The sequence below is a fragment of the Chionomys nivalis genome, chromosome 14, assembly GCF_950005125.1.
Source record: "Chionomys nivalis chromosome 14, mChiNiv1.1, whole genome shotgun sequence".
NCBI classification, from domain to species: Eukaryota; Metazoa; Chordata; class Mammalia; order Rodentia; family Cricetidae; genus Chionomys; species Chionomys nivalis.
Window position 1 is genome coordinate 47,517,154 of NC_080099.1, and position 140,514 is coordinate 47,657,667.

Genomic DNA, 140,514 nt, shown 5'->3' on the forward strand with positions numbered 1-140,514 from the left:
TGCAAAGGGGCTCCAGGGATGGTAGTTTTCTGGGGACAGGTTGAAGGTGGAAATTGGGAAAAGAAGTATTTTATTTCTTCTCTCTTTTTTTATCTATTTATTTATTTATTTTGAGACTGAGCCTTACTATGTAGCTTTAGTTGGCCTGGAACTTTCTATGCAGACCATGCTGGCTTTGAAACTTATAGAGATCCCCCTGCCTCTGACTTTCAAGTGCTGGAATTGTAGGTGTGTGCCATTCTGCCCAACTCCTTTTTTAAAAATTTATTTGTATTAAACACAGGATTTCACTATGTAGTCCTGGCTTGTCTGGAACCCACAAAGATCTAGCTGCCTCTGTGTCCCCAGTATTGAAGTTAAAGATTTGTGCCACATGCCCAGTCCAGCCAGGGCTACACAGAGAAACCCTGTGTAGAAAAATTTTTTAAATTTTAAAAATTGCCCAAGTGGGGCTGGAGAGACGGCTCAGAGGTTAAGAGCACTGACTGCTCTTCCAGAGGACCTGAGTTCAATTCCCAGCAACCACATGGTGGCTCGCAGCCATCTGTAATGAGATCTGATGCCCTCTTCTGGCCTGCAGGCATACAGACAGACAGAACACCGTATACATAAGAAATAAATAAATATTTTTTTTAAAAAAATTGCCCAAGCGATTTGTCCCTGTATAGGTGTGCTATGTCTGTTTCCGCTGGGCTGGACATGAATATAGTGGTCTTGAACCAGGGCAGCAGGGATCATCCACAGAAAACCCGCACTAGATCAAACCCATTAACATTTCCTTGGAGGCCTGGAGGCAGCGATAGAAGATCAGAAATTCAAGACTGTCCCTATATAGCAAGTTCAAGGCAAGCTTGGGCTACCTGAGACCCCATCTGGAAAACAAACAAACATTCCCTTGTGGATAGATGGGAAGAAGTTCCTTCAGGAGAGCCTCTCAAGCTGCACCCCTTCCCAGTTATGAGAGGTAAACAACCGGCCAGGTTAATTCTCTTTGGTGGCGTGGCTGTCCATTTCCAGGGGAACCTCCGTGATGCAGCTTTTCGTGGGCTGTCTGTGGGGAAGGTGGTATTCTTTAGTGATGTGGCTGCCCAGCAGACCTTTCTGCCTTCCTTGCTGCTTATCCTCCTGTGAGTCATTCCTGCTCTTGTAAGTAATTCCACCATGCTGGGATTTGATAGGCTTCTTTCTTTCTCTCTCTCTTTCTTTCTTTGTTTCTTTTTCTTTTTTTGTTTGTTTTTTGAGACTGAGTTTCTCTGTAGCTTTGAAGCTGTCCTGGAACTTGCTCTGTAGACCAGGTTGGCCCCCAACTCACAGAGACCTGCCTGCCTCTGTCTCCCGAGTGCTGGGATTAAAGGCGTGTGCCACCACTGCCCGCCTAGGCTTGTTTCTTTAGTCTGTGGGTACTCTCCCAACTCAGAGAGAATAGATGTGTCCTTATGTCTCCCGGGAAAAGTCATTCAACAATGAAGTAAGAGTGGTCTTTTAGGAGCTGGAGAGATGGCTTAGTGGTTAAGAACACTGGCTGCTCTTCCAGAGGATCCAGGTTCAATTTCCAGCATCCACAAGGCAGCTCATAACTGCCTGTAACTTCAGTTTCAGGGGACCTAACAATTTAGAAAAAAAGAAAAAGAAAGGTCCTTTAATAACTCACCACCGGAGCCAGTGGCAAACGCCTTTAATCCCAGACGCAAAGGCAAGTAGATGTCTGTGAGTTTGAGGCAAACCCAGGCTACACAAAGAGTTCTAAGCAGGCCTGGGCTTCAGAGTGAGACCCTGCCTCAACAGTGAACAGTGGTGACACAGATGCCCCGTTAGGGTAGAACGCTCAAGAGTCCGCCTTTTCTCACGCTTTGACCAGTTGTAGGTCTCTGCATTAACTGTTGCCCATTGAGGAAAGACGTTTATCTCACCAGTGTTAAGTGCGACATCAGTCCATGGGTATACACACTAATATTTAACAGGGAGTCTGACAGGCTGACCATATAGCAAAACGGCAGCAGTAGAACACGTCCTCCCCCACAACCTATGACAACCCAAGTCATGGCCTTTTGAAACGTTTACAATCAGGAATACATTTCCTTCCTGTGGGGCAGATCTCAGACCCAGTCAGAGAGTGGTTAGTTACCCCCATAACCTTCATGCCACTATTACAGCAGTGGGCATATCTTACCTGGCAGTTCAGTAGTCAGAGTTCACCACTAAATAACAAATGCCATTGATGACCTTTCACCTTTAGTGACCTGCTTAGCATCTTCCAACACTATGAAAGCAAGCCAGCCTGGAGGAAGGTGTCAGGTCAGTTCCAGCGTGATGTCACTATGCCCTGCAACCGAAATACGTTGTACATTCAGCAAGCAGTTCTGGGTAACCAAGAATAATGTCAATAGCCTGAGAACTTAATGTTTACTTTTTATAGATGAAACTGATATTCAGGGAATTAGTTTATCTGTCAGGGAACAGTGGACGGTAATGGAGCTGGCCTCGGGCTTCTCTGAAGGAGCCGAAAGTCTGTATTCTTTGTTAACATGCTCCTGTTAGAGTGTGAGCCTCCCCCAGCGTTGGTGAGATACTAGCTCCTTCCCCTTGTCTGACTTGGTCTCTTGTGATAGACGTAAAAGCTTTTTGTTCATTCTGCCTGCATTTTCTAGCTCAAGATGAAAGAAGAGTTACTGGCTCAGTAAGTGTTAGCTGTTATTAATATTGTATTGTCCAGGTTCTTTCTGGCAGCCAGGGAGGTGATTCCCCAGGCCATTGCTAGCAGTGAGTACTTAGAAGTGTTCTTGAATGAAGGAGACCAATGGGTTGGGAGTTTGGAGAGTAAAGTTGACCTAGGAAAAAACTGAAAAGGGAGAGTGTAGAGAGCCTGGGGAGGGAGCAGTGGGGCAGAGGAAGCAGTTGGCAGGACGCCAGACTGCACTTTGCCTTTGGTGTGGCCGTCCCTGAGGGTTGGGAAGTGTGTGTGGGGGTGTTAGCCCCTCCACTCCTGATTGGTCAGATCTCCTCGCTTTAGGCCTCATTTCTTCCCTTTCAGGGCAGTGGGGAGATTGAAGCTTGTGGTTACATAGAGCCCCCTGGAATTCTTCCAGGAAGAGGGTGAAGCGTGCCTTGAAAACCAAGACTCGAGTCCTATGTGGGTCAAGAGCTGTGCACTGGCAGACACACTACACTCACGCTGCTGGAGAGCTTCCAAGTCAGTCAGATGTGGGTGCACGTCTCAGCGTCCCCGCTTTGCAACTGTGTGACTTTGTGCAGGTAACGCATGCGTCCTGTCCTGGATTCCTGTCCAATAAGGTTGATAAGTAGCGCCCACCGTCCAGGTGCTTTTGTGAAGGCTTTGTGGGCGAATGCATTTAAAGGCCTAGCGTGGTGTCTAATCAATAGCCTTATTACTGTTCTTGTTATTATTAAGTGTTGTTAGAATTTGATGTCCCGTTGGCATGAGGTCATGAATTCTCCAACCTCTTCCTCTCGCTCCTGTCTCTCCAATCCTGGATGGAGAATATGAGTCAAATGCACTCAATGGCTCTACAAACCTTGACTTCCAGTGAGTCAGCCCTTCTGGTACCTCTGGGCAGCCCCAGCACGAGAGCAACTGTCCCTCCAAGATTCTAGGTTGACCTGTTTGTCCCACGCCACGGGAAAGACTGATAAAGGCTTTATCTGAGTCACATTCCATTACGGGATTAAATCAGACTTGTTCTAGTAGCTGCAGTAGGCTGGATTCCCAGCAGCCATTATTGCCTTTGGCCCAATCTGAGGTCATCACACTTCTTTGTACCCAAGGGACCCACCCCACCTCAGGCAGAGGAGGAGGAGAGGTCCTGGCAGTCAAGGGGAATTCAGTTAGCAAGCACAACCTAAGTGTAGCTACCTACAGACAGGCACATGCGGGGCACAGTTGGAGAAAGGAAGGCTCCAGACATCTGCCTAGCCAGCTCTCTCAAATGACAGTTGTATGAGGGCAATGAACAAGGAGCATCAGCAGAGAGGTAAAGGGGCAGAGGAATAAATGTGCCTGACTGCAGAATAGTGGTTCAATTTCTCCGAGCTTCAACTTCTTAGTACATTACTGATTACTAAAAAAGAGTTAATCCAAATGGAAACATACTGATTTAAAGGCTGTTTGTTTGTTCTGTTTTCTTGAGACAGGATCCTAGGTAGTTCAGACGGACTTCAAGCTTGCTACAATGATCTTAAATTTTGGATTCTCCCACCTCCCAAGCGGGACTTCCACGCGTGCTTACGCACTGCTGGGTATTGGATCATCCAGGCATTCTTTTTTTTTTTTTTTTTTTTTTTTTTTTTTTTGGTTTTTCGAGGCAGGGTTTCTCTGTAGCTTTGGTGCCTCTCCTGGAACTAGCTCTTGTAGACCAGGCTGGCCTCGAACTCCCAGAGATCCGCCTGCCTCTGCCTCCCAAGTGCTGGGATTAAAGGCGTGCGCCACCACCGCCCGGCTCATCCAGGCATTCTATCGGCAGAGCTCCACTCCCTCCCTGCCTGAGGTTTTGGAAATAAGTGTGGGTGGTGGGTGGTTGGGTTTAGCTCTTGGCTTGGTTGCCTCCTGACTTTTTTTTTTTTAATTAAAAAACAAAAACAAAAATCAGAGTGTAACCGGGCGGTGGTGGCGCACACCTTTAATCCCAGTACTCGGGAGGCAGAGGCAGGCGGATCTCTGTGAGTTCGAGACCAGCCTGGTCTACAGAGCTAGTTCCAGGGCAGGAACCAAAACCACAGAGAAATCCTGTCTCGAAAAACCAAAAAAAAAAAAAAAAAAAATCAGAGTGTAATTATGTAGCCCAGGTTGGAACCTACCATCCTTCTGCCTCTATTTCCTGAGTGCTGAGGTTACAGACGTGCAAAGCTGAGCCAGACTTGCCCGCTGGCTTTGTGCCGTTCTTCTTCATTTTTCCAAGCCTCGGCTTCCTAGGTATTAAAAGGTGAGAACATCTCCCTCCACGGTCGTTGGAAGGATTAGCAGAAACTAGACATACGATATAGTTGGCACTTGCATGCATGTGCATACAAACCCCAAACAATGCCCAATGAAACAATTCGTGTTTTCTTTTCCTTAAGGTGGTATAGAGAGGAGTGTTTCTCCACCACTGACTCACCATACAGCCATCCCCAGTGCGATATTACCACCGCAGAGATGTGTTTATATCACAAGCTTTGCTGGGTCAGCAAGATGGCTCAGTGGGTAAAGTAAGGACCTAGGACCCAGACAGATCCCGGGCATGCAGTCAGACAGGGAAAGGGGCCTCAGAGAAGGATCGACAGTAAAAATGGCAGTCTCTCTCCCAGCCTCTTCTTTACCATCTTTGCCAGGTTCAAAGGAAACTCCAATTCCCCAAACCCCAAAAAGCAGTCCAATGGGCTCAACCTGGGATTTCCGGAGATCAGATCAAAGCCAGCCTTCCTCAGGAATTTGTGAAAATGGTTCTCATCCACTGATGGAGTCATTTCCCTTACCACTGGCAGAGGGACATCAGGGCAGAGGGACATCAGGCTACCTGTGGTGCCTTAGCGATGCTCTTCTGGACCCCAGGCTCCCTCAGTATCACAAGTACCTGTTAAACAGTTCAAAGTTCATGCCGTCCTCCTAGTCCTTCTCCCTCCTTCCCTACCCTAAAACTCCCTCCAGCTCAGTTCATGGGCTTCCCTCCCCTGGCTACTCTCTCTCTTTCTCTCTCTCTCTCTCTCTCCTCTGCTCCTGTTTCTCTCATTGTATCTTCTCTATTCTTTTCTCCCTGCTGTTCGTCCCTCTATTGCAGATAACCCTGGTCAGATCCAGTCTGCCGACCATGTTAAGTTTGCTTCTTTCTCAGCTCTAGACCCTACCAGACGCCTCCATCTGTTCTCTCTCTCATATCGACAATAAAAACCTTCCCTTTATATATCACAGAACAGTCACATCATCAGATATACAGTCTTGATTTGAATTAAAGACCTGTTGGGGTTTTCTCCTGCCAGTGGGTACCATCCATAGATCCAGGCTAGTCAGGTGTAGTCAAGGCTTGTCCTGAACATGTTTACATAAAGATACGGGTCTATTGGTTTCCCTTTCTTTGTTTAAACTGATGAACCCAAAATAGGGGAAGAGGACCCATCCCAGGCCACCAAAACCACTTAAAACCCCCAGCACTCCAGTTTCCTCTCAGCTCTGTGGGGAGTTCTTTACTCTGTATCTTTTATCCCGTGTGTGTGTGTGTGTGTGTGTGTGTGTGCTTCTTTGCTTCCAATAAAGGTTGTTATAAAGCTGTCTACCGTGTCTGAGATTTTTCCTGACTTTTAATATTTTAATTAGCTAAGAAAACAAACTCAATTAAGACCTCTAGATGGAACAAAAGCATTTGCCTTAAAGCTTGATGACCTGAGTTCGTTCCCTGAAGTCCACAAGGTAGAGAAAGAGAACTAACTCCTGCAAATTGTGTGTGTGTTGCCAAGTGGTAGTGGTGCATGCCTTTAATCCCAGGACTTGGGAGGCAGAGACAGGTGGATCTCTGTGATTTCAGCCTGGTCTACAAAGTGAGTTCCAGGACAGGCTCTGAGTCTGGGGCGGGGGGGGGGGGGATTGTGTAAGAATGGAATAAAAGGCCGGGCGGTGGTGGCGCATGCCTTTAATCCCAGCACTTGGGAGGCAGAGGCAGGCGGATCTCTGTGAGTTCGAGACCAGCCTGGTCTACAAGAGCTAGTTCCAGGACAGGCTCCAAAACCACAGAGAAACCCTGTCTCGAAAAACCAAAAAAAAAAAAAAAAAAAAAAAAAAAGAAATAAAAGGGTTTTTTGCATCTAGAAAGACAGCTCAGCAGTTAAAGGCACTTGCTGCTCTTGCAGAGGACCTGGGTTTGGTTCTTAGTTGGTTCTTTTTGGGGGGGGGGGTTTCGAGACAGGGTTTCTCTGTGGTTTTGGAGCCTGTCCTGGAACTAGCTCTTGTAGACCAGGCTGGTCTCGAACTCACAGAGATCCACCTGCCTCTGCCTCCCAAGTGCTCTTAGTTGGTTCTTAGCACCTATATGATGGTTAACAACCGCCTTAACTCCAGTTCCAGAGCCTACAGCTCTCTCTTCTGGCCGCTGAGGGTACTGCACATATGTGGTGCACATATATACATATATGCAAAACACCCATATAGATAAAATGAAAGTTTAAAAAAAAGTTAAAAACCCTCTTTGCTAAAGATTACTTGCTCTTCACTTACGGCCACAAGAGAACTAAAAAGACCTGACATCTCTACTCTTATTTTATGTCTTTCTCTTTTACTTTGGGTCCTTGTTCTTGCTTAATGTACCTAGGGACATTAACCACTCAGGGAGTGTCTCTACCTAAACTAGCTTGTCCTCTTCAATGCTGAAGGCACAGAGATAGGTCATTGCCCCACACCTGTATTCCCCTTAGATTCTAGGAAGTAAAACCTGGTGGCACCAGGAGTCAAACATGCCTCAGCTAAGGGTAGCCTCCACAGTATCAACTCTGACCACACAGCGGAAATAGTTACCTGCAGAAAACCAGCTTGCCTCCTTGAGCTGTATGACTTCTTCCAAGGTGGGACAAAAATGAAGGAAAACACACCTTGGTCGGGACTGTGCAGTTAAGCACAGCTCTCACCCGCTGCCTTGCTTTTTTATGTAGACCTAAAGCTCCTGTCAACATACTGAAGACAAGTTTGGGGTCATGGAGTCCAGTTTTTATCTGTCCATTTATCTGTTCTTCTCTACGTGGAGATGCTGGTTAAATTCCACTTTCCTGCTTTTGACCTTGTAGCCCCTGGTCCAGATGAAGATGTCCTTGGCCATTCAGGGAACAGTTGAAGGAGGAATCCAACTGAAGATGGTCAGACTTGAGCGACTTTTCTCTCTGACTCCAGATAAAGAGCATCGTTTGGGTCGGAGTTGCCTGCCTAGACTCACAGACCTTGGGAAGCGTGAGAGCGCCGCTGTCTTCTCAGGGAGGCCCCACAAGCCCACTAAAGGCATTATGGTTTTCAGTGACTGCTGGGAGTATCCTCTGCTGTCTTCTTCAGGGCGAAGGAATCACTCAGTGGGAAACTGAAGTTCCCAGAAAACAAAATGGTTTTTCCCGTGCTAAACGCCCTGCAGGGCTGATTGAATGATTGCAAGTGTGCAGTTGTGGAGACCTGGGATGCTACAGGGTCAGAGCCAAATTACCTGGGGCTATCTTTAGCTTCCTAATGGCCACTATTGCCCACTTGTGTGTGAGCTTGCATCCTTGTTACTAAGAGGTAAACCCTTCTGGAATGTACTACCAGACTACTAGCGTCCCCCAACTCAAGGGCCATCAGAGAACCCCTGAGGCTTACAACTGGAACACTCCCTGTTTTCCCCAGTATATTTTTTAAAATATTTATTTATTTATTATGTATACAATATTCTGTCTGTGTGCATGTCTGCAGGCCAGAAGAGAGCACCAGACCTCATTACAGATGGTTGTGAGCCACCATGTGGTTGCTGGGAATTGAACTCAGAACCTTTGGAAGAGCAGGCAATGCTCTTAACCACTGAGCCATTTCTCCAGCCCCTCCCCAGTATATTTTTAAAGTACCTTGATTTATGATTCTCTTTATTCTGCTATTATAAAAATGTGACAAACCAGCTGGACTGGGGTGGTGCTTACCTTTAATCCCAGCACTTAGGAGGCAGAGGCAGGCAGATTTCTGTGAGTTTGAGGCGAGCCTGGTCTATAGATCTATAGAGTGAGTTCTAGGACAGCCAGGACTACATAGAGAAACCCTGTCTTGAAAAAAAAAAGTCACGGGGGCTGGAGAGATGGCTCAGTGATTAGAAGCATTGCCTGCTCTTCCAAAAGTCCTGAGTTTAATTCCCAGCAACCACATGGCGGCTCACAACCCTCTGTAATAAGGTCTGGTACCCTCTTCTGGCCTGCAGGCATACACACAGACAGAAAATTGTATACATAATAAATAAATAAATATATAAAGAAGAAAAAAGTCACACACCAGACTGGGTGTAATACTGAAGCACATGCCTTTAATCCCAGCATTCCAGAAGACAGTTTGCGGTCATCTTGGTCCAGATAGTGAATTCCAAGCTAGCCAAGGCTACATGGTGAGACCTTGTCTCAAAAAACAAAATGAAACAAACCCCCAAAGCAGCAACAAAACCTTCATGAGACTGTCGCCACACTGGCACATGGTATCTGGGGTAACCTAAATCCATTGCCTAGCCATGGTCCGGAACATTGAGAATAGCTTTCCTAACGGTTGCTAATTTCCTTACAGCAGCACCAGTACCAATCCCTGTTTGACAAGACTTCTGTTGCCCCACTCCTGCCCTGTCAGGAGTTCAACCCCCATCTGAATCCAGAATCCACCCCCTCCACGTCCATTACTCCTTAAAATCCTGCCCCTGAGCTCAATGTTCTCTGATCCAATCACGGTGTTAGAGTGGGTGGAGAGTCCAAGCTCGAGCTTGAATAAAGGCTCTTTGCTTTTGCGTACGAACTCGGTCTCTTGGTGGTCTCTGGGGGGCTCATGATGCCAACATAGCACTAGCTCTGCCCTGTATTCCCAGTCCCTCTAATTTTGTAGTCCTTGGGGTATTGTCAGTCTTTTGACAAGCCACAGTTTTCTTTCTTTCTTTCTTTCTTTCTTTCTTTCTTTCTTTCTTTCTTTCTTTCTTTCTTTCTCTCTCTCTCTCTCTCTCTTTCTTTCTTTCTTTCTTTTTTCTTTCCTTCCTTCCTTCTTTCTTTCTTTCTTTCTTTCTTTCTTTCTTTCTTTCTTTCTTTCTTTCTTTCTTTCTTCCTCTCCCTCTCTCTTTCTTCTCTGCCCCCTCTTTGCCAGAGGGTTTTTCTCTGTGTAATCCTGGCTATCCTGGAACTCTTTCTGTAGACCAGGCTGGCCTCCAACTCAAAGATCTGCCTGCCTCTGCCTCCTCAGTGCTGGGATTAAAGGCATGCGCCGCCACCACCTGGACAAATTATAGTTTCTTATGACTCGTTTTAATTTTGAGGCAGGGTCTCACTGTACCCATGGCAGTCCTAGAACTTGCTACATAGACCAGGCTGGCTCCTAACTCACAGAGATCTGTCTACCTCTGCCACGTAGAGGGCTGGGATCAAAGGTGTGTGCCACTACACTCGACCGCTTGTTTTACTATTGCAAGTAAATGTTCCCTTTTTTACTTAAAATAATACAAATGCCCCTTTCTGGCTAGAAGCTAGAAGTAGCAGAGTAAAGATGAATGCAAAACAGCTTATCAAAGAGAGGTCTGGTTCATTCTCCCTTTGCTTTGCTTTTTTAAAAGGAATTTCAAAAATATTTTATGTGTGTGTGTGTATGTGTGTATGAATCTACATATGTGTACTGCATTTATGCCTGGTTTCTTAGGAGGTCAGAAGGAGTTCGGGATTCACTGAAACAGGAGTTACAGATGACTGTGGGCTGTCATATGGTTGCTGGAACCTGAAGGCAATTCCTCTGCAGAGTAGCCATTGCCCTAACTACGGAGCCAAGCTGTCTCTCCAACCCCATTTCCTTGCTGTACCTGAGTGTAGGCTCTTCTGGCTGTCTGGACTGCCTGACAGGAAGCTTACTGTGATCAAGCTCAGCTTGTCGCCCCAGCAAGGGAGTTCCCCCTGGATCATCTTCCTTAGACAGAGGAAAGGGCTGCGCCACAAGTGATGTCAGCTCAATCAATGACTCCTCTTCTAGTTCTTAGCAGTGACCTGGGAGGTGAGGCAGCCTTAAGGGGAACCTGATTAATAGGGATGAGAGACACTGGGAAGTGGGGAAGGTGAACAGGCTGGGAGCCCCATGAGCAGAATGGACAAGGAGGCATCCAATTACATGCTGGGGTTATTACCTTGGGGAGAGGGAACTGGACAAGCCTGCCTTTCCATTATGCAAAGAAAGGGCTTTTCAAGTAAATTTCCATTTAAGTAGGAGTTTAGACAGTGAAGATGGGGTCATAATAGCTCTGATGGGCACCACAGCTATTAAAAATACATTTTCCCCTGCGCTCGGGCTGCCTTGTCATCTTCTTATCATTTATCCCCAGATGACTGTGACTTGACCGTGCCCAACCATCTGGGAAGCAGGTTACCATTGATCTCTATTTTCAACTTTCAAATTCTTCGACATACACAATGGATAAAATTCGCGTGGTTGACACAGCCCTCTGATGTTCCAGAATGTGATATAACCTAAAGGTTGGGATGGGGAAGGAAGGGCATGGTGGGTAGAAGGAAAGTTCTCTGTTCGTTAGTCATTGTGGGGCTCATATCTCTCCTTATACCACCTTGTGCCGCACAGTCTCCATTTGGGTCCTCGGACATACATGATGTGCTTTTACCTCAAGGTACTCAATCTATTGGTTCTGCTGCCTGGATTCTTCCCCTGTGCTACCAGGCTAACTCCTACCTATCCTCCAGGTTTCTGTTGGAACCTGATTTCTTCAATAAAGCCTTCTTGACAGACTTCCCGGGCCAGGTGAAGACCTCATGTCTGTTCTAGATTGTCGCATAATAATCTGCTCCTGCCGGGCTCTCAGAATTCTCTACTTCCAGGTGGACTCAGCCTTGCCTGGAGTCAGTTTTGCATTTCAGCCGGTTGTCCTGCTGCTGGCGCGCTGGTGGGATTTGCAGAGCCTCGGCCAGAATGGCAGGGGAAGCAGGGGCAGAGCGATGTCTGGACGAGCTAAGAAGCAAACATGGTGCCTGCTTATGTAGTGTCTGCAGGGCAGCGAGAGGGCAAAGGTCAAAGCTGTATGGTCTCTTATGGCCAAGGCTCTCAAGTGACATCACTCCCTGTTAGCGTAGTCTCTTGGTTGGAGCAAGTCACAGAATTAATGGAGACTCAAAGGAACTGATGCAAATTCACCTCCTGAGACAAGGTCACACTATATAGGGACACATAAGTAAGATTGGGAGGACTTGTGGCCTCTTTGCTCCCAACCTAGCACTGGCCTCCCTTGTAGCTTTTCCCTCCATGTGTCTCTTATAACTGTTTTCAGTTTTTGTTGTTGTTTTGGAAGACCCTAAACTTCTGCCTCCACACCTTGCGTGCCGGGATGACAATCACGTCACCACATCTGGCTTGCTTTTGTTATTTTTGAGACAGGGTCTCACTCTGTATCCCAGACTCCTCTGGAACTCACTGTAGAATGCAGGCTAGCCCCCAGTTCACAGCCTACTTCAGCTTCCCAAATGTTGGGAGTGTAGACAAGAGCCGTCATACGCAGCCTCTAACTATTATTACTGAAGAGTTCCTTGTGTGATTGTTTATTGTGTTTCTCCCTCATGATACAGAAATGTCTGTAAATGTGGATTCATCTTGCTCTTTGATCTATCCCAAGAGCTTGAGTAGGTAAGCGGTCATTGAATAAATAGACCACATTGTAGACACACACACAGCCCAAAAGTCACTGACCGTGACACTGAGAACTGACTTAGGGACCTGGGAACTGACTTGCTGGGAACTGACTGTTCTTTCTTTCCTTATGGAGTTTAGACTTAGTGAGTTCTTTCCGGCAGCAGCCAGCTCCCACTGTATGTTAGTCTCAGGACTTTTGAGCTATAGTGTTTCTAATTCAGCAGGCAGGATGGAGGGATGAAGGGAAGAGCTCCACCTGCCGGCCGGAGCCAGGATTACAACAGGAGACAGCATTGGCGTTTTGCCCAGGATCTCAGGTACCATCAACCTTGTGCAAATGACAACGGAGACAAACAGTTTCCAGGCCTGGTTTCTTTACTTCAGAGTGTCTGGACAGTCCCCATATTATGTCATCCTGCTTTCTTTTTCTTTTTTTTTTGTCATCCTGTTCTTTTAAAGAATACCAGGCTCTCCTATTTATACCTCTCTCATTGTCATGACGAATCTATAAGATGGACTTTTTAGCATCTGAAAAAGAACACAAGGTCTATTTCATAGCAGCCAATAACATTTGAAAAAAATTTGTAGATGGAAACTATAAATAAGAAGGAATAGTATTGACCAGCAGGTTGGCTCAGTGAGTAAAGGTACTTTTCAAAGAACCCAATGATCGAGTTAGGGCCCTACAACCCACTTGGTGGAAGGAGAGAACTGACCCCCAAAGGTTATCCTGTGACCTCCACAAGTGTGCACAGCAGGTGCACACCCACACATGTAACCACAGCAAATCAATTAATTAAAAATGTAAGGAAAATATAAAAATAACAATATCACGAACTTAATGTTATAAAAATATAGTAGAAGAATACAGACATTCGCTGTGCAGGCCTTGCGGTCACCTCACCTAAATTATCACCTGGGGTTGTTCTCTACTGTGTGATATGGAGATAAGGATACTTGTTTGCAGGAGGCCAAAAGGATCACATATGTCAAGGTCTCCTGCAATGATCCCTGAGCCTTAGGTGCAGGAGTTGTGTTCTAGATGTTATCGGCTGGGGCTGGGTACGCAAGAGCTCTTGTTCTCTGCCTCTTGATTGGCTGTGGTTTTCTTTAATAATCTTTATCTGGGGCTGGAGAGATGGCTCAGTGGTTAAGAGCATTGCCTGCTCTTCCAAAGGTCCTGAGTTCAATTCCCGGCAACCACATGGTGGCTCACAACCATCTATCTGTAATGAGGTCTGGTCCCCTCTTCTGGCCTGCAGATATACACACAGACAGAATATTGTATGCATAATAAATAAATAAATATTAAAAAAAATATTTATCTGTTGAAAAGAGAAGTTTCTTTAAAATTATTTCAAAGGTAGGCACGGAGCTGGTGGAGATGGTTCAGTGAGTTAAAGTACTTGCTGCCAAGCCTGACCCCCTGGGTTCAACCCCAGGACCTACACGGTGGAAGAAGGGAAGTCCCTACAAGTTGTCTTCTGACCTACACAGACACACCCACACACAGACACACACACAGACACACACACGACACTAAATAAATAAATGTAATAAAGAAAGTTTAAAGCCAGGTGTGGTGGCATATATCTATTCACTGCAGCACTTAGAGGGAGGGGCAGGAAGATTAGGGGTTCAGAGTTATTCTTGGCTACATCAGGAGGAGTTCAAAACCAGACTGTACAACATGAGATTTTTTGTTTCAAATGAAAAGCTGGAAATCTATTTTCAGTAAAATATCTTATTGTAAATTTAAATTTTATCATTAAAAATTAAATTATCTTTTCATCCCTTATCAAAGAAATGTCTGTGAGTTTGAGGCCAGCCTGGTCTACACAGAGAATTCCAGGACAACCAGTGCTACAAAGAGAGACTTTTCTCTCAAAAAGATCCCAAACTAAACCCAAACAAAGGAAAAAAATACAAAGAATAATAAACTAGCTCAAAAATTTCCCAAGGTGTTTTAGTTACTTTTCTTTTCAATACTTATTTATTTATTTATTATGTATACAATATTCTGTCTGTGTGTATGCCCGAAGGCCAGAAGAGGGCACCAGACCCCATTACAGATGGTTGTGAGCCACCATGTGGTTGCTGGGAATTGAACTCAGGACCTTTGGAAGAGCAGGCAGTGCTCTTAACCTCTGAGCCATCTCTCCAGCCCCTTTAGTTACTTTTCTATGGCTGTGAAGAGACACTGTAATCAAGGCAACTTATAACAGAAAGCACTTATTTGAAGCTTACAGTTTCAGAGAGTTAGAATCCACAGCCATTACTCATGGCAGCAGTGGGCAGGCATGATGTTGGAGCAGTGGTTGAGAGTTGACACCTTGGTGCACAAGCAGGAGGCAGACAGAGAGCTAACTGGGAATGGTGTCGGGTTTTGAAACCTCAAAGCCCTCCCCAGTGACACACCTCCTCCAGCAAGGCCACACCTCCCAATCCTTCCCAAACAGCTCCACCAACTGGGGACCAGGTATTTCAACACATGAGCCTATGGGGGTCATTCTCATTCAGACCACCACAGAAGGGAATTAGTGAGGTTGTACTGACATTACTATGTGCATTAAAAAAAAAAATCCCTCTAAGTTCCTCCAGGCTAGTCTAGAACTTCTGGGCTCATGCAATCCTCCTTTCTCAACTCCCAGAAGAATAGGACTATAGGCATGTGCCACCACATCTGGCTATATGAAAGACTCTTAGGTTAAAGAAAAAGTCAGTGACGCTTAGCAGTACACTTCTGTAATTTCAGCACATAGTAGGCGGAGGCAGGAAGATTAGGAGTTCAAGGCCAGCCTGAGCTCCATGAGAACCTAGCCCCACAAATCAATCAAACAACAAAGAAATGTTAAGTATCTTCCTGTAATTTGTGTGTGTGTGTGTGCGCGCGCGCGCGCGCACGCGCGCGCGCTAAGGATTGAACTAGGGCAAGATTTATCCCTACAGTACTCTGCATGCAATAGTTAAGAGCCTCTAGTTTATAATTCAGAATTTTTCCTGAGCCTGATAATGTTTTCTTATCTATAAAACTGTGGCGACAGAATGATAGAAATACCATAGCTCTGATTTTAGGATTCAATCAGATTATATTTGTAGAAGCACACAACACTTCATCAGGTAACCTCTCAATATTGACCGCTTTTTCCCTGTTGGGGCAAAACGGAGGGTGATAAAGAGGAATGATTTTCCACGCTGGGTGGTGCATCTTAATATACTTCAAGGAAAAATCCCAGGGGAATCTGCGAATTCGTTCCAGAATACATCCATCATTGCCATCCCCAGGCAAAGAGTCTTCCCATACGCCACACCCCTTTCATCTTTCGTTAAAGATGAAACCGCTAAGGTGCATAGCTCTCGCTCTTCTCCATCTTTTCTTGCTACGAGACCTCAGTCCACCCATCAAGTCCTTTATTTACCTCCCTCCCCCTTCGCGTTCTAATTTACCTCCCTCAATAACTCTTCCCAATCGGGGTGTAATTGTCTCTTTCTCCCCACCCCGCCCCACAGTGCCTTTTCGGCCCATTACGAAGAAGGTTTGTGACTGGTTGTTTCGGAGCAAGGCTAAGCCAATGAGAAGCAGACCTTTTCGGCTTTGCCGAACATTTATTGTCGACGTTGATTGGCTGGAGCGGCCGAGAGGAAAATGGCTGCGAATACCTCGGTAGTCTCTGTGGCCGCGGCGGCGGCCGCGGTACCGGGCGTGTCCCCTAGCGCGGATTTCTCAGACTTGCGAGAAATTAAGAAGCAGCTGCTGCTCATCGCGGGGCTCACTCGGGAGCGGGGCCTGCTTCACAGCAGCAAATGGTGAGAGGTCGCGGTCGGATGGGGCGGTGCTGGATCTCGGCCTCGGGGGTGCTCGCGTGGCTGATGCAGTTTGCGTGGTGTTCCAGGTCCGCGGAGTTGGCCTTCTCTCTGCCCGCCTTGCCTTTGTCCGAGCTGCAGCCGCCGCCGCCTCTTACAGAGGTAAGGACGTCGTTACACTGGCGTTCCCTAGAGGGATGCGGCCCAAGAGGTCCTCAGCGCCCTGTCACTGGAGGAGAGCCCGCTGCTCGGTGGAAATGATGTAGCTGAAACGCCGGCGTTTGAACTGGGCCTTACGAGCGAGTTCATGTGTGGGGGTTGCTTGTACCTTGGAAGATGTAGTCTCTGCTGTTACTTAAGCTGGGGAGAACTAGTAAACAGTACTGTTTGAGATTTCAGCCTTGATGGGGTTGAAGGGATGGCTCAGTGGTTAAGAACCTCTGTTCGATTTCCAGCACCCTCAGCAGGCGTCTCAAAATCTCTTGCAACTCCAGCTCTTCAGGGGATCCCACACCGTGTTCTCCACGGGTACACACACCTATGTGGTATATGGATACACATGCATACACATAAAGAAAAAGAAATCATTTCTAAAAAATTCATCCCTGGCCTGGAGAGATGGCTCATCGATTAGCAGCGCTTGCTCCTCTTCTAGAAGAGCTGGATTTGATTCCTAGTATCCACAGAGGCAGCTAACAAGTTACCTGCAACAAAGTTCCGGGGAGATCCAATGCCGTCTTCTGGCGTGGGACGGCATCAGGAATGCATGAGGTGCGCAGACACATGCAGGCAAACCACTCACACACAGAAAACAAAAACAAACAAACCCCTGGAGCCTTTAGGGTGTGAGGTCAGCCCGGACAATGCTAATAAGAAACGTGAAATAAAGTTTTTGCACTAGAATGAAATCATTCTTCTACACTGTAGCTCTTCGCTGCAAATTGATAAAGAGTCTGTGTCACGTGCTTTTAACCTCACTCAGGAGGCAGAGGCAGGCAGATCTCTGCGTTTGAGGCCAGCCTGGTCTACAGAGCAAGTTCTAGGACAGCCAAGGCTACACAGAGAAACCCTGTCTCAGCCCCCTCCTCCGAAAGTGTTCTAGGCACATAGGATTCAGTAAAATTAACCATTCTCATTAGCAAAAGGAGATAGAGTGCAGGCGACTTGCACGCAGGTTTTCTTCTATATTTCAGGCATGTTCTCTACTAAAACCATCAATGTTGGCAGGTGGCAAGCTTTCTGCAGCTGGGTGTGGTGGCTCGTGCCTGTAGTTGCAACACTTGGGGTACTGAGGTAGGGGGATTGCCAATTGTTTGAGGCCAGCCTATTGAGCAAGCACCTACTTCAACCCTGCAACCCCCTTCTAAAAGTGACAGCCTTTTCAGTTGTAGATAATACTAATAAATTTCCAGTTTCCAAGAAGATTAAGTAAACCAATGAGGGTAAAATTAGGCATATATTATTTTATATGACTTTTTAAAGTCATTGTGATCTGTATCTGTCTTATTAGCTTGTATTTCTCTGTGCTGACTGTCACAGTGCCTAGGCACATGGGTGTCCTTAGCAGGATAAAGCTTTGTTGAATGAGTAAACAATGAACACTCTCAAGTGAGAGAAGAGCTTCAGTGAATAGCCCCCTCTCGAGAATTTATGTCACTTGGGCCAGATAAGATGCTGACAACTTGAGTTGGACTCCTGGACCAAGATGGAGGGAGAGAACTGACTTCTGAAAGTTGTTCTTTGGTCTCTACTTACTCTCTCTCTCTCTAAGTAAATGCAAAAAAATAATTTTTAAGAATTCACATAACAGCCGGGCGTTGGTGGCGCACGCCTTTAATCCCAGCACTCGGGAGGCAGAGGCAGGTGGATCTCTGTGAGTTCGAGGCCAGCCTGGTCTACAAAGGGAGTTCCAGGACAGGTTCCAAAGCTACAGAGAAACCCTGTCTCGAAAAAACCAAAAAAAAAAAAGAATTCACGTAACACTTACAGACATAAGTGTTAGCTATTGGTGAGGTTAACAGCTTCCAGGTTGCTATGAGATAAGTTAACTTAGAAGCCTCTTTGCTGAATTGTTGAGCACGTATTTATTTATTTTTCGATAGGAACTGTCATGGAAGAAACGTTTAAGTCTAATTTAGCCTTGATCTGTAATTTAGAGTAAACATTAAAACTTCAGGGGTTTGGTTTTTGTTTTGTTTTCTTTTAGGTACTGGATCTAGGACCTGTGCTAAGCAAGCTCTCAACACTGAGCTGTACTTTATATTGTCAGTTCTCTTTTTACTTAAACAAAAAGATTTGTTTTCATTTTATGTGTCTGGGTGTTTGCCTGCGCTCGCGCTCCTGTATGTATGTGCCTGTGCCTGCGTGTGTGTGCCTGCCTGGTGCTTATGGAAGCCAGCAGATGGCATCAGATCCCCATTAAGCTACCTCGTGGGTGCTGGGATCCAGACTCAGGTCATCTGCAGGAGTTGCCAGTCCTCTTACCGCTGAGCCATCTCTCCAGCCCCACTCTTTGTTTTGAGATGGGATCTCACTGAGGGGCATTGTTTGAGACTGGGTCCTATTATATGGCCGTGTGTGCTGGACAGTTCAATGTGGGGGGTGATGGGGAGGGTCCAGTCCATTGTGAGTGGTGCCGTCCCTAGGCTGGCAGTCGTGGGTTCTATAAGGAAGTGCGATGGGCAAGGCAGTAAGCAGCACCTGCCTCTGTGTTCTGCCCTGCTTGAGTTCCTTTGATGATGATAGGGAACTGAGTGAAATAAACCCTTTGGTGTTTCATCACAGCAGTAGTAACCTGGAGACACCCTGGCTGGCCTGAACTCGCTTTGTAGACCAGGCTGGCCTCAAACTCACAGAGATCTGCCTGCCTCTGCCTCTCGATTGTTGGGATTCAAGGTGTGTACTACCATGTCATGTACTGCTCAGAAGACAACTTTTGCGAGTTGGTTCTCTCCTTCTACCATGTGGGTTCTAGGTATCAAATTCATGTTTTCAGACTTGGTGCCAGGCTCCTTTACCCACTGAGTCATCTTGCTGGTTCCAAATTTAAAGACCATATAGTCCAAGTAGTAAAATTTTCTGAGTTACATAGGTGCATGAAAAGTTATTTTATGTGTGTATGTTTATACAGTTTTGTATAACCATTTTGGTAGTGTTTGCTGGTCTCAGACTTAATATGTACACCAGCTTGGCCTTGGGCTTGTAATGATCCTCTTTCCTCTGCCTACTGAGTGCTGAGATTATGGGTACCATATCTGTCCTGGATGAATTTCATTATAATTCATGTAAAATTTTGTTTATTTCCTTATTATGTGTATGTGCGCGCACGTGCGTGTGTGTGTGTGTGTGTGTGTGTGTGCGCGTGCGTGCATGTCATGGCACATATATGGAGGTCAGAAGATAGCCTGCAGGAGTAGGCGCAGTTTTTCTTTCCTGCAGCCACTCTCAAATAATCACTCACAGGCTTAATATAAATTATAAATGCTTGGCTAATAGCTCAGACTTATTACTAACTAGCACTTAAAACTTAACCCATTCCTATTAGTCTAATGCTGCCCCAAGGCTCTTGGCTTTTACTTCTATCATATTTTGAATGTCTGACTCATTGTTCATCTAGCTGGCAACTTCTCTAACTCTACCCTTCCTCATCTCATCATTCTCAATTTGACTTTCCCACCTAATTTGATCCTGTTTAGCTATTGGCCTGTCAGCTTGTTTATTAAACCAATCATAGTGACATATTCACACAGTGTACAGATGGATTATTCCATAGCCTGCAGGGGTTGGTTCTCCTACTGTGTGGGTCCTGGGAATTGACTCAGGTTTTCAAGCTTGGTGGCAAGTGTTCTTAACCTTCCGAGTCATCTTGCTGGCCCCAACAAACCCAGGCTTGTGTGTGACAAGCAGGCATATTCACCATTATCATAGAGGATGACCTTTTTTTCTCCCCTCAAGATACCATTTTCTCTTCTACCTATTCTTTTTGCTCCTTTTGACTTTCCTCCCCTCTTCTCTTTTGACACGGGGCCTCTTGTTGCCCAGGTTGTCTTGAGACTGGCTGTAAAGCTGAGAATAACCTGAATTCATCCTCCTGCTTCTACCTCCCAAGTGTTGGGATTATAGGCATGCCCTGGGGTTACAGATATAGGCTGCTATATCTGGTTTTTGTGTAAGCTCTGGGAATGCAAATTCAGGTGATAATGTGTGTGTGGCAGATACTTTACTCATTGAGCCAACCCCCCAAACCCCAACCTTCTTTCCTTCCTTTTTCTTTTTCTTTGAGACAGAGTGTCATTATATAGTGTTGGCTGTCCTGAATCTCACTCTGTAGTCCGGGCTTGGTTTGAAGTCACAGAGATCTGCCTGCTTCTGCCTCCTGAGTGCTAGGATTGTGCCACTTTTTATTTTGAAAAAAAAAAAAAAAAAAACTTTGGAAAAAGAGGTTCTTTGCCTTTACAGGTGATACACGTATTAAAAACTACTATATAAATGCATGTATTTACATATTTTGGGGGAGGAGAAACAGTTAATCTTTTCCTCTATCTTGAAATTAATGAATATGCTTTTTAAGTGAACTTTGGCTGTCTTAGTCTTAGCCACTCACACAGTCTTGTTTCTTCTAGGAGGATGCCCAGGATGTGGATGCCTACACCCTGGCCAAGGCCTACTTTGACGTTAAAGAGTATGATCGGGCGGCACATTTCCTGCATGGCTGCAGTAGCAAGAAAGCCTATTTCCTGTATATGTATTCCAGATACCTGGTGAGGGTCACGTTAAGATGTTATTCTGCCTTCAGGGAAACATCTGAATTTAGAACCAAGTGGGAAAATTTTAATTAAAAATAAATTATATGTACTTATGTGTATATGCATGTGTATATATATGTGTGTGTGTATATGTATGTATATGAATGAATGTTTTATGTGTATATATGTATGTGTATCATGGGTGGGCCTGATACAAGCAGAGGCCTGAAGAGGAGTTACAGATGGTTATGAGCTGCTATGTGTATGCTGGGATTTGAATATGGGCCATCTAGAAGAGCAACCAGTGCTCTTGACCACTGAGTCATTTTTCTAGCTTTGAAAAAGTTTAATTTTTAAATACCTAGGTAGTAGGTCACTAAGTGAATATGCTTAATGACAGTATTGCAATAAAAAAAATAATAATAGAAAGCCAGGCCTGGCAGTGCACACCTTTAATCCTAGCACTTGGGAGGCAGAGGCAGGTGAATCTTTGTGAATTTCTAGCAGACTAGGGCTACACAAAGTCTAAAAAAAAAAAAAGAGTAACAAAGTTTAAAAAATAGCAACGTAGTGGGGTGGTGGTGGTGCACGGGGCGGTGGTGGCGCACGCCTTTAATCCCAGCACTTGGGAGGCAGAGGCAGGCGGATCTCTGTGAGTTCGAGACCAGCCTGGTCTACAAGAGCTAGTTCCAGGACAGGCTCCAAAAACCCCAGAGAAACCCTGTCTCAAAAAAGCAAAAAAAAAAAAAAAAAAAAAAATAGCAACGTATATGTAGGTAGGATGATTACTAACAGGATGACTCTTTTCTCTGGGTTATTGCATTGATACTACTGCTTAAGAATTGGTAGGGTGTGGTGGTGTCTGTAATCTCCATATTCTAGATGCAGAGAGCTAAGGATCCCAGGGAGTTCGAGGCTATCTTGGTCTGCACAGTGACGTAGTGAGTTCCAGGCCAGGTAGTGGTAGAGATCCTAACTCAAAACGAAAGGCCTGAAAGCAGGACATGATGGTATACACGTAGAATCCTAGTACTTGGGGTGCCAGGGCAGAAGGAGGAAGAGTTTGAGACCAGTTTGTGCTACCTAGTATGATCCTGTCTCAGTAAACAAACAAACAAAAAGCAAAAAAAAAAATAAAGGAACCCCCACCCTAAAAATTCTACAATTGAGTTTAAAAAGTATCAGTTGATTTAAAGTTTTATAAACTCACTTCACACTTATTTGTAGTATATTTATTACTTTGTTAAAAATTTTGGCCGGGCGGTGGTGGCGCACGCCTTTAATCCCAGCACTCGGGAGGCAGAGGCAGGCGAATCTCTGTGAGTTCGAGACCAGCCTGGTCTACAAGAGCTAGTTCCAGGACAGGCTCCAAAACCACAGAGAAACCTTGTCTCGAAAAACCAAAAAAAAAAAAAAAAAAAATTGATAAAAAGGATAATGCAACCTAGTATGGCAGCATACACTTGTAATCCTAGCACTCGAAAGGCAGAGGCAGGAGGTTTTCTCCTAGTTCAAAACCTGCCTGGTCTATATTGAAAAGTCCAGGTCAGCTATGGCTATAATAGTGAGAACCTGCCTCAGAAAACCTAAATAAATAAGAAATGGCAATGTAAGTAAAATTAATATTGTATTTGTAATTGTCTTGGATACTGTCCTACTGTTGTAACATAGCCCAGGCTGCCCTGGAGCCGTTGTCCTGCCTTACAGGCATGCACTACCACAAACAGCCTTTCTTGGGTTTTCTTTCTTTCTTTTGTTTCTTTCCAAGACTGGGTTTCTGTGTGTAGCCCTAAACATCTTGGAACTCATTCCATAGACCAGGCTGGCCTCGAACTCACAGAGATCCACCTGCCTCTGCCTCCTGAGTGCTAGGATTAAAGGCGTGCGCCACCACCGCCTGGCCAAAATTTTTAACAAAGTAATAAATATACTACAAATAAGTGTGAAGCTGGATTCTCATGTTTTTAACTGTCTATAATTCATCATTATATTTAAGTCTTTGGTGCTCAGTGTACTCACATTTAGCCAGTGGGAACACCTGAAAGAATGGTTGTTTTTAAGGCAAGTGTTATTTTGTGAAGACTTTAGTTAGCCTTGTAGATAGAGTCAGGCTGCTGCTTTTAGGAAGCATTTAGAATAAGGTGAGAAACCTATTTATTGATTCTCTCCCTCTCTTACAGTCTGGAGAGAAAAAGAAGGACGACGAGACAGTTGATAGCCTAGGTATGTTTTTTTCTTTTTCCTGTCTAACCTTTTGTCCTAAAAAGCAGGTCTGCATCCTAAGATGCCGTATAGGCCATTGCAGGGTCCATAAGTAGACTCCATGGCTCATGATTTATCTCAGCTTCGGGCTGTCCACCCAGCTCCACCGCTTGGTTGCTGTGGGATTTGGCTTGCTTCCCTTAACCCATACTTGATTTCTGCAACCTAAGGTGGACAATTCAGTTTTAATTGAAACTTGTGATTTGTAAATATTGATAACCTACGACTGCACACCAGCCATCATCTCGAGTAAATGGGTTGTGTGAGGGGTTGCAGGGATAATTTTGGTTGATGATAACAGAAATAGATGTATGTGTCTGAGGATGAATAATTCTTTCTCTCCTAGGACCCCTAGAAAAAGGACAGGTGAAAAACGAGGCTCTCCGAGAGCTGAGAGTGGAACTCAGCAGGAAGCACCAGGCCCGGGGACTCGATGGCTTCGGCCTTTACCTGTGAGTGTCACCAGGCGCTTTCAGCAGCGCGTTTGCCCCTTGAGGAGAGGAGACGGGAGGAGACATTCTCAGCCTTTAACCTCCCTGGTGGCTCTGACTTTCTTTCCCAGGTATGGGGTGGTGCTTCGGAAACTGGACTTGGTGAAAGAGGCCATTGATGTGTTTGTGGAAGCTACCCATGTTTTGCCTTTGCACTGGGGAGCCTGGTTGGAGCTGTGTAACCTGATCACAGACAAAGAGATGGTGAGTTGACCTAAGCTTCATGGGGAAATGTGGTAGTGTTGTGGGGAGAACGTGCTCTCACTGTGAACTTGGTTCAGAGCTGGCTCTTTGCAGTTCCCCAGCTCCTCCACTGTTCTGTTTGTGGGAACTTGCTAGGTAGCTTGGGATTATTTCACCTGGTGGTTCTTCTGCCTCCACGCACCTACCTCCCCGGCAGCACAGGTGTATGCTCTCATACCTGGCTTTTTGTTTGTTTGAGACAGAGGCTCTCTATGTAACCCTGGCTATCCTGAAACTCTGTGTAGACCAGGCTGCCTCTGTCTCCCGTGTGCTGGGATTAAAGGTATGTGCCTTTATGCCCTGCCCTGAAATCTTTATTAGTTGCTGTCTGTGAATTTTGTTTAGTCTTCATTTTGTCCTTTAGTAGTTGATAGAACAACATACTTTCTTCCTTTTGTTGCTCCTAAATTGCTAAAGGTAGACCAGGCATGGTGGTGAGTGCCTTTAATCCCAGCCCCTGGGAGGCAGGTCTTTACGAGTTCAAGGCTATCCTTATCTGTGTATTGAATTCCAGGCCTGCCAGAGCTAAGACCTTGTTTTAAAAACTACAAAAACTAAAGGTGGGTTCATTCTTCTCTTCCCACAACAATGGTTTGTACTGCTAAGTCAGTGTCTGAAAATGTATCTTTATTTGTATTCCCTCTACATGAGGCTTCCCTTGAAATCAAATTATGCAGAAGCAATTTTTCATCTTGCATATCAAAATCTCTTTTTATTTATTATGTATAGTGTTCTATCTGCATTTATGCTTACTCTCCAGAAGAGGGCACCAGATCTCATTACAGATGGTTGTGAGTCACCATGCGGTTGCTGGGAATTGAACTCAGGACCTCAGGAAGAGCAATCAGTGCTCTTAACCTCTGAGCCATCTCTCCAGCCCCCTCTCTTCTTTTTCCTATCAGATTTTTTCTTCCTTCCAGCTTGATCATTATTACTATCACTACTCAAGATACCCTGAGTTTGGGTAGGGGTGGTTACTATTGGTTCTGGACATAGTAGGCATTAATTCTAGATCCTTCCCTGAGCTGAGAAAGCTCTCCACCACTGACCTGCATTGTAAGTCGAAGACATCCAGTCTCAACACCTCCAAGTGTGTCACCTCCTTTTCTCCTGTCTCTCTTTGCTGGGATGAAACAGTGCTGTGGTCGCTTTTCTATGGGAATCTTTCTCTTGGTTGCTTGTCACCTCTCTTAGCATCTCAGACCTGGATTACTTAATTAATAATAGATACTTTCTCTCTAGCTTCTGGCTTACAACACTCTTCCATTTCCAAGTTATCCTGTACACAGTTCCTAAAATTCATTTTTAAAAGGTGTTTAAAAAAAGATTTATTTAGTTTTATGTGTACAAGTATTTGCCTGGGTGCATGTATGTGCACCATATGTGTACATGGTGCCCAAGGAAGTCAGAAGAAAGCATCTGAATCTCTGGAGTTATAGGCACATGTGAGCCACCTTGTGGGTGTTGGGACAGAACCCAGATCTGCTGCAAGAACACCCCCAGCCCCTCAGAGTGATCCCTTTATGTAGCCCTGGCTGACCTGAGCTCTCTATGTAGACCAGGATATCCCAGAGATCCTCTTACCGTACCTCCCAAGGAAGAGACAGGGTTTCTCAGTGTAGGTCTGACTGTACTGGAATTTGCTGTGTAGTTCAGGCTGGCCTTGAACTCACCATGATCCTCCTGTTTCTACCTTCTGAGTGGTGCTAGGATTAAAAATGTGCACCACCACACATAGCTCTTTTTTTTCTTTTGGTTTTTCAAGACAGGGTTTCTCAGTAGCTCTGGAGCCTGTCCTAGGACTTATTCTGTAGATCAGGTTGGCTTCGAACTCACAGAGATCTGCCTGCCTCTGCCTCCTGAGTGCTGAGATTAAAGGCTTGCACCACCACCGCTTGAAAAGATGATCTCTCTGTTAAAACTAGGCTGACGTTAGATTCATGGCTGTCTTTCTGTCTCAGCTTCCTGGGTACTGGAATTACAAGAAGGAGACATCATAAAACACTTTGGGCAGAAATTTTCAGTAGTTTCTTTACTGTATCTTGTTTTCTAGTGTATGATGGGGTCTACTTTTTTTGACGCAAAGCTTCCTTAAACAAAGCTAGTTTCAATCACTGTACTCTTGTTGTTGCCTTTGCCTGGAATGCTGTTTCCTCTCTTCTCTCTATTCTATTTAGATTCTGCTCATTCTCAAGTTTTTTGGGTATTGTTTGTTTAAGTCTATCCTACTGGGCCGTTCTAATTATGCCTCTAAGTCAGATTCAGTGGGGTTACCCTGTATTCATTTGTAGATGTTCTATTAAGATTTTAGTGATGAATCCTTTTAGAACGTAATGACCTTTGGTGTTGCTTTGGGAGAAAGACCGTTATACTAAGTGTGTCCCTTTCTCCGGGTGTTAGCTGAAGTTCCTGTCTTTGCCTGACACATGGATGAAGGAATTCTTCCTGGCTCATATATACACAGAGTTGCAGCTGATAGAGGAGGCCCTGCAGAAGTATCAGCATCTCATTGATGTGGGCTTCTCCAAGAGCTCATACATTGTTTCCCAGATTGCAGTTGCCTATCACAATATCAGAGGTGAGTGAACACGGGTGCTGGAGTGCCGACAGACTCGGGCCGCAGTTAGTCGGGCTTTGAACTCTGCCTTCTTTTTTTCAGATATCGACAAAGCCCTTTCTATCTTTAATGAGCTGAGGAAACAAGATCCTTACCGCATTGAAAATATGGACACATTCTCCAATCTTCTTTATGTCAGGGTAATTTGTTCCTCTTGATTGAGCTTGATGAAGCTCCTGGATTAGATAGCATGTTTGCATTAGCTAAAGAGTAAACACCTTCTGGGTGCTTCATCAGGCTCACATGATCTTCCTCTTTCTTCCCAGAGTATGAAGTCTGAATTGAGTTATCTGGCACATAACCTCTGTGAAATTGATAAGTACCGAGTAGAAACATGCTGTGTAATTGGTGAGAGTTGGCTACTTTTTTCTTTTAAGATCTCTCTCTCTCTCTCTCTCTCTCTCTCTCTCTCTCTCTCTCTCTCTCCTCTTGATTGAGACAAAGTCTCTCTATATAGCACTGGAACTTGCTGTGTAGACCAGGTTGGCCTTGAACTCACAGAGATCTGCCTGCCTCTGCCTCCCAAGTGCTGGGTTTCTATAGAGACCAGAAGAGGGCTTGGTCCTTGGAACTGGAATTATAGGTAGTTGTGAGTGGCCATGTGGGTGCTGGACATTGAATTTAGGTCCTTTGGTACAGCAGTGCTCTGAACTGATGAGCCCATCCTAGAGATGTTTTGAGAGAGGGTCTCTCTCACCCTAGCCCAGAATGACCTAGAACCCTTTAGTCTTTACTGGCTTGTAACTCCTGGTGGTTCTTCTGCTTTTGTTTGTGCTCATGCCTTGGCCTATGAGTGCAGGTGGGCACAGAGTCTAGATGTGTCAGATCATTCTGGGCCTCACAACACAGACACCCTCTAAGGGCAGTGTGCACCCTTAGCCTAGCTGCTGAGGCACCTCTCCAAGAACTCCTTTTGTTTTTCTGAGATAGTTCTCTCAGTTAGCTTCAGCCTACTTCAGCTTGGAAAACCAATGGAGGATGAACCTGAAATGCTGATTCTGCTGTTACCTCCCAGAGGCCAAGCTCACAGGAATGTGCTACCCTACCCAGCTAGTATTTGGTTGTTTGTTTTCCAGACAGGATCCATATCTACAGTTCACTGTGTTACTGTGGTGACCTTAGCCTCCTGACTACTCTCAAGTATTGAGATTGCAGGTGTAGGTGTACTCACTTTGTTTTTTTTAAAGACATAGTAGAGACTTCTGTAGAGCCCTGACTTTCCTGAAACTGACTATGTAGACCAGGCTGACCTAAACCTCAGAAACATCCTCCTGCCTCTGCCTCCTGAGTACTGGGTTTAAAGGCGTGAACCATTTTCCCTGGTGGCAAAGATATTTTTATAGAGGGCATGAAACCCTGTTGCTTTCAAGCTTCTAGGTGAACATGAAATTGAGTTTGAATGTAAATAATCAGACATAGAGTAGAAACAGTGAATATAATTAATTTCTAATAAAACTATTTTAAAAACATACCAGGAATTTTTGTTGTTGTTGTTATCTTACCGAAATGGAATCTTATATACAATAACTTCAAATATCTCATGTTCTCTGCAAGTTAATATATATTGAAATCTATGTTTGACTGGCTTATTGTGTACATATAATTTATACATGAGGGAAATTTTATTTTGATTTTTGAGGTAAGGTCTCAACCTATAGCCTAGGCTGGACTGGAATTTACTGTGTGGCCCAAGGTGACCTGCAGCTTTAGGCAGACCTGCCTCATCCTTCTAAGTAGGGTCACTGCGGCCGACCAAAGTGGGCGGTTGTGGAATTTTGTTTTGGTTGTTGCACTTTTCCTCCTTATTATACTGGTTTGAGTATGTTGTCATCCCATATATAACAGCGGTCTAAATTAATTAATTAATTAATTATTGGTTTTTTGAGACAGGGTTTCGCTGTAGTTTTAGAGCCTGTCCAGGCTGAATTTGAACTCACAGAGATATGCCTACCTCTGCCTCCCTAGTGCTGCGATTAAAGGCGTGCGCCACCACCACCCAGCAAAGAAAGGTGGTTCATGCATTGTTTTTCTTTTTTCTTTTCTTCGAGCCTGTCCTGGAGCTCGCTGTTGTAAACCAGGCTCTAAAATTATTTTTATTGCTACTGTTATGAATTGTAAATATTTGTGTTTTCCAATAGTCCTAGGCTATCCTTGTGAAAGGATCATTCAAACCCCAAAGGACCTGTGACTCACAGGTTGATAACTACTGATAAAAAATACACACATATGAGCCGGGCGGTGGTGGCGCACGCCTTTAATCCCAGAACTCGGGAGGCAGAGGCAGGTGGATCTCTGGGAGTTCGAGGCCAGCCTGGTCTTACAAGAGCTAGTTCCGGGACAGGCACCAAGGCTACAGAGAGACCCTATCTCGAAAAACCAAAAAAAAAAAAAAAAAAAAAAAAAACACATATGTCAGATGTGATGATTATTTGCTTTGTAAAAGTAGTCCAAATTATATTCTTACCTATGCTTTTTATTTTTCTGAATGTCATGAAAATCTCTTCAGGTTGGAACTAGGTTCAACAGTAGAGTGCTTGCCTAGGCCCCAGATTCATTGTTCAGCACTAATAAATGAGAAAGTAAATACAGTTTTTTAAAAAAGAAGGAAACCCCTTCAAGTCTCATGACAGCTTGAGTTGGTTCCTTGAAAGAGGAAAAGCTTTATTGGAACGGAGAGCCAGCCACAGGACTTGCTGTGTTAAGTTCATGGTGAAGGGAGTTTCCCAGCAACATTACAGTCTGACTCCATCAACCTAACAATTTTCCATTGTTTTTCCCATGCTCCAGGCCACTGCTTGACTTTCTAGCTTATAATTTTGCCTGATTGGAAGTTTATGTAAATGATACTACTTAATATTAATAAAATTCTATTGTCTGACCTTCTTTTAGTTAGCATCTTTTTTTTTTTTTCTGGCTGCCTAGAGCTTACTGTGTAGACCAGAGTGGCTTCAAACTCACAGAGCTCTGCCTGCTTTTCCCTCCCAAATGCGGATTTAAAGCTTTTCCCACCCATTCATCCAACATGCTTTTAAGACTTAGGAATGTTGTAGCATCTAAAGCAATCCCTTTTCTTCCTGGATTGGGTCCCATTGTTTGGATCTACCATATTTGCTGATTCATGCCTCATGTTAAGACAGGTTAGCTTTTAGACTCTTAAAATCTTTTACAGCATCTTAAATCAATTTGTCTTTTCACAAACAGTTGTAATAGAATGCTGTGATTCTTGGTGAAGAAGCTCAGAGCTCTCTACCTTTTTAATCCTTTTGAGAAATTCCTTTGAAGTCTAGGTTGAAAATAATCTAGTTTACAATCACTAATCTAAACAAACAAAATTCAAGCCAGGCGAGGTGGTATACTCTTTTAATCCTAACACTCTGGAGACAGAGGTAGACAGAGCTCTGAGTTCAAGGCCATCCTGGACTACAGCAGAGGTTCAGGACAACCAAGGCTACAAAGAGAAACCCTGTCTCAAAAAACAAAAATAAATATCACCAAACTAAAGAATATTATGGAAAAATATATTTTTTCTCTCTCTCTTTTTAATATTAATATCAATTTACCTTTAAGGGTTTATTTGTGTTTATTAATGCTTGCCCATAGTCTTTATGTATGTATGTCATGCCTGGAATAAAAGGAGGCTGGAACTTAGCATCATGTCCCCTGGCACTGGAATTACCGGCAGTTGTGAGCTGCCACATGGGTGCTGGGAATTGAACTAGGGTCCTCTGGAAGAGCAACCAGTGTTCTTAAGCCACTGAACCATCTCTCTTGCCCCTTTATTTTTATTTATGTGTACTCGTGTGGGTGTTTACTGTGAATCATTTTGTTTTTTCTTTATCAGGCAATTATTATAGCTTACGCTCCCAGCATGAGAAAGCAGCCTTATATTTCCAGAGAGCCCTGAAGTTGAACCCTAGGTATCTCGGAGCCTGGACATTGATGGGGCATGAGTACATGGAAATGAAAAACACATCTGCTGCTATCCAGGCTTACCGGTAAGTGTCCAGTTGGGTTGGGAGGGATGAGTGGAACAGGAGCCTCTGCTAAGCCTATATGTGGCTAACCTTAATTCTTTTGCCATGTTTCTGTTTTGTCTATTTCTTAGACATGCCATTGAGGTCAACAAGAGAGACTACAGAGCTTGGTATGGCCTTGGACAGACCTATGAAATCCTTAAGATGCCATTTTATTGCCTTTATTATTATAGACGGGCACACCAGCTGCGGTAAGTTGGTTTCTTGACAGTGTGGAAAGGGTTGATATGATACCAGCTCTCTCTCAGAACTAAAGGGTGTGGGTCTGGTCATTTTTACTTAGTTTCTCTACTAGTGGGTTTATGGGATAATTATAAACACTAAGAAATGTTATTAAATGAAGCATTGACTGAAGAACAGTCCTTGCATAGACTAAGAATAGTGTGAAATAGTAGAGACTAAGCTTTCAAGTGAGGACTTGAGGTTTTGGTAAAGTCTTTGCTCTAACTATTTGTTACCCTTTTTCATAGTCCCAATGATTCTCGTATGCTGGTTGCCTTAGGAGAATGTTATGAGAAACTCAATCAACTAGTGGAAGCCAAAAAGGTACCTCAAATTTCGGCCTGGAGAATTTGAGCAGAATCTGTTGTTCAGAAGGATGCTGAGCTGTGTACAGTGCTGTAGTAACACCCTCCCCCCCTGTATTTTGATCTGTGTGTAGCATAAAAGAAATGTAGGCTGAGATTATCAGCGTGGATGTCTACATGCAAAGCCTGGACCTATATAACAGTTAGGGAAAACGCTCTGTATTGTGTAAGCCTGCATTTCTAGAAGACTTGTGTGGCCTTAGCGTTTATGTGATTAGTTGTTCTACATGGGCAGCAGTCAGAAATGACCAGTTTATTCTTCGACAGTGTTACTGGAGAGCATATGCTGTGGGAGATGTGGAGAAGATGGCTCTCGTGAAGCTGGCAAAGTGAGTGGAATGTCTCTGATACTTGTGTTGGTTCTCCCGAGGTTGTGTCATGAGTGTGGGCATGGAGCAGGGTGTGGAAAGGGTGTGGAAAGACTGGTTCTGCAGTCGCGCACAGCTCTTTCCTTTTCTCTGTGTTGTAGATGAACCCAGGACCTTATACATGCTAGGCATGAAGTTATGTTCTGGCTTTAGCCTCTTGACTCTAGAGAGTTCCACTTCACTTTGAATTGGAATAGATTTCCTGTTAGGCAAGAGATGAAAAGTGAACTGAAAAAGATCTGAGTGGACTAGAAGTGTAGTTGTGCGGTTGAGGACTCACCTAGCATGCATCAGGGCCTGTGTGCATGGGAGAATTGCTCAGTAGTCAGCTGTTGGCTATCGCTTTCATTCTTACCAGTGTTAGCAGGAAATTTTTGGAAGGGTATATTATCCAATTATCAGTTTAAATCAACTACTCTTTTTTAAAAAGTTTTTTAAATTTTGTGTATATGTATGTGGTATGTGCATGTGGAGGTCACGCTGACCATTATGTGGGCCCCGGGAACTGAACTCGATTGTCAGGCTTTGCTTCAGCTGCTAAGCCAGCTCACCTGACCCTTAAGTAACTTTTTTTTTTTTTTTGAGGCAAGGTCTTACTACGTAGCACTGGTAACAAAACTGCTTTTTGTTGTTGTTGTCATTTTGTTTTGTTTTTTAAGATAGGGTTTCTCTGTGTAGCCCTGGCTATCCTGGAACTGCTCTGTAGACCACAGAGATCCCCCTGTCTCTGCCTTCCTAGTGCTGGTGGATTGAAGCTGTGCACCATAGTAACCACTTAATAGGCACTGATTGTATTCTGGATCTCAACATGTTATTTATGTTAAAATTTACTTGTTTATATGTCATTTCAGGTTTTATTTATGCCTTTACTTTTTAATATCTGACTTGCTTTATGGTCTTTTATTTAAAGCCCAATTTCTTTTGTAGGCTTCATGAACAGTTGACTGAGTCAGAGCAGGCTGCCCAGTGTTACATCAAATACATCCAAGATATCTATTCGTGTGGGGTATGTGTCAGAGCATGAGAGCTGTGTCCCTGACGGGTTCTTGTCACCGCAGTCATGCTTGCTTTCCTCATCTAGGAAGTAGTGGAGCACTTGGAAGAGAGCACAGCCTTCCGCTACCTGGCCCAGTACTATTTTAAATGCAAGTTGTGGGATGAAGCTTCAACTTGTGCCCAGAAGTGCTGTGCATTCAATGATGTGAGTATTGGATTCTAAAAGGTTTGATTTTCAGGCCAAAACATGTGGTCTTTTCGCGATGTGCCAGGAAGCTTACTTTGACCCGTGAGAGTCATCCATTGAGTACTTCTTTATTACTGCCGCCAGGCCGCCTGGCTAGCTTATGCCTCGAAATAACAACACACAAATTGTATTCTTTTAAACACTGCTTGGCCCATTAGCTCTAGCCTCTTACTGGCTAATTCTCACATCTTGATTAATCCATATTTAGTAATCTGTGTAGCACCTCGAGGTGGCTTATCAGGAAAGATCTTAACCTGCATCTGTCTCAGAGAGGAGAATCATGGAGACTAAACTCACTGCCTTCTTCCCAGCATCCTGTTCTGTTTACTCCGCCTACCTAATTTTCTGTCCTATTAAAGGGCCAAGGCAGTTTCTTTATTTAACCAATGAAATCAACACAAAACAGAAGACTCTCCCACATCATACTTTTTTTTTTTAAGGGGACAAGACTCCTTTTATTTGTAAAGGAATGTTCTGAACAGTATTTTAAAAACCAACTTTTGAGACTAGCATCTAATACATTTTGAAACAACTGTAACTTTGTTTCAGACGCGGGAAGAAGGTAAGGCCTTGCTCCGCCAGATCCTACAGCTGCGGAACCAAGGGGAGACGCCGAGCACTGACACGCCTGGTACCTTTTTCCTCCCTGCCTCACTGTCTGCAAACAACACGCCTACACGCAGAGTTTCTCCACTCAATCTGTCTTCAGTCACGCCATAGTTGATTGACAGCTCTCAAGGCAGCGCACTGCTAGACCAGTATTAAGCCTTACCTCCGGTAAAGAGCAGCCACGTCTGTTCTCCCAAGGACCTAAGCTCTTCTCATTTTTACAGATAGAAACAGCCTTGGGGACAGCCTATGGAATCACCTTCAGAGGTGGACAGGATCGATGGAGGACAGTACTGACTGTTTTCTGTCAGCCAGCACTTCTCCCTTCTATTCAGAATAGCAGGTCTTGGCCCTCCCATAGTCTCCTCACCTCCACAGATCCCCTTTACAGCACTTTACCATAAGTGATGCTACAGAAACAAGGTTTAATGCTGCTGGAGTGGGCTAGGCAAAGCCGGGGAGTAAAGACTATCCTGCTTGTCTTCTGTGTAGTGAGGTCAGGTGTTGACAGGGCTTCTCTGTGTAGCCTACGATGGGGATTACAGGCGTGTGCTGTGAGGCCTGGCTAGAATGACCTTCGTTTTGCAGTGTGGTCTCTGATGTTGGAGATTAGGGTTAGAGTGTAGCTATCCGTATGATCTTTGGGAGACTGCTTTCCAAGGGAGTCTTCTAAAACCTTTCAAGTGGAAGTCTGTGAGCATGGACTGTAGCTCATATTGAGGGCCAGGATGGCTACAGCATTGGCTATACCCTGATGAAAGTCAGCACAAGGAGACCAGATCACAGATAACTTGTGGACATTTGAAAGTACCTTTTTTATTTCAGATATTAAAATCCATGCTGATATCTTTTAGTTGATACTTGATGTAATTGTTTTTTCCTTTTATCTCCAAAGAATACTTTGTTTTCAACCTTGTCTGCAAGGTTGAGGGAATCATCCTATGTTCTTGTAGTTTCAAATACACTTTCATGTTTGTGCTATATGATGCTAGCGATCATTCTGTGTTTAAGATGTAACCTTCCTTCTCTTGTGCTCAGAGTATTTTTATTCCCCTCTTTTGAAATTTTAGCTGTGCATGGTGGTGCACGTCCTTAATCCTAGAATTTTGAAGACAAAGGCAGGTGGATGTTTTGAGATTAGCCGTCTACACAGCAAGTTCCAGGCCAGTCTGAGCTACATAGTCCTGTCTTTAAAAAAAAAAAAAACCCAAACAAACAACAAAACAAAACCTTTTGAATACGTATTGCCATTTGACTCATTTCGTAGTGCGCCTTAGGCTGGTTCCCATTGCTGTTCCTGTCCAAGGGTCCAACAGACCAGATGGTATTTATATCAGTTTCTGTCCCCCTTTTTATATTTTTCTAAGTTTGGAATCCAAATAAAAGCATAAACAGTGTCTTTATTCAGTATAATATTTGTGCATGAAAAATGAGATTATATATGTGATTATAATACAATAATTTGTGATACAGTTCAGGAGATATACATATATATATATATGGAGCGTAAGAGACTTAAAAGTTGAGCAGTTCACCAACCTTAGGAGAACTGCTCGCGTCTTCATCCCCACAACCTTAGTACTTTTTGAAAGGAGACCTGAGCAAAGGAGAGCGCCGAGAGCGCAAGATCCTGGCGTAAGGGCCGTTGTCTGTTGAGCTCTGGCAGGTGGGTGTTCGGGGAAGTAAGTTTCGAAGGAATGGTTTCTTTCCTGGGGGTTGATGATTTGGTTGCTGGTTTTCCTGGTTTGTTCCCAACCGCTTTTTAGCAGAAGCCTGGCCTTGGAGCTTCAGCACAGTGTGATACTGCTCAGCAATGCAGGCTGTCTTTTTCTGAAGGTCCAGTTTCACTAGCATCATGTTATTCTGCAGCTCAGCCAGGGTCTGGTTCTAAGTAACATAAAAGTTAAGAGATTGAACCTTTAACCCCAGCATTTCTACGTTCTAGGCCAGCCAGAGCTACACAGTGAGACCCTATCATCTTCTAAAAACCTTTCAGCCTGCCCCTAGGTATCAGTCTAAGAAGTGAACATTTCTGTTTAGCCTTTTAAGATCTCTGGCATCAGTACACACCAACAAGAAATGCCATTGCTTACTGGTAGAGTGCCTGTGTAGCATGCATGAAGCCCTGGGTCCCACCCCCACCATGACAGTTTTTCACTAGTACACCTTTCTCTTCTGTTCTCAGTTCCCTTCTCACATAGACACTGGATGGGGCTGGGAAGGGGAGGAGTATCTAGGCTGCCCTCACCTGTTTGATTAAGATGTCATCGCAGTTGGTCAAGGCTTGGCGAAGTTTTCCTGCCCCGGTGCTGTGACAGCAGGCCCTTTCTGCTGACTGGAGAGACTGTCCTATTTTCTGAAGCTCTATCCTTAGCATCCTTATATTCTGAAAGAGCAGGAATCAGAGTGTGGCTAAAATCAACCACAACAGCCATTTGACGACAGACTCAAGGAGGCTGGGAGCCGGTAAGCTGGCTTAGCTGGTGAGGGCACTTGTCCCCCAAGCTTGACATTCTGAGTTAAATGTTAAATCCCAGGAACCCACATGGAACCCCTGTGGCTTCCACATTACCACACACAAATAAATAAATGTAAAGCAAAAACAAAAGCTGGCTTTCTGAATGAAATAGCCATTCCTCGGGGGACACACATACAAACCCTAATACTAAACAAAACAAACCCACTCACATAAATTCCCTTTGATAACAGAAAGGTTACATACCTTCTGGCCCTCCTCTAACTTCTTATCCACATCAATGGTGAAGGGCTTGGCTACGGCTGGTGGTTCCAACATTTGCTGGAACTTCTGCGGCTCTGGGAGGGAAACAGAATATAAACACAATTAATACATGGCTTTCCAGCTTTGGGCTTACCTCTTTAACAGCAGCAAGCAGACAAAGTGAGGCTCTTTCCTCACCTTCAGCGGCAGAGTTCAACTCTGCTTTGCATTTTTCTAGTTTAGCTTTTGCTTCCTGGAGCTGCTGAGTAGAGGCAGAAGCCGCCAGCCTTTGTGACCGCCGTAGGGACAGTTCAGACCCTGACACTTGAGCCACTGGTTGCTGTTTAGCTTCCTGCAACAGATTTTCTAGCTCTTCAATTTTTTCATCCCGCTCCTAAGAGGGAAGCAGAGAGCACAATTCTGTCCAGGGTCAGAGAAATAACCAAAAGACCTGATTAAATGAACATTTTTTTTGTTTCGTTTTTGTTTGTTTGTTTCTCTCTGTAACAGTTCTGTCCTGGAACTTACTTGGTAGACCAGGCTGGCCTCAAACTCACTGAGATCTGCCTAGCTATACTGGGATTAAAGGCCTATGGCACCACTGCCCGAATAAATGAACATAAATCTTGACGCTAGACCCTGAATTTAAATTCAGTTAACTACAAGGCACTAAGAGAAATGAAGAAAAATGAATATATTCCTGTTCTTACTAAAGTTTATAAAACTTAGGTAGGTACACACACCTTTAATCCCAGCACTCAGGAAGCAGAGGCAGATGGGTCTGAGGTCAGCCTAGTCTACAGAGTTCCAGGAAAGCCAGGACTGTTACACAGAGAAACCCCGTCCCACAAAATCAATCAACCAATAAATAATTAAATATAAGTAAAATTTTGTTCATCTCAGACAACCAAATGACAGAAGTCTGCATGGCAGTTGGGACTGGATGGGGCAAACTCACCTGAATCTCTTCTTGGTAGAAACTTGTCAATGATTCCTTGAGGATCTTCAGCTTCTCTTCATACATTTCCTCCAGTAGTTCCTTTTGGTTGTCCAAATGCTCACTGACAAAAGAGGATAGTGAGGATTCTGAGTGAAACTGAGGGACAACCCTGTGCCCCAGTCTTCTGTCTCCTCTCACAGGTGACTCACTAGAAGGGGCCACTCAGCAGTACCTGCACCATTGCTCCCGCTGCTGCATCTGTTCTACCATCTCGTTGCAAATTTCCTCGCGGAGCTGCATCTCTAACTGCAGCTTTTCTTGTCGTTCTTTTAAAAGCAGTGTTTTCATGGCTTCCACCACCTGCAGTAGCTCCTAGGAAGAACGCACCTGTCAAAGGTCTTAAATCCTTCTGCAGTAAAAGGCCCAAACCCATCTGGAGCACCCCATGGAAAATGTGCAGCCATCAAGCTGCTATCCTAGAGCCTTCTTGTATTCTCACCTCCTTGCCATACATAGAGATGTCAGCTTCTTTTTCAGGATGGTCATCAAAGTCTGAGTCAGTCTTGCCCCCTTTCTGTAAGCCAGGGGATACCTGAAGACTATGCTCCTTGATGAATGAATGCAGGGATGGGATCCCCAAATGCATAGGTGGGGCATGCAGAAGCTCGAGAAGGAAAAGAAAAACTTAATTACTCATTTGCCAGTTTCTAAGGATTATCTTAAGGTTGCCAGTCCAGATTAAGTACAACCATCATGCCTATAGCTTCATACCTGGCTGGCAAGAGCTGAGAACTTGGCCACATGAAGAGTCTCATCATAGTTAGATGCACAGGGATTCACATTGACAATCATACATGAACGGCCTCGACCTGTGAAGAAGCCTTGGAACACACGAGTCAACTTGCTGTCGCGGAAAGGAATCAGGTTCTGCTTTGACCTTGCACAGAATCAGAAAAATAGCACTGTGAACATAATGGGGCTTCCAAACACCATTCTTACAGGTGACGTAGAACTGACCAAATCACCAAGCCCCAGGCCATCCTAGCCCACAGCTTACCGGTTCTGCTGATTTTGCCGCAGGGCAGCAATACAGCGGCCCAGTGTGTGCAGAGAAGTGTTAATGTTTCCTGCCTCCTTTAGCCGCTCGCCACTCTTTTGATCTTTGCAGCGCTCTGAGCCAGCCAAATCACAGAGTGACAGTCTGGATGGAATAATGTGTAGGACCTGATGTAAGGAACTCATAGCTTATATAATTCTGGGAACAGCTAGTTCCTTTGAGAATTATTACCCTTCGCCCCTACAACCAGGTGACCAAGATGATTAAATTTCTAAGTGGGAAAACTTACTCACTGATCTTGGGCACTATATCCCCTTCTCCCTGAAGATGCAAGATTCTGATGGAGAAGATGCTGTGACTGAAAAGGAGAAGAGAAAAATCATATCATGTTGCCCATGATCAGGTGGAGGGCTAAGGCTTTCTAAACACAGCAAAGAGTTAATTTTCACAACTCACCTACGACTAGAGTTGTGGTTCAGGTGGGTGCTGGCAAAGCTCTGGTTCTTGCGACCCACTTTCAGGAGTTTCCAGGCTTCCTCAACATCACGAACATGGATCCAGTTGAGGTCTGGGGCCAAGAAAGAGGTGGGAACACTTAGCCCACTTTTTCCCTCCATGCCTCCAGGTTTTCTGCCAACCTCCTCCACCTTTGTATACCTTTCACATAAGGATTGCCATTCTGATCCTCACACAGCCGCAGGGTCTGTCTCTTATGCTGATGGTTAGGTGGTTCTAACAGGTCATAAAGCAATTCATTGTAGATCTCAAAGAAGGAGATCCAAACAGAGAAGCGGATGTCTGCTGGGACACTTACTGGGGCAGTGTCTGGCTGTGCCCATGAATGACTTGTTACTGTGAGAAAAATCAATGTGTAGGTCATTAATCACAGAGCAGTTCATCTTGCCTTGGTCTATAGGAACTTCAAAAGATGGATTTCAGGTTGTAATCTCTGACCTACAGACCTTAGAGCTGTTGGGGTAGGGAGTGGGTCCCCACCATTGCCCAGCACAGCCCACATGTACGTACCATCCAGCTGGCTACTGCTGCTGAGCTGACTGGTGGAAGAGAGCCCAGCAATGCCACTGTCAGAGCTGGCGCTGGTACCTATCCGACTGTCAATGTGGACACGTTTCTTCAAGGAGGTGGACAGCTCCTCCTGAAGGAGCAAAGAGAAGATAAGCACAAATCTTTCTGAACTCCACCCCTTATCCCAGCTTTCTTACTACTTTACCTCTTGAAGGCCTCCAGTTAGTAAGGATTGCTTCTTTATTTCCTCCTGGCGAATCTGTTTGCTGTCTAGCCAGATCACCTCACTGGAAAGCAAGGGCTTCAGATCAGGTGTCGGATGAAGTTGGCCTTGGAGACTATTAAAGATGAGAGCCAGGGACCGGGGCAAGATCCCCCCATCCTTAGTAGTACCTGGAAGAATATCAGAGATAATCTTTTACCCAGGGCATCAAAAAGTAAAGACAACCATAAGATCCTGGGTTAACTACCCTGCTCAAGCTTACCTTGAACTGTGTATGTCTTCCCCGAATTGGTAACTCCGTATGTGTATATGAGCCAGTTCTGCCCTTTGAGTACATCCTTTACCATCTCCTTCACAGTCAGATTGAAGAAGGGTGCCTGGCCCACTTCTGGCCCAAATATCTAGAAATAAACCTGTTATCAGAGGCCTGCCATACTTCACCTGCCACCTGTTTCCTGTGCAGGACTGGTAGGTGTATTCCTTCCTGGGGACCACTCAGCTAGGTTTTCCTGCTGAACTCCAGCTGTTCCTAAATGCCGAAGATTCAGCCACTCTCTGCTAGTCCCCTTCTTCCACATTAAATACTTAATGCTATTGTGACGCTGTGCATACAAGGGGAAAGTATCATTGGTTGTTGTAAGCATGGGTTTGGAGATGGCCGGATCTGGATCCCAGCGCTGTTTTCCCACTTACTAGCTGTATGGCGTCAGCAAAATTACTTTCACTGTACTATGAGCCACAGTATGCTTATCAGGGAAAGGTGATGATAGCATCAGCAGGAATGAGTGTACATAAAGTACCTGATACACTGATTAGCACATAGCAAGGGTCCCAGAATTAATAGATACACATATAGAGAACTCACATTCAGGTAGAAATCTTTTAAAGAACAAATAAAACTTCCCGAGTGTTGGGTCTAGTTCATACACCAGTATTGCGTACCTGGGAAAAGGTGAATTTGTGGGTGGCCTGACCAATTCCCCTCTCATTGCTCTTCAAGGCAAAGGAGTCTTTGGGTGCTTGTAGCATAAGAGTTTCTGTATTCTCAATACGGACACAGCCCTGAGAAGGCAGAAAGCAGAGGTCAGCACACTGAAGAAGTATTCCTAGTGAGCTCTTTGTACTATACCATTTCACCTTATCCTCACCTGATCTTCTCGCCGGTCCAACTCAGAAGTTAAAAAGGGTCTGATTCGAAGGTAAACTTTCACCCTCTCTGCAGTGTCCTCAAATGGAGCCTGTAACAGATTCCAACCAGGACACAGAGTTAACTTCTAAGCAAATGGGCAAAAACAGCCCAGTTCCTAGGAAGCATGCTACCAATTCCTCATTCCACCTTCAGTAGCCCTGTGCAACTGTTCTTTGGTTTCACAATAATTCTAGTGCACATGAACTTTGTTACCCTTCCCTGTCTCATTACTGTCCTGTAAATCTGGCTAGCTATACCATGATCTGTGTTAGAATCGGTTGATATTTGAAAACCAGTAGGCACCAGGCATCATGCTTGTAATCCCAACACCCACTAGGAAGAAATGGGGGAATCAGAAATTTAAAGCCAGTCTTGATTACAAAGACTATTTCAGAATAAACAATTTTTGTTTATTTAACTTAGGTTCTCTGGCAAGAAGGACTCTTATCAGAACTCTTAGTAAGATGGCTCAGCTTGCTAAACAAGCCTGCCAACTTGAGTTCAGTCACAGAAATCCATATAAGAATGGAAGAGAACTGACTCTCCGAAGCTGTCCTCTGATTTCTACATGTGCGTATCCCCCATCACATATACATCCATACAAAACATACATCCAACAATAACAAGAGTAGACATGCCTGAATCCAAGACCCAATTTCATCATGGTAATTAGGAGACCATGAACAAAGTTCTGAAGGACAAATTAAATAGCAGTCACTCGCCGGGTGGTGGTAGTGCACACCTTTAATCCCAGCACTCGGGAGGCAGAGGCAGGCGGATCTCTGTGAGTTCGAGACTAGCCTGGTCTACAAGAGCTAGTTCCAGGACAGGCTCCAAAGCCACAGAGAAACCCTGTCTCAAAAAACAAAAACAAAACAAAACAAAAAAAAAATAGCAGTCACTCCATTCACTCAGCAGATGTTTAGAGAATGTCTGTTCCCACGACCCTGCTCCAGTTAGTGAAGATACTGCATCTAGTGGCCAGAGGCCAGAAATGCTACTAAACATCTTGCCAAGCACAGGGTAGTTCCCTCTCCAACAAAGTTTGGCTCCAAGCATGAATAGAGCTATTACTGAGAAATTTTTGGCCTAGAAAAGAAAGGCTAAAGCTTTGGCAGCTATGATAATTATTAAAACATGAATTCCATTCTACCTAGTTAAGACCACCATAGTTCTGTGCAAACAATTGTATGCAATGCTGAGATTTGAACCTAGGACATAGCAAACATGCATTCTCACACCCTCGTTCCTATGATTTAACAATGGGGTATTTCATGACTATAATGTCAATAATATTCTTATGAATATAAACTCTATTTTCTACTTGTTTGCCCTCTTTTGTGTTTTGGTTTTTCGAGACAGGGTTTCTCTGTGTAGTCTTGGCTGTCCTGGCACTAACTTACTATGTAGACCAGGCTGCCCTCAGAGATCCACAAGGCCCAGCTTTGCCCTTAATTTTTAATTGATCTTTCACTTCTTCGGGATTACTGGTCTTTGATCGCATACTACCTTGTATAAAGAACTGTTAAGCTGAGGGTATCATTTTCTGCCCCTAAGCCACTCAACTTCTTTACCTGTTTGTCCTCCAGAGAGGTGGAGATGACAGAGCAGTCTGACAACAGGTCCTTTCGAACCACGGACATCAGATCTGCAGCTGTGGATTCAAACATGGGGGAGACTACAACATCCTCATCAGACAGTAAGCCCGCTGGCGGAGAAAGGATCCCGTGAGACATAGCAAGAGAGTCAGCCAACGTCTAAAAGACAAAACAAGAGACAAAAGTAAATGGGTCGAAGAGCATTCATGCAGAGAAACTGCAAACCTATAGGTTAGAAACAATTCCCCGATGGGTGGAATAACCTTGCCCAGGACATTCCGTTGCGACTATATACCATTATCAGCTAAGGGGAAGAGAATGAGAAAAATAATCCAGCCCGAGGCTGCATTTCTGAGGGCAACTTGACACCGAGAGTTATCTAGCATTCCCCAAAGGCTGTCTACAGGCCTAGCAGTGCAGGTGTGCTTCAGGAACCCTAGGGTACTTTTCCAACTTCACTCCAAAGATCACGGTGAGAACTCGGGAATTAGAGAAGACACGGGGGCGTTCTGTGGACTATGCCACGCAAGCAAAGGGCTGATAAACCGTGCTCCAGCCTAAGCGCACTTACCCGAAGACGGTCTACCTCGCTGCTTCTCCGATCCCAGCTTCCACCCAACAGCAGAACCAAGGCTGTGGCTGGCGGAGAACGCAACTCCGCCCACGAGGCGCAGCTTTGTTCCTCGTACAATGTTTTAAATTGCGCGCTGAGCTCGTCCGGCCAATCAGAAAGCGAAGGGGGCGGAGACAACCGGGAGACTGCTTCTGGTTGACCTCTAGTAATGTGAGTCCGGGTTAACAACTGTCAGGAATTTGTAGATGTTCGTTACCAAATTCGTCTCGCTTCGCTCTTTACTTCTCTCTAGATCTAGACGTTTCTTTCTTGAGGTTTCAGCTGCTATACCTTTTCCTTTGTTAGTTAAATAATAATAATAATCTCCTAGGCTGATTTTATTAGGGAAACTGACCCACCCACATTACCCAGGAGGCACCGCGAACAGACGCTGGTACCGTATTTCCCAGAGTTCCCTGCATCTTTCGCAAGCGTTGAAGACGTCGAAGCCAAAATGGCGACCGGAACAGGCAGTGAGTATCGGAGCGGCTTTTGCGTTCAAGGCCTTTGTGGAGTCGAGGCTAGGCAGCCCATTTTCCTCGTGTACGAAGGGAGTGGGAGGAGTGGGTTGTCGGGAGCGCAAGGTCTTCAGAGATTTGCCTTCCGTGGCGCGCTTAGGGCCGCCGCCTGCCGGAGGGATGAACCCGAGGCTGCAGAGAAGCAGCCTGGAAGCCTTTGTGTGCTTGGCGCGCTCGAGGGTAAACAAAAAGGCAGGGCCGAGTGCCCTGCGGCTCAGCTGTTTCTCTAGTCAGGTGTGGGAAGCAGTCGCGATGAGATCTGTTAACCGTCGGTGTGTTCTGCCCTGGGGAAAATGCGTTTCGTGTTTTTCAGCCATTTTTTTTTTTTTTTTTTTTTGGTTTCACTGGCAGTTGGGGAGGGAGGGGCTGAGACGTAAACAACTTTATGCAAAGTAGGAGGTGGGCAGTAGGAGCCGGTGGCCGCTAGGAATCTTGGGAAATAAGGTTGATTTCAAACTGGAGAACTTTTTTTTTTTAACGTAATACTGCCTTTTTTTTTTTTTTTGAGAGCAGACCTTAAAGCCATGGCATTTGAACAAATACAGTGTTTTGAACAAATGGCATTTGAACAACTTAATGCGTATTCATTGTACAGGTATCCTGGCTAGTAGTGATATTTCATTGGAATGGTGAAAATCAAAATTTGGTGATAATAAATGGTTGATGGTAGTATTTCACATTTTTTTCGAACAAGATTGAGATTTATTTGTTTTGAGACTGACCCTGGCTGGCTTGAAACTCACTATGCAGTCCAGGCAAGCCCTACTCACAGAATTCTGCTTGCTTCTGCTTCCTGAGAACCAGGATTAATACTCCACACTCATCCGGGGTATTATTTTATATCGGCTTTTAGCTGTTCTGGGACTTAGAACTAGCGCAGTGATGGTTTCTAAGCCTCCTTTATTCCCAGAGCACAAGCTGCTGAGTACTGGCCCGACAGAGCCATGGTCCATCCGAGAGAAGTTGTGTTTAGCATCTTCTGTTATGAGGAGTGGAGATCAGAACTGGTAAGGAATCTAAGATACCTGATTTATTGGGCTGTACGACTGAGTGTTTTTCTTTCGTGTTTTGTTTTCTGTGTATCCTTGGCTATCTCAGAGCTCACACTGTAGACCAGGCTGGCCTGCCCCTGCCTCCCCGCTGCAGGAATTTGCCATGTGTCATCAAATTAACCAGGAATGAGTATTTTTCACCTCAGGGTATTTATTCCTTTAAGTTAGTCACTTTAAAGCTCTATGTAGTAGTCAGCTTTAGCAAACTACAGATCATATACACATTAAATAAACCCACTGAAAGTGAAAACTTTTTTGGTTTTTCCTGTTTTCACAAAGCTGTGCAGCCATCCCTGTAAATCTCTTTACATTTCCCTCTCTGCTCCCCTTTCCAGAGCAGTCTGTTTTCTTTCCCTGTAGATTTGCCTATTCTGAACATTTCCTGTGTGTATACTATGCAGTCTTCTGGGATTAGCTTTTTTGTCAGTTAACATAGCACTTTCAAGGTTTATGCACATGTAACATACGTTAATACTTCTAGTATTGGTTATATGATAGTATGACTCATCCCTTTCGTATCTGTGCAGAATTGGTTCCAGGACCCTTAAGGTTATAAAAATGATGGTGACTCAATTCTTTTACATAAGATGCTTTGTATTTGCATGTCGCCAACACACACCCTCTTGAATACTCCACGTTGTCTCTAATACAGTGACATTGCATGCTAATGGTTAAGGGCAGTTTCTTAACCTTGGGGTCATGACCCCTTGGCACACCTATTTCCAAGAATATTTACATTATGATTCGTAACAGTAGCAAAATTACATTTATGAAGTAGCAGTGAAAATAATCGTAGGGTTGGGGAGTCACCACAACCTGAGGAACTGTATTAAAGGGTCACAGCATTAGGAAGGTTGAGAGCCACTGGTTATGGGAATAAAGTCTGTACATGTTCAATACATGCTTGACGGGGCTTCTCTATTCCTGGCTGCTCTGGAACTCACTTTGTGAACCAGGTTGGCCTTGAATTCAGAGATCCACCTTCCTTGCCTCCCAAGTGCTGGGATTAAAGGTGTGTGCCACCACTGCCCGGTGTTCATTGGTGTTTTGTCGTCAGTGTTGGGTCCCTTGGAACTGGAGCTACAGACAGTTGTGAACTGTCATGTGGGTGCTGGGAATTGAACCAGGGTCTTCTGGAACAGCAGTCAGTTCTCTTTACCACTGAGCCATCTCTCCAGCCCCCGAGGCCCAGTTTTTGAAGTACAGATCAAACCAAGATTTCATGCAGGCTAGGCCGGCACTCTACCAACTGAACTTATTCTCATCACCTTCAGTTTTTTTGTCTGCTTCACAATATTTCCTGTCTTTTTTTTTTTTTTTTTTTTTTGGTTTTTCGAGACAGGGTTTCTCTGTGGCTTTGGAGCCTGTCCTGGAACTAGCTCTTGTAGACCAGGCTGGTCTCAAACTCACAGAGATCCGCCTACCTCTGCCTCCCAAGTGCTGGGATTAAAGGCGTGCGCCACCACCGCCCGGCTATTTCCTGTCTTTTATATAACCATACTAGTAAGTATAAAGTCATATCTCATTACAGATTTTTTTAATATTTGTGTGTTTACATGTGTGAATGTGCATACAAGTGTGGAGGTCAGAAGACAGCTTGCAGAATTTGTGGACTTGTTTCTCTTTCCACCTTATGGATTCTGGGGATCAAACTAAAATCATCAGGTTTGGTGATACAAGTCTATTAGCTGAGCCAGCTCATAGCACTTTTGGTTTTTTGAGACAGGATTTCTCTGTGTAACAATCCTAACTGTCCTGGAATTGGTTCTGTAGACCAGGCCTGCCTCTGCCTTCTGAGTGCTGGGATCAAAGGCATGGACCACCATCACCACCTGGCTATACTTTTTTTTTTCACCCAGCTGCACTGTTTTTTTTCTAAGAAACAATTTTTTAAATTTATTTATTTATACATGCATGCATGCAATATTCTGTCTGTGTATGCCTGCAGGCCAGAAGAGGGCACCAGACCTCATTACAGATGGTTGTGAGCCACCATGTGGTTGCCGGGTTATTGATTGAACTCAGGACCTTTGGAAGAGCAGGCAATGCTCTTAACCACTGAGCCATCTCTCCAGCCCCCAAAACAATTTTTTTTTTTTTTTTTTTTTTTTTTTTTTTGGATTTTTCGAGACAGGGTTTCTCTGTGGCTTTGGAGCCTGTCCTGGAACTAGCTCTGTAGACCAGGCTGGTCTCGAACTCACAGAGATCCGCCTGCCTCTGCCTCCCGAGTGCTGGGATTAAAGGCGTGCGCCACCACTGCCCGGCTTCCAAAAACAATTTTTAATCATTTATTTTTCATGCGTATGAGTTTTGCCTGCTTGTAACATGTATGCTGGAAGAGGTTGTGAAATTCCCAGAACTGGAGTAACAAATGGTTTTGAACCTACCACATAGGTGATAGGAATTGAACTAAGGTGCTCTGGAGGAGCAGCCAATGATCTGACTGCTGAGCCATCTCTTCAGCTGTCTTTGATTGGTATTGTTTACAATACAAAAATTTTTTAAAAATATTTTCAGGGTAGGGCCACTTTATATAAGCCTGACTGTTGGGAACTCACTATATTGACCATGCTGGCCTTGAGCTCACAGAAATCTGCTTGCTTCTGCCACCCTAGTGATGGGATTAAAGGCGTGCACCACCCGGCCCAGCCAAAAGTTTTTTAATTCTAATGATACCAGTTTAGTTTCTTCTGTTGCTTTGTTTGAGAATTGGCTAGGAAAATACTTATTTTGCTTTTTTGTTTGTTGGATTTTACTATTAAACCTTCTTATTACAATTATTTTGTATATATCAGTGTTTTGCCAGCATGTATACCGTGTGCTTTCCTGATGCTTTTGGAAGCCAGAAGAGGTCTTACTGAAATGTCTTTAGTTGATTTTAAAAGTTTATTTTTGTTGGTAGCCTCCAAATCTCTGTGTAACCCCACATTGTCTGGTCTTGTCCTCAAGATTTTTCTCTGGCCAGGCGATGGTGGCGCACGCCTTTAATCCCAGCACTCGGGAGGCAGGGACAGGCGGATCTCTGTGAGTTCGAGACCAGCCTGGTCTACAGAGCTAGTTCCAGGACAGGCTCCAAAGCCACAGAGAAACCCTGTCTCGAAAAACCAAAAAAAAAAAAAAAAAAAAAAATTCCTCTGCCGATTGTTGGGGTTATAAGTATACACTAACACACTCAAATAATATTTGGGTTTTTTTGTTTTTGTTTTTTGTTTTGTTTGTTTTTTGAGGCAAATTTTTCTGCGTAATAGCCCTGACTATCGTGGAAGTTTAAACCAGGTTGGCTCAAATTCACAGACATCCAACCGCCTGCCTCTGCTTTCTGAGTGCTGGGATTAAAGGTGTACACCACCACCTCCTGGGTCAGCTAGATAATATTTTAATTACAGAAAGTTGTACATACATAGATTGGCCCCTGTCCTTTAATTCAGTGGCAATGATCTTGCCTTTGTTCGTGATATTATTATTAGTGTTTAGTTTTTTCTTAATCAGGAAGATAGGTTTAACGTATTTACAGGCCCTAATTGACAGAAAATGCTCTTTGGGGATTTGTTTGGATTGGTTTATATTGACATGGGATTTCACTTTGTAGCCCTGGCTGCCTGGTCAGCCATGTAGACCAATACCCAGCTGCTTTGGGGAGAAGGGTGGGGTGGGGCAATGAAGGGTCTTGTTATTTAGTTCTGGCTAGTCTGATACTCACTATGTGGCTCAGGCCAGCCTCAAACTTATGATAGCCCTCCTGTTTGTTAGAATTATAAGTATATATTGTACACAGTGAAAAATACTTCATAAAATTTAAACGACTTGTGCATACTTTTAGTTCCAGCAGTCAGAATTCTGAGGCAAGTGGGTCTCTTGAGTTCAAGGCCAGTCTGGTCTATAAAATGAGTCCAGGACAGCAGGGGCTGTTTCACTAAGAAACTCTATCTCCAAAAAAACAAAAACAAAACAAAAAGTTGTAGGCTTTTAAGAGCGGTTTCTTAGAAACAGTTAAGTGTTAATAAAGGTTTTAAATACAGTTTCATAATAAAGGGTTAAGAGAGAGTGTGTGCCTCAGAAGGAAAGGAAGGTGAGAGCAGGGGTGTAGGCTTCTCAAGGAGTCATAAAAGTAAGACATACCAAACATGGGTACTGGTTTCTCAAGGGAGAATGGCCAAAAAAATAATTTTAAGAATCTAGTTGGGCTGGAGAATTAGTTGGCTCAGAAGTTAAAAGCACTGGCTGCTCTTCCAGAGGTCCTTAGTTCAATTCTCAGCACCCACATGCTGGCTCACAACCATCTAGAGTGGGATTTAATGCCCTCTTCTGGCCTAAAGTTGATAGAGCACTCATACATAAAATAAATCTTTTTAAAAAAAAAAAAGAATCCAGGCTGGGGATATAGTTTTGGTATTTGTCTACATATGTGAGACTCTGGATACATTTAAAGAATTTTTTTCTAGCATGTAAAGACTTGGTTTATTGCATTTTAATTCATTGTGCATGTATGTGTATATAGGTGTGTGAATACCACTGTGTGTGGTAGGGAGGTCAGAGAACAAATTGTAGGCGTTGATATTTCTTCTTGAATCCCATGGATTTTGGTAATTGAGTTCATATCATCAGGCTCGGCAGAAAGTGTCTTTACCCACTGGGCTATTTCACCAGGCCTCGAATTGCTTTTTATATAGTTGTGTCATTTTCTGTTGTCAGGTATTCCAGAACTAGAGCTCTAACTGGTGGAGCACTCACCTGACGTGCATGAGTGAACCTCTGTTTTTATTCTCAGCACTGACAAGTAAATAGATAAAGTAATGATAAACTCTAAGCTTTGAACTCAGCCCGTCTCTGCCACTCGTATTTTTCCTGTTTGATGTATAATAAGGCTTTTCTCATTTGCTAGGGTATCAGTTAGCAGAGCAATCAAGCCTTTTGCAGAACCTGGCCGGCCTCCAGACTGGTTTTCTCAAAAAGTAAGTTCCTAATCAGATGCTCTTCTACACTCATTGGAATATGAAATTGGTTCTTTACCAGGCTCTGCCTTGTTGTTTACAAGGTTTTCTGTATCATGAAGTAGGGAATAACCTACAGTGCTAGAGGCTGAGTGTAGTTAGTGGTACATACCTGCAATTCTAGCGATGAGAAGATAGGCAGGAGGATATCAACATGTGTGAGACTAGCCTGGTTTACATGGTGAATTTCAAATCAGCCGGGGCTGCATAGCAAAGCCCTGCCTCAAGAAAACCGAAAGAAATTATGACTGGGGAGGTGGCTCAGAGGTTAAAGTATTGGCTGTATAAGCCCAGAGATGGGAGTTAGGATCCTTAAACCCGCTTACATGCCAAGCATGCCAAGAAGGTGTGGCAGCCCACCAGTTACTACAGTGTTTGGAATGGAAAAGCAGTAAGTAATCCTTGGTGCAAGCTGGCTCTCTAGACTAGTTGAAACAAGGTCTAGTTGGTCCTTGCTTCAAAGAATGAGGTAAAGACTGGTTGAGGGAGACCTCCAGAGTTAATCTTGAGTATCCACATGAATGTATGATACCCACACATACATACAAGCTTGTGAACACAGACATTCCACACATTAAAAAAAAAAAAAAAAAGTAAGAGGGATTAGAAAGAAGGTTCAGTGGTTCAGAGCAGCTAACGTTGTGGAGGACTTGGGTTTGGTTCACACGCATCTGGTGGCTTGTCAATACCTGCAACTCCCGGCTCTGGGCATCCAGTTCCTTCTTTGGCCTCTGAGGGCTCATATGAACATACATACAGAGATACAAAAATGAAATAAATTTTAAGTAAAACTACTTTTAAGATGAGATATTTTAAATTTAATAAAAATAAATAACTTAGGGCTGGAGAGATGGCTCAGTGGTTAAGAGCATTGCCTGCTCTTCCAAAGGTCCTGAGTTCAATCCCCGGCAACCACATGGTGGCTCACAACAATCTGTAATGAGGTCTGGTGCCCTCTTCTGGCTTGCAGAATATTGTATACATAACAAATAAATAAATAAATATTTAATAAATAAATAACTTAGCTGGGTCTTGGTGGCACATGCCTTTAACCCCAGCACTTGATAGGTGGGGAGGATCTCTGAGTCTGAGGCCAGCCTGGTCTACAGAGTGATTTCCAGAACAGACAAGGATACACAAAGAAACCTTGTCTCAAAAAACAAAACACATTTAAAATATTTTAAAATATTTAAAAATAAATACAAAAGAAAATACCATTTTCCTTTCCCCTCACTATTTGCTAATCTGGTTATGTATGTATGTATGCAAAAAAGTATTGCAAACTTTTTTTCTAATTTTTATTTAGTAATAATAGTAGTAGTGTGTGTCTTACTATGTATTCCTGGCAGTCCTAGAACTCACTGTGTAGACCAGGCTAACCTTGAACTCAGATCCCCTGCCTCTGCCTCCTACCGTGACCAGCTAAAGAACACAGTCTTGAAAAGGTGTATTCACTTAGTCTTATTCTAATTGTTGAAACTTGCAAATCTTGTTTCTTTCCAAGCTTGCTTATCACATTTTCATTTTTTTCCATAGCATTGTGCTTCTCAGTACTCAGAGCTCTTAGAGACTACTGAGACTCCAAAGTGAGTATAAACCCAGGTACACATCTGTTTAGTTGGGAAGTGTTCACCATGGACATCGGTCTTAATTGGGTGAGAAAGGTATACCGGGTGTTACTTAGGATTAAACGGTGGAAAAGGCTGAAAAACTACAAGTAGAAAGAAACATATGGCCTCTTAACTTCAATTTGGATTTATTGTTGTTTGATTTTCCACAGACGGAAACGTGGTGAGAAAGGAGAAGTGGTAGAAACTGTTGAAGATGTTATTGTTCGGAAACTGACTGCTGAGAGAGTTGAGGAACTGAAGAAGGTGATCAAGGAAACACAGGAGAGATACAGGTAGTTAGTATCACATGACTTGAGCTGGTTTTGAAAGAAATTAAGAACTGATGTTTGGTCTGGTGGTGCATACATTGCATTCCAGAGGCAGAAGCAGAGGCAGGTGGATCTCTATGACGTTGAGACCAGCCTCCTCTACAAAGTGAGTCCAGGACAGCCAGAGCTTTTCACAAAGAAACCCTGTTTGGAAAAGGGTTTCCAAATATAAAGAATAGTTGTTTTTTGTTTGTTTGTTTTTGACTGTGTAGTCCTGGCAAGCCTGGAACTCACTATGCAGACCAGGCTCTGATTCCCATGAACTCGGATTAAAGGTGTGCACAGAACCATCCACGTAGAGTTTTTTGATTTTTCTTTTTCTTTTTTAAGATTTTTTTTTTAAATGTATATTGGGGTTTTGCCTGCATGTATGTCTGTGTGAGGACACTAGATTTCCTTGAACTGGATTACAGACAGTTGTGAACTGTCATGTGTCTGCTGGGAATTGGACCCAGGCCCTTTGGAAGAGCAGCTAGCGCTCTTAACTGCTAAGCTACTTCTCCAGCCCCCATAAAATTTTTTTAAATAGCAGATTGAGAAATTCAGTTAAAGATGAGCAGTGGTGGTGCACACCTTTAATCCCAGCGCTTGGGAGGCAGAGGCAGACAAATCTCTGAGTTTGAGGCCAACCTGGTTTACAAAGTGAGTATCAGGACAGCCAAAGCTACACAGAGAAACCATGTCTTGAAAAAAAAAACTTAATTGAGTCTGGGAGTGTGGTGTATGTCAACTCAACTCAGGAGGTTGAAATAGAAAGGTCACTTGAGACCACAAATTCAGGCCAGCCTGGACTACATAACAAGGTCTTTGCTTAGAAAGCAAGACGAGTCATGGAGATTGCTCAGCAGATAAAAGCGTGTGCTGTACAGGCCTGACAGCCTGAGTGTGATATCTGCACTCATATAAAAAGCTCTAGATGTGATAGTTTATAGTGGCAGGAAGGAGAGAACCAGTCCCCAAAGTTTGTCCTTTGACCTCATATGTGTGGAACGTGTCCACCTACACTTGCGTGCACTCACACTCACACACTCTAATCAATTTCTAAAAAACAGTATTGATAGCATATGCTTGTTATCCCAACACTTACTTGGGAGACCAAGACAGGAAAATTTCTTTAAGTTTGAGGCAAGCCTGGTTTACAGAGGGAGACCCTGTCCAAAAAAAAAGAAGAAAGAAACTTACAAAATTAAAAAATAAAATCATAAAGAGAACCACAGTCTGTTTCTTTCTGTTTTTAATAGGCGACTAAAAAGAGATGCTGAACTAATTCAAGCTGGACACATGGACAGCAGACTGGATGAGCTTTGCAATGACATTGCAATGTAGGTTCCATCTGTGCTCTGTGCCCGCTGGCAAAAAACTTTTTTTATGAGGGCAGTGTGAACTTGGGGAAGAATTGGAGTTGGCTAACATTCAGTTCTTTCTTCAGGAAGAAGAAATTGGAGGAGGAAGAGGCTGAAGTAAAAAGGAAGGCTACCGATGCTGCATACCAGGGTAAGCTGAGTCTAGTGCCTCTGCCAGCCCTTGATCATAAAGTACTGCATGCTAATGACAGTTGACTGTTCCGTAGTGTGGTGACCACTACACCATGGAAACTTAGCTGTTGATAAAACATAAAGTCTACTAGTTTAAATTTACTTGCAAAATTTATCATGTTTTTCCCCTTCCCATATTTTTCCCCTGCTAGGTAAAGATTGAACTGAGGGCCTTGTACATGCCCCATAAAGTTAGACTTCCCAGTGGCATTAAATAAATAGACTTTTATCAAAAGGAATTCTACTGTAATTCAAAATGATCAGAAATCTACACCTTTGTGTTTACCATAACTAGTTTTTGTCTTGTCCCATGAGTTCCCAGTTGTAGATTCGGGATCAAGCAAAATGTTTTAGGCTCCTGACTGATCTGCCAAAATTGTAGGGCAGTTAAAACTTTCCTTTCTCTAAAGTTTTAGTAATTTTGAATCTCTGGAGCAAACTGGCAGTAAACAGGAGAAATATGCAAATTTATTGTTTGCATGTGCAAAGAACCCTCATCAATTAAGGCATGTGGGTAAAGGATGTAGCCCAGTAGCCTTGCGTGGGTGAGGCGTAGTCTTTAGCACCAACAAACAACTAAAAAGAACAGAGATTCTTGTTATCTTTTTTTCTACCAGAACAAGTCATCCATTAATGTCCAAGAAGACATTAGAAAACAAGGTCTCTTTATATTCTCAGGATCTCTAGTTTACTTGTAGGACTCACAAGCTTAGTAATGATATACTGAATAAAATTTAAGGTTTTGCCGGTCAGTGGTGGCGCACGCCTTTAATCCCAGCACTCGGGAGGCAGAGGCTGGCAGATCTCTGTGAGTTCGAGGCCAGCCTGGACTAGAAGAGCTAGTTCCAGGACAGGAACCAGAAACTATGGAGAAATCCTGTCTCGAAAAATAAAAAAAATAAAAAAAATTTAAGGTTTTATCTTTTTACTTTTTTTTTCTTTTTATTGTTTATTTATTAAAAGATTTCTGCCTTCTCCCCGCCACCACCTCCCATTTCCATCCCCCTCCCCCATCAAGTCCTCCTCCCTCATCATCCCTTTTTAAATTTTTTATTTAATTATTTTCATTGGCTTGGTGGTGAGGTACGCAGGTGAGTATGTATGTGTAAATCGGAGGACAAGTTTTGGAAATCCAGTCTCTTCTCCTATCAGGTGGGCCTCAGAGATTGAACGTTTACCAACTGAACCATCTCACTAGCTTTAATTAAAGTTTTAGAACTCGAAGGCCAATAAACAAAAAAAAAAAAAAGCCAAACATGGAACTAGATGTGGTGGTGTACATCTTTAATCTAGCATTTGGGAGGCTGGGGAGGCACATCTCTGTGAGCCAGTCTGCTTTACAGAGTGGGTTCCAAGCCAGCTAGTGCTACATTGTGAGACCTTGTCTACAAAAGAAAAGAAAAACAGGAAAGCCAGGTATAGTGGTGCATGCCTATAATTTCAGAATTTGGAAAGTGGATCCAGGAAGGAGGTGGGATCAAAAATTCATCTCAGTGAGCCTTGGTGGTAAGGTGGGAAGAGAAACTTAGTGTTTGCAACTATAAGGTAGACTACATGGTGTGAACCAGTGAGGTCCTTTCCTCTTTTTAAAAGCAGCGTCTTTGGGTCTTTTGGGGGGGGGAGGGTGTTCAAGACAGGGTTTCTCTGTAGCTTTGGAGCCTGTCCTGGAACTCGGAAATCCTCCTGCCTCTGCCTCCCAAGTGCTGGGATTAAAGGCGTGTGGCATTACTGCCTGCCTGGTTAAAAGCAGACTCTTAAGTCACAGGAGAAGACATTGAGAAGTATGTAAAACATTTATATAAACTACTACCCTTGAAGTAGTTAAGTAGTTAATTTGTATAGTGAGATAATTGCCCTTAGTTTGAAAAATGAAGCTAAAAATGTAATTAAACTTCTAATCTAGACTTACCATGCTTCTTTAGGGTATAATAGTGGCTGGTTTCACTTATTTAGCCCTGAAGATTTGGTCTCTATTCACTTATGTTCTAGCTCGGCAAGCAGTAAAAACACCTCCTCGAAGGCTACCAACTGTGATGGTCCGTTCACCTATAGATTCTGCCTCCCCAGGAGGTGATTATCCACTTGGAGACTTGACTCCAAACACTATGGAAGAGGCTACCTCTGGGGTAAGTATATTTACATTTATTGAAATTGCTTTGCAGAGGGAAATTAAGCCAGCAGAGAGCTGAATAATGGGAAACCACTTTTTGCCTAAAAGCAACTTCTCTTGGTCTGAATGTTAAAGACTATAAGGATGGACCTAAAAGCATTGAGGATTTTAACTTTTTGATAGATAGGTAAAAAGACTATGTGAATTACTGGTAAATGTATTTAGTCTTACAAAATTTCTGTTGAAGAAAGAGATCGTTTCTTTACAAATAAAATAGTAATAGTTTTTTAAGGGATTTGAAAATAACAGGTTGGATGTAATGATTGGGTTGTGGGTTAGAGTGAGTGGAAGAGAAAATACTATGGGAAAGAAGTGTAGATAGTTTCTGGGTATTTCCATTCAGAACTAATAAAATAATAGACACACTAACACATCCTGATTAGTAGGGAACCTTCCATAGTTTGAGAAGTCAGATAAAGGTTCTCTGTTGTCTCTTAGGTAACCCCTGGGACTTTGCCGAGTACCCCAGTCACCTCGTTTCCTGGGATTCCTGACACCCTTCCTCCAGGCTCTGCACCCTTAGAAGCCCCCATGACCCCAGTAACAGATGATTCACCCCAGAAAAAGATGCTTGGACAGAAAGCAACTCCACCCCCCTCCCCTCTGCTGTCAGAGCTCTTGAAGAAGGGCAGCCTCCTGCCTACTAGCCCCAGACTGGTATGGAGACTTCTGTGGGTGTTTGAGAGCTGTGGTGATTTAGTACTTGGAAGGGAATGCCTGGGCCCTTAAATATGACCTGGGGTAAAACAAAAACAAAACAAAAAACAGGAGTGTCCTAGTTAAAGGTTAACTTTAAAAAAAAAAAAAAAAGTGCGTTAAGTTGGTCCTTGGATCCTAAGGTATCTGAATGATAATTATTTGTGATTTTCTTCCCCCAGAGAACTCTTATCACTTAAGTTCTAAACATAGTTTAGAGTTTCCCTTCTATCTTAAAGTATTTTTGTGGATACTAAGTTTTAGTTTCAAGAGGTTTGTTTGAGCACTGGAGCGTTTTGGGAAGTGGTAGTGAAAGAACTTGAGTGTAGCCTTTACCTCTGTTCTTCCCTGGTAGGTCAATGAGAGTGAGGTGTCTGTGGCTTCTGGCCACCTGAACAGCACAGGTGTTCTCCTGGAGGTAGGCGGGGTTCTTCCCATGATACATGGTGGGGAGATACAGCCAACAACCAGTGCTGTTGCAGCCTCCCCTGCTGCCTCAGGTAAGTTATTGTTCATGCTTCTCATATTTATTATAAAGGAAATAGTCATGTATTTAAGGCCAAATTATAGTTCTTAGACTGCTTTGGAGCTAGCTTTTCTATTAACATAGTGCTTGAGATTATTGACCCATTTCATATGTGAAATATTGATAGCTTTAATTACCACAGTATAGGTGATAAAAAGACCAATAAAGTTGATAGTGAAGCTATTTCTTTGTGCCTTGTAAAATGTGAAAAGATGCCTGAGATCTCTGAAATTATAAAATAGGGGAAAGAGGTTTAGAACCAGAGATCTGGACTTCAATCTCATGTCTTCCATACAATTGATTGTGTGGCCTTGGGTAGATAACTATTGAGGCTTAGTTCCCTATTTTATTAATGTTGGCAATGTATTAGCTCTTGTAAAACTATGGAAAGATACTAGAGACCCTGGATATTATAAAATAGGGGAAAAGAGATTTGGAACTAGAGACCTGGTTTGAATCTCAGATCTACCATACTGTTGGTTTTGTGACATTTGATAGGCAACTTAACTACTGGAGAGTTAGTTTCCTATTTTAGTGGTGGCACATATTTTTTTACAGGGATGTGTTAAGAATTAAATGACAGAATGTGAAGCAAAAATAGTAATACCATATGAACATTACATTAGAGATTGGGTAGGGTCTAGTGGTGCACTCCTTTAATCCCAGCACTTGGGAGGCAGAGAGGCAGACAGATCCCTTATGAGTTCAAAGCCAGCCTGGTCTACAGAGTAAGTTCCAGGACAGCTAGGACTACATAGAAACCCTGTCTCAAAACACCCTCCCCCCAACCCCACCCCTGCAAAACAAAACACACTGGTATTGATTAAAGTGGAGCGTGGGCGATGTACAGTGTGCTGAACTTCAGCAGGAGTTGCAGGGCTTTTCCTCGCTTTTCTTTTTCTTCCTTTTTTTGTCTTGTTTTTGAGACGGGGTCTTGCTATAGAGTTCAGGCTGTCCAGGATTTTGTTTTGTAGCCATGGAGCTCTTTCTTCCTCAGCCTCTTGCCTGTCATACCAGTCATTTTATTTTATTTTATTTAGTGTGTATTTTTTCCTTAGAGAAAATGTCTACCTGTTTTTGCTATAGATAGTGTATAATCTGGCACTTGGGTTCATTCCTAACTTGGAGGAAGATCCTAGGTGAGGTTAAAGAACGTAAGGATGTGGTTATGAGTTTATTCAACACAGGAGTTACTTTCATTCTTTGAAACTGTAAAAAAAAAATATTGATTGAGTCCTCAAGTGGCTATTGCTTCTTGTTCATGTGCTTTCTTACCTCATTTTGTGTACCTCTTTGTCTGTTAGGTGCTCCCACTCTTTCCCGGCTTTTAGAAGCTGGTCCTACACAGTTCACCACTCCTCTTCCTTCCTTCACTACTGTTGCCAGTGAGCCTCCAGTTAAACTTGTGCCACCCCCTGTAGAGTCTGTGTCCCAGGCTACCATTGTCATGATGCCTGCGCTGCCAACACCATCCTCTGCTCCGGCTGGCTCCACTCCTGAAAGTGTAGCTCCAGGTTCGTCCCTGACCCACGCCCTGAGCAGCCACAGGACCAAACTTTAGTTAGAGAAAGGTGACCAAGAGCATTATCTCCCATATAGATACTTCTCTTCTGTTCTCGTAGACTTGGATCATCTGTATCCTTAGAAAAACAAGGATAGAAGTGGGTGGGTATTTAGTGAGTTGGGTGGGGAGGGTTAAGTGGAGACATAAGCAGGCTTGAGGATGTATTCTCACCTCACTCTGTAAATAAAATCAGGGCGAAGAAAACATGGGCAGGAGTGAGTTTTTAAACCTTAAGTGTGTCTGACCTTTAGTGTCTACAGCTCTGGTGTGATCTCCGGGTGGTCATTTAATAATGGATAAGCTTCTGAATTGCTGTTTTCTTCCTGTTAATCAGTGAGTCAGCCCGACCCCTGTGTTCCCTGTGATGCCGTGGGGGATCCACATACTGTGACTGTTTCCATGGATAGCAGTGAAATCTCCATGATCATTAATTCTATCAAAGAAGAGTGTTTCCGATCAGGGGTAGCAGAGGCTCCTGGTGGATCAAAGGCTCCAAGCATAGATGGAAAGGAAGATTTAGATCTGGCTGAGAAGATGGATATTGCTGTGTCTTACACAGGTGAAGAGTTGGATTTTGAAACAGTTGGAGACATCATTGCCATCATTGAAGACAAGGTAACTATTTAGCAAAATCCTAAAAAGTCTTCAGGGTACTACATAGACTACCTCTGACTTTCTTTGATTTTCTTAGTAAGGATTATTTAATTGTACTTTTGTCCATTTTCATCTTTACAATCTGATGTACTACTTATCTTCCCTGCTGTCCTGCTTGCTTGTTTGCTCAGCACAAGTGTCTGTCCACTCGTTGCTTCCTCTAAATGGTAAAAGTAGAAAAAGTAGCTTTAGATTCAGCATCTGATTCTATACTGTTAGACTGGGAGGACTTGGGCGTGTTTTTGTGCTCTCAACAGTTTGTATACTGTGGGACAGGTCGATGATCACCCTGAAGTGCTGGATGTGGCAGCTGTGGAAGCAGCACTGTCATTCTGTGAAGACAATGATGATCCGCAGTCCCTGCCTGGCCCTTGGGAACACCCTATCCAGCAGGAGCGGGAAAAGCCAGCGCCTCTTCCGGCACCAGAAATGACAGTCAAACAAGAAAGACTAGACTTTGAGGAAACAGAAAACAAAGGAATCCATGAACTGGTAGACATCAGGGAATCAGGTGTTGAGATTAAGATGGAACCTGCGGAGCCAGAGCCAGGCATGTCAGGGGCTGAGATAGTAGCTGGAGTTGGTCCAGTCTCAAGTATGGCACCACCAGAACTCAGGAGTCAAGACTTAGATGAAGAACCTAGAAGTTCTGCAGGTGGAGAGATTGGTGAAACAGATGGTTCCAGTGGGAAAGACGATGACATGCCACTTTCAACTGTGAAGACAGAGGTATTTTATGAATGGGCTGGGATGAGAGGAGGGTTGTGATTTAGGCAACTTAGGCTCTTGGATTCCTGAGTCTTGGCTTGTTGCACATAGCCAAAGCCATAGGCTGCAAGTAGTACATACCAAGGTGATCATCAAAATATTAGATAAGGAGGACTGAGGATTTTTCCTGTGGTCTCATTGTCATTAGAGAATGAACTGTGGGACTTCTAACAGTTTATTAGTAATTAAGATACTTAATCTCTTTTTCAGGCATCTCCTGAAAGCTTGTTGTCTCCATCACATGGTTCAAATCCAATTGAAGATCCTTTAGAGGATCCGCACAAGTTTGAAATATCAGGTGAGTAAAGAAACTTTATGTCTAGCTTGAAATCTCTTCCTTTTGGCTTCTCAGGGTTTGTGGGTTGTGGGCAGGTAGAGGAGAAGACAGGACAGCATGGAAAGAAAGGAGAGCTGCAGGGAAGGATCATGGTCCACAGGAAGGGGAAGGCTAAGGTACAGAATCTTCAGGTAGTCTTTCTCTCCTCTGCAGACTCATTGAAAGAAGAATCAGGGACTATTTTTGGAAGCCAGATAAAGGTATTTCAGACTTTTCTTTATTATTCTTGCCTTATGATTAGATTTTCCCACACTGTGTTATTAAATGAATTTTAGTAAATTCTTATCTTTATCTCCTGGTAAACCTATAGGGAGTTGGATGAGGAGAAACTGTAGCAGACAGTCTGGTCTAATGGGAGTACTATGGTAGCATGTGCTTCCCATGAGAGTTTCTCTGTATATAGCACACAAAGAAGTTTTGCTACATCCAGAATGACTCAGAGTGAATAGAGGTGCCAGGAGGAACATTTGGGGAGTCAGGTTACAATTTAGACTACTGAAAGAGAATTACCTGGTTTTACCTTAGAATTACTAAAGTAGCGGTAACAAATTTAAAGTAATGTGAGGTGAGCTTGCTCCATCAGCAAAGACATGAAATAAAGTGATTATAAAATGATTTTTGATAACTTTGTACCCAGGGTCAGAGTTCCTCTCAAGAGCAAGGGGAAAGAAGGAACGCCTCTTAGCTTAGTCTTAAGTAAGTAGCTTTTTTTTTTTTTTTTTTTCTTCCTTTAAAAAAGGTCCTGGGCTGTATTCTTTGTCCAGGTTATAAATTACTTTGCCTTACTTAGTCAGTTAAGTAGAGGGTAGTATAAGTGATAAAGGACTCAGCCAAAAAAAGTGTGAGGCCGTTTCTAGAGCTGATCTAACGCAAAAGCAGATCTCATTTAATAATGGTTTGGTAGGTAGCTTTGCTTGCATTTGTTGACTGGTGCACACTATATCTAAGGATGCTCCAGGTGATGAGGAGGAAGAAGATGGAGTCAGTGAAGTAACTAGCCTAGAGGAGCCTAAGGAAGAAGATCAAGGAGAAGGCTATTTGTCTGAGATGGATAATGAACCCCCTGTGAGCGAAAGTGATGATGGCTTTAGTATACATAATGCTACACTGCAGTCACACACACTGGCAGACTCTATCCCAAGTAGCCCTGCCTCTTCACAGTTGTGAGTATATGGGATTCCTTTTTTTATTTTTAGATGGGGTCTCCTGTACCCTAGGTTGGTGTGCAGTTGTTATTACATAGCTGAGGGTGATCTAGAACTCCTACTCCTCTAGCTTCTGTCTCCCAAGTGCTGGAATTACAGACAGATTATAGGTGTGAGCAACTATGCTTGCCCTGTGTGTGGGGGTGGGTGGTGTTTGGGGACATTGAACTTTTTTTTTGTTTGTTTGTTTGTTTTTGTTTTTCGAGACAGGGTTTCTCTGTGGTTTTGGAGCCTGTCCTGGAACTAGCTCTTGTAGACCAGGCTGGTCTCGAACTCACAGAGATTCGCCTGCCTCTGCCTCCTGAGTGCTGGGATTAAAGGCGTGTGCCACCACCACCCGGCAACATTGAACTTTTGAATGCTAGGCATTCTATCATAGAGCCATATCTTTAGCCTTAATTTTGCTTGTTATTTTCCCTTTCTCGGCTTGAAACAAATAGTTGAAGAGAAATAGGTCATTGTTTTTCTCCTTATGCTTAGTAGTACCCCTTGTCTATTTCAGCTCTGTGTGCAGTGAAGACCAAGAAGCAATTCAGGCTCAGAAAATATGGAAGAAAGCCATTATGCTTGTGTGGAGGGCTGCAGCAAATCATAGGTGAGCAGGCATTACCAGCTCCTCATTGTTGACTCAGGAAGTTATTTCAGTAAGCTATGAGACTGCTGATGTTTTTCCTTTTGGGGAATAAATCAGTAATAAACCTATTCTTTTTGGACAGGTATGCCAATGTGTTCCTGCAACCTGTTACAGATGACATAGCACCTGGCTACCATAGCATTGTGCAGAGGTAAGCCATAGTCCAGCTAACGTGCCTGACTTAAAATTTGTGTAGACGTAAGTGAATTTTGCTTTAGGTAGTAAATTAATTAATTAATTTATTTATTTATTTTTATCTTTTTTTTAAAATATATTTATTATATATATAGCGTTTTGGGCACCAGATCTCATTATAGATGGGTGTGAGCCATCATGTGGTTGCTGGGAATTGAACTCAGGACCTCCGGAACAGCAACAGCAGTCAGTTCTCTTAACCTCTGAGCCATCTCTCCGGCCCTTAGGTAGTAAATTTAAAGCAAGGGTGTTTCGTTTTGAGATGGGGTCTTACTATATATCACCCTGGTTGGCCTGGGACTCTATAGACAAAGCTATCCTCAAAGTCACAGAAAGTGAGTAATTCCTGCCTCTGCCTCACACGTGCTGAGATTGGTAAAGACTAGTAGTATTAGTGTTGAACTGACCATGGCAGTGGCTGATTGCCATTGATAGTCTAAAAGAATTAATTATCGGGGCTGGAGAGATGGCTCAATGGTTAAGAGTATTGCCTGCTCTTCCAAAGGTCCTGAGTTCAATTCCCAGCAACCACATGGCGGCTCACAACCATCTGTAATGAGGTCTGGTGCCCTCTTCTGGCCTGCAGACATACACACAGACAGAACATTGCATACATAATAAATAAATAAATAAATAAATAAATAAATAAATAAATAAATAATAAATAAATATTTTTTGAATAAAAAATTGATTATCTTTTATTACTTTTCTTGATGCCTGATATGTAGATTGGCTTTTGGGGGAATTGAATACATGCTTTTAGATCTTGGTAGCTGAAACTGAAGGTTTATGTGAACAGGACTACATAGTGATACTGTATTCAGAAATCAAAGTGAAATCCTCCCTCCACAGCCAATTAGCTCTGTTTATTTATTTTTTTTTTTAGACCTATGGATTTGTCAACCATTAAGAAAAACATTGAAAATGGACTGATCCGCAGCACAGCTGAGTTTCAGCGTGACATCATGCTGATGTTTCAGAATGCTGTTATGTATAATAGCTCAGACCATGATGTATATCACATGGCAGTAGAGATGCAGAGAGATGTCCTGGAACAGATCCAGGTACATTGAGGCTCATTTTTGTTTGAGTAGGGATGAAGTGAAGGGAAGAATCATAATGGTGACTTTGCTTATAGTAGGCATCAGGAGCACAGGTAAGTCAGTCATTTTTCTCTTACTGGAGTTGTATAGGTTTTTTCGGTTTGATGGAAGAATTATAATAGAAATTCTATCTTTCTTAGGCAAATGAATTCAGTTTTTGTTGTTGCTGCTGCTATTTTGCTCTTGTTGCTAGAGATTCAAACTAGTGCTTCACACGGCCTACACAAATGCTGTTCCACTGAGCTATATCATGTCCACAGCACACCCAGTTTATTCATATTAGGAGTCAAGCCCAGGCAGGGCTTCATGTGTGCTAGACAAGCACTTCTCTATCTAAGCTATTTATTTCCTGGCCCCCTCTGAAGTTTTCAGATCAGTTTTTAAGGTAAGGCTAAGGATGTTTTTAGTTACATAAAATATTCTGGCACAGAGTGCATAATCCCTGTTTATCACAAGAAGTCTACTTCGGTCTTAACAATTGTCTCACCACACATCCTTCATAATGCTGACCTTGGAGGACTGTTGTGTCTTTGTTAAGTCTGCCAAGTGACTTTAATTGCTAAAAAGTCTTTGTTTTATTTTATTTTATTTAAAAGATACTTTCGGCTTCTAAATTCTATAGGAACAGTTAGAATTAAGCCTTTTAGTAAGCCAAGAAGTACTGACTAGAAGAGTGTATAAGTGTGTCACGAAACCTTAAGTTTGTTGATTCTTTCCTGCTGGATTGGGTCTTTGTGGTCAAACTTTTTTTCTTCTCTCTACAGCAATTCTTGGCCACACAGTTGATTATGCAAACATCTGAATCTGGAATCAGTGCTAAGAGTCTTCGGGGGAGAGATTCTACCCGAAAACAAGATGCTTCAGAGAAGGTATGGAGACAGAAATGGAGTCCAAAACATCCAGAGAACCTTAAGTTACTCTATATTGCTAACATTCTGCAAACCAGTGGTGTGCAGATGGATGTGAGGGTGGTGGAGGCTTGCTTCTGTCTGTGACACGAGGGACAGTTTGATTTGCGTGCATGGGTTATTAATCCTCTAGGAGAGTGCTGTCGGGGTGGGGTGAAGTAGTTCACAGCGGTTGGTGACTTAGCTCCTGTTCTGGGGTCCTGTGGCTGTGGGATCTCTTTCCTCTTGCTCTCGAGTGTTACATTTCTGTCTTTGTGCTGTGTGTGTGGTGCTTTTGCCTTTGTCCTGAGGTTTGGGGTGCTTGTGGCTGAGAGTTTCTGTGGAACCTGATCAGTATTTGTTTGTCCTCTAACAGGACAGTGTCCCCATGGGCTCTCCTGCCTTCCTTCTCTCTCTCTTTGTAAGTATTGAATGGCTGCAAGGGGTGATGTTGCCAGAAAGATTCTCAGCTTCTGCTGGGCCTGGGTGGCAGAGGGAAATCCAAAATGCAGACTGTGGCAATGTCTTGAAATTCTTCTTATCCATTGAATAAGAAACTCTTCTTCTGCATTCTAGACTCTTTGCATGTGTTGTGTGTATGTGTGTGTGTTGGAGGCGGGGGCTGGGGAGCTGGGTGGCTGAGAAGGAACTGACTGTAAAATCACTGCACTGAAGTATGAAGTGTTCTTAGGGTAAAGGACCTGGGATGCACCTGCTCCTCATTTCTTGCTTCCACCTTTTACCAGTTCTTTACTTACAAGTGGAAGATAGCTCAGAGCAGCAGCTGCTATCTGGCGTTTTTGGCATTTTCCTCGTGTTGGCAGATATTTAACACATACCTTTCCATTTCCTCCTACCTAAACTGAGAGACTTAGCACACAAACCCTCAGTAAAATTAAGCTAAAGATCTCAGTGGTAAAGGCACTTGCCGTGGGAGTCTGGTGACCTGAATTTGATCCACAGACCCCAGTGAAAGTGGAAGGAGAGTACTAGCTCCATGGAATTGTCTCTGAACTCCACGTGTACACCATGGTGTGCGTGCTCCTACACGTGCATCACACACAGTGGTGGCAGTTCTTTAAAAAAATTCTTTTAAAGATCTCAGTAGCAGTGACCACTTGGGTATAATAATTGTTGATGAGATTATAGATAAACATAATAGTTCTAGCTTAAAGTTTTTTTGTTTTTTGTTTTGTTTTGTTTTTTTGGTTTTTCGAGACAGGGTTTCTCTGTAGTTTTGGAGCCTGTCCTGGAACTAGCTCTTGTAGACCAGGCTGGTCTTGAACTCACAGAGATCCGCCTGCCTCTGCCTCCCGAGTGCTGGGATTAAAGGCGTGCGCCACCACCGCCCGGCCTTAGCCTAAAGGTTTTTATTCTTTTGCTCTATAAATTAAATGGCTGACTCTTCATGGTAGAGCAGTGAAGTAAGGGAAAGACCATGATGAAAAACTGTACAGTCTTAAGATCATTGGATAATATTTGAGGGCCTTGTTTTTCTCATCTGTGTAATGGAAGTAATAATGAGTTGAGGGCCAGGAGGATTGCCCACAGGATCAAAGAATGCCTAGGCTATAGAGTAAGACCCTGTCTCCAAAGAGAGCAAGAGGGAGTACTAGAGAGATGCTCAGAAGTTAAGAACACTGGCTGCTCTTGGAGAGGATCTGGGTTGGCTTTCCAGCACCCACATGGTGCTCACAACTGCCTATAATTCCAGTTTTAAGGAACCCAAAGCCCTTTTCGGCCTCCACAGGCACTGCATGCTTGTGGTGCACATATACACATGCAGGCAAAACATTCATACACATTAAATGAAAATAAGGCTTTAAAAAAAGAAGAAGAAAGAATAAGATTGAGATAACCTGTCCAGCCTACCTCACAGGGATGTTGTGAGGATAAAATAAGTTATGAAACTAACTTGGGGGAAAAAAATAAAGTGTTACACAAATGCAAGGTGTTATTTCTAACTGTTGGCTATTGACAACTTAATGTTCTAAAAAAATTTTAATCCTTGCATATTAGAAATACAGAAATGGTCCAGCCCAGCCAAAATGTTCACTAGTTCATCTTGCCTATAGACCTGTACCACAAACAGAACACTGTGATGTCTATTCTTTCTTATTGGCCTGCAACAGTGACTCTGGATTCTCATTCGAGTGGCTGGCTATTGCAAGGCCAGTTAATAGGATCTTTTATCTATTGAAGACAGCAAAGTTTTGCACAAGAGGAAGGAGCTGGGCTGCAGGGAGAGAGCAGCAGATGGAAAGAAGCCTGATTGTCCTGATCTCATGGAAAGCAACGGTCAGGAGGTGCTAGGGAACTAGTGCCAGGGTCAGTCTGCAGGAAAGGCCTTTCTTATAGGGACCAGCAACTGGACAGGTATGTTAGCCAAGAACCTCTCTCTCTCTCCGCTGCCCTTTCTGCCTCTCCTACTTTGCATTTTCTCTTCCTGTTCTTACACACAATGTGGGCCTGGGTGGGATGACTGGTAGTCATTCTGTGGGACCCCAGGTGAATACGAAGGCCTTTGTGTTGGCATGAGGAAGATATTGTCTTACAGTTCACTCACAGAATACCAGTGTTCTTTTAGCTGCTCTGGAGAACAGAAAATCCCTTCCACTTCATCCCTTTGGTACTCTCTGCAGATCCATTCCCCCAAGAAATCAAATTCCCAACATTCCTGTTGTATGTTGTCTCTTACTGTGTAATCAACTCACTCATGTTTCCTTCCTTTCTTTGATATTGTCTAGGATGGGGGAACCAGGGGACGCCGCTGTGCCATTGAAGCAGACATGAAGATGAAGAAGTGAAGCCTCAGAGTTCCCTCTTTGAGCTGAACCTGAACTAGGAATAAACAAGACATAGCTTGGGGCTTGTGGGCTCAGATCCACATTTGATCTTAGTCAAAAGGCTGAGAAGCAGTTATGGGTCCAGAAGAGAAGGTGCCTGGGCCAAATGACATGAGTTGAGAAAATCTCTTTTCAGAGAGTTGGAGTAGCACAATTGCCCGTTTTAGGGCAAAAATCATGGGCTGTGTTAATGCCCTACTGTGTAGCTAGCAGATTGTAGCTAATTTGTACTGTCTTGTGAAGTGTACAGACTTTTTTAAAGAATAAACCTGTGAAGTATGTGTATATAACAAACAGAAGGAAAACTCTGGCCTTTGGTGTGTCCTTTGTGTTTAAAATGTGTTTTCTTCACCACGGTAACTAATCATGAGGGATGGATTGTTAGAGCTGAGGAGTGGGTTTATAAGCTGTTTGCGGCACCTGAGAAGAGGTGAGTAGCCAAGACTAAACTCGCGATTGGTGTTTTTAAAAGAATTAATAGCGGCTATTTTATTGGACTTTTCTTGAATGTTTGGAAAATGTGAAGATTATCAGGATCTAGTTCATATAATTCCTTAGGGATTTAGCATGGACAAAGGCAGCAGAATAGGGCAGGAATGTTTCAAGCCAGGACTTTCTTTGTTCGTGCTATTGTTGTTGTTGTTTTCTTTTGTTTTTCGAGACAAGGTTTCTCTGTAGTTTTTTTGGAGCCTGTCCTGGAACTAGCTCTTGTAGACCAGGCTGGCCTTGAACTCACAGAGGTCCACCTGCCTCTGCCTCCCGAGTGCTTGGATTAAAGATGTGCACCACCACCATCCACACTATTGGTATTTCTGTAGGTAGAACTCATGCACAATATTATTCCGTCTTTTGAGGTGGAGTCTCTGTATTTTGACAAGGCTAGCCTAGAGCTAAAAAATCCTCCAATTTTAATTTCCCCAGTAGTTTGGATTACAGGTGTGTGTACCACACTGGGCTAGAACTGCTCAAGCAACAACAACAGAAACTTACTGATGTATGTAAAGGTTAGTTTCTGAGAGGAAGTTGAGGGCCAGGCGTGTATTTTGGTAGTATAGTGGTACAGCTCAACTAGTTCTTGGCAATCTCCAGTACTGGGGGAAAGAAATCACTTGAAAACAGCCTGGCTCATACCAGTAACCCTAGCACTTGGGAACTGGGGCAGGAGGATAGCTGATAGTTTGCGGCCAGACTGAACTGCAGAAGGAGCTCTTGTCTCAAAACTACATTGGTGGGGCCTGCATGGTGTCTCAGTGGGTTCAGGTATCCGTGGGAGGAAAGACCTGACTTCTACAAGTTGTGCTGTCATCTCCACACAATGGAGTGTGCATGTGTACGTGTCTGTGCACACACAAGTGTAATTAAAATTTTAAAAAATGTATTAAAAACCTTGTGACCTTAGTTTTATCTATCCTAACTTCTGTTTCTAAATAAAAATATTCATCAGTAAATTGAACTAGTATGAACCTTTTTAAAAATAAAATTACTAATAGGCCATGCTTTAATTCTTTATTCTTCCTGGAGGAAAAAGGTTTAAGAAGAATATGCCTAAAACTGGGTGTGGTGGTGCACGCCTTTAATCCCAGCATTTGTGAGTCAGGGGCAGGCGGATCTCTTGTGAGTTCAAGGCCAGCCTGGTATACATAGTGAGTTCCAGGCTAGCCAGGGCTACCTAGTTAAGACCCTGTCATTTAAAAAAAAAAAAAAAAAAAAATGTGCCTAGAAGTCACAAGTATTACTGCCTAAAATAGAACTGTTTGTAAATTTGAGGGTTTGGGATGTGGTTTAGAGTTTAAAGTTTACTTTGAGTCCTAGTCCTTCATGTACCGTTGTGACCCAAGCCTATTCCTGACACTAGAAGGTAGATAAAGGAGCATCAGTTCACACTAATAATTGGCTACATAGCAAAGTTCAGGTCACCCGTGATATACAAGACCCTGTTCAAAAATGTAAAGTTTGCTAAGCTAAGGGAGAAGTTAGTCTTTGAGATGAAATAGAGTTGAGTCCGTCCAGGAGTTAGAATATGAAATGAGTCTCAAAGCAGTCCACAGACAGGTATGCCTTACAAACACCAAGGCACTAGAAGCTGGAAAACTGCTGGGCATGGTGGTGCACGTCTTTAATCTTAGCGCTCCAGAGGCAGAGGCAGGCGGATCTCTTGAGTCACAAGCGAGCCTAGTCTACAGAGTGCCAGGCCAGCCAGGGCTGCATGGTGAGACCCGGCCTCAACAAATAAAAATTTTAAAAGTTTTTAAGTAGGGAAAGTTTGTGAATAAAGTGTTCTAAAGATAATTTTCGGTTGGTAGAAAAGCTGATGCATGAGTTTACCAAAATAGTAACTATTGGGGGCAAAACTAAGGCATAGTTAGGACTCATGCTGTTTAGGAGTGAAGTACAGATGAGACAAAAGGCACTCCTTGCCTCAACGGTAGAGACTAGGCCCCAACACTCAGGAAACTTTAGTAGAATTTTGAGTTTGAGGATATATATAGCAAGACACACAAAAGGCAGGGATGGTGCTCTTGCAGAGAGTGAGTTTAGGTTCTAGCACATCAGGCGGCTCACAACTGTTAACTCCAGCAACTAGGGTGCCAGTACTTCACACTGGCATATATACATAAATGGTCATTTTAAATACTTTTTAAAAATCAAGGGAGCAACTTGAACAGAGAAAAAAGTTGAAACTTGAATTTAATGACAAAGCAGAAGACCAAGAACTCAAGAATCTATTGAAAGCTGTGGCTAGATGCTGTGGCTGTAGCTAGCTTTCCTAGTATGCTTGAAACCCTGGATTCCGTTTTGCCAGCACATAAACCAGGTCTTTCTCGGCTGCCTACTGAGTGTGAAGCCAGTCTACGTGCCAACCTGTCTTTAGAAGGAAGAAAAACTGCAAAAGACAGTGCTTCTCTTCCAGAGGACCTGAGTTCAAGTCACAGGTGGCTTACCACCACTTCTAATCCAAGGGATCCGATCCCTCTACTGGCCCATGGACACACACGGCATTCACACACACAACACGTAAAAATAATAAAATTTCCCAATGAATGAATGAATAAGTGCTTCTGTTTTTATTCTGACAGTCAGATGTGACCAGAAGGATGCCATAGGTAACCACAAGTGTTTTGAGATTAATGATTAATAAATTAATAATAGATTAAAAGTTGTATATACTGAGGAAAATCTAATCCAAGTTTATTGCCTTGCTGAGTCCATGGGTATCTGGTGATAAAGCAAGTCTGTAAGTCAGGTATGCTCCAATTCTTCACTCCATTTTTGTCCAGTATGAAATCCAAGTTTGAAAATGGGATAATATAAACAAGCTATTTTTTATCCAAAAGATAAATTTTCATCTAATGTCTTTGTTTAGCTGGTTCTTGTGCCTCCTAATGAAAGAAATTTCAAGACCCTTTCTATGAACTTGGAACATAGCAGTGTACTGGGAGTGTTGATTTGAATTAATTTGTCTTGTTTTTATTTGAGTTAATGCATCTTTTCTGTGTGTTTACAGATGCGGTGTAAGTGGATCTGGATGAACTCTGGTCACAATGGCCCCGAGAACTCTGAACTGAGCAACGAGTACAGATCTGCCTTCAGCTCCTGGAACTCCAGTCTGGATCTTGATATGAGCAACTGTAGGGAAACTGAGAATTCAGATGCAGAGGCTGAAGAACTAGAGGAAAGCACACCAGAGAGAGAATCTAGTGAGTTCCTTGTGGAAGATGTCGAGAGTGAAGAACCTCAGGAGGAGGAAGAGCAAGGCAACAGCCAGAACCTCCTCCACTTCCTCTCTGAGGTAATGGAGAGGCTATTATTTCCACAGCTGGAAAGATCACACTTTACCCCTTTTCTTTTTCTTTTCCCCCTTCACTGTCTTGTCTTCCCCTTCGCTTCCTTTCACCTTCTCTTTTCTCTCATTTTGAGATCAGATCTGGCTGCTTAGCCCAGAAACCTGGCTTCAGCTTCAGCTTTCCAAGGGTCTTTTGCAGGGCCACCGCCCTGGCCCAGCCAACTCTTTTTTTTTTTTTTTTGGTTTTTCAAGACAGGGTTTCTCTGTGGTTTTGGAGCCTGTCCTGGAACTAGCTCTTGTAGACCAGGCTGGTCTCGAACTCACAGAGATCCGCCTGCCTCTGCCTCCCAAGTGCTGGGATTAAAGGCGTGCGCCACCACCGCCCGGCTTATACCCTTGCATGTTTCTACTACTGTTAGTCTTGTTTACTGAACCGAAGGCTTGGTACTAAAGAGATGGCTCAGTGGGCTCTTGCAGAGGGCTGAAGTTTGGGTCCTAGCACCCACATCAGGCAACTCACAAATGTCTGTAACTCCAGTTGCAGGGGATCCAATACCCTCTTCTGGCCTCTGAGGACACACACATGCATGTGTCATATATTCAGAAACAAACACACACACACACATAAAATTTAATTTTTTTTGTATGTATGTTTCTTTAAGACGGGTCTCACTATGTAACTTTGGCTGTCCTGGAACTCACTATGTAGACCAGGTTAGCCTGAAACAGATCTGCCTGCTTCTGTCTCCTGAGTGCTGGGACTAAAGCATGCACCACCATGCCCAGCAAATAAAAATAAACCTTAAAAAATAAAAACAAGCCGGGTGGTGGTGGCGCACGCCTTTAATCCCAGCACTCGGGAGGCAGAGGCAGGCGGATCTCTGTGAGTTCGAGACCAGCCTGGTCTACAAGAGCTAGTTCCAGGACAGGCTCCAAAAAACCACAGAGAAACCCTGTCTCAAAAAACCAAAAAATAAATAAATAAATAAAAACAAAATACAAGTACCACTGTGGCAGTGGCTGGTTATTATGCCCCCAGCACCTGGTGCTGATATAGAATATGGGCCAAATATATAGTTTGCAATTGAATGTCCTAAATCCACAGTCTTTAGGCCCCTGGGTCTTAGGAAGTAGAATTTTGTTTAAAGATTTTTATTATGTATACAGTGTTCTATCTTCATGTATGCCTACTCGCCAGAAGAGGGCACCAGATCTCATTACAGATGGTTGTGGGCCACCATGTGGTTGCTGGGAATTGAACTCAGGACCTCAGGAAGAGCAATCAGTTCTCTTAACCTCTGAGCCATCTCTCCAGCTCAGAAGTAGAATTTTTTTAACAATTTATTTAATTTTATTTTATGTACATTGGTGTGAAGGTACCAGATCCACTGGAACTGGAGTTACAGACAGTTGTGAGCTGCCATGTGGGTGCTGGAAATTGAATTCAAGTTCTCTGGAAGAACAGCCAGTGCTCTTAACCACTGAGCCATCTCTCCAGCCCAGGAAGTAGAATTTTTATATGCAGTGTTGCCTTATCATGAGTATCCTTGTTGTCCAAATGTCATTACCTTGGTTAAGGGCTGAGGACCAACATATTGGAACAGTGAATTTATATTTATTCTGCAACTGCAAAGGAACATGTTCAAGAGAATGTACATCAAGTTCAGCAAGTATCTAGTTCAAATGTTGCCACTTCTATAAAAGAAAAAGAGTTTAAGTTTTCTAGACAGCTATTCCCAATTAATCACAATTGACACTTGAGATAAAAAATTATACCATAATCTTAAAGAGCTAAGAATTATGTCTACATGTTCACTATGACCCACTGCCTTTGATAAAATTTAATAATTGAATGATTAAATGGGTTAAATCTATTTGCCATCCTAGACTTAGTCCTACTGACAGTGTGAGCATGTGGCATCACTGATGTATGGATGCTGGTTTCCATTGCTGTTCCTATGCATCTAATAATAAACTTTGATTGCAGGTAGCTTATTTAATGGAGCCATTGTGCATTAGCAGCAGAGACTCAAGGGGAAACTGTTGTCCTTCATCTGGTTGGTACCAGGAACAGGAGAGAAGGGAGATGGAAACTACCAAAGTGAAAGAGGAGCCCTGCAGACAGACTGAAGAGCTTGTAGCCAAGCTAGATTTAGTGGCTGAAAAGAAGCTACTGAGAGAATATGGAAAGCCAAAGGCAGCTCCAGCCCCCACAGATATTATACCCTAGAGGGTCTGCCCACAGAGAGTGAAGAGGTAAACAACTTAAATCACCTGGTCTTCACAGGGAGGCGGAGCAGAGTGGCTACAACAGAGAGCTGGACTCCACAGAGTTAGTTAAACTTCTTGGGTTCAAAGTCTGACTTCAGCACCAGTTTTATCCATGTGATCTTCAGTATGTTACTGGATATTTAGAAACCCTGTTTTCTCTGCTCCCAACAGATTAGTGTTCTGCTTTAAAGATTTTTTTTTTTTTGGTGAGATTTATTTAATTGCAAGAATGCAGCCAGACATTGTAGCACATCCCTGTAATCCCAGCACTTGGAAGGCTAAGGCAGGAGGACCAGAAGTTCAAGGCCACCCTTGGCTATACAAGGAATTTCAAACCAGCATGGGCTATAAGACATCCTGTTTTAAAACCCAAAACCGGGCTAGGGGCGAGCTAAATTGGTAGAATGCTTCCTTAGCATGCATAAAGCCTTGGGTTTGATCCCTAATTCCAAATAATCAGGGTGTAAATGATACACACTCGTAATCCCAGCTGTCAAGAGGTGGCTGCGGGAGGATAAGAGTTTTGAGGTTATCCTCAGCTGCATCTAAGTCCAGCTTGAGGTAAATAAGATTGGATTGCAAACAAAGGAGACAATTCAGTGGAGTTTAGTGATACACACCTGTAGTTCCAGTTACTGGGGAGTCTGAGGTGAAAGGATCATGTGACCTTGGGGGTTGAGATCTGCCTGGGCAACATAGTAAGACCTGGCTCTGTTGTGCCCAGAGCATGACCCCCAGAGAGGCCCAGACTTTAATAAGCAAGGTTATTTAGCATAATACAAACTAGTTTGGAACTCATCTCCAACCCTAGTTGCAGTGAGGTAGAGAGGAGTTCTAGCTCTTCTGTGGGGTAGGCTTTTAAAGGTGTAACTACAAAGAGGCCTTTTGAAACTGCTTTGGCATGGGTGCAAGGACTTTTGCTCTGTCCCATCCTGCTGTGTCAGCTAGTTTTTTGTTCTTAGAGCAAGGCCACCCAGTTCCTGAGTCAGGCCACCTTTATCAGCCTGTACCAGGTGGCTGGCTGGGCTGAGTGTCCTTGTGTTTGGAGTGGGAAGGGGGAAGGAAAGTGCTGTCTTTCTGGGAATGTGAGGCCAGTCTGTGTTTTTAATTTTAAAACATTCTGCTAGGAAATTCCTTCTTGTCCCTTTGAGAATAAGGGGTGAGGGTCCCACAGCTAAAAACCAATAAATAGGTCAATAGGAAAAAGATGGTGTAGCAGCTAAAGGTATTCAGTACTAAGACTGAAGATCCAAATTCAGTCCCTAGAACACACATGCTGGAAGGAGGAAACAGATTGCTGAAAGTTGTCCTTTGATCTCCACGTATGTTCATGTGTGTGTGTGCACATGTGTGTACAAATAAACAAAAACTAAAACAGTGAAATAAAAAGTCAGCTCATGTCAAGCACATTGTGTGACTCATAACAAGTAGTTATTGCCAGGTGGTGGTGGTGCACAGTTTAATCTCAGCACTCAGAAGGCAGAGGCAGATGGATCTCTGAGTTTGAGGCCAGCCTGGTTTACACACCAAATTTCAGGACAGCCAGGGATACACAGAGAAACCCTGTCTTCGAAAAACCAAAACAAACAAAAATTGTTGCAGATTATGTATGGGAGTTTCCTCCTCCTGTTTGATCCCAGCCACAGCTGTCTCTCTTCTTATGTCCTCAGAGAGCATGTCCCCCAAACACAGGCAGAACAGAGTCAGAGAGCATGCTCCCCAAACACAGGCAGAACAGAGTCAGAGAGCATGTCCCCAAACACAGCAGAACAGAGTCAGAGAGCATGTCCCCCAAACACAGCAGAACAGAGTCAGAGAGCATGTCCCCCAAACACAGCAGAACAGAGTCAGGGAGCATGTCCCCAAACACAGCAGAACAGAGTCAGGGAGCATGTCCCCAAACACAGGCAGAACAGAGTCAGAGAGCATGTCCCCCAAACACAGCAGAACAGAGTCAGGGAGCATGTCCCCCAAACACAGCAGAACAGAGTCAGAGAGCATGCTCCCCAAACACAGGCAGAACAGAGTCAGAGAGCATGTCCCCAAACACAGGCAGAACAGAGTCAGAGAGCATGTCCCCAAACACAGCAGAACAGAGTCAAGGAGCATGTCCCCCAAACACAGCAGAACAGAGTCAGGGTTGTTTTCGGCAGAAAGGAGAGCAGCAGGAATGGAAGTCTGGGCTCAGTGGCAACAACCAGCCGCCACTAGTTTCCGGCCTTAGAAGTCTTCGTCTCCCATTTTAACCTCATAGCCCATGCTGGGGCGGTAGGGGCGGTCTCTTGTCCGGAATAGGCAGGGGTTTCTCAGAAGATGTCTTTCCCCATAATTTATTAACAACTAGATAACATTAAACGTGGGACTACCTATGGTTGGAAAGTTTAGTGGGGGAAGTACCCTGCTTGTACTCCTCAAGGAAGTGTCCATCCACAGGAATTGACGATAGCTGGCTGAGGCCTATTTTGGTTTCTTTCTTTCCTGGATAGAACCCAGAGTTTGAAGCATGCTAGTCAAACTCTGCTGAGCTAACAGCCAGGGTGCTGTTTCACACCCCGCTCCGAACCCTCTTACTTAGCTTTCCTGTGTTCCTGAACCTGCCAATGTTTATCCTAATGCTTGTTTTAGCTTTAAGAGAATCAGTCAGTTTGGAGTCTCATTGTTAATATTATCTGGCTGGCTATAATAGCTAGCTTTAAGACCCCAGGTGATACAGTAAAAGGTTAGGGTTTTTTGGGGGTTTTTTTTGGTTGTTTTTGTTGTTGTTTGGCTTGTTTGTTTGTTTCCCTACAGAGGTCAACATCAGATTTAGAATTAAATTCACATTTTCATTTTGGGGCATTTAAAAATTGTTCAGATTATCACTGAAAACTTTAGTGATCTGTCTAACAAAGTCATCCTTTTCTGATTTTTCTGGTAACTGTATAGAATTGACCTCTTCTCATCTTATGGTCTGCCTTCACTTATTCTGTATAAGTAAAGTTATGATGCAGATAGTAAATCTCTAAAGTTTCCTGTGCTTCTTGGGTTTCCCAGGGGGAGGCTCAGCAGGACTCAAAAGAGGAGGATCGGGGTGAAGGGGATACTTCGGACATGGACGAGCAGCCCCAGTCAGGTGACTATGATGACAGCACGAGCGCTCAGGACACTCCCCTGGTGGACATCCTTTACAACTGCCCCAACTCCTCACAACTGTAAGTACAGCACTGGGGTGTGGCTGCATGCTAGAGTGCCTGTGTCACACACAAGGTACCAAAGGTGATCCCCAGCACTGCTGGGACTCTGAGCATAGACCTTCATCCAAGGTTGTTAGGATTCACGCTTTTACTTACTTCTCTTTATAGTTACTTGAATTTGTTACTATGAAATGAATTATTTTTATAAGTTTTGAAAGGTGTTACAGGTGGAAAATACAGTGCTAATATATGGTGCAAGCAAAACACTAATGCACATAAAATTAAATAAATCTTAAAAACAACCAACAGCCTGTTTTGTTGACATTAAGAGAGCCTTCGTGGATGAGGATGTAGCTCATATGTAGATGAAAAGCCCTGGGTTCAATAACCAGCACTGTGAAAAAGAAGGGAAAAGAGTATCAATCATAAATAAACCTTCTCAATGATTGGTGCTAAGTGAGCTACTATTATACAAAATATACCTTTTTAAAAACTACTGGAATGGGGCCAGGAGTACATGCCTGTGCTTTCAGCACTGGGAAGGCCAAGGTAGGGCCAGGAGTATGTGTCTGTGCTCTCAGAGCTAAGGAGGCTGAGGTAGGAAGTTTGCTGCAAGTTCAAGGTCAGCATGGTCTACTTAGCAAGTTCCAGGACAGCCAGAGCTACAGAGCAAAACCATGTCTCAAAATTAATTTTGTAGAAACCTATTTTTAAAAATTATTATTTTTTCCCCCAAGACAGGGTTTCATGCAGCCCAGGCTAGCTTCAAATTAGCTATGTAGTTGAGGATACCTTGCTCCTCCTATTTCTACCTTCCAAGTGCTAGGATTATAAATCTAAGTCATCTTGACCAGCTCTTTAAGATGAAACTTTATGTGCTCCCTTTATCTTGCATGTATCTTTGGAAATTGTTAATATAATTGTTTTATTTTTATAGATAATTGAGGGACTAAAGACCATATTTTACACATATATTTATTTTGAAATATGGTCTTACTAGGCAGCTCTTGTTGGCCCGTGCCTTGTTATGCTCCTCCCTCTGACTCCTGAGTACTAGGATTACAGGTATATTCACCATGTTCTCCTCAGACTATTTTTTGGAAAGCAAAAAGTAGCGAGCTATGTTGGTACAGGCAGGCTAATCTTAGCACTCTAGGAGGCTGATGAACCTGTTTTTGTGTGTGACATTACTACTGGGGAAATTTGAACAAACATCTGCTTACATCAACAGGGAACTGATCAGAGACCAAAGTAATGATATCACCAGAGTCCAACTTAGTGAATTAATAAGTTTATTAGGAAAATTTACAGGAACATAGGTGAGAGGTTACTTATTGGAGAATAAGATGTCTGAAAGGGAGCACTGAAAACCCACCCCATCATGGGAACATCTCATGAAAACTGAAACCTTAGATCTCTCTGTATAACTTGTAGGCAGATCAGTAGATGGGAGAGTCTCCTTAGAAGTCCTTACTATTTATATAACTTTGGTGGGGAGGAGCTTGTGAATCTTCTCAGTTTCAGGGACTTCCTGAAACTTGCCAGTTGTTTGCTTCCTGATCTTAATGAGCCCCCTGAGTTGAAAAGGAAGTCCTTTTAGAACTTCCTGAGTCTTGTCTTTGTTGTGTCTTGTTTTGAGACAAGGAATCAAACCTGGCTGTCCTAGAACAGGGTATGTAGACCAGGCTGAAACTCACAGTTTCTTTGCCTCCCAAGTACTGGGTTTAGAGGCATATGCCAACATGTCTGACAACTTCCTGAATCTTCAAGGAACTTCATTTCAAAATGGGATGTTTAAATTCAGAGAAAATTGCATAGATCTTCTGTATCTTAGGGGAAAAAAGAAAGGTAAAAGGGAGAGAGGAGACAGGAGAAAGAAAAGAAAGCAATAGAATAGTGGTGATGATGTCTGCTTGATCAAATATATTTTCTTGTTTATTTGGTTGTTGAACCAGAGTTTCATGTAACCCAGACTGACCTAGAATTCAGTATGTAGCTGAGAGTGATCTTAAACTTCTGATCCTACTGTCTCTGCCTAAGTGAGATTATAGGCTTGGCCAGTGGGGATAGAAAGCTGAATTCTTATGTTAAAGCACAAGTTTAAAGCCCATTTAAAAAACTGAGCTTGGTGCCTCACATCTATAATCCCAGAACTCATGAGTTCCCTGGTTGACCTAATAACTTCCAGTCTGGCTACAAAGTGAAGCTCTCTGTCAAACAACAATAACAACAGTCCCTAGGGTGTGGGGAAGGTAGAGGTAGATCCCAAAGGTAGAGTGCACTGATAGAACTCTTGGCCAGTATACACAGGGCCTTGTGTTTTAGCACTGGAAAACAAGATCAGACAGAACAGGTGTTCACCAGCTCTTCTCTATCTCAATCTGTAGTCTGTATTGACAGGGACAAGAGAAACAGACCTTTGGGGTCTGGTCTACTACACTGTACACCCACTCCCTTGCTTTTGCTCTCATTTATGTTACTTGGTATTTGTCTCTATAGAGGTAAAATAAACGTAAGACAGAGATTCTTAAAATATGCATAGTTGGTTAATTATGAGGTTACAAAACCTACAACAGTACATATAGTGCATACATTAAATACTTACTGTGAGGATGTAGAAATGAAGTTCTACAACCTAGTGCAAAGGAGCTGTTGTTTATTCTGAGTGATCAGAAACTTAAGGCACAGATGCTATTACAAACCAGCCTCCCATAAACAAACCTAATGACACTCACTGGGACACACGTGGAGACAGGGAAGGAGAAGAAAGGCTAACTGGGAAAAGGAAAGGGACTAATGGGACAAGAGATGGTAAGGGGGTGATGGTGAATATGATCTAAATATACTAATGTGCATGTATGAAAAAAGTCTAATGAAATCCATTATTATGTATAATTAATGTACGCTAATAAAAACATTAAATAAAATAGGAATGGCTGGAGAGATGGCTCAGCAGTTAAGAGCACTTCTACTCTTGCAGAGGACCCAAGTTCGTTTCCCAGCACCCATATCCAGAGGCTCACAACCATCTGTAACTCAGCTCCAGGGAATCTGATACTCTCTTCTGGCCTCCTCCGGCACTGCACTCATGTACACAGAAACACACAGAATTACAAAACAAAAATAAATTCTTAAAAAATAAATAAAATAGGAAAAAAGAAAAGAAATTTGTTTTGTGCCTTAAATGTCTTGCTTGGATAGGGTTCTGTAAAATAATAGCATCTAAAGATAAGTTGAGTAAAGCGCATAGTGAAATTATATGATTTGATGGTATGTGATTTAGATCCAGGTGAGGCCAGGTATGACGGCATACGCCTTTAATCCCAGCACTCGGGATACAGAGACAGGTGGATCTCTGTGAGTTCAAGGCCAGCCTGGTCTACACAGCAAGTTATGGGCCAGCCAAGGATACATAGTAAGACCATATCTCAATGAATAAGTAAATAATGAATTTAAAGTGCCTGGAGAGATGGACCAGCAGTTAGAAATACTAACTGCTCTTGTAGAGGACTAGGGTTCGGTTCCCAACACCCACATGATGTAACTCCAGTTTCAGGGCACCCAATGACCTCTTCTGACCTCCTCCATGGGTACCAGGTACACACATAGTACACATACGTACATACAGTCAAAATATTTATACACATCAAGTAAAAATAAAATAATCTAAAAATTGACTCTAGATCTAGGTAAAATATTACATAATGAAAATAAATAGTTATGAGGAGGTATTAAAATTGAACAGATAGGAGTGTAGTTTCACATGGACTTATACCCTTTAGTACACGATGCAAAATAAGAATATGAAAATCATTTTTTTCATGTGACAGGCTCTCATGTAGCCCAGGCTGGTCTTGAGTTTGCTCTGTAGTCAAGGATGATGAACTTTTGATCTTCCAGTTTCTGTTTCCCAAGTGCTAGATCTGCAGATGTGCCACCGTGTCTAATTGAGAGAATGTTGAGGGGATAAATACAGTGTGTGATGTAGAACATGTAACATACCATTTGACTTCGCGAACAAAAAGCTTTTCTTCCTTTGTTTTTCTTTTTTCTTTCTTTCTTTCTCTCTTCCTTTTTTTTTTTTTTTTTTTTTTTTTTTTTTTTTTTTTTGAGACAAGATTTCTCTGTGTAGCCCTGGCAATCCTGGAACTTGCTTTGTAGACTAGGCTGACCTCAAACTCAGAGATCCACCTGCCTCTGACTCTCGAGTGCTGCGATTAAAGGTTGTGCCACCATTGCCTGGCTCAACAGAAAGCTTTACAACCGGGGAAATTATAAGTGAGATAAAGTATTGAACTGTTGTATCTCAAAAGAAAAGCAAAGAAAGACAATTTAGTCCAGGAGGGGAAGTATCATGAGGAGAAAGGAATCTATAGTAGGTATTTGTTTTAAGATTATGATAGCTAAGGATATAGTCTAATAGTAGAGTGCTTGCTTGTCCAGCCAACAAGAAGCCCTAGTACCAGAAAACAAACAAACAAACAAAAAATGAAAACTGAGGTCAGAGGGAGGGCTCAGTGTGTAAAGACACTATTGGCCAACTTGATGACTTGAGTTGCACATGGTAGAAGAGAACCAGCTCTTTCAAGTTGTCTTCTGATCTCCATACGTATAAGTGTACCTTGGTACCCACCTGTGTGCGCACGCTAGCACACACACACACACACAAGCACACATGCAGGCTATAGAAGAAACTAGGGAAAAAGCTAAAACAACTGAGATCGCTGTGCAAAGGAGGCTGAGTGATACTGACGAGCAGGCAGGAGGGCTTAGGGTTAGTCTCCAAAACAGGGAGACAAAAAGAAAAAGTTCAGTTTGGAGACACAGTTTGCATCCAGAACCAGTCTACTAGGGCAGATGGGCCCACTTCCGAATGTTAGAATGGAAAGCAAAGGGCGGCCATTATCAAGAGGCTGCTAAAGGGAATACCATATTTCTCCTGTGTAAAGTGTGCAGTCTGATCCAGGTAGGGATCCCCAGCTGCCAACAGGTTCCTAGGACATTGTTCAGAGAGGAGTACACGTGTATGCATAGTGTGCTCAGGTAAGGGTCTTAGGCTGCCAGGCATATTCCTAGAAAAGGGGCGGTATGTGTATAGCCCAAAGAGTGGGCTTCCAGGCTGCTAAATTTGGCTACCCCTAATGAGGCATACAGGGAAGAGTGAAAGAGAAAAATACTTAAATATCAAACGTTCAAATGAAACATAAGAGAATTCTTTGATATGTGAGGAACAAATTAATAGTGTCTACTATGTTTCCTGTGGTTATAGGTACTTAGGAAAGAACACTGAACAAAAACTATTTTTTTTTTGAAGTGGAGTCTATGTAGCCCGGATTGGCCTCCAGCTCATTATGTAGCCTTGAACCTCTACCTTCTTCTGCTTTCAAAGTACTGGGTTATAGGTGTGCACCTTCAAGCCCACTTCAAACTATTTCATAGCACAGTTCTGTAGAATCACAGGTGCCAACCAGCAGGAGTAGACAAGACTCAAGTGAGCCAGGCAAGCACCTGTAATCCCAGCATTTGGGAAGCTGAAGATTAACAGTTTAAAGCCGTCTTGAGCTAAACATAGATTTTCAGAATAGTCTCCAAACATCAGGGTGGGGGGAAAGGGGAGAAAAGGGAAAAAAGGCACAAGCAGTTTCAGATTTGCAGTAGACTTTATAAGACAGTCCACTTGCCCAGTATGGTGGCACAGGCTTATAATTCAAGTGTTCTTTTTTTTTTTTTTTTTTTTTTTGGTTTTTTTCGAGACAGGGTTTCTCTGTGGTTTTGGAGTCTGTCCTGGAACTAGCTCTTGTAGACCAGGCTGGTCTCGAACTCACAGAGATCCGCCTGCCTCTGCCTCCCGAGTGCTGGGATTAAAGGCGTGCGCCACCACCACCCGGCTTAATTCAAGTGTTCTAGGATGTGAAGAAGGAAGGAGAATCAGGAGTTCATCTTCGGTTACATAGCTAGTTCAAAGCCAGCTGGTCTGCACGAAACCCTGTCGCAAGAGAAAAAAGGAGAATGTGAGACAAAGCTAACCACTTCATGGGGCAGTAGTGACACAGTTCATTGTGGTGGAGAGAGATGATGCAGCAGTTAAGAGCCCTTACTGCTTTTGTAGAGGACTTGGGTTCAGTTCCCAGTGCCCATATTAGGCAACTCATAACCACCTGTAATTCCAGTACCAAGGGCAACCTATGCCCTCTGGCCTCTACAGGCACCAGTTCATTCTTGATGCACACAAACTCACACAGGCACACACAGAGACACATAAAAGAAAGTATGTTAAAAAATATAGTTTACTATCCCCTATTAAATACATTGTCGTGACTATGCTATTATAGCCCTTCAGATGTTTAATTAGGAGCGCTATACCTTGGGAAAGCCTCGTTATCCACCTAGTGAGACACAGGACTACTTATGAAGCGACTGTCTCTTTTCTGTCATGTATCCTGTAGGAGTGACCTAAGCCAAGGTGACCCTATTCAGGATCATTTCCTATTTAAGAAGACTCTTTTGCAAGTCTGGAAGATGATTGCCAGTCACAGGTAGGTTTCCAATATGAGATTATCTCCAAAACCAAAGGACATGCTTGGATATGCACACGGAAGGGGATATGTTCATCCTGCAAGTCATGATTGGAGTGGGGGTGCAGGTCTGTGACTTCAGCTGCCGATATGCCTGCCCGGCACACGTGACATCCTAGGTCTCATCTGAACATAGCGAACACTGGTCAGGATCTAGTATGCCTGTCATCCCAGCCTTAAGGAGATGGAAGCAAGGTGATCACAAGTTGAAGGGCACCCTAGCTTGAGATAGGCCTGAGCTACAAAACAAAACAAAGAGTCCCCCAAACTAAGAATGAAGCCATGGGTGAGACCTATATCTGTTTTATTAGTCTCTAAGGAGTCATGCTGTGCTATTTGAATTGCCCTTAGGAATTCATTCCTAATACATGTACTTCAAATATATGTGCCTCCTTCCCATATGGTGGATCTTCCTTTCCACAGTAACAGGTCCTCAGAGCTGTGGATAAGGCTCCCTAGGTAGAATGCATACATGAAGTTCTAGATTTAATCCCCAATGTTGCATATACCTGCCAAGTCTGGTGGTACACACCCATCAAGGCAGGAGAAGCAGAAATATACATTCATCCTTAGCGGTATAGCAAGTTGAGGCTAGCCTGAGTTATGTGACACCCTGCCTCAAAACAAACAAAAGGTTGGAGAGGGGCTGGAGAGATGGCTCAGTGGTTAAGAGCATTGCCTGCTCTTCCAAAGGTCCTGAGTTCAATTCCCAGCAACCACATGGTGGCTCACAACCATCTGTAATGAGGTCTGGTGCCCTCTTCTGGCCTTCAGGCATACACACAGAAAGAATGTTGTATACATAATAAATAAATATTAAAAAAAAAAAAAAAGGTTGGAGAGATAGCTCAGCAAGTAAGAACACGTACTGCCTTTGCAGAGGACAAGGGTTCGGTTCCCAGCACCCACACAGTGGCTCACAGCCATCTCTAACTCCAGTTCCAGGCTTCAGGTGCCATATCCTGGATCTGTGGGCACTGCACACATGTGATGCACATATATACATGGAGGCAAAACATTCATCCACATAAAATGAAAATAAATACTTTTAAAAGGGAAAGAAAAAATCAGGGTCTTGGAAACCTTGAGCAAATTTTGAGCCTTTAACTAAAAGAGATTATGATAATAGTTAAAATATCTTACAGGTTGGGTCCACCTCCCCACATTCTTGCTGTTTAGGGAAGTCAACAAGAAGTAATACGCTCCTGGGCAGTGGTGGCGCACACCTTTAATCCCAGCACTTGGGAGACAGAGGCAGGCAGATCTCTGTGAGTTCGAGGCCAGCCTGGTCTACAGAGTGAGTTCCAGGACAGGCTCCAAAGCTACAGAGAAACTCTGTCTCAAAAAAATATATAATATGCTGTTTGTTTTTGCTTTGTAGCCTAGCTGGCCTAGTACTAGAACTCCATAAGTAGTTGAGACAGGCCTTCAGCTCTTGGTGATCTGCCCCAGCTTCCTTAGTGCTATGACCTCATTTACTCTGTAGTTCTAAGTATTCTTGTAGTTCTCCCATCGTTCTCCTTTGGAGTGATTCCCCAGGGTTTCTTATCCTCTTTGGGTTTATATCTTAACAGGTTCAGCAGTCCATTTCTGAAGCCTGTGTCAGAAAAGCAGGCCCCGGGATACAAGGATGTGGTGAAAAGGTCAGTAGGAAAGGGGCCAAGAGCGTGGCTGGTTGCTTTGTTATTGTTTGAGACAGCGTCTCACGCAGCCCAGGCTAACTTTAAACTGGCTAGATAGCTGAGGATGGCCTTGAACTTCTTATCCTCCTGACTCCAATTCCCAAATTCTGGAGTCACAGGTATGTACCGCCATGCCCATTTTTTGTGGCGCTGAAGATTAAACCCGGGGCTTAGAGCATGCTGGGCAAGCCTCTACCAGCTGTACGACATTCCTAGTCTAATTCATTGTTTTCTTTTTGTTCGTTTTGTTCTGTGGGTTGCAGTAGCTCAGGCTGGTCTCAAATGGTTGGAGCTCACCTTGAATTCCCAATCCTCCTGCTTCCACCTCTGAAGTGCTAGGATTACAGGCCTGAGACACTACGCCAGGCCCTGGGTTGCTTTTGTATCTGTCTTTTCATTCTTTATTTCCCATCTATTAGACTATCTTATTTCCAGTACTCACAAACTCAAGATATATCCCACAGCCAATATAAACCAGCTTGGCTTAAAAAAATTTTTTTTGGATATGCTTTCTGTTCCCTGCCCCAACAATACCTAGATTGGTTTTTAACTTGTGGGTTCAAGTGATCTTCCAATTTCTGCTTCTCTCTTAGCTGAGACCACAGGTTTTTGAGACAATCTCATGTACCCCATGATGGTCTCAAACTTAGCTGCAGATGATCTTGAACTCTCAAGTCTCCCGCCTCTACCTCCTGAGTACTGCAGTTACAGCTGCTATTACTGTTGTTTCTTTTGTTTTAAATTTTGTTTCCCATTTATCTCAGTTTAGCTGCTAATTGGAGATATTTCTGCCCCATTCTTCACAGTGCTGCAGTTAAATATGTGTGCACCCATCCCTGGTCCTTCCACATTTGACAGTATTTCTTGAAGAAAATTTTAAGAGGGACCCTGTGTTCATTCAGGCAGTTAGTTTTAGACATGCTAAGATAAAGACATTAAAGGAAATTAAAAACATCGGTTGAGTGCAATGTTTTGGATGTTGGCATAGTTAATCTAAAATGCTGTCATAATGGTGATGGCTCAGTGGTTAGGAGCACTCAGTTGCTCTTGCGGAGGGTGCAGGTTCAGCTCCCTGTGCCCACAGGGTGGCTCACAACCATCTGTAACTTTGGAGCTACAATTCCAGGGGGTTTGCCATCTTTTGGCATCCACAGGCATGAGACATGCACATGTTGAGTATATACCATGTAAGAGAAACACATACACACAAAATAAAAATAAATCCAAAACTTTTTTAAAATGCTGTCATAGCCGGGCGGTGGTGGTGCACTCCTTTAATCCCAGCACTTGAGAAGCAGAGGCAGGCCAACCTGGTCTATGAGAGCTAGTTCCAGGACAAGCTCCAAAAACTACAGAGAAACCCTGTCTCGAAAAACAAAACAAAACAAAATGCTGTCATAAACAGTAGGGTATAAAAGGTGGCGAGGTGGCCCTGTCACAAGGACTGACCTTGCAGATGTGAGGGCCTGAGTGTGGGTCCCCAGCACCTAGGTAAGAGCTGGTGCAGGGGTACATATCTGTAATCCCAGTGCTGGGAAAGTGGAGACAGGAGCATCCCCAGGGCTTGCTAGCTAGCCAGGCTAGCTGAGATGAGGAACTGTAGGTTCAGTGAGAGAGAATAAAAAATAATCTCAAAAAATAATGCAGAGGACATCTGCCATTAATTTGTAGCCTTCGTGTAGACATGCAGGCACACACACGCACAACCCACACACATGCATGCACACATGCGTACACCACACATGCACACACACACCACACATGCATACACACACCACATATGCACATGCACACATACACACAACACACATGCATGCACACACACTACACATGCATGCACACACATACATACACACATTTGTGCTGCTATAATAAAATGCCACTTATTGCTCATGGGCTTGCAACCGAGAAAGTCTAAGATGAAAGTCCCTACAGACTTGGTGTGTAGGAGGACTCGTCTCTTCCTCATTTTTTTATGGTATATTTTAAATTCACATTTATTTTCTCGAAGAGTCATGGTGTGTGTGTGTAGGTCAGAGGACAGTTTGTCAATTTGTGATGTTATGTATGTGGATGTGTTACCTGCATTTATGTTTGTGTGCCTGGTGCCTGCAGGAGGTCAGAAGGCCAGAAGAGGCTGTTGGATCCTCTGGAAGAGCAGAGTGTTCTTTTGTTTTTGTTTTTGATTTTTCTTGTATTTTTTTTCTTTTTTTTTTTTTTTTTTTTTTTTTTTTTTCGATACAGGGTTTCTCTGTGGTTTTGGAACTTGTCCTGGAACTAGCTCTTGTAGACCAGGCTGGTCTTGAACTCCCAGAGATCCGCCTGCCTCTGCCTCCCGAGTGCTGGGAGATTTTTCTTGTATTTTGAGACAGGGTTTCTCTGTGTCACAGCTCTGGCTGTCCTGGAACTTGCTCTGTAGGCCAGGCTGGTCTTGAACTCACAGAGATTCTCCTGCCTCTGCCTCCCAAGTGCTGGGACTGAAGGAGTGTGCCATCACTGCCCAGTGCAGTCTGTGCCCTTAATGACTGTGCTAAATCCCCAGTCCCAGAGTGAACCCAGGGATTGAACTCAGGTCATCAAGTTTTGCAGCAAGTATCTTTGCTTGCTAAGCCATCTCCTCAGCCCTAGTGTTTGCTTCTAAGATAGCCCTTGTTGCTGGGCCTCTCCACAGGAATGCGTGCTTCTACAAACATGAATGGGGAAAAGGCAAGAAACACCTGTCCATCTGCAGCTCAAGCACACCGATCCCAATTCATGAATATGAAGTCTTTTCTTAAATCACCTCCTAAAGGCCACACCTCTTATTACTGTTTTGTTGGGGATCAAGTGTCAATGTTAATTTTATTTTATTTTTATTTTTATTTTTTTTGGTTTTTCGAGACAGGGTTTCTCTGTGGCTTTGGAGCCTGTCCTGGAACTAGCTCTGTAGACCAGGCTGGTCTCGAACTCACAGAGATCCGCCTGCCTCTGCCTCCCGAGTGCTGGGATTAAAGGCGTGCGCCACCATCGCCCGGCTTAATTTTATTATTTTTATTGCCAGAACTGAGAATATTTTGAAATGTTCAAGTCCATTAGAATCTTTTGATAGGCTTATAAGAGTATCTACCCACTGGACTCTTTTTTGGAGTATTTCCTTTGACTTCAAGGGCTTAATTAGAAAGTGATGAACCCAGGACCTGATTTAGATACTTTGGAAGCTGTTGGAGTAACTGGGATCACTGTCTGAGGTCCCTCTTAGGTGGCTTCTAAAGTCCTGGCAGATGATCAGATGTTTTGTCCTCAGACTGTTACAGAAACTCCTCATAGTTGCCACAAATCCCTGGAAGTCTGGGGAGTTCTGCCAGAGTTGCCACGTGCTACCAAGGAAGTAAGGGTCCATCCCTCTTGAGGTCCCTAGTCTCCTTAATAAGGAAATTTCAGAAAGGGCTCAAGCAGAAGCTTGGCAATTTTATTAGAATTTAAGCCGGGCGGTGGTGGCGCACACCTTTAATCCCAGCACTCGGGAGGCAGAAGCAGGCGGATCTCTGGGAGTTCGAGGCCAGCCTGGTCTATAAGAGCTAGTTCTGGGACAGGCACCAAAGCTGTAGAGAAACCCTGTCTTGAAAAACCAAAAAAAAAAAAAAAAAAAAAAAAAAAAAAAAAAAAAGAATTTAAAAGAAAAAGTCATAGGACAAGTAAGCTGGAAATACTGACACCTTCCAGAGAAGAACGGAGACGAGAGAAGAGGGCCATGTCTTCCAAGTTCATAGAAGTCAGATACACAGCAGACAAGCAGCCATGGCTGGGGAGTAGAGCTTTCGAGGAAGACAGAAGCCCCAAGTTTCAGGAAGGCAAGCTTGTAAAAGAGGTCAAGGACTGGAGAGGTGGCTCAGCAGGTAGAAGTGCAGAGGACCCAAGTTTGGCTCCCAGCACCCATGTTGGCTGCCTCACAACTGCTTGTAACTGCAGCTCCCGGGGATCAAAGGCCTTCTGCTGGCCTTTCTGGGCATCTGCACTCGCACGTGCACAAACGCCACCCTTGTCCCACTTGTACACATTTTTAAAACTAAAAACAAATCTTTAAAAATATAGAGAGCCAGGCCTCATGGTGCATGCTTTTCCCCCAGCACCTGGGAGGCAGAGGCAGACTGACCTCTGTGAGTTTGAGGCCAGCCTGGTCTACTGAGCAAAACCTGTCTCAAAAATAAATACATAAAATTGAGGTAGCAAAAGATTTTTTTTTCTGAGTAACTCAGACACGCAGACAGGTTTATGAACCTGTATGGCTGAAGCTCCAAGCAGGAGATTGCTGTTATCAAACTATGACAGCTAATTCCTCCATCTGTAACTGAAGAAAGTAAGGTTCCCAGTTAAGTCTGTGGTGTTTGAGGGAGAGATAACTGGATCTCTCAGGTTTCCTTGGAGCCCACGAGCTCGTTGTGGTACACACCAGCACACATGCCTGTGTGCATACAGTGTAGAAATAGTAGATAGGTTGTTCCGATTGGAATCTAGACCATGCGACTTTGAACAAGTACTTAAACTTTTTCTTTGTTTTGTTTTTTGTTTGTTTGTTTGGTTGGTTTTTTGAGACAGGGTTTCTTTGTGAAACAGTCCTGGGTATCCTAGAACTCACTCTGTAGACCAGGCTGACCTTGTACTCACAGAGATCTGTCTGCCTCTGTCTCTTGAGTGCTGGGATGAAGGGCGAGTGCTGCCATCACCCAGAGTTTTTCTTTTTTTTTGTCAGCAGTCATTGTTTATTAATTGATCAGATTGCAAAAATACTATTGTAGATAACTTAATTCATCTTTCTAATAAACCCATAGATGTTGTATTTCCCTTCACTGTGCAACATGGAAAAGATCATTTGAAGGGCCACAGAAACTTACTTCCTTGAAGCATTTCAAACATGATATATTTCATGAATCAGATCTGTCCAAGCCTATGATGCCAAGCTTATCAATAGGTGGAGCCATTGTTTATCTGTCAAGGCAATTTACATATTGATTTTGTTGTGATGGTGCTTGTAGGTTAATTCACTTATTGACTTCAGGTACCCACCACGTAATATATGGATCCACAATCTTCAGCATGCTAATTGAAGCCTTGATAAGCTTCACGAAGGTGTTCTTAAGGTCTGATGAAGACAAGCTGGAGAGATGGATCAGTGGTTACTAGTATTTGTTGCTTTTACAGAAGACCCAGTTCCCAGCACCCAAATCGTTGCTCACAACCATCCAATGTGACCCGAGTTCAATTCCCAGCACCCATATGACAGCTCACAGCTGTAACTCCAAGATCTGATCTCTCACACAGACATACATGCATACCAATGCACATAAACTAAAAATAAATATTTTTTAAAAGATCTAGTTGGGTGTAGTGACACAGGCATTTAATCCCAACACTAGAGGCAGAGACAAGTGAATTTCTGTGAGTTTAACCCAGCTTTTTATTTATTTATTTATTTATTTATTTATTTATTTATTTATTTATTTATTTTGTATCTGTGTGCATGTCCGCAGGCCAGAAGAGGGCACCAGACCTCTTCACAGATGGTTGTGAGCCACCATGTGGTTGCCGGGAATTGAACTCAGGACCTTTGAAAGAGCAGGCAATGCTCTTAACCACTGAGCCATCTCTCCAGCCCCCGTAACCCAGCTTGTTATACATAGTGAATTCCAGAACAACTGGAGCTACATAGTAAGACCCTGTCTCAAAAAAAAAAAAAAAAAAAAAAAACTTTCTGGTGATGGCAAAGAGGCTGCAATACCTTACAGATCATTGGGTTTATGAGCTGTCAAAAAAAAAAATTTGTCATAGTTATATTTATTTATTTAGATTATACATAATCTATTATGTATATGTGTGGGCATGTACTCTGAGGCATGCATGTTTCAGCAGAGAACAACTTCTGGGAGTTAGTTCTCTCCTTCTACAGTGTGGGTCCTGGACATTGAACTCAGGCCATCAGCTCTGATGGCAAACCCTTCCACACACTAAGCCATTTTTCTGGCCCTTTTAGTTACCTTTCCATTGCTGTGATAAAATACCCTGGATAAAGGGCTTGTTTCTGCTTTCAGTTTCAGATTTTTATAGCCCATTGTGAAATGGAAGACAGGCAAAGAAGGTGTGATCTTAGGAACAAAAAGCTGGATGCTCATATTGTATCTACACTAAAGAAGCAGAGAGGGAGCTGGGAGGTAGTGGCACATGCCTTTAATCCCAGCACTCAGGAGGCGGAGGCAGGCGGATCTCTGTGAGTTTAAGGTCAGCCTAGTCTACAGAATGAGTTCCAGGATAGGCTCGAAAGCTACAGAAAAACCCTGTCTTGAAAAAACAAAACATAACAAAAGAAACAGAGAGGGGACAGGTAATAGCACAGGTTGTAAAGCCCTGAAGCCTACCCCAGTGACCCACTTCCTCCAGTGGGGTTCATTGTTCCAAACTTTTAATGGTGGTGGTGCACACCTTTAATCCCAGCACTTGGGGAGCAAAGGCAGGCGGATCTCTGTGAGTTTGAGGACAACCTAGTTTACAGAGTGAGTTCCAGGGCAGCCAGATCTACACAGAGAGACCTTGTCTCAAAAAAACAAAATAAAACAAAAAAAAAGTTCCATAATTTTTCCAAACAGTACCACCATTCGGTTCCTGCTCCCATAAATTCATGGGGCTAACTTAGTTTATCCTTCTAATAAATCTGTCAATCTGACGGTCGGGCGGTGGTGGCGCACACCTTTAATCCCAGCACTCGGGAGGCAGAGGCAGGCGGATCTCTGGGAGTTCAAGACCAGCCTGGTCTACAAGAGCTAGTTCCAGGACAGGCTCCAAAGCCACAGAGAAACCCTGTCTTGAAAAACAAAACAAAACAAAAAAAATCTGTCAATCTGAATACATTCAGTCCAACTTCAGAAATCCCCATAGTCCTTAACAGTGCCAATATTTCAAAAGTTCAAAAATCTCCATCTAAAATATCTAAAGCTCAGGACCATCTCTTTTCTAATTTGTTTGTTTGTTTGAGACATAGTTTTACTGTGTGGCACTAATCGGCCTGGAACTTGCTATATTCGTATGTGTGCTACAGGAGTTCAGTGCGTAACTTTCAGCAGCCCATTCTCTCCTTCCACCATGGGCTCCAGGAATGAACTTGGGGTGTCGGGCCTGCACAACAAGTTTGTTCATTTACCTGCTGAGCCATCTTGTCGGCCCCTCTCCTAATTGTGACCCTGGTAAATAAAAAACGAATCATATTCTTCCAGTAAACAATGACACAGGGTGTACATTCCTAATTTAAAAGGGACGAATGGGGCATAGCAAGGGAAATTTGGACCAAAGCCAGCCTGAAATCCAGTAGAGCAAACACCAAATCCTGCAGCTCTCTGTTTAGCACCTGGTGCTGTAGTGTTCATCTGGGCTCGAAAAGTTCTGCTGTTATATAGAACACACATGGAGTCTCTCTTGGGCCAACTCCATCCCATGTCTACATCTATGTTCAGTAGAGATGTCATGGTCCTAGGGTCATCTTCACAGCTTCACACAAGGGCAGCTCAGTCATTGCTGCAGCTCGGCGACACCTAGTCGTCTCAGTGCAGATAAGAGGTTTCTCTTTAATGGCACTCATCTCTTTATCAGTTTAGATGTGTTTATGACCTGCACTCTCCTTGTTCACAACTCTGATTTTGTGCACCCTTCCTTGCCAGACTTCATGGTTTTCTCTCTTCTACTCCTCTCACTGCAGACATGGATGAAAGCAATGAGCAATAAAGAGCCTCATGTTTTTCTGCCTTGAAATTTCCTCTGCCAAACAAATTAGTCCATGACTTTTTAATTCAGCCTCTCACGTGCCTAGAATAGCCAAATTCTTTGCCAGAATAAAACCTGAATGGCCTTCATTGCCGTTCTCAATAGAATCCCTGCTCATCTCTGAATGAATCTTCATGAACCAAGCCTCTCCAGTCTGCATGTTTCTCTGCTTCTTTGTCTTACAGACTCCTACCAGAAGAGCCTATAAAGCTCTTCTTACGACATTTAAAGGCCTTCCTAGCCCAAATTTCAAAGTATTTTTTCACTTCCTTCTCCCAAATTAGTTTCAAAGACCTAAGAACCTTATAGTCAGGCTTATAGAAACTGCCCCACTCCTGGTGCCAGTTTCTGTCTTAGCTACTTTCTGTTGCTGTGATAAAAATATACTCTGGAAAAAAAAATCAATTTAGCTGGGTGGTGGTGGTTTACACCTTCAATCCCAGCACTTGGGAGGCAGAGGTGGGTGGATCTCTGTGAGTTTGAGACTAGCCTGGTCTACAGATCAGTTTCAGAACAGTCAGGACTGTTAAACAGAGAAACCCTGTCTCAAAAAACCAAAACAAACAAAAGATCAACTTAGACTTGGGTGTGATGGTAAACTCAGAGGAGCAGAAGCAGCAAGTAGATCTCTGAGTTCTGGCCAGCCTGGTCTACACAGATTTCCAGGACAGCCAGGGTCATTTTGAGAGATCTTGTCTCAAAAAAGCAACCAACCAACAGAAAGGAAACTTACCAGGTGAAGGGCTTATTTTGGCTTACAGTGTCAGTAAGATACAGTCAGGGAAAACATGATGGCAGCAACACAGGAAGCAGAGAGAGCGTGGGAAGCATGTGCTCCCTCATGACACACTTCTTCCCAGCAGGGCTCTGCCTTCTAAAGGTTCCACACCTTCTCAAGCAGCTCCCTCAACAATGAGGCCCATCGTTCAAATGCGTGGACTAGGAGGATTTCACATTCAAACCACAGCATTGATTGACGCCTCAGATTCTCAGGACCAAGGGTTCTGTACATCTGGGTGCTCCTTGTGGGAATGCATGCTCTTCCACAGTAAGCATCCTCTTTGTCTTCTTGGGCAGCTTCTGGGGACATTTCTTTTCAAGAGCTTTCCTTCCAACTTTTGAGATCTCTTCCCTTTTTCAACTAAGGGTTTCTGACACAGTAGGAGCCTCCTTTTCCTTCTCTTTGGCACCGCCATGGTTACAGCGAGAAAAAAGCAGCATGTAATCTCTTCAGACCTCAGTTTCTTCATCTGTCTAATGGAAAGCATATGTCCCTATCTTTACTCTGGAAAGTGAGGCAGAATTATCACCAGTTGAAGGCCAGCATAAGCAATGGGAAGGCAGACAGACCTTCTGCCTCTGCCTCTCAAATGTTGGATGAAAGGTATATATATCATTGTGTCCAATAAAACCCTGCATTAAAAACAGTAACAGTGGGCCTTGTGTCAGCAAGTCTGCAGTTCTCACTCCCTGAGACAGTGCAGGAAGACAGCGAGTTCAAGGCCTGCCTAGCAGTTTCATAAGATCTTGTCTCTAAAAGGCAAAAGAAGGGCTGGGATAAAGGCTTAATGGGAGGGCGTTTACCTAATACATGAAAGGCTCTACCTAGGTCAGTGGTTCTCTACCTTCCTAATGCTGCAACTCTTTAATACAGTTCCTCATGCTGTGGTGACCCCCAACCATAAAATTATTTGGTTGCTACTTCTTAACTGTAATTTGGCTTACTGTTAAGAATCATAATGTAAATATCTGATATGCAGAATATCTGATATTCAGCCCCTGTAAAAGGGTTGTTTGATTCCCAAAGGATCTTGACACACAGGTTGAAAACCACTGCCATGGGTTCAATACCCAGTGCCTCCAAAATGCTGATGATGATGACAAGTAATACCTACACTGTGTATTTTTTGAGAGGATTAATTTACCATAGAATGTGCTCAACATGGTGCTTGGCCTTTATAAGGGATCAGTATCTGCAGCTACTGTTTTATTATTTTATGAAAATTGTTATGATTGCCTCTCTTGTAATTTGCTTTCCATTGCTGTGATAAACACCATGACCAAAAGCAACTTGGGGGAAAAAGGGTTTATTCCATATTCCAGGTTTTTCCATCATCCAGGGAAATCAGGGTGGGAATTCAAGGCAGGAACTTGGAGGCAGGAACTGAAAGCAGAGGCCACAGAGGGGTGCTTCTTACTGGCTGGCTCCTCCTGGCTTGCTCAGCTTACTTACAGAACTCAGGGCCATCTTCCCAGGAGTGGAACCACCCACAGTGGACTGGGACCTCCCACATCCATCATTAATAAAAAAAAATGCTCCAGTCATGCCCACAGAGCAGTCTAACAGACATTTTCTCAGTTGAGGGTCGCTCTTCCCAGATGACCCTCGCTTGTGCCCCGATGACAAAACAATAAATAAAGACAAATTCTCAAAGAGCTTGTTACAGACACCACATTTTTTGTCTGTCTTTGTCTGTCTGTCTATTTTGAGAGAGTCTTACTCTTGCTGTTTTGTAACTCACTGTGTAGCTCAGGCTGTCCTCAAAGTCATGATAATTCCCCTGTCTCAGCTTCCGGTTCATTAGCTCTTACACATTAGGGCTGATTTCCTCTTGCTCCTGCAGACCCATGGACTTAACAACCCTGAAGAGGAATCTGTCCAAGGGACGCATTCACACCATGGCTGAGTTCCAGCGGGACCTGATGCTGATGTTCCAAAATGCTGTGATGTACAATGACTCTGACCATCACATCTACCATATGGCCGTGGAGATGCAGCGTGAGGTCTTGGAGCAGATGCAGGTACTGTGGCAGACAGTGCCGTAAGAACGGGGAATGGAGTTTCTGGAATCGGATGTAAGAAGCCTATGAGACTAGAGATGATGTGGAGTGAGTGACCTTGTGTTCAGAGATGACTGAAGGCCCCTCAGGGTTGGTAAACTCCAGGTCTTCCCTGTCTTAGAAGGACCAGATTTATGCACGGTGGCAAGAGGTTATCTGGGAAGGTCAGCAGCAAGACAGCAGGGACTGAGCAAATAATGTGAACTTCTGTTTTCAAAGGCCCAAGTTGTAAAACTTAAAAGCAAGTCAAGTGCTGGGTCCACTGTCCATGTCCTGGTTGCTACAGCTGCTGTAATGTAACTCATGTCCATTAGCAAATAATGTACATGAATAGTTGCCGCCTTTGGGGGATAGGCATAGTAAGGTCAAGGAGACGTGAGGATTTCTCTTTGGGAAAGCATCGCACTTTAATGATAAAATAGATGGGGATTTTTGCCTATAAAATAGATGAAATTATTAAATTAATGGGTTATCAAAAAATTGAAGTTATTTAGAATACAATCAAATTCTTAATATTATCACTACATGAATCTTTTTCAGTTTTATCATTAAAATTATGTTTCTATGCTTTTAAAAAAATAGATGAAATTGAACATTCTTCTATGTGACTTTAAGGTTCTTGGTTTGTGTCTGGCCTTGCCCCTGTAGGTGCTGAGTACCTGGTTAGACAAACGAAAGGACTTGAGCAGTCCGGAGTGAGTGCCAGCTAATCCAGTGGGTGAAGGCAGCCTGCTCTGTTAGCCTGGAACTACAAGTCTGAGTCTACGTCAGGTTTATTGCTCTCCTGAAACCTGGCCAGAGAAGATCTGAAGACTTACTTCCTCCTTCTCCATCACCTTCCCTAATAAGGATAATAAGCCTTACTTCCTTACCGAGCAGTGAATGGTGCTTGCAGCTGTAATATTTTAAAGGGGTGGGGTTGGGGTGCTGAGATCCAGGTTTATGATGTAAATATTTTCCATATTTTTGTTGCATAGATTTAGAAGTGATTTAATTGAACCTTTTGCATCTCTATAAATAAATACTTTACAAGCCAAAGACTTTGGTTTTTGAGCCAGGTCTCAGAACATTTAAACTCAGACTTTCCTGGAAATCTCTATAGCATCCAGCCTCTCCCTCCAATGGAATGCTGGGATTAGAGGTATGTGCCCCCAGACCTTACAAAGACTGTTTCAAATAATTAAAGAAGCTGGGATAGAAGGCACAGCATCAAGTGTTGAAACGAAGAAGGTATTTGCTGGGGATGGCCCAGTGTTGAGTGCTTGTCTAGCATGGGCCCCGGGTTGATCCCAGCACTAACACCATCACCTCCTAAAGAGAGAGGTGGGGGAAGGAGGAGGAGGAGGAGGTGGCCCTGGGGTTGATCCAAGCACTAACACCATCACCTCCTAAAGAGGGGGGGAGAAGAAGAAGGAGGAAGAGGAGGAGGAGGAGGAAGAGAGAGGGAGAGAGGGAAGAAGGGAGAGAGGAAGGAAGGAAAGAAGGAAGGCCAAAAATGAAGGAAGAAAAGAGAAAGTAGTGTCAAGAAATAAACTTGACATTAATCTTTCACATGGTGTCTGGGAGGGGTGGAGCCGGCTGAGTGTCTGATTTATCTCATTTAAGAAGTAGGTCCGAGGATGAAGATCAATTAGAGAAGGGCTGGCACTACGGTTCAGTGGGTAAAGAGGCTTGCATACAAGCCCGGTCACATGAGGTCCATCCCTGGAAACCGCAAACACGGAAAGACTTGATTATATGAAGTTGTTTTCTTACCTCCACATCACACACAATAAAATTCTCATGGCCTGAAAAACGCTACTGGGATTGGCCCTCTGCAGCCACCGTTGGAAAAGCAGCTTCAGGTTTCTTAGCAACGGGTTTTGACAACACCTGAACGGAGGTGAGAGCGGGGAGGGTAAAGCCTGGAGATTTCCTAAGGATTTGGGGACCCTGCCTTGCAGTCACGTATAAGCCTGTGCAAAGCAGTTCCCGAGGGGTGGGGGCCCCTCGCTAGGGCAGCGGGCTAGAACCTTCCCCACCCACTGATGGCGCCATCCAGCCTCCAGCCTCAGTGAAGCGGCCAGGGTTCCACTTGGGCTTTGTACAAGTCATATTCTTCGAGACTGCTTGTAGGAAGACACGGCCGTTTCCATTTTCACAAATTAATCAACCCTAACACCAAATATTGCCTCGGGTTGAATTTGGGACGGGGAGCGCGTGTCATTGCAGTGGATACCTGGTCAGAGATTAGTGACTTATACCGGGAAACGCCAGAATGGAGGTGTCAATGCCCCTGCCTCAGATATATGTAGAAAAAACCCTAGCTCTTATCAAGCCAGACATTGTTGACAAAGAGGAGGAGATACGCGACATTATTCTCAGATCTGGATTCACCATCATTCAGGTAACTTCCGGCGTCTCTTTATTAGTCTGCACTATATGTATATAAATGTACCCACCCATTTAGATCCGTGGTAACATTAAGCTTACACTTCTAAACATAAAGGTTATATGTAGGCTGGTCAGGTAGGCACATACCTGTAAATCTCGGTCCGGGGAGGTGGAGGCAGCAGGATCAGGAATCGGGCTATGCAGTGACTTCAGAGCTGACAGGTCTGCCTCGGCTCTGTGAGACCTGTCTCAAAAACAAGCAAGTTACTTGTAATAGATATGTTTTACCCATTTCCGAAAGATACAGCATAAGACACAAAAGAAGCCAAATTGTTCTTTTCGTCCCAAGTCAGGTCTAGAGAGAGGAAATGGTTTACTGCCGTTGTCCTCTCCCAGGGGTTTCTCTGCGATTGAAACATTTCCCCCACAAGAGGAAGTGATCCTCTCTGACTTCCTCACGGAGTCTCTTTGGTAAAGTTCTGGATCATTAAATTGTAGTCAACTTATCCCTTCTAAGGCATGTGCAATACTCCTGTGCGTAGTCGGGTTCTCCAGTGGTGGGAGGGTTTTTGTTTGTGTGTTTGTTTTTAAAACAGGGTTTCTCTTAGTAGCTCTGGTTGTCCTGGAACTTACTCTGTAGACCAGGCTGGCCTCAAACTCAGAGATCTGCTTGCTTCTGCCTCCTTAGTGTTGGGATTAAAGGTGTGTGCCACCAGTGCCCAGCAAATATTTGATGTTTTAAGACCAATATTTGTTCCACAGTTGGTAAACATTGTTAAGGAAGCCAGACTCTCCAGAAGACATTGAGAGGTCAGCTTGTATTACACAGGGAGTCCTAGGTCAGCCTGGGCTACAGGGACCTGAGGTACAGGGGACCCGGGCACCGGAAGTGGTGGTGTAAGCCTGTGATCCCAGCACTAGGTAGGATAAGACTGGAGGATCTTGAGGGCCCCACCATCTTGGCCTTCACAGAGTTCCTAACTTTCCTCTAGAATGACAAGGTCTCCAACTAAGGACAAAAAATGTATGAATAAGCCAGGCGGTGGTGGCGCACGCCTTTAATCCCAGCACTCGGGAGGCAGAGGCAGGTGGATCTCTGTGAGTTCGAGACCAGCCTGGTCTACAAGAGCTAGCTCCAGGATAGGAACCAAAAACTACGGAGAAACCCTGTCTCGAAAATCCAAAAAAAAAAAAAAATTGTATGAATATACCAAATAGAACATAATATTTTTGTTGAATTTTACTTGAGTTGCTAGTTTTTTATCCTTTTAAACATATATAGCTTAGTGCAGTGCTCTTATTCCAAGCACTGCAGAAGCAGGTGCAGCTCTGTGAGTTTGAGGCCAGCCTGATCCCTACAGCAAGTTCCTGGCGAGCCTGGGCTGCACAGTGACCATGTCTTAAATGGTCGTATACAGAACCAAGCATAATGGCACAGGCTTTTAATCCCAGCCCTCAGAATGCAGAGGCAGGCAGATCTCTGTGAGTTCGAGGCCAGCCTGGTCTATATAGTGAGTCCCAGGACAGCCCGAGCTACAGAGTGAGACCCTGTCTCAAAAACAACAACAGAGTTCGAGACCAGCCTGGTCTACAAGAGCTAGTTCCAGGACAGGCTCCAAAACCACAGAGAAGCCGGGTGGTGGTGGCGCACGCCTTTAATCCCAGCACTCGGGAGGCAGAGGCAGGTGGATCTCTGTGAATTTGAGGACAGCCTGGTCTACAAGAGCTAGTTCCAGGACAGGCTCCAAAGCCACAGAGAAACCCTGTCTCAAAAAACAAAAAAAAACAAAACAAAACAAAACAAAAAACAAAAAAAACAAAAAAAACCCAGAAATTATATGGTATTAGATTGTCATCATATTATCTATTTTGTCAGTGTGTTAAAGAAAACTGAGCTGGGGAGGGGGTTTTTGGCACAGTGTTTGCTGAGCAAGCACAAGGACCTGAGTTTGAATCCCCAGCAACCATGTAAAAGCTAGGTGAGGTGGTAGACACCCGTAGGTAATCCCAGTGCTGGGGGATGCAGGAGAACCCCTGGAGCTTTTGAACCCACCAGGCTTGACAAGTTGGTGAGCTTTGGATTCAAGGGGAGATCCAAGGTGGTGAGCAAGTGAGGCTAGCACCCAGTGTGGAGCTCTTGTTACACGTATGATACCAGCACCGCCACGTATGTGTATATACCCATGAACACAGACATGCATATCACAGACACACATACACACACACAGGTGAGGGGGGGCTTTGTTTTGGAAGAGATCCATTACATCAATTGTACCATACTATTTTTAGGGTCCAGCGCAGTGGTATTCACTACCTTTGCGTGGTTTTGTGACCCTCACCATTATCATCTGTCGTTTTCAACATGAAGCTGTGAACTTATTGTTAAAAGAGGTGAAGTGTGTTTCCATCTCCCCCAGCCCCTGGTAACCGCAAGCCTACCTTCCGTCCCAAGGCCTGGACTCACAGTGACCTTGCAGGGCATTTGTGCGGTTCCTTTGTGGAACAGGCTCTGAGCTTTCCTCTTTCCAGCAGGTGGCAGGCTTTTCTTTGTCACGGGCTGAGTTCTGTGCCACACTGGTAGTTTTCACCAGATTCCGGCTGTCCTGAAGCTGGCTCCGTCTGAGCACATTTAATTTAATTATCATTTCTGTATAATAATACAAAGATAATTACAGGCATGAGCTGCCATGTCTGGCAAGTTATTAATGACTTAATGAACTCTTTTGAGCTGTCACTTTAATTGCTTTTGTTGACTTTGTTTTGTTTACAGAGACGAAAACTACACCTGAGCCCTGAGCACTGTAGTAACTTTTACGTGGAACAGTATGGGAAATTGTTTTTCCCAAACTTAACAGCTTATATGAGCTCTGGACCTCTTGTTGCTATGGTACTAGCCAGACATAACGCCATCTCTTACTGGAAAGATCTTCTGGGGCCACCTAATAGTTTAGTAGCCAAGGAGACACACCCAGACAGGTAATTTCCCCAGAGTGCCTTGAGAGATTGAAGCCCCCTTAAAGTATGAAAGCAAAAGAAACAAAAAACCAAACCCAGCATCTTTGTAATTCTGGATTACAGGCGTGAGGACTACACTGCCTATGAAGGAGGATATTTGAAATTGCCTTTTGTTTATTTATTTATTGTGTGGGCACTTCAGCCTGGCCCAGGGGGAGGCCAGAATGCAGCTGGTGGAAGTTAACCCTCTCCTGTCCACAATGTGGGTCCCAGATCAACTCAGGTCATCAGGCTTTAGCGAATCCATGCACTGATCCAGAAGTAGGATTTTTAAGGGGAAAATTTGAAATTTTTAGATTTATTTTCTGGACATGGTGGTTCATACCTTTAATCTCAGTACCTGAGAGACAGAGGCAGGCAAATTTCTGAGAGCTTTAGGCTAACTTGGTCTACCTGGAAAGTTCCAGGCCAGCCACGGATACATAATGAGAAGCTGTCTCAAAAAAAAAAAAAAAAAAAAAGCTGGGCGGTGGTGGCGCACGCCTTTAATCCCAGCACTCGGGAGGCAGAGGCAGGCGGATCTCTGTGAGTTCGAGACCAGCCTGGTCTACAAGAGCTAGTTCCAGGACAGGCTCCAAAACCACAGAGAAACCCTGTCTCGAAAAAACAAAACAAAACAAAAACAAACAAACAAAAAAAAATCAAAATTTTTAGCACAATCACTGGTTTCTAGAAATGAAACAGTTGTGCACTTTTGAATTTATATTTCTTTTTCACTTCTCCCCATACCACCCTTCTTCACCTAGAGAATGGCTGTTCTCACAGTGCATTCCACATAAATGTTTGACTGTCATCTAGTGATGTCCTGTCTAAAAACAAGCAGACAAAAATAGAATCGGCTGGCGAGATGGCTTAGCCGGTAAAGCGCTTGTTGCCTAGTGGGATGATCTGGATTCGAACTCAGGACCCACAAACTGGCAGGAGAAAGCCACCCCTGAAGTAGTCTTCTAACCTCCACGTGTGACGCCCCCTCCTCCCAATAAAGCAGAGGAAATGCTGTCAGAACGGAAGGACAGCATCCTTCCCTAACTTGCTTTAGTCTAAGGGCGATTTACGGTACGGATGAGCTACGGAACGCCCTTCATGGGAGCAACGACTTTGCTGCCTCGGAAAGAGAGATTCGGTTCATGTTCCCAGAGGGTGAGTTTCTCACGCGGCTTTCTTGGCTACACCTCCAAATCGGTCACTTATGCTTTATTATATTTTCAAGTTGTGAGTCATCCAAACTTGAAGCTGGAGGGGCCTGGGATGTAGCTCAGATTGTAGGGTGCTTGCTGAGCTCCTGGGAAGTCCTGGGTTTGAATCCCAGCACCAGATTTAAAAGCAGGCACAGGTCACTAGCCTGTAATCCTAATTTTAGCTCTGGAGGACCAGAAATTCAAAATCTTAGCTCTGTTGAAGCCAGTCTAGGCTACCCCAGCCCTTATCTCAAAACAAACAAAGCACAAACTCAAAACAAAAACCAAACTCTCAGCACTTGGGAGGCAAAAGCAGGTGGATCTCCATGAGTTCCAGGCCAGCCTGATCTGCAGAGCTCCCGGGCAGCATCGCAAGAAAGCAGAAGCTCGCCGGTCGGTGGTGGCACACACCTTTAATCCCAGCACTTGGGAGGCAGAGGCAGGCGGATCTCTGTGAGTTCGAGACCAGCCTGGTCTACAAGAGCTAGTTCCAGGACAGGCTCCAAAGGAAAAAAAAAAAAAAAAAAACGAATGCAGAAGCTGAGACAAGGCTCAGAGAGCTGACTCAGCTGCTCTTACAAAGGACCAGGGTTCAGTTCCCAGCACCCACAGCAGTTCGTAACTCCAGCTCCAGGGGATCCAACACCCTCTTCTGATCTTTTTGGGCAAGCCGGGATGCACCAGTGTGCACAAACATGCATGTAGACAAACACACATAAACACAAACACTGACAAAGCAGAGCTGAAAAGTGCACACCTATGGATTGTGCTGTGCCCTGGGGCGCTCTGGAGAATTCCTTCTTTCTCTGGAACTGGGCGTGTTTAGGATTGCTCTTCCTTGTGCTGTCATTCTTCCTAATTATCCATGATCCTTCAGGAGTGTTTCAGACACAGAGGAATAGTAAAGTTAACAAGTTCTAGTGCAGCTAGGCAGGGCTCTGTTGCTGGATCTGCTCCTTTGTTTAGACTTGGTAAACGTGTCTTTTTCTAAAAAAGCGATTTTTTTTTTCTAAAAGCTGTAAGTCATTGTGAAATTGGTCATTGGAGATTCTTTTTAATTTCCATCCAATTTGAAGTCATGAATCTGGTAGTCCTTTAAGAAATGGACATACTAGCCAGGTGGTGGTGGTACACATATTTAATCCCAACACTCAGAAGGTAGAGGCAGATGGATCTCTGTGAGTTCGATCCCAGCCTGGTCTACATAGAGCAAGTTTCAGGACAGTCAGGGCTACACAGAGAAACCCTGTCTCAAAAAAAAAAAAAAAAAAAAAAAAACCAAAAGAAAGAAAGAAGGAAAGAGAGAAGAAAGAAAGAAAGAAAGAAAGAAAGAAAGAAAGAAAGAAAGAAAGAAAGAAAGAAAATCTGGAAGAATCAGGATGCTGTCTCTAAGCACTGGGGTGAACCTAGGACTTTATAACAGGCACATCTTGGCCAGTGAGCTGCTGAGTGTGCAGCCCTTTTATTTTTAAGATTTATTTCATTTTTGTTTATGTCTCTGAGTATATGCCACATGTGTGCAGATGCCCTTAGAGGCCAGAAGAAGGCATTGGACCCCCTGGAGTTAGAGTTACGCTCTGCTGTGAACCCCCTTATGTGGGCTCTGAGATAGGAATTCGGGAGTCTCTGGAAGAAAGATTGGCCTTAACCATTGAGCCATTCCTCCAGGCCCCTGTTTATTTTGAGACAGGCCTCTGTGTCTCAGGCTGGCCTTGAACTCCTGATTTTCCTGCTTCCACTTACTGAGTTCTGGGATTCCAGGCATCTACTGCAACCTGCAACCAGTCCTTTGTTTTTTGAGACAGGTCTCACTAAACTGTCCACAGGTAAGCCTTGCTTTGGTCCATCTGTGCAGCCTCCCAGGCGACCACGGGGGGTGGAGGGTTGATTTGGTTTTGCTTTAGTTCTTTTGTGATTGGTAGTTATTGTCATTTTATTGTTTTTTAATTTAAATTATATTTATTTCTCTGTATGATCATAAGTTCAGCAAGCACCGTGTGTAAATAACACCTCAGTAAAGGGTCAGAGTGTGGTGCCTTGCACCTGTTATTCTCGCAGTCAGGAGCCTGAGCAGGAAGATCACCGTAGGTTTGATGCCAGCCGAGGCTGCCCAGTGAGTCCCAGGCCAGCCTGGGCTCTGGTGAGACTCTGTCAGAAAGCCCGTACTGCTAACAATTACAACACTTCAATAAATATGAAGAAACGAAAATCAAATTTAAAACTTACAGTGAGGCTAGAGAGATGACTCAGAGGTTAAGAACACTGATTGCTCTTCTAGAGGACCTGAGTTCCATTCCCAGCAACCATATGGTGGCTCACAACCATCTGTAATGAGACCTGGTGCCCTCTTCTGAATGCAAGCATACACACAGTCCGAACATTATATACATAATAAATAAATCTTTAAATAAAAAAAACCTCACAGTGATATGAATGTCTAGCAACAGTTCAGAACTCTTGAAGGCGTCCTTTTTAATAGTTATATAGTGTGTGCTCGTTTACATTTGCTTTTTAGTGAGAATGTATTTGTATTTGCAGTGATTATTGAACCCATTCCAATTGGACAAGCTGCTAAGGACTATTTAAATTTGTACGTGACGCCAACCCTGCTTCAAGGCCTCACGGAACTCTGTAAGCAGAAGCCAGAAGACCCTTATGTAAGATCCCTTTTTATTCACACTAGAGAATAGTGTGTATCGTTTTCATATTTAAAACTGTATTTGTTTGCTTTTGAGACAGGGTCTCACTGTGTAGTCCTGGCTATCCTAACCCAGGCTGGCCTCAAATTCACAAAGATCTACTTACATCTGCCTCCTGAACGCTGGGATTAAAGATGCCACCACCATATCCAGCTAATATTTATTCTTTTGTTTGTTTGTTTGTTTTGTTTTTTTGAGACAGAGTTTCTCTGTAGCTTTGGTGTCTGTCCTGGAACACCCTCTGCAGACCAGGCTGGCCTAGAACTCACAGAGATCCTCCTGTCTCTGCCTCCCAAGTGCTGGGATTAAAGGTGTGCACCACCACCACCTGGCTAATATTTATTCTTTTAGTCTAAAGATTCACAAGTTCTGAGTCTTTCTTGATCTATGTATTGATTCCGTGGCCACCAAGCAGGACAGTTTAGTGAGACCCTGTCTTCAAGGCTAGTCTGGTCTACACAGTGGACTCAAGGCCAGCCAAGGCTGTGCAGTGAGACTCTGCCTCCAAAACAAAACAACAAAGGGGTGTGTGTGTTGGGGGGGTCTGGGTAGGTTGGTGGGAGGTCGGTAAAGCAGTTCCGTGCAAGCCTTATGAACTGAGCTCCATTATTCTTTTTACTGTTTTTATTAGCATGTAGTAATTATACTTACTGTTTCATTATGACATTTTCATCGATGCACATAACACTGGGTGATTTTTTTTTGCTTATTGTTTTGTTGAAGGGTTTTGTTTAATTGTTTGGGAGAGTCTCCTATGAAGCCCAGGCTGCCCTAAAACTTTCTCTGTAGACCAGGCCTTGAATGTTATTGTAGATCTTTAGACAAGGTCTCTGTCTAGCCCTCACTGGCTTATAACTTACTAGGAGATCAAGTATTTGGTTGCGCATGTGTGCACCCCCTTACCTACCGTTGTCCCTGTCCCGCCCCCCCCCTTCCTCCTCCCATTTAGCCCCTCTCCTGCTTCCATGTCTTCTGTTCCTTTGGACTAAGTTTCTTTAGGATCATTTACAGGAACGCTCATGAGGGTATGAGCAAGGTGACGGGCCTTGCTAGAGAGGGCTCAGCCCCATGAACTTTTCCTCCTCCATTAAAATGTTGCAACGATTGAATTTGTTTGTTTGTTTGTTTATTATGTTCTTATTGTGTGTACTACAATACATGTGTGGTCAGAGAGGGCCTTCTCCTTCCACCGTGGGAGTCCTCAGGACCTTACTAAGGGACCTCTACCTACCAAGCCATTTCTATGGCCTCCATTTGTCATTGTTATAATTATCATTATTTTATTTTGTATTATGAGAGAGGATTCCCTGCATCCTGAGCTGGTCCCAGACTAGCCATGTAGACAAGGATAACTTTAGACCTTGCTTTTACCTCCCAAGTGCTGGGATTACAGATGGGTGTCCCTTCTCCCAGTTCACCAGGTGCTGGGGATCAAACCCAAGACTTTGTATTTAGTAGGCAAATGTTCTACCAGATGAACCTATCCCCAGATCTTTTTTTTTTTTTTTTTTTTTTTTTTTTTTTTTTTTTTTTTTTGAGACAGGGTTTCTCTGTAGCTTTGGAGCCTGTCCTGGAACTCCCTTTGTAGACCAGGCTGGCCTCGAACTCACAGAGATTCGCCTGCCTCTGCCTCCCAAGTGCTGGGATTAAAGGCGTGCGCCACAACCGCCCGGCTTATCCCCAGATCTTAAACTGTTTTTGCTTTTCCAAGACAGGGTTTCTCTGTGTAGCTCTTGTTGTCCTGGAACTAGCTCTGTAGACCGGGCTGACCTCGAAGTCATAAAGATCCGTCTGCCTCTGCTGGGATTGAAGGCATGCACCACCACCTCCTGGTTCTTTTTTTTTTTTTTTTTTTTAATATTTATTTATTTATTATTTATACAATATTCTGTCTGTGCGTATGTCTGCAGGCCAGAAGAGGGCACCAGACCTCATTACAGATGGTTGTGAGCCACCATGTGGTTGCCGGGAATTGAACTCAGGACCTTTAGAAGAGCAGGCAATGTTCTTAACCACTGAGCCATCTCTCCGGCCCCACCTCCTGGTTCTTAAAAAAAAAAAAAATGCTTAATTACATTTATTATTTGTTTGTATGAGCTTTTTTCTTTTTCTTCCTTCCTTCCTTTCTTTCTTTTTCTTTTCTTTTTTTTTTTTTTGAAACAGGATTTCTCTGTATATCAGGAGTTCCTGGCTATCTTGGAACTCACCCTGTAAACCAGGCTGGCCTCAAACTCACAACATCACTCTCAGCCTTTATTTTTATTCTTAAAGTGGTTTTCTTTCTTTCTTTCTTTTTTTTTATTATTATTTTCGAGACAGGGTTTCTCCATAGCTTTTGGTTCCTGTCCTGGAACTAGCTCTTGTAGACCAGGCTGGTCTCGAACTCACAGAGATCCGCCTGCCTCTGTCTCCCGAGTGCTGGGATTAAAGGCGTGCACCACCACCACCCGGCTTTAAAGTGGTTTTAAAAGTTATTTAGCAGTCAGACAGTGTAGACCAGTAAACCAGACTAGCCTCAAACTCACAAAGATTCACCTTTTCTGTCTCTGAGTGCTGGAATTAAGGCTGTGGCCCAGCCCAGCCCATACTCACACTCTTAATCACTTTCCAATGAAGAGCTAACAGTATAGAATGATTTCACTATGTTGCAAAAATTCCACTTCAAGCTGGGTGGTGGTGGCGCATGCCTTTAATCCCAGCACTCGGGAGGCAGAGGCAGGCGGATCTCTGGGAGTTCGAGACCAGCCTGGTCTACAAGAGCTAGTTCCAGGACAGGCTCCAAAACCACAGAGAAACCCTGTCTCGAAAAAAAAAAAATTCACTTCATGTTTCTTATTAACATTGTCCAGGCTGGCCCCAAAATGTAAAAGCTTGAGTTTCATTGTTATGATTGCTGCAGTCTGTCTTGGTTCTAATGAGTTAGCACTCCTCCCTGATCACTTTGTTTTGCTATCTCCTCCTGCTTTAGTTCAACATCTACCCTGGGCTCACAGTCTAAGGTAGACCAGTAGTCTGGCTTTTGTTTGTTTGTTTGTTTGTTTTTGGTTTTTTGAGACAGGGTTTCTCTGTAGCTTTGGTGCCCGTCCCGGAACTAGCTCTTGCAGACCAGGGTGGCCTCGAACTCACAGAGATCCGCCTGCCTCTGCCTCCCGAGTTCTGGGATTAAAGGCGTGCGCCACCACCGCCTGGCCTAGACCAGTAGTCTGAACTGAACCTCAGCCTCCACTAAGCCCCAATAACACAATGCCACTGGAGGGTATCATCTCTCTACATGTGGTCCCTTGTCAACTTCCAGGATTATAACGATCCCTCTAAATTTGGGCAGGTTGGTGGTGGTGCACGCCTTTGATCTCAGCACTCAGGAGGCAGAGTAAGCAGATCTCTGAGTTCAAGGCCAGCCTGGTCTACAGAGTGAGTTCCAAGACAGTCAGGGCTACACAGAGAAATCCTGTCAAAACAAAAACAAAACAACAACAAAAAAAAGTTGTTTAGCTAGACGTGGTGGGTGGCACGTGCCTTTAATCTCAGAGTTCAGGAAGCAGAGGCAGCTGGATCTCCAGTAGCTCAAAATCAGCCTGGCCTACAGAGTAAATTCCAAACAGCCTAGGCTGTGAGATTCTGTCTTAAAAATCTTTTTTAAAAAGATACTTAATTTTCTAGTTTATATGTTTATTATACCTAGAAAGGAAATAGCTAGATGTTTATTAACTTTAGGTTTTCTTTGTTCCATAGGGTTGGCTAGCTGATTGGCTGCTGAAAAATAATCCCAACAAACCTAAACTGTGTCATTTTCCAATACCAGAGGAGCCCTAGTGTGCTGGCAGGACAAGCGAGGAGTTATCTCCCTGTGAAAAGCTGCGCATCTACTTTTAAAAAGACACCTCCTTCCTAGTGGTTCAAGTAATCACATGTATAATAAACTAGCTTTTCTTTACATTAAAAAACATGTATGTGTCTTTGTGTGGGTATGTGTCTGCATGTGAGCACAGGAACAAACCTGAGGAGGCCCAAGGCATTGGATCCTGTGGAGCTGGGGTTACAGGTAAATCACCTGGCACAAGGGTTGGGAACTAGGGTCTTCTGCAAAGAGCATGTGCACTCTCCAACACTAAGCCGGCTATCTCTCCAGCCCTAAAATGCTTTAAAAATACTTTCCTCTTTATTTGTTGTTGGCATGAATATTTGTCTGCATGCATAGTTGTATACTATGTTAGTGCAGTACCCGTGAAGGCCAGAAGAGGCAGCAGATCCCCTAAAACTGGAGCTACATTTGTGAACCACCGAGTGGATGCAAGGAGTGGAACCTGGGTCCTCTGCAAGGACCCCAAGTGCCCTTTAACTTCTGCGCCATCTCTCCAGTCCATGTGTATGTATCTGTAGGAGAAAATGGCAACAGCACAGATGCAGGAGCCCGCCATAGGGTCGCACACCTAGGAAAACAGAATCTGGAGGCCTATCTGGGCCACACAGTGAGACTCTGTCTTAGAACCAAAGCAGGCAGCAGACATGGCCTGGTGACTGAAGATCCTGCTGTGTGAGCCGGCAGCCTGAATTCTAGCCCCTGAACTCATGTAAAGTTAGAAGGCTCCACAAAATTGTCCTCTGACCCTCACGCATGTGCCATGGCACCCATGGGCTCCCCTGCAAGCTGCTTGTGGTAGAGCAGACCTGGAAGGCTGAGGCAGAACTATCAGAAGGTCAAGGTCAGGGCTGGAGATGCCCTTGAGTTGCTAGAGTTGCCTAACATGCATGAAGAACTGGGCTCCGTTCCCAGCACCATATAATACAGGGCATGGTGGTGCATGGCTATAATCCCAGGATCCGGGAGACAGATATGAGGGGATTGGAGATTAAAGGTCATTCTCAACTATATAGCAAGTTCAAGGCCACTCTGGGCCAACTGAGAACCTGTCTTAAAAAATAAAACAGGGACTGGGGCAGTGGCTCAGTGCTTAAGAGCACTTGTTGCTCTTGCAGAGGACCCAGGTTCTATAGCTAGCACCCACGTGGTAGGTTCCAGATTCTATACCTAACACCCACATGGTAGGTTCCAGATTCTATACCTAGCACCCACATGGTAGTTTCCAGATTCTATACCTAGCACCCACGTGTAGGCTCCAGATTCTATACCTAACACCCACATGGTAGGTTCCAGATTCTATACCTAGCACCCACATGGTAGGTTCCAGATTCTATACCTAGCACCCACGTGTAGGCTCCAGATTCTATACCTAGCACCCACGTGTAGGCTCCAGATTCTATACTTAGCCCCCATGTGTAGGCTCCAGATTCTATACCTTGCACCCACGTGGTAGGTTCCAGATTCTATACCTGGCACCCACGTGGTAGGTTCCAGATTCTATACCTGGCACCCACATGGTAGGTTCCAGATTCTATACCTGGCACCCACGTAGTAGGTACAACCATCTGTAACTCCAGTTCCAGGGAATCTGATGCCCTATTCTGATTACCACGGGCACCAGGCACACATATGGTACACATATACATGCAGGCAAAACACACATAAAATAAGATGAATAATTAAAAACGTAAGCAATAGGGGCTGGAGAGATGGCTCAGTGGTTAAAAGCATTGCCTGCTCTTCCAAAGGTCCTGAGTTCAAATCCCAGCAACCACATGGTGGGTCACAACCATCTGTAATGAGGTCTGATGCCCTCTTCTGGCCTGCAGACAGAATATTGTATACATAATAAATAAATAAATAAATAAATAAATAAATAAATAAATAAATAAAAATTTAAGCAATAAAAACAAAAAGAATTTTAAGTAAGTTAAGGCCAGTCTGGACAATTTATTGAAATTCTGTCTCAGGGGCTGGAGAGATGGCTCAGTGGTTAAGAGCACTGACTGCTCTTCCAGAGGTCCTGAGTTCAATTCCCCACCTGGTGGCTCCCAACCACCTATAATGAGATCTGGTGTCCTCTTCTGGCCTACAGGCAGGATACTATATAAATAAATAAATAATTTCTTAAAATTTTTATTTATTTATTTATTTTTAAATCTTTTTTTCCGATTTATTTATTATGTGTACAGTATTGTCTGCATGTCTCCCTGAAGGCCAGAAGAGGGCACCAGATCTCATTACAGATGGTTGTGAGTCACCATGTGGTTGCTGGAATTGAACTCAGGACCTTTGGAAGAGCAGGTAGTGCTCTTAACCGCTGAGCCATTTCTCCGGCCCATAATTTTTTTTTTTTTTAAAGAAATTCTGTCTCAAAAATAAATAAAGGATGACTTAGCTGTACTCGCTCTGTAGACCAGGCTGGCCTCGAACTCACAGAGATCCGCCTGCCTCTGCCTCCCAAGTGCTAGAACTAAAGGTGTGTGCCCCAGCTGCCAGGTAACGGAGATATTTTAAAAATTCCATTACATTTCATGTATTGTGTGTGTGTGTGTGTGTGTGTGTGTGTGTGTGTATCTGCGGATGTATGTGTGTGCCTTGATGCGTTGGGTGGAAGTCAGGGGACAACTTTTGATTCTCGGCTCTCTCCTTCCACGATGTGGATCCTAAGATCAACCTTGGTGGCAAGAACCTTTACTGGATAAGATGTCTGGTCAGCCCCAGGATTTTTTATAATTTTGCTTTGTTCTTTGATGGGACTAGGGATTGACCCCAGGGTCCCGTGGGCCACAGTGAGCATCTACCATGAATCTAAATATCCAATTTGCTTTTTACTTCTTCTTAATGTTTTTAAATGTTTTCCTTTATTTTGAGAATGTGCGTGGTGTGCATGTGGAGGTCGGGGCAATCTGGAGTTGCTTCTGTCCGTCTGCCTTCAGGCAGGTTCTGGGAATTGAACTTAGGTCACCAGACTTGTATGACAGGCACCTTCATCCGCTGGGCCCATTCCCTCTCACCCCATACTCTGACCCCTTACCTAATTTTGAAGCAGAATCTCAACACATGGCTCAGCCTGGGGGAACGTGTACGGACCTCCTGGGATTGCAGCCTGACATCACGGATCCTACTCTGTTGTAATGGGACCTTGGGCCCACAAAATGGTCGGGGGTAAGAGTTTGCCACCAACTCTGACAATCTAGCTTTGGTCCCTGAGACCCACACAGTGGAAGGAGAGAGCCAGCTCCTGCAGGTTGTCCTATTTATTACACGTACGCCTCCTCCTCCTCCAAAACACACAGTAAATAAGTAGTAGTGGCGCACGCCTTTAATCCTAGCCCTTGGAAGGCAGAGGCAGGCAGATCTCTGTGAGTTCAAGGCCAGCCTGGTCTACGAAGCAAGTTCCCAGGACTGCCAGGGCTACACAGAGAAACCCTCTCTTGAACTCCCCGCCCACCAAAAAAATCATAAAAATAAGTTGTGGGGTGGGGCAGAACGCTGTGGTTTGTTCCCGTAACCCCAGGGTTTTTTTTGTTGTTGTTTTGTTTTGTTTTGTTTTTGTTTTTGTTTTTCGAGACAGGGTTTCTCTGGTTTTGGAGCCTGTCCTGGAACTAGCTCTTGTAGACCAGGCTGGTCTCGAACTCACAGAGATCCGCCTGCCTCTACCCCCTGAGTGCTGGGATTAAAGGCGTGCGCCACCACCGCCCGGGGACCCCAGGGTTTGGGAGGCGGAGAAAGGATGGTTGTGAAGAGGAGGCCTGTCTGAACTGTATAAAGCCTCGAACAAAACTGGAAACAAAAGCAGCAAACAGCATCAAGAAGCCCAGCTGCTGGTGGGCAACGCCTGCTTCAGGTGGGGAAGCCGTTTTTCTCCAGGGTATAAGTACAAATAAGTTGCCCACTATCCCTGCTGAGTGCTGGGCTGAAAGGTGTGTGCCGATCTGGCCTCTTCTTCATTTTTCAATTTCTTCTTCTTCTTCTCTTCTTTGTATTATTATTACTAATTATTATTTTATTATTTTGCAGTTCTTGTTACGGAACCTAGGGCTCTGCACATGCTAGCCTAACGCTCTTCCTATCCACAAGCTAGAGCCTAGCTCTTCTTTAGTTTTTTTAGTTTTTGTCTAGACCAACCTTGAACTAATAATCCTCCTGTTATTATTTTTTATGCGGGGGTGTTGTTGTTCGGGAGGGGGAGACACGAGACGCGCGGGGTTGGGGAAGGAGAGACGAGACACGCGGGGTCCCACGTGGGTAAACTTTAATGGGGGAGGGTAACATACAAGGAACGGGAGTGAAGAGACGAAAGGAAAAAGGGAGGGGAGAGAGTGAGAGGCGGGCGAGAGAGAGAGGGCGGGTTGGAACGCCCATTTTTAAAGGGCTCTGGGCATTTTGGGAAAAAGTGTCCTTGCGCGTGCGTAGTTTTCCATTGTACCACTGGGGTTTGTAGTCCGCTTGGAGACTGTATTTTCTGCGCACGCGTGGCCTTGTCTCCAAAGGAACAGCATTCCACCCTTTTGGTTTTATTAAAAAAAAAATTGAGGGGGGGGGGTTGAGGGTCTTAACGGGTAGGGAATAGGGGCGTAGCCCGGTCTCTCATGACTGCTTCCTGCTGACTTTGGGCGTCGAGGGGTCCGGGGAGCGTCCTATTGTCCTGATGATGTCATATCGATGTTTTGTCCGCTGGCATCAAGTGGCTGATTGAAGAAATCGCATCTGTCTGGAGATTGTATCTGTCTGGCTCTTGAGTAGCTGGGTCACCGTTAGGATGCTGGAAAACAAAAGTTGCATTAGTAGAAAGAAAAAAGTTAGAGGGGAGATTTGGGGTGGAAAGAATAAGAATAAAAAGGTAAATGATACTTATTCCGTTAATTGAATGATACTTATTCCGTTCTGTTTGTGTCTGCTTTGTCCAGGTGGGTCCGGCTGGTGTCTTGGAGCTTAAAGAAAATGTCTTAAAAGAAATAGATTTTAATCATATATTCCTTAACATTTTAGGGGTCACTGCTGCAGTCAGTGACAAACCTGTTATGTCAGGAACTTGGTTAAGCATTTGCTTATCACCTGAACCTCTTGGCTCTGTGTTTGATGATGATTCCTGTAGAGACAACTGGATGGTTATTTAGGAATTTAGAAAAGGGAGGGTGTATTAGCACAGGAGGAAAAAATGAAAAATGAGACCGTTGTTTTCCTTAGGCTGGAGTAGAGGGGGTTGGACCTGTTGTCCTTTGGAACTTGAGGGAACATGGTCCCGTCTGAGTTACCGTGTAAGGAGGATTGTTCTGAGCTGTAGGGATGAACGGTTTCAGATGTGACAGGTGAATCCAGTGAGGAATTCCCTCGAGCTTGGCAGCTGTGGGAGTTAGAAGAATTACCCTGAGAGGACCCTGCCATTTAGGGGAAAGGGGTAAGGGACGTTGACCTGGAGGTGAGAATAAAACCTTATCTCCTATTTTAACCGGCGGTGGGCATGCGTTGGCACATGGTTGAGGTAGTGAGTGATCCGTGAAGTCCCACAGCAGTGAACGTAGGTGGAAAAGGAGGGGAGTGAGCAGGTGATCAGGAAGGGGAGAGGTTCCCGATGGGAGGCCAGGGGTTAAAACTGGCCGCCCATACATGAGTTCAAAGGGTGAAATGAAAAGGGGGCCCTTTGGGAGAGCCCGGAGCCTGAGAAGGGCTAGGGGCAAAAGCCTTACCCAGTCGAGGTGAAGTTCTTGTGACATCTTAACGAGGGCATCCTTTAAAGAGCGGTTAGTCCGTTCTACCTTACCTGAAGACTGGGGGTGGTATGGTATATGAAAATTCCAGGGGATTCCAAGTGCCCTAGACAGATTCTGAGAAATCTGGGAAGTAAACTCTGGGCCGTTATCTGACTGAAGAGAAGTTGGGAGCCCGAACCGCGGAACAATTTCTCGGAGGAGGATATCAGAAACTGTCTGGGCTCTCTTGTTAGAGGTGGGGAAAGCTTCAACCCACCCAGACATTGTATCCACCAACACCAGGAGATATTTAATTTTTTTAACTGTGGGCATATGAGTAAAATCCAGCTGCCAGTCAGTTCCCGGAAGGGAGCCCCTGGCTTGGTGAGTAGGGAAAGGAAAGCTACGATGTTTGGTTATGGGATCTGACTTTTGGCAGATCTCACAGGAGGCAGTGGTAGCCTTTAGGAACCTGATGTCCTCAGGGAGTGAGCGAGGCGGCGGGCGGGAGTGGAGCCCAGAGGTGCTTTGGAAGATCGCGGCCGAGGGACGGGGCGGGAGGGGGATGGGGAAGAATCCGAAGACGTTTTCGACTGTCTGCATGTCCTGCGGTGGGGGTGGGTGGAAGCCTCCACCCCCCCATGCGACCTGTGGTGGGGGTGGGGAGAATTTTCCAGCCGCTCCCGGGATCGCTCCCGGGATCGGCGGGGGCGGGTGGAAGCCTCCACCCCCCCCTGCGACCTGCGGTGGGGGTGGGGAGAATTTTCCAGCCGCTCCCGGGATCGCTCCCGGGATCGGCGGGGGCGGGTGGAAGCCTCATCGGAGGAACTGGGCGAAATCCCTGTAGATCCAGAATGGGAGCTTGTTGGGGAACGAGACGGAGAACGGTTAGGTGACCTGTAGGAGGATTTTCTGTGCCTAAAAGAAACTTTGGAGGAAAGAGGAATGGAAGAACCATTGTTAGATCTGGCAGAACGGGAAGGAGTAGCCCCGCGAGGCCGGGGAGGTGGAGGTTCGTCCGCGGGGTCCATAGCAGGAGCAGGAGGTTCCGGGTGGGGCGGCATTGCTAAGAACATGTGAGCAGGTGAGCACTGAGAGACAGTAGAAGGATTTGTTTTTAAAGCCATGTAAAAGAATGCCATAATATACATCATTTCTTTCCATTTAGCAGAACGGTGGCAAAAGTTAGCTAGTTCCCGTAGAATATCGGGGTCAAAAGACCCGCAAGATGGCCATTTAAAGTTCCCCTGTAGGCCGTAGGACGGCCACCTCTTAGAACAAAGGCGGATGAGTGTAGATAATTTAACAGAAGGAATTAAGGCGTGGGGCTGTAGAGCTTCCAACAGCTGTCCCAGAGGAGAGGAAGGGGGAATTGGTTTTGAAGACTTAGCGCCCATGGCTAGAACCGTGAAAATATCCGCAGAAGGCACCCGAAGATGCCCCGAACACGGTTGCTCTGGACACAGGCGTCAGAGTACCCAGGGGACCGTGCTATGGGCTAGCTGACCCAGTCCTAGTTTTCGACGGGAGACGGGGGTCTAGGCTAGGAGGGGACAGTTACGCCCGAAGGCTGCCCGTTGCAGCCGAAGAACACCCAGGCCCTGTGAAAAGGCGTCCGATTTCACAGGGGGGGCGGTAGGACCTTGGCTGAGTCGAATTCAGCCAAGGTCGGGCCGCACCGTAGCGGCGGGCCGCACCGTAGCGGCGGTCACGATGAAGAAGAAGAAAGAAAAGGAATGAAACAGAGGACAGAGAACCAAAAGCCCCGGGCTTTTGGGCGCGGATAAAAACAGGTCTAGCCTAGGGCGGAAGGTCGGGGGAAGAGGGGGGGTTAGCAACCACACCCAGGACACGCCAGAGGAAGCCGGGAGCTCGGCCGGCCTCCTCCAGGTGAGAGGGGATGGTTAGCCAGCCCAGGTAAACTCACGAATTAGCCGCTGACGGTTGGAGAGGGAGGGCCGTGTCGAGATGGCTGGAACACGTGGAGTGGTCGCAGGTTGTCCGGTTCGGACCTTGTCCCGGGGGAGGCCCCGAGCTCCAGGAGGCGCCAAAACCCAGAGCCGAGGCCTCAGGTGAGGGCCCCGGGGCGAGAAGGTCCCCGAGCAGACGGCACCAATGTTATTATTTTTTATGCGGGGGTGTTGTTGTTCGGGAGGGGGAGACACGAGACGCGCGGGGTTGGGGAAGGAGAGACGAGACACGCGGGGTCCCACGTGGGTAAACTTTAATGGGGGAGGGTAACATACAAGGAACGGGAGTGAAGAGACGAAAGGAAAAAGGGAGGGGAGAGAGTGAGAGGCGGGCGAGAGAGAGAGGGCGGGTTGGAACGCCCATTTTTAAAGGGCTCTGGGCATTTTGGGAAAAAGTGTCCTTGCGCGTGCGTAGTTTTCCATTGTACCACTGGGGTTTGTAGTCCGCTTGGAGACTGTATTTTCTGCGCACGCGTGGCCTTGTCTCCAAAGGAACAGCACCTCCCACCACGGCCTAGATCACACCATAGATCAGCTTGAACTGAAATTGTCAAATATATTTTTAAGAAGTTTGTACCCAAAACTGCTGACCCTGCTCTTATGCTGTCAGGTCTTTGTCAAAACTACTTAGATTGAACTTTGACTCAGACATGACCCAGGTCTCCGTTCCATTTTTGACCTCAGTTGCTACCCTTGGGTCTTCCTTCCTTTGGTTCCTTCACCATATAACGCCTTTGAAAAGTTAATGTCGTCAGGGACTTTTAGACCTACAGAAAAGCTGGCTTCTACAGTGGGTCCAGAGGGCAACTTCAGATACAGACGCGAGTGACTTCATCAAAGATAGGCCTGAAGAAGACTTGTGTCCTGTTAACTCGCCAGTTGATTGGCCTGCAAAGAGAGATGCCCAGAAGGAGGCTGGGTTCTTCCCCCTTCTCATCCAAATCAAAGGCAGAAGACAGCGCCTTGATTGATGCCTTTTGTTCCCAGACAAAACTGGTTTTTATAGCTCACCCCCAGCTACTGCCATCCGCTCCCGGGGGAGTCGGGCCCCAGGCGTCCTGGGCTGCAGCTGCTGTAGGCTGGAGAACCCTGCGGAGGAGAGAACAGCCTACCCACAAATGCGCAGCTAATCCTGCCGGCAGCCCCAGCGCTAGACTCTTATAAAATGCCATTTCCCTCACTTGCCTCCGAGGCACCTCAGGGCTGGGGTGGGGCCACGTCCTCAGGAGTGTGGCTTTTTTAAGGCTCTAAGTCCCCACCCCCTGTTTGCTTCTCAAATCAATTGTGCTCGGTCAGACGAAGCGTTGTCAACTCCCTGTGTGAGGACAATTTGGGGGGGATTAGGGACAGCTTCGTGACAACAAACAGGAAAGACGTGTGAACAGCGAGAACTGAAAAATATAAATGATCAATGACAGGTCACTACTTTTTCTTCCAATCACCGGGAGGCTCTCTGCTTTTCCCGCTTTGAGGCAGCATCACTTAGATCACTTAGTGTTCTCCTAGCTCTGCTGGAGCTGGCTACTCTTCAGCAGAACCGTGGCGTGCAGGGGGCTAAGCTGGTTTATATGAATAAGCACCTCAGGGCGGCAAGATGACTGGGGTGAATGCACTTGCAGCCAAACCTGATGACCTGAGTTCCATCCTTGGGGCCCACGGGTAGAAGGAGAGAACCAAGTCTCTCTAACTGTCCTCTGACCTACACACACAGACACACACGCATGCACACACACACAGAAACACACACGCATGCACACACACATACATACACACGTGCGCGCGCACACACACTAAGACACACACACCACATTTTAAAAAGAAAAAAAAAACAGTAAACATCTTCGTGTTGGGGAGGGGCACTCAATAAATCTTGTCTTAATAAAAACTGTAAAACCCTGCTCCTTCCAGGTGGCCTTTATGATGGGGCCAGAATGACAACCTTGCTGGACTTTAGTGTTTCTGGCCCTTGTCTGTATAAGACCATTTCAAGGGGTCTTTAACATATCTATGTGGTTAGTGACTCCTGGTACCATAAAATGGTTAGAAAAGGAACAGCCCGCAGCACTGTATACTGAGGTAGAAGCTTCAGAAGCAAGCGTTTCCTCCTTGGTGGTGCTGGTCTTTGTAAGGTGGCAGTCACACCCCTCCCTCAACCAAAGGCTGGAAGCTGAGCCAGCTGTAGACTCCCCAGAAACTTTACAACACTCAAGAGGAACACAGCACATGTCCTACATGAAGCCAAGATGTGGCCGTAGGTCATGATGGCCCATCAGTGAACTCGCATCACCCTGCAGCTTTCTGACGGATGCGAGAAACCCGCCTCTTCTTATAGACTGACCTTAGACCGCTGCACGTCCCGGCACCTCTCCTTTGCTCTGATTTTTGCTGGGGTCCAAGCCTTTGCATTTTCTCTGTTCACCTGTTTCTGAGACAACATCTCAGGTATCCTGGCTCTGATCCTTCTGTCTCAGCTGCCTGAATACTGGGATTGTGGGCCTGAGCCACCACACCAGGCTACAGTCGTTTCTTTCCTTTTAACATTTATTGTTTATTTGGTGTGGGTGGGTGGGGTGAATGTCACGGTGCTGTAGAAGAAGCGGGCTTTGGGAATTAGTCCTCGCCTTCTATCATGTGGATTCTCGGAATTCTCGAGTTATCAGGCTTGGTACCAAACACCCTAACCCACTGAGCCATCTCGCCAGCCCCATTTTCATTTCCTTATTTATGTGTTTGTTTCACTTTTTTCTTTATTCTTTCCTTTTCTCTTTTCTCCTTTTTTTTTAATATTTATTTATTATGTGTACAATATTCTGTCTGTGTGTATGTCTGCAGGCCAGACCTCACTACAGATGGTTGTGAGCCACCATGTGGTTGCCGGGAATTGAACTCAGGACCTTTGGAAGAGCAGGCGGTGCTCTTAACCTCTGAGCCATCTCTCCAGCCCCCTCCTTTTTCTTTTTTTTAAAATTTTTTAAGTTTTGGTTTTTCGAGACAGGGTTTCTCCATGTAGCCCTGGCTGTCCTGTACTTATACTGTAGACCAGGCTGGCCTCTAATTCAAGAGATCCGCCTGCCTCTGCCTCCAGAGTCCTGCGATTAAAGGCGTGTGCCACCACCACCCAGACCTTTTTCCTTTTTGAGTCAGGGTCTCACGTATTCCAAGCCGGTCCCAGACTCACTGTGTAGCAGAAAATAACAACGAGTTCATGATCCTCCTCCTCCAGGATGCTGGGATCATAGGCGCTCACCACCGCATCTAGGTTATGTCAAGCCCAGGGAGGGCTTCATGCAGGCTACGTCACCATAGCAACATCCCAGTTCCACGATTTCCTATGGCACTTTTCTCCCCTTTTATGGCTTTATTTCTTTATCTTTTTCCGGGTCTCGATCCCTTTATCTTGTTAGGTTGGCTGGGAATACACTTGACCTCCTCTTAGTTGCTGCAAGACTCTGGAATGCAAAGCATTTCACAGGGCAGAGGAACCACAGTGTGCAGGGGCTAGGAGTGTAGCTTGGTTGGTGGAGAGTTTTCCTAGCAAGCATGAAGTCCTGGGTTTGGTGCAGTACCATGTAGGCAGAGTTTTCTAATGCCAGTAGCTGCTCCCAAGTAATCGCTCAGAAACTTAATATTAGTCATAAAGGCTCAGACAATAGCTCAGGCTTGTTACTAGCTAATGCTTACATTTAAATTAACCCATGTTTCTCATCTGTGCTTCGCCACGTGCCTTGGTACCCTTTCTCAGTGTGGCATGCTCATCTCGCTTCTCCCTGCATCTGCTGGAGACTCCTGACTCTGTTGTCTTCCTCCCAGCATTCTCAGTTTGGTTCTCCCACCTAACTTTATTCTGCTCAGCTATTGGCCAGCCAGCTTTTGTATTAAACCAGTCATAGCATACGACATATATTATTCACACAGTGTAAATGAATATTCCACAGTGCCATGGAAAGCTGGGCATGATGTCATACTTAGGAGGGAAAGGCAAAAAGACAAGCCGTTCAAGATTATCAGCTCCAGGGGGCTGGAGAGATGGCTCAGAGGTTAAGAGCATTGCCTGCTCTTCCAAAGGTCCTGAGTTCAATTCCCGGCAACCACATGGTGGCTCACAACCATCTGTAATGGGGTCTGGTGCCCTCTTCTGGCCATACACACAGAATATTGTATACATAATAAATAAATATTTAAAAAAAAAAAAGATTATCAGCTCCTTAGTTACACGCTCAGCACCAGGCCAACCTAGGAGTCATAAGATCCTGTTTTAAAATAATAAATTAAGGGGGCTGGAGAGATGGCTCAGCGGTTAAGAGCATTGCCTTCTCTTCCAAAGGTCCTGAGTTCAATTCCCAGCAACCACATGGTGGGTCACAACCATCTGTACTGAGATCTGGTGCCCTCTTCTAGCCTTCAGGCATAAACACACACAGACAGAATATTGTATACATAATAAATAAATAAAATATTTAAAAATAATAATAATAAATTAAAAACAATGTCCTGATATGTTTCTTAGGGAACTCAAATTGAGTGGGATCCTAGTTAGGATTACTGTTGCTGAAAAGAAACACCAAGACCAAAACAACTCAGGAGGGAAGAGTTTATCTCAGTTTACACTTCCAGAACGCAGTCCATCAGTGAGGGAAGTCAAAGGAGGAACACAAACAGAGAGGAACCCAGAGTCAGGAGCTGATGAACAGGCTATGGAGGAGTGCTGCTTACTGGTTTGCTCCTCATGGCTTGCTCAGCCTGCTTTCTTTTTTGTTTGTTGTTGTTGTTGTTTTGAGACAAAACCTTACTATGTAGCCCTGGCTATCCTGGAACTCACTCTGTGGACCAGGCTGGCCTTGAACTCACAGAGATCACCTGCCTCTGTATCCCAAGTTCTGGAATTAAAGGTGTTCACTATGATACCAGGCTAGCCTGCTTTCTTATAGAACCCAGGACCACCAGCCCAGGGATGGCAGCACCCACCATGGACTGGGCCCTCCATAGCAATCACTAAGAAAATGCCTTATAGCTGGATCTTATGAAAACAGTTTCTCAGTTGAGGTTCTCTCCTTTCAGATTCTCTATTTTGTGTCAAGTCGACATAAAACTAGCTAGCACAAGCAGTCACTACCTATGTCAAGAACCGGGATTGGGGCTGAAGAGGTGGCTCAGCAGTTAAGAGCAAGCACTGGCTGCTCTTTCAGAGAACCCATGTTTGATTCCCAGCACCCATATGGCATCTCACGACTATCTGTAATTCTAGTCCCAGGGGATCCAGTGCCCTCATCTGCCCTCAGTGGGCACCAGGCACCTATGTAGTACACACATATATGCACACAAAACAACCATGCACATAAAATTTTGAAATTAAAAGAAACAAACAAACAACAAAACCCAAATAGCCCTAGTGAGATGGCTCAGTGGGTCAAGAGCTTCTGCTCAAGCATTAGAGTCAGTCTGGACACTCAGAACCAAGCCATACAAAAGCCATGGAGGCCTTTGTGTGACATTGTGCAAGTGAAGACCCCATCCAGAGAAGAGTTAGCGCCCCTGACCTTCATCATAATTTCCCTTAACAGACAGATATAATTCACATTCGTTTATGTTCGCGCTGATACTTTTTTTTTTTTTTTTTTTTGGTTTTTCGAGACAGGGTTTCTCTGTAGCTTTGGAGCCTGTCCTGGAACTCCCTTTGTAGACCAGGCTGGCCTCGAACTCACAGAGATCCGCCTGCCTCTGCCTCCCGAGTGCTGGGATTAAAGGCGTGCGCCACCACCGCCCGGCTTTTTTCTTTTTTTTTTTTCTTTTTTTTTTTTTTTTTTTTGCGCTGATACTTTTTGAGGCTTTATCTTTACTACACTCAAACGTGTGAGTCTGCCTGAGCGATTTAACTCCTTCGTCATGAGGATCCCGAAACAAAACAGACAATGGTCTCATGTATGTGTATAAAACTTTTGTCTCTGTTCGCCAACTTTGGGGAATTAATGTCTCTCATGTCATTAGATACACACACATGTATATATGGAATCATATATTACAAGAACATATATTAATTAAATGAGCCCATCTGTTTCTCAAAAACAAAACAAAACCACCAAATACTTTTTTTAAAAAGTGGAATAAGGGATTAAAACACAGGAAAGACTTGCTTAAATTTTAAAATTGTTCCTTTCAATTTCCTTCCTTATCACCTGTAAGGAATATCACATCAAATAAACAAGTTTTACTAAAATTTATGGTTTTATGCACACACTCTTAAGAGCCAAACCAATGGGTGGGTGCTGGTTGACTCATTATGTGGGATGCAACCTGGAGACATCAGAAAACCATCAGTGCAGTTGAACTCCACAAAATGGGATGAGGGGGGGATTTAAAAAATCTATAAAAACTCTCGTTATGACTGCTATGGTCTCTCTTGGTTCTAATGCAGTAACACCCTTCCTGTTCTCCTTGCTTTGCTGTTTTCTCCTGCTTTAGTTCAACACTTGTCCTGAACTCACATTCTTTAGCCCTCTTAAGGTAGACCAGTAGTCTGGTCTGAACCTCAGTCTCCGCTAAGCCCCAGTGACACATAGCCACTGGAAGATATCGTCTCTCTACATGTGGTCCCTTGTCACCTTCCAAGGTTACTCCTCTAAAGGAGCTCCAGAGACTCCTTGGTGAACTCTTGATTACTTTATTGATTCCTCTGTGTCTGTCTACCATATTAAGTCCGTTTCGCCCACATGTAAAAGTGAACCTATTCCTTTTTAGACAAAATTTAGCAATTTTTTTTCTCCTTTTCTCCTGTAAAGGCTATTCTTGGTTGTCAATTTGGCTATATATGAAATTGACTAAAACCCAAATGTCTGGGTACACCTGTGAGGGATTTTTCTTAATTCAATCATTTAAAGTGGGACGATCCACCTAAAATCTGGGCCACACCACTGGTGGCAGCCTGTATAAAGAACAGGGAAGAAGGAAGCTCTTGCTTTTTCATGCTTGCTCCTGCTCTCCATTCACCGGTATTAGAGTCGACTTCTTCAGAATGCTGATGGATCTGAAGACCAGCTGAGACATCCAGTCTTGCAGACTGAATAACTACTGGATTCTCAGAGTTGCTACTGGGAGACAACCACTGTTGGACTAGCTGGATCACAGCCTGGAAGCCACACTAATAAATTTCCTTTATACATATATATTTCATATATATATATATATATAATCGGTCATGCTGTCATTCATTCTCTCAGTTCTGTTCCTCTAGAGAGCCCTGACGAACACTCCTCTCAGTGTGTGCTCTCATGGATTCTGAATTCTTGTCAGGTTTTCCCTTACCACACCACTGTCCCCAGCCTTGATGTAAGAAGAATCATATACACAATGGGGAAGCACAGTTTTAGCCTCTATCTAGCCTTCAGAGTCTGCAGAGTACAGCGTCAAGCTGAGGACACAGGTGAGAGAGGGATGCCCTGAGAGGGTTGAGGACATGGACGGTGTTAGGGACCTAAAAGACCTCATGAAGCTCCCTGTCATGCTGACCCCAGATTAACCCATCATTTCCCAGCCCTTCCAGCTGTCTGGTTTTCCAGGAGCCTCTTGTGTTAATCTATGGAATTGACCAACTGAGTTTGACCATGACTGGTTTTGTTTTGCAAAACAAAATTGGTACAGCAGGCCTCATGCTGACTGACTGAATGGTGTTACAACCCAGTTCAAGGGGTGCCACCAAAGGAAGGAAATGAAACTTCAATTTCCTCCTCTGCTAAATGATAGCTCATCTACTGATTATGGCCCTTCTGCTCAGGGCAGAGATTTTTATTGCTTTGTGCCACATGCCAACCTGCATTCAGAGAGAGAGAGAGAGAGAGAGAGAGAGAGAGAGAGAGAGAGAGAGAGAGAGAGAGAGAGAAAGTATTAATAAATTATTTCTCCCACTTTGCCCTCTAATGTCCTCCCCAACCCCACACCTGATTGACCAAGACTCAGCAGGGAAATAAAACCCTTTCTGCCCCCGCAAACCTCATGATTTTACCTTTCCACTAAGAAGCAAGACTTTGTTTTAAAAGGAAAGCCCATGGGTAAACAGAAGGCAGCAAGTGCCTTTTTGTTTTGGGAGCTGGTTTGCAGTGAGGGGAGCCCTCCCCTTACTGTTTGGTTGGGCACTGCTTTTCCCAGGCAGATAGACATTTGCTGCTTTGGTCCCCGCAGGGACTCTCATCCCTTAGAAGGCCTATCTCATGGCTTCGCTATGGGTGTAACAGCGCTTGCTTCCGAGCATTTGTTGAGAGTGTATAAATATATAGCTGCATGTATTTATTATTATTATCATTATTTTGTTTGTGTGCATGACTGGAGATAGAAGCATGCCACAGTTTATGTAGAGGTCAAAGGACAACATGGAGTGGTTTTCTTTCCACTTTTATCTGAGTTTCAGGACCTGTCTATCTTAAGATCATTAGTCAGGCTTGAGTGGCAAGTGCCTTTTTCTTGGGGCCCATGTATGTTTATGTGTGTGTGATGTACATATGTGTTTGTAGGTATTTACATGAACGAGCATGAGTGTAGAAGGCCAAAAGTTAGCATCAGGAGTCTTCCTCAGTTTCTCATGGCCTTATTTTTTTGAGACCGGGTCTCTCACTGAACTTGGAGCTCGCCAGTTGGGCTAGACTGGTCAGGAAGCTCAGGGGATTTGCCTGGTTTCCCCTCCCCAGGGCTGGAATTACAGATGTGTGCCACCCTGCTCAGGGCTGGCATTACAGATGTGTGCCACCCTCCCCAGAACTGGGATTACAGATGTGTGCCAATGCCCAGGGCTGGGATTACAGATGGTGTGCCACCTTGCCCAGAGATCTGAGCTCAGATCCTTTGCCATGGAGTCATTACTGCAAGTTTGAGGCTAGTTGTAATCTATGGCCAGTTTCAGGCCAGCATATCTACATGGCAAAACTTTAAAAACAAACAAACAAACAAACAAACAGAGATGAGCTAGGGATGTAGCTTGGTGATGGGGCACCTGTCTTGCATGCACAAGGCCTTGGGTTGGATCCCTCAAACTACAAAATAGAACAAACAAGAATCCAGGACACTTTTCAGAGTGATGGATGAGCCATGGTAATTGCACTTTTAACAAAAGCCTTAAACCAAGTTGTAATAGAAAGATTACTGTGCTTCCAGAGGACCTAGGTTCAATTCCTAGCACCACATGGCAACTAACAACTGTCTAACTCTAAGATCTGATGCCCTCCCTCACACAGACAAATGCACATAAAATAAAGATAAATAAAATAGCTGAAAAAAAATATATAGTCTCAGCTCTCAAGGCAGATGCAGGTGAATCTCAGTGAGTTCAAGGCCAGTCTGGACTACACAGGGAGTTCCAGGACAGGTTCTGAAGCTACACAGAGAAATCCTGTCTCGAGAAAACAAAACAACAACAACAACAACAACAACAACAAAAGACAGGGTCTCTTGTAGCCCACGCTGGCCTAGAGCTTGCTCTGGAGCTGAGGGAAACCTTGAACTCTGGATCCTCCTGCCTCTACCCGGATCACAGCCAAGTTCCACCACACCTGGCTCAACCTGTTGTGGAGACATGAACACATTGCATAGGCAATAAAATAATGTGTAGTTCTCTCTGACTAATGGAACACAAGGCCAAGGAATAGGTGGCCCTTCAAGGAGTCTTCGGAGTTGGACAGGTACATGGGACAAAGGCACTCAACTGGGATGCAGAAATAAAGTAGAAATTATATGTGCAAGGCAATATCAATATCGTAACCTGGCCTGGCTAGAGCTGCAGGAGCAAGCGATAAAAAAGGGGAAGTAAATTAAGAATAGCTGTGCTTGGAAAGGTGATGGGCTGGCAAGGAAGCAGGCCAAAGCGATCGTATACAAACATATGTATGTGTGCACACACATATAATTTATTATAATAAGTCAGCTATGGTACCCACATCTATAACCCCAGAAGAATTACCATAAATTCAAGGCCAACATGGGCTATAAAATGAGTTCCAGGCCTCACTGGGCGCTGTGCTACAGAGTGAGATCCTGACAAGCTGAGGAACAACAACAAACCCAACAGTTACTGGATTAGTGCAAAACCCAGATACAGGGTGTAACCCAGAGTGGAGGTGAAGGTGACGGAGCAAAGCAGAGCTGGAGAACAAACCAAGGGAAGGCGACCAAATATGAGCAGCTGAGCAGAGCGTGGAGTCATGGGTGACTCCGAAGGGCGAGCTCAGCCGCTGGATTTTTATTAGGCCTTTCATCGTGTTAGTTACTTTTCTGTGGGGTTGCTAAGACAAAACACAGCGACTTACAGAAGAATTTATATCGGTTTATGGTTCCTGATGGATGAGTCAACTGTTGTGGGGAAGCGTGGCGGCAAGTGGCACCCACAATGCCAGGAATTGGATTCTGAATGCTCACATCTTCTAGGGCAAGCAGGAAACAGTGAGTGAATGGGAAGGGGTGGAGGGTTTTGAATCTCAAAGTCTACCTATAGCAGCATCCTTCCTTCAGTGAGCCTGTAGCACTTAAATCTTCCCAGACAGTACCTCCAGCTTGGAACTAAATGTTCAGTACCCAAGATTCAATGGCCAGCTGTGGATCACAGAAGAGAGGACCCCTGAGGTGACTGTCACATCCTTGTCCCCATCCCACCTCCAGTTCCCAGCACATGAGGACCTTGGTGGTTAGGGTTGATCTACTGGGCCAATTCCAGGTGATAACAGCTGGCAGTTAAACTCTCTGGTTGGGATGGACAAACTATTGGAGCTAATTAGTGAAAAACTGCAGCATTTGGGGCTATTTCTTCTGGAAGTAGGAGTAGCTTATGTCTTAAACGTATAACACAGGGCCTTAGAAGACAGAGGCTGAACCCGCGGGTTCATGGGCAGATGGGCACATGTCTTACAAACACCTGCCGCAGGAAGAGAAGGACTGGCATCCCCTCCCACAATGGTCTTTCAAGACAAGGTGTACTGCTGGATAGATAGGAGGTACCTAACTGTCACCTCAGAGCTTGGGGGACTGAGACAGAACGATTTCTAGTTCAAGGCCAGCCTGGGGTGCTTAGCAAAAACTTGTCTCAAACAAACAAACACAGGACAACAATCAACAAACCCCAAATAGCTTGAGTGTAGTTTGCTGCTCTTCTTTCCTTAACTTTCTTTTCTTCTCCTTTCTGCTCCTCCTCCTCTTCTTCTTTCTGCTCCCCCTCCTCCTCCTTCTTTTCCCAGACAAGGTTTCTCTGTGTAGCCCTGGTTGACCTGGCAGTAGCTCTATAAACCAGGCTGGCCTTGATCTGCCTGTGCCTCCTGAGAACACCTGGAAAGAAAGAAGTGCGAGGGGAGGGGGGTGGGGGAGGAAGGAAGAAAAACAGAAAGTAGAGAGCCAGTCTAGACGTAGCTTAGGTCAGCCTTGGACTCACTTTGAAACTGAGAATAACCATAAGTTCATAACCTGGTCCTCTTGCTCCTGACTCCCAAGTGCCAGGATCACAGGTAGGTGACAGCACCCCCAGCTGGGAATGGTGCTCTAGCAAGATTATTGACTGAATGTTTTAACATCAGAATCAGGTAACTATGATTTTTTTTTTCTCCGAGCCCTAGGGAAATAATCTTTCCCTTTGACTATATGGTTTTCACCATAATTCTGCCCTTAGGTACTTCTTAGACACCTGGTGCACCAACCACACTTCTCGTCCATGTCCCCAGTCCCCTATCTGTCCGAGCCCTCTGCTTCCCTTGGGATATTACACATTCCTTTTCTGTTGCTTCAGCCTGGTTGTGATGCCCAGAGCACCAGCCATGGAGATTGCTCAGGGGTCGGGGTCTATTCTCTCCCCTGCTATGCAGGGTTCTTTCTCCCTGCGGTAGGGACAGGAGGGGGAGGAGGAACTTCGAGATCTGTCTCAACCCTTCGAGGTTGTCCTTGCTTTCATTTTATTTTTCTTCACCTTGGATCTTCTGTCGCCAATAGAATTCCAGGCAGTTTGTGCTGCGCAGCTAGGAATTCCCTTTTTTCCTTGGGAGCCTGTGTTCCTTTCCTCTGTCTTCTGAAATACACACCCTCCCTTGACATCCTCTCTTGAAACTTTGACCTCTAATGAAGTCCATAATGCTCAGTGGTTTTCTTTCCCCCCTCGGAGTGCCCCTTAGAGAGCTAGAATTCTGCCGACCCACGTCAGCAGGGGCCAGGCCGTCGGCTTTATCATTCTAAGGAAGGCTTTTGCAAATCAAAAGTTAAGGCTTTCATTCAGGAGAAAGGCTGGGAACTCTACTGCTCTCACTTGGAGAAGAAAGAGGAAGAGGGCAACTCTCACTGCATATGAATGATCCTTACTCCACAACTGTCGGGTGGCTAGAGTGTTGCTGGAGATTTGGGGCTCCCTACAGCGGAGTGACTGACTGCAAAGGGAAGAATTTGAATTTATGAGGTGACAGGTTTGAATTCAAATCCACCTCCCTGTTGTCATTCTTGGGTTGGGGTGCTTGCCCTCTCTGAACCACTGTAAGAGGGAAATGAATGTAACTCTTACACTTTGGTGTGTTTGGGGTTATGGGGCTTGAACCCAGGGCCATGAGCATGTACAGCACATACTCGACCCTCGAGTTATACCCTGAGCCCGTCATTTCAACAATTTAATTAGATGTTCTGAAGACTGGAGGAGAGGGCGTCTGCTAAACATGTGCCACTTGTCCCCTCCTATTGTGGTTCCTGAACCCTGGATGATCACCTAACTGCTGCTACGTCTGTGGGAGCCCATGGCAGGCTCTGGAAAATGGCTTCAGGGTCTTCTTTAGGAGCCCCTAATTCTATCTACATCAGAGTTCAGATGGGAAGAAAGCGGAGGAGAAGGCAATGGAGAAAGAGCCTTATGGGTGCTCGTGGCTAGCATAAGTGTATTTTCTAGTCTGGACAGAAAACACAGGGGTCATTTCCCAGGTACAGTGATGAGGGTCTGGACTTGGTGAAATTCTGGCTCAGGAACAAGTTTCCCTCATCCAATCGATCCCCTTTCAGCAGGTTCTCAAGACGTGTCACACTGAACCGAGTCCACCTGCCTGCCTCCAATCCTGAACCTGTTGATCACGTGAGTTTTACCTTCCGCCACCTTAGTGATAGCCGGTTTGTCAAGGGTGAGCCTGCAGGGAAGGGGTTGGGGTTGTAACTGGTGGATCTGAATGAGGCTGGAATGGGCCACACTGACAGGAAGGTGATGGATGTGGAGAAATCTAAATTCCTTTAGTTTCTGGCGCTAGGGTTCACACTGGTCAGTGATGATTGATAGCTTTGGAGGCAAGATGGATGGGGGGAGGGGCTCGGAAGAAGACACCAGCGGACTATGAGCTGCGGTGGGGGGGGGGGGCTGGGTACCACAGACTTTTTTTTTCTTTGTGTTTTTTTTTGGGGGGGGCGGGGATGAAAACTCTTCTATAACTCCACAGAGGCCACAAGGCAGCAGGTGTCTTGGACCTTGGGATGGAAATTCTGTTAGGGATGCGGGGAGAAAAATCGAGTTTACTCATTTCCCTAACGGAATCACAACCTCCAATCAGGCGTCAGGCTGGGTACTTTGAGGTCCGTGTTTATTGCAGGTCGACACTCGGGACCATGTAATTTTTGTGCCTTGGTTTTTACTTCCCAGGAAAATGATGTTTCCTTTGACGGCCTACTCAGAGCCTCTAGTCTCCCCCCCCCCCCCCCCCCCCCCCCCCGTCACCGTCACCACAGCCCCACATCGCCCACACTGCCGTTCTCTGTCCTTACTGTTGTGTCTTTTCTACCCTTTTTTTCGAAGCGGGTCATGGAGAAAAGCGTGTCTGACCTCTGACACATGGGATTTCAAACTAGAAGTGATGGAGGTCAGGCTGGACCAGACTCTAAAGGAACCACTGTGGTTTCTCTTGTGATGCTGATTTCCTTAGGGGCCATCTCACTCTCATCACCACAGACAATTTTAAAATGAACTGATTATTTGAGCTGGAGACGGTGTTCAGCAGTTAAGAATCTGCACTCTTCTTGCAGAGGACCTGAATTTAGTTCCCAGCACCCACAGCGGATGGCTTACAACCTCCTGTAACCCCCACTCCCCCAGTTCCAAAGGAATCAGAAGTTTCCTGGCCTCTGCGGGCGCCTGCGTGCATGTGCACAAAGCAAAATATTTATTGTAGGCAAGAAAGAAACAGAAGTATCCTGTTCTTAAAACAAATGCCTGGGATTGCCGCCCGCTCCCGGGGATCGCTTACTCACTTGTTAAACCTCCCTAAATCTCCCGCAGGGATCTGGACCAGTGTCACTCTGGCTGTGAAATTCAATTAGGAAGGAACCCAGTGGCTTGGGGAAGAGGCGGCAGCTCTTTAGGGAATACTACCCCTCCTCCAGAGGCGACCTACTGAAGAAGTAAAAGTGTAACCAGGGGAAGAAGAATCCACAGCTTTCCTAGACTACCGCCCTGGGACCCGGGTCTTGGTGTACAGACACCCGAGGCAGTTGAGACAGTAAACACACTAGGATGTGGTCCAAGTTCAGAGGACTTCCTCACTCCCCAAAGTTGCCTAAATCCTACTTAAATAGCACCCAAATGTGGTGCACTGTTTTCCTGTCACTTCCCTTTTTTGTTTGTATTTGTATTTATTTATTTTGGTTTTTGACACAGCCTGGCCTCTTACTCCTTTTATAGCTGAACTTCTGGTCCTCTCGCCTCCCAAATGCTGGGATTACTGTAGGCATGCACCGCCACACCCAGTTTTGATTTTACTTCCTGTCAAATATTGAAATCACTTGAGTGTTCTGTTTTCTCCATAGCCTGGTGATCCCCGGTTTTCTAAAGGGCTTAGGAAAAGGTCCCAGCTGAGGTCTGAGGATGACTCAACCAGCTGAGAGCTGGCCTAGGAGCATATGATGTCCTAAACTCCATCCCATCACCACATAAGCCAGGTGTGGGTGGGGATAACTCCAGCACTCAGAAAGTGGAGGTAGAAGGTCAAGAGTTCAAGGCCATCCTTGGGTTTTAGGATAGGCCAGTCTGGATTAGAGAGACCCTGTCTAAAGACCGAAAAAGAAAAGTCCTGAGGCTGGGGAGATGGCTCAGTGGTTCCGAGCACCAACCACACCAGACTCACACCTATAATCCCAGCACTCAGGAGGCAGAGGCAGGCAGATTTCTGTGAGTTCGAGGCCAGCCTGGTCTACAGCGTGAGTTCCAGGACAGCCGGAGCTACACACAGAGAAACTCTGTCTTCAAACAAAGCAACAAACAAAAAACAGCACCAATGCTCTCTCAGAGGACCTGAGTTCACCTCCCAGCACCCACAAGGTGGTTCCCAACCACCTATAATTCCAGTCCTGCTGCTGACTTCCAAGGGCACGTGGCACAGACATACATGCAAGTAAAACAGTTATACACATACATGAAAAGAAACAAATCTTATTTTTTTTTAAAAAAAACCAAAAGTCCTGTCTCAATAGATCCTAGAAGCATTTATTACAAATGACACTGAGTTTCCAATTTGGGAAAATAACAAGAGTCGAGATGTTCTCTAGCTCTGGTGAAATATTGTTCCAGGAGGTTGTCTGGTGAGTCCTGGTCACCTGCCCACTCATTGTCCTTTTGGCTCCGGTCACGCTGGGTCCTGGTTTCCTTAAGGTTTAGCCGGGGGACCTGTTTCTAAGTGTATAAGCAGATGGAAACCCCCAGCACACTAAGCAGCTCACAGTCAGAGAAGCTGGTCCCCTCCCACGCCCCTCATCAAGCATTTTCAATGGGTCAGAAGTGAGGAAGGGCGCTCCTTCCCAGGTCTGAACAAAACTCTGATCCTTTTAAATTAAATTTTTACTTTATTATTTTATATGCATAGATATTTTGCTGCATGGATGTCTGTGCACATTCGTGCCGGCTGACCAACGAGTCCAGAGAAGTACATTGGAGCCCCTGGAACTGGAAGTGGGCACCTGGAAGTGAATCGAGTCCTCTGGAAGGTCAACCAAAGAGGGCTCATAACCACTGAGCCATCTCCTTAACCCTGGAACTGTTTTCCTTTGCTTCTCTTCCCTCCAACTCCCAGCAGCGCAGCTGGATGGAACAAATTCTTTGAGGGTCCTTTGGATGTGCACCCCAAAGCAAACTCCTCTTTTCAGAAGCTGCATTAAGTCCAGGAGTAACAGCACGGGAAAGACCACAAGTCGGAGAACCAGGTTCCGATTTGAGCTCTGTGAAGAGGCTCTGTGATCTATGGCAGCTCTCATAAGACCAACCTTGTGGTGATGTCTCAGTTGCTTTCCAGTCTGTGTCCGCTAGGCCAGAAGCTGTGTCCCCCCCACCTCCACTGTCGTCCAACTGAATGGCAAGTGAATTTGTGGTGGTGTTATCTAGCACCCCCCTTTCCCTTACCCCGGGGCCGGCCACTACCAGTGGGACGTGTGCAGTAGTACCTGTTCACTATGTGCCTGCACTGGCCACACTTGACGGTGCAGCACCATTTAAAGTTGCAGTTACAACTGCTCACGGCTTCTGTTTTCCTCTCTTCCACCTGCAGCCCGCACTCGGTGCACAAGCGCCCACAGCTGCGCTGCTCCCACCTGGACGCACCACGGGCGTTCTGCAGGCACTCGCGTCCCTCTGTGCCGTAGATGCCCAGGCTGGCATTGCGGGAGCAGTAGTCAGGAGAGTCCTCCAGGAAGACCAGCTCAGCCTCTGCGCTGGGAAGGAAGGTCTCTGTGGGAGCCCAGCGGCCCTCAGCTCGGTTGCCAGCCCTTAGCTGCCGCTTATCCAGCTCAATTTTCAACGCGCGGTCATACTTGGCTTTTAGATAGTCTCCCATCTCCCTGAAGTCGGCCAGCTGCAGCCAGCACGTCTGGATGCTACAGCTTCCTGAGATGCCGTGACATTTGCAGGTCCTCTTCATGGAGGCCCTCACTGCCTTCAGAGAGAGGGGGGAGAGAGGGAGGGAAAAAGGGAGGAAGAGGGAGGAAGGGAGAGAAAAAGTGGGGAGGGAGAGAGAGAGGGAGAGGGAGGGAAAGAAGGAGAAAACAGAGTGAAGGAAGGGGGGGAGAGAGAGAACACAAAGAATAACTCTTGGTAGAGAAGGCCAGCGGTTAGCAACCAAATGGAATATTCTAGAGAGGTGGTTTCTGGCTCTGGAGACCTGTGGGGATTATTGGGGAGACTCCTAAGCCCTTTCCCAGATCTTTCCAAGGAGAACATTCATGAGTTAAGGACCTGAATGCTTCCTCTGATGGAGATCTGGTCAAATGCTGAGGTTACTGTTGCCAGGAGCCTAGGCTCCTGGTCCTACCCCATCACTTCTTCACTGTGTTCTCGGCCCCTGAAGCAAATATTGGATAAGATGGGGCTGATGATACAGCTCAAGGGTAAAGGGCTGGCATAGCGTGTGGGGGCCACAGTTCAGTCTCTAGCACCTCAAAAAATAGAAATTATCCTGTCAAATTCAGGCAAAAAAAAAAAGAAGAAAAAATAGGAATTAAAAAATAATAACAAAGAAATAGTTTAAAAGTTATGAAGAAATTACAACTTCAAATGGTGTCTGTTTGGAAGCCTGGAGCTAGACTGTTTGTGGTGGCCTGTCGCCCTCCCCCGGTCTCCCCCACACCCTCTTAGAGTGAAGGGGTCTGAATTCATTTGCTCTCCAGGCAGGGATTGTAGCTGTCTCAAAAGTGCCTCTCCCTGTCCAGGGTGACCAGGACAAGCAGGTGAAGCTCACAGGAAAATTTCAATGTTTTTTGTTCTAAGTCCAACTTGCTTCCAGATTTGAGTTTATAATATTACTCCACCAGAGAAAGCTTGTTGAAGGACAGATTCTACAGTACCAGATAGGCGTTAGGACAGTAATAGACCTCTGTTGATGTGGCCTGACGGCTGGCTCATGCCTGTAATCCTAGCACTCGGGAGGGGGAGGCTGAGACAGGAAGATTGCTGTGAGGTCAAGGACTATACAGTGAAGTACCAGGCAAGCCAGGGCTACCTAAACAAAACCATTTTTTGGAAAACACACACAAGCACACCAAAAAATGTATTTAAATGTATGGCAGCTGGGTGGTGGTGGCGCATGCCTTTAATCTCAGTACTCGGGAGGCAGAGGCAGGCAGATTGCTGTGAGTCTGAGGCCAGCCTGGTCTACAAGAGTTGGTTCCAGGACAGGCTCCAAAACTACAGAGAAACCCTGTCTCGAAAAACAAAAGCAAAACAAAAGAATAATTAATTAAATAAAATAAAATGTATTGCATGGTTGCAAGGCCTGACTCTTATCAACTGTAGTGTCTTAGACAAGCCACTGTCTGGGACTTAACTGGCTTTGTCATCCAGAAAATAGAGACAACTGCCTCAGTTCTTCCTGAATGGCACTGGAGTGAGCCAGCTCTTGGTGACCGTGAGGGGCTGTTCAAAGCTGTACCCACCAGCCTGCCGGCCCTGTTGTTGTGAAGGTTCATCAGAGCTCGGGCATCCTTCCCTTTCTCCAGACTGTCTATGAAGAGTCTGGAGATTCTTTCCCCAAATTCCACATTGTCGCTGCAGCCTCCCCAGATCCAGCCATGGCCACCTACACACAAGGAAAGAAAGGGTTCTCAGTACAACGCTCAGGGAAAGAGTGGCGTTCTGTTTAGTCGACAACCGCTGAACCGACCTCCAGAGCCCTGGGAAGATGTGCTAAAGCTGTGTGTATCTGAAGGTGAGACCGGGAAATGGAGGTATTTGGGAAGGATGGGTGGGATCTGATTCCCAAAGCCCACTCTGGGCAGTAGTAAGTCCTCTATGCCCACTGGAAACATGGATACACGAGATGACCTGGATGGTCTTGGAAGGAAGTTACTCAAACATTCTAGGCCTCTGCACTTGTACAACGGTGTCAGAGTCCCCTCCACCCTCATTAGTGACAGGTCTGAGTCCTGTAGGGCTTTGTAAATAGTTGGGGAGTGTTGGTTGGTTAAAGAGAAGCTATTCTTGTACCGGGGCTGGTCTTCAACTCTCCTAGGCTTCTCAAGGCCCAATCTCCTTGTTTGTTTGTTTTGTTTTTCGAGACAGAGTTTCTCTGTAGCTTTGGAACCTGTTCTGATACTAGCTCTTTTTTTTTTTTTTTTTTTTTTGGTTTTTCGAGACAGGGTTTCTCTGTGGTTTTGGAGCCTATCCTGGAACTAGCTCTTGTAGACCAGGCTGATCTCGAACTCACAGAGATCCGCCTGCCTCTGCCTCCCAAGTGCTGGGATTAAAGGCATGCACCACCACCGCCCGGCTGGTACTAGCTCTTATAGACCAGGCTGGCCTCAAACTCACAGAGATTCACTTGCCTCTGCTTCCTGAGTGCTGGGATTAAAGGCATGCACTGCCCGGCTTAGAGAAACCTTCTAATTCCTGGTCTCAGGGATGCAAACTCAGCCCTCAGCAGCCCATGACCCCCCCCCCCCCAGTGAAGGGACTGCTGGAATCTAGGGATTCATGATAGCCCAGTCCCCTAGACTTAGGAAACTCAGTCTACACTCAGTTCTGTAGCTCCCCGCCTCTTCCCTCCTCCATCAAAGGCCAACTTACCTGTTTTTCCGTTTTTTGACCCATCACAACCACAGTTTTCAAAGTCACCCATGCTGCAGTTCTTGGTGATGGTGTACATGACTCCAGCAGAGCGGATGGCGTGAAGGAAGGACGACTCTCTTGTGGCTTTGGAGAGAAATGCAGGTGAGGCCTTGGGAAGATGGCTGGCTTTGTGGTCCCTGCCCACCTCCCACCTGCAGGGATGGACACCCCACCCTGCAGATGGGAAGCTGAAACTCTGGGAACTCTGAAACTAAGGCTACTGGCCAGCTGTGGTTTCAAATCAGGACTCCGCTCTCCCGAGTCCAGCCTAGACCTCTGTCCACTAGAATATAGGCAGCGAGACCCAGCCCATGTCTGGTGTAGGCAGTCCAGAAAGATCTTTTATTTCTGAACACAGGGCAGGGAGGCCGTGTGTGTGTGTATGTGTGTATTTATATAGTGTGTGGACACACACAGGTACATATGGATGCATTGCCTCTGCATGTGTGTATATATGCGTGTACACATGTCCATAAGCGTCTGTGTGTGTAGAGAGAGCCAAGGTAAACATCAGGCATCTTCCTCTGTTAGAATGTCTTACTTTCACAGGATCTCTCACTGAATCTGGAGCTCACTCTCTGAGACAGGAGGATTACAGGTGTGTGTCCCACACCCAGGTCCGGACCAGGTCCTCATGCTTGTGCTATAAGCGCTTTACCCACTGAGCCATCCCCAGACCCCGGAGGTCTTACCTTACAAGCACTTCCTAGTCTACCTGCTGTCTCCCCAACAACTCTATCGTTTCTACAAAAGGGTTCCCATACAAACTCCTGCAACTAACTGAAAGCATTTGTGCGTGTGTGCACACCCCCCCATATACCATGTAAACAACACACAACACACAGACACATGCAGATAATACATATGTATCACAGACATAAACACACATATACATATATCACACATACACATCACACAAGCATGCACACATACCATACATATACACACATCATACACACATACACATATCATATACACACACACCACACACCTCCACATCTCTCTTTTTTAAATATTTATTTATTTATTATGTATACAATATTCTGTCTGTGTGTATGTCTGCAGACCAGAAGAGGGCACCAGACCCCATTACAGATGGTTGTGAGCCACCATGTGGTTGCTGGGCATTGAACTCAGGACCTTTGGAAGAGGAGGCAATGCTCTTCACCTCTGAGCCATCTCTCCAGCCCCCACATCTCTCTTTCTTACACACACAGACACCCACCACACATACATCTCACACCACACACCCCTCCACATCTCACACACATCCACACCACACACACACATCCACACACCCTCCACATCTCACACACACACATCTCATATACACACACCTCTCATACACACACACACACACACCCCACAGCCGCCTGAGGCAAACTCATTCAGATCTTGCAGCTTCATTATCAGTAGGATGTTATGATAATGGGGCAAATGCATCACCTTCGAGGGCTCTGTGGGTGCCTGTCTCCGTTTCTTATTGCATTCATGTAAATCAGAGCAAGGTGAGTATGAACAAGCACACAAGGCCGATGTGCATTAAAACCTACAACAGCATTTGTAACAAGACCCTTCTGTTCACTGCATTTAAATCTCAGAAAACTCAGAACACTCCGAGGGCCTGGAGATGGCTCAGCAGGTCAGGGCCCTAGATCCAAGCCTGATGACCTGAGTTCATTCCCAAACTCATGGTAGAAGTAGAGATCAAATTCCTGCAAGTTACACACACACACACACACACCACGGCATGCCCCCTAGTAAATAAATAAATGGTACAAAACTCCTTTTGAGCAGGTCCGACACCCGTCCCCCAACCTGGTGTTGAAGGGAAACACCTCACTCAGGGTCACCCAGCTAGGAAGCAGTGTCTCAGCAGACCCGGTCACTTTCACATTTCATCATGCATACACATGCCATACACCCACGTGTACAAGCCTGCCTTGCGGTGTGACCCCGTGAAAACTTACCTCCCCTCAGCCGGTGGTGGGTGGAGGACTGGACAGCATGCTCGGGGCAGTTCCATCGCTCCCAGGCAAACTGGTACTTGCACTCTTCCATGCCAGTCTGAGCACCCAAGGCCACACTGGTGGCGTAAGTCAGATAGGCCTGTGCCAGGGGAAAGGGCTGTGAGTTTCTCTGGGCACCGACCAGAGAAGGCAGACTCAAATAAAATTATTTCCCAGTAAAAAAAAAACAAAACAAAAAAACACACTGGGGCCTGGGGACGTTGCTCAGGCAGAGTGCTTGCCTAGCATATACAGGCCCTAGGTTCAACCCTGGGCACTAAAAAACAACAACACAAAAACTAGGCGTTGCTAGGTTTCTCCTTAAGAGGGTCTGAAACTGCCCCTCCCCTTCTCTTTCCCCAGAAGAGTCTAGCAGGGACCCCAGAGGATAAAATCAGCAGGAACGGAAAGACATCCTACCTTGGGACCTGTTACCAGGAAATTGCTCACTGACCTATCAAAAAGAAAAACCGAGGTGAACAGGGATGACAGGTCGGGGCGTCCTTGGGGAATGAGGGCTGGGGAAAGGACTCACCACGCAGAGGCACCCAAAGTGGTAGAGCACATGCCCGCAGCCACCCACAGCATAAGCAAGTGCCCCATGGCTCTGTCCATCCCAGGGGACCAGGGCCAGCTCAGGGCAGGGGTAGAGAACTGAGAAGGCAGAGCCGGTCTCAGTATTTATGTGAGAAAATTCTCAATGGCCAAGAGGGAAAAATCAACAGCCCATCTCATTTGTTCCTCATTGGCAGAGCTGTGGGAGCCGCTGACCCAATGCGGAATCAGAGAGGAAGATCTCAGCCCAAAGCCTTCAAGGAGGCCACGCCCTTCTCTCCCGGACTGAGAGGGGCAGAGCTGGTTTCCCACCCTTAGGGCCGGTTGCCTGGAGCAGCATAGGCCCCTCCCCTGACCTCAGTCACCCCTCCCTTGGAGCTGCAGGTCTTCATGTGTTAATGAGACTTCAGCCTTCACCCTGATTTCCTCCACAAGTTGTTGATAATCATAGAGGAACTTTTTGGGGACCCCCCCATGAGTGGGCACACTTCACTGTCTCTACCTCTTCCGTTGGTGACTGCAGGGTGATGAAACTGTGGGGCTTGGAGCAGAGGCAACAGAGACCAGCTCGCAACCGTGCCCTCAACTACTTTTTATCAAAGTAAGTTCTGGTGTATTTCCTTCCTTTCTATTGTCTTCCCTTCTGTGTCTGAGGGTCCGATCTCCATCTTATTATTGCTTACATGGTGCATGAATAATAAAAACCCAGACACAGATATTGGGGTTCAACCTGAAGATCAGAGAAGCAAAGCAGCCAAGCCACTAGAGAGTTCTTAAATCTTCAGACTGAAAGAGGGCAAGTTCCTGTCTCATCCTGCCTTATATTCCTCTCTAGTGCTGGGATTAAAGGTGTGCACCACCTATGGCTAGCTAGCGTGGCCTATATGGCTGACTAGTGTGGCTGTTTTGCATTCTGGTCTTCAGGCAAGCTTTATTTATTAAAATACAAAAGAATTATTACTACATTTTCCCTTTTTTGTTTAAAATAAAAAGAAGGCTATATAACTAATATAAGAAAAACTATATACAATAAGTACAATAACTATATACAATATATACAGGCAATAATACATCAATAATGTCTAGTCTATTTGCATTTGACAAATTCAGAGAAAATACTCCATTATCTATCTTACCTTGGTGAGTCCAAAGTCCTGTCCCTAATTTACTTTTTTTTTTTTTTTTTTTTTTTTTTTTTTTTTTTGGTTTTTGAGACAGGGTTTCTCTGTGGTTTTGAAGCCTGTCCTGGAACTAGCTCTTGTAGATCAGGCTGGTCTCGAACTCACAGAGATCCACCTGCCTCTGCCTCCCAAGTGCTGGGATTAAAGGCGTGCGCCACCAACACCCGGCCCTAATTTACTTTCTATCATAACTTGGTTTCTGTGTCAAGTAAAAAAAGAAAACTATCTAGTCTTCAACTCCCTTAGAGGCCCAAGAAGGAAGTAATAGTAACTAAGTAAGCAGGAAGTACAAGCAAGAGGCTTTCCAAAAGTGTGAGAAATAACAGAAACATCTGGCTGCCTGGACAGTCACCCAAATTTCTCTGCAACATTGGGGCATCCATCCTTGGCCTACAGGCCTAGCATATCTGACAGACATTTCTGTGAAGCAGGACATTCTGAGGAGCTGTCCCTTCTTGTCTTGACAATGTTTGGCAGTCACTTTCTTTTGTGTCCTGTTTGTCCAATTAGGACAGCACACTGTCAGCAGTCAAGGCAAGGGCATTTTCTTGCCCAGTGGCTTAATTTTGCCACAAAGAAAATAAACTTCATGTGGAGTTTCTTTGATGCCTATCATCTTCTCTGAAGTAGATTGGTACTGCCAGAAGCAGATATGTCTCACTGTCATAAAAAAAGAGCCTATGTTATTAAACCATCTCTGAAGCTGGTCTCGAACTCACAGAGATTCACCTGCCTCTACCTCCCAACTGCTGGGATTAAAGGCATGCGCCACCACCGCCCAGCTCTGTCTATCTAAATTATAACTTTGTTTGACCTTGAAAACATACCTAATCTGACTACAAGTTTGATTATAATAATTGATTAACTATAACCTGCATTTCCTTATTATCCTAAACAGTTGGTAATAATAATTTTCAAGGACTAGAAATTTGCATTACATTATTAAGTGAGTTGCACAGGTACAATACCTTGAACAAGAGTAGAAATGTATGTACAGTGTGCTCTAACACAATCTCAAATTTGTATCAATATACAAAACTCCAATCCAATGTAAAACATTTAAAACTAGTAGTTGCTTTTTAAAAATAAATTCAATAATCTACCACTTTTTCCTATTATATCTATATCCCCTTTTTTTCTTTTTAAAATAAGAACCTTGAGTCTAATTTTCTTTGTTTAGCTTTTTTCCTGACCATTACCAATAACAACTCACAATGATAAACATCTATAACCCAATGAAAGACCAAAAACCACCCACCCTACCTCTTGTGAAGAATGTGGGTGTTGCATTCTTAAATTTACTTCCTGCTGTCTTGGGAGCAAAGGCATCTTTAAGGGATCCTGAAAAGAAAAATTTGGGTTAATTGTCAAGTCCTGGAAGAGGCAGCTGTATCATTTGTTGTCCAGTCTCTGCATAATGGGAAAGTGCAGGGCTGTCTCTAGTCCTGACTAGAGCAGTTTGTTAGGCTGGATCATCTCAACTAGCCACCTTGAAATTGTTCTGAGAAGTTTGTAGTCCAAAGCCCATCTTTAGGTGGTGTTTTTCAGCTTAGTGGTGTTATCAGAGTCCTGGAGGAGTCGTCAATGTGGGGCCCTATCCTCCTCATGGAGACTTCAAAGGTCACTGTTAGGCATGCTCATGGTTCACAGAAAACTGATAGAGAGCCGGGCGGTGGTGGCGCACACCTTTAATCCCAGCACTTGGGAGGCAGAGGCAGGCGGATCTCTGTGAGTTCGAGACCAGCCTGGTCTACAAGAGCTAGTTCCAGGACAGGCTCCAAAACCACAGAGAAACCCTGTCTCAAAAAGCCAAAAAAAAAAAAAAAAAAAAAGAAAAGAAAACTGATAGAGACTCAAACCTGACATCATGTACAGAAAGGTAGATGAGACCTTTTTCTAAAAATAGTACTCTATATGACCATTAATATCATGACAAAAAGTTTAGAATATATATGTGTGTGTGTGTATATGTA

At 44.6% G+C, this 140,514-nt stretch overlaps 6 protein-coding genes across 7 annotated transcripts; 4 read left to right on the forward strand and 2 right to left on the reverse strand.

The window, feature by feature from the left end:
- The first annotated feature begins 15,988 nt into the window (after positions 1-15,988).
- On the forward strand, positions 15,989-34,752 carry Cdc23 (cell division cycle 23). The gene is made up of 16 exons (XM_057788905.1): positions 15,989-16,153; positions 16,240-16,312; positions 20,773-20,910; positions 23,076-23,118; positions 23,504-23,609; positions 23,720-23,852; positions 26,292-26,469; positions 26,551-26,648; positions 26,775-26,856; positions 30,350-30,503; positions 30,614-30,733; positions 31,013-31,088; positions 31,397-31,458; positions 32,425-32,503; positions 32,579-32,698; positions 33,290-34,752. Exons 1-16 carry the CDS (start codon positions 15,993-15,995, stop codon positions 33,458-33,460), a joined length of 1,794 nt encoding a protein of 597 aa, XP_057644888.1. The 5' UTR covers positions 15,989-15,992; the 3' UTR covers positions 33,461-34,752.
- On the reverse strand, positions 34,694-42,800 carry Kif20a (kinesin family member 20A). Its single transcript, XM_057788904.1, has 19 exons — positions 42,673-42,800; positions 42,078-42,260; positions 40,463-40,552; positions 40,257-40,376; positions 39,577-39,715; positions 39,297-39,484; positions 39,092-39,221; positions 38,723-38,917; positions 38,522-38,633; positions 38,355-38,423; positions 38,066-38,209; positions 37,780-37,945; positions 37,508-37,672; positions 37,241-37,380; positions 37,027-37,129; positions 36,267-36,462; positions 36,072-36,163; positions 35,598-35,735; positions 34,694-35,236 (listed from the first exon to the last, which is right to left on the reverse strand). The coding sequence occupies exons 2-19, from the start codon at positions 42,237-42,239 to the stop codon at positions 34,925-34,927; spliced, it is 2,661 nt and encodes an 886-aa protein (XP_057644887.1). The 5' UTR covers positions 42,240-42,260; positions 42,673-42,800; the 3' UTR covers positions 34,694-34,924.
- Positions 42,801-42,984: 184 nt separating this feature from the next.
- Brd8 (bromodomain containing 8) lies at positions 42,985-69,900 on the forward strand. 2 transcript variants are annotated; one of them, XM_057788902.1, is made up of 22 exons: positions 42,985-43,187; positions 44,143-44,239; positions 49,167-49,236; positions 50,812-50,861; positions 51,056-51,178; positions 52,456-52,536; positions 52,644-52,708; positions 54,739-54,875; positions 55,358-55,576; positions 55,971-56,115; positions 57,446-57,655; positions 58,040-58,320; positions 58,636-59,088; positions 59,338-59,425; positions 59,618-59,664; positions 60,413-60,627; positions 61,172-61,264; positions 61,386-61,454; positions 62,385-62,562; positions 63,366-63,470; positions 63,865-63,909; positions 66,236-69,900. In XM_057788902.1, exons 1-22 carry the CDS (start codon positions 43,169-43,171, stop codon positions 66,293-66,295), a joined length of 2,850 nt encoding a protein of 949 aa, XP_057644885.1. In that variant the 5' UTR covers positions 42,985-43,168; the 3' UTR covers positions 66,296-69,900. The 2 variants fall into 2 exon arrangements, with proteins under 2 accessions (XP_057644885.1, XP_057644886.1); XM_057788903.1 differs by lacking the exon at positions 55,358-55,576.
- On the forward strand, positions 69,816-95,483 carry LOC130886787 (bromodomain-containing protein 8-like; the record flags this gene model as incomplete). The annotated part of the gene is made up of 6 exons (XM_057788907.1): positions 69,816-70,124; positions 75,423-75,580; positions 82,009-82,098; positions 83,712-83,780; positions 94,229-94,406; positions 95,094-95,483. Coding segments are annotated over 6 exons (855 nt in total), but the record flags the coding sequence as incomplete, so codon positions are not given.
- Positions 95,484-96,307: 824 nt separating this feature from the next.
- On the forward strand, positions 96,308-107,628 carry Nme5 (NME/NM23 family member 5). Its single transcript, XM_057789012.1, has 5 exons — positions 96,308-96,831; positions 99,589-99,794; positions 100,873-100,973; positions 103,550-103,668; positions 107,443-107,628. Exons 1-5 carry the CDS (start codon positions 96,703-96,705, stop codon positions 107,521-107,523), a joined length of 636 nt encoding a protein of 211 aa, XP_057644995.1. The 5' UTR covers positions 96,308-96,702; the 3' UTR covers positions 107,524-107,628.
- Positions 107,629-131,575: 23,947 nt separating this feature from the next.
- Positions 131,576-137,420, reverse strand: Wnt8a (Wnt family member 8A). The gene is made up of 6 exons (XM_057788440.1): positions 137,341-137,420; positions 137,226-137,259; positions 136,767-136,905; positions 134,755-134,880; positions 133,626-133,768; positions 131,576-132,130 (listed from the first exon to the last, which is right to left on the reverse strand). The coding sequence occupies exons 1-6, from the start codon at positions 137,418-137,420 to the stop codon at positions 131,576-131,578; spliced, it is 1,077 nt and encodes a 358-aa protein (XP_057644423.1).
- Positions 137,421-140,514: the final 3,094 nt, after the last annotated feature.

Excerpts from the sequence above, each read along its gene's own strand:
- Brd8 (XM_057788902.1), top strand. Across the intron at positions 52,537-52,643 it reads CTTTGCAATGACATTGCAAT|GAAGAAGAAATTGGAGGAGG; the intron begins GTAGGTTCCATC and ends TTCTTTCTTCAG. Across the intron at positions 61,265-61,385 it reads AGGGCTGCAGCAAATCATAG|GTATGCCAATGTGTTCCTGC; the intron begins GTGAGCAGGCAT and ends CTTTTTGGACAG.
- Cdc23 (XM_057788905.1), top strand. The coding sequence starts at position 15,993 with ATGGCTGCGAATACCTCGGTAGTCTCTGTGGCCGCGGCGGCGGCCGCG. Across the intron at positions 23,853-26,291 it reads TGATCACAGACAAAGAGATG|CTGAAGTTCCTGTCTTTGCC; the intron begins GTGAGTTGACCT and ends TCCGGGTGTTAG. Across the intron at positions 31,089-31,396 it reads AACTAGTGGAAGCCAAAAAG|TGTTACTGGAGAGCATATGC; the intron begins GTACCTCAAATT and ends ATTCTTCGACAG.
- Kif20a (XM_057788904.1), bottom strand. The coding sequence starts at position 42,239 with ATGTCTCACGGGATCCTTTCTCCGCCAGCGGGCTTACTGTCTGATGAG. Across the intron at positions 38,424-38,521 it reads AACCACAACTCTAGTCGTAG|TCACAGCATCTTCTCCATCA; the intron begins GTGAGTTGTGAA and ends TCTCCTTTTCAG. Across the intron at positions 36,164-36,266 it reads GTTGAACTCTGCCGCTGAAG|AGCCGCAGAAGTTCCAGCAA; the intron begins GTGAGGAAAGAG and ends TTTCCCTCCCAG.
- Nme5 (XM_057789012.1), top strand. The coding sequence starts at position 96,703 with ATGGAGGTGTCAATGCCCCTGCCTCAGATATATGTAGAAAAAACCCTA. Across the intron at positions 99,795-100,872 it reads AAGGAGACACACCCAGACAG|TCTAAGGGCGATTTACGGTA; the intron begins GTAATTTCCCCA and ends AACTTGCTTTAG. Across the intron at positions 100,974-103,549 it reads TCGGTTCATGTTCCCAGAGG|TGATTATTGAACCCATTCCA; the intron begins GTGAGTTTCTCA and ends TTGTATTTGCAG.
- Wnt8a (XM_057788440.1), bottom strand. The coding sequence starts at position 137,420 with ATGGACAGAGCCATGGGGCACTTGCTTATGCTGTGGGTGGCTGCGGGC. Across the intron at positions 137,260-137,340 it reads ACTTTGGGTGCCTCTGCGTG|GTCAGTGAGCAATTTCCTGG; the intron begins GTGAGTCCTTTC and ends TCTTTTTGATAG. Across the intron at positions 133,769-134,754 it reads GTCAAAAAACGGAAAAACAG|GTGGCCATGGCTGGATCTGG; the intron begins GTAAGTTGGCCT and ends CCTTGTGTGTAG.